The following is a 117,173-nucleotide window of genomic DNA, read 5'->3' as shown; positions in this document are numbered from 1 at the left end:
ATGAATGTTATGGATTCTCTATTTAGGCTATGGGTTCTTTATGAAACATTTAGTTGTCAATATAAATCAATGACATGTCTATGAATAATTTTAAATTTCTTATTCAGCTTCATTTTTTCATAATGGTTTTTAAAAAGTATCCCAGATTTCAAAGTGACCTGTCCCAGATTATCAAATTCAGAATTGATTTTGTTTTTTTGGCACAAACAACACTAAAGCTGTGTCATGTCTCCTCTGAGCATGATATCTCCATTCTTTATTTTGGTGTGGATAGAAAACCTCTTAAGGATTACAGAAATGTATAATATGTTGATCTAATAGAACAGAATACATTTTACTGTCAAAATTGCCAAAAGATTTCCCATATTACCAGAATTTCCTATATATAAATATAAATATCTGTATAGATATATGCAGTCACTGTATGTAGTCACTCTCCTAAATAGACATTTAAATGGACAATTTCGGATCTGTCACTCACATGAAATGAAAGCAAGTGACAGATTCCAAACAACAACAATGTGTCACAGCCATGACGAGTGAGCGATTCTATGAGATTAGATCCGCTCCAGTAACAGACGTGAGCAGCATTCACCAAAGTATCCTTATGTTGACATGTTCAGGAAAAAGGAATCAGAGTTTGGAGAAGAATTTATTTTAAAAATCCATCATGAATGCAGTACAGCATTTTAACCGGCAGGAACCTGCCCAGCACTTGTTTATCTAAAAGCAAATGAAAAAAGTCACATTCATAAAAACAGAACATCAAATCATAATTATAAAGAGTTTAAATAAAGGTGACACTGTGATTAGGGAAAGGTTTGTGAGCTCATCTTCAAGTGTTGAGGTGGATGTGGAGGGACTCGCTCCTGTCAAATCTCTCCATCACACCTTTGCATTCAAAAACTGAAAAATAACCAACTCTACATCTACACTTTGACATGTGCATATATTGTGAAATATATGAAATGGCATTGGGAAAAATATCACTGTAAACCCCCAAAGTTCTACTCGCGTATCGTCACTGCTTTTTAATCTGTGTGCCGTTACACTACAGCAGTTATTCTACAGTACATCAACAAGATGGTGGTAACAGTGTAAATATACAGGCAATGCATTTACCCAGAGCAGCACAGAATGATCGAGCTGAATAAAAAGTCCAACGTCATAGAATCACAGAACGAAGAGAGCAAACTGGAGCTCCTGAATTCATCCTCAACCATCAGTCCACACTGCTGCAGCTACTGCTATTGTTGCCAAAATGTGAAATATCAACACATGGACATAAGACAGACAGAGGAGACAGACTGTATGTACAGGTTGCATGACGCAAGACTTGTGTGTTTCACTCTCCGCCTTTTGCTGAAGGAGTGACTGTCGTGTGGAGAAACACAGTGTGTGTGTTCAGCAGGAATCAAGTCAAGATGCAGAACTGAAATATGAGGAATCAACGTAGAACAGTGTGGATGCAGTGAAGACGAGGCCAATCGCAGATTGGTTAGCTTCTTCTGTCTATTGTTGTTGTTTTTGTGGACCTGTGCAGTGAGGGGAGGACGTGACCTGGAGACACATTCATACCACGTGTAAATGTCACCAGGTTGAACTCATATCTAGATACAATCGAGATAAGAAACACATATTATTACCAGGTGTAAATGAGGTCTCCGTCATGCTCATGATGCCTCAGTTACCATGACAACAATACTTCTGTCCTGAGATGAGCCCAAACTAATAATACAAAGAGGAATGTAGAAAAAGCTTTTCATAATCAAGGTTTTGCTGGAACAGAAACGTATGTGTGGTTGTTAGAAAGCTGAGGTGTGACACCCTGCGCTCCACACGGCTGTCTTTGGTCTCAGGGGGAGAGACTGCCCCCTCTCTGTGAAGGAGCGAACTTCAAGCTTGTCAGACAGTGAAAACATGTACACCTGAGATTTGGAACCAAGAGCAGCTGGGAAGTCTGTAGTGTTACCAACACTGCAGCCTCTCCAAGTGTATCTGTATTAGCCTGTTGACATTCTTGTCCTTACTTATGAGGTGATGTCATGCTGTTTGGTTCATATTACTGAGGCTTTGTCCTGATCCACAGCCGTTCTCACAGGACTGTCCTCAGGGGCCAGGTCAATGTCCAAAAAGTCAGCCTGGTTGTTGTCCAGTGACAATTTCTCCTCCTCCTCCTCTGTGCTCTTGCTTTTGTTTCTGCCCTGTGATTGGCACATGCCGGATTTGGCCGGGCCAACCAGAGCCAAGCAGATGGCACTGAGCCCCATGCCCACCGCACAAGAGTAGAAGGCAGCGCCGTAGTTCTGTGTGACATCCACCAACAGACCTGGAGAACAGATGAGACAGCAGTCAGAATCTACAGTCTCACAGATGAGTGAAAACACACAGACGTCAACTAAAAAGTCGTTTTTACCTCCTAGCGGCGGTCCGGCCAGCCCAGCGAAGCTCTGGATGAAAACATACACTCCTACAGATGACGGCATCTTCTTGATGCCCACCACTTCCTCCTCCGCCAGCATGGGGATGTGCATGGAGCCCACGGTGCCCATGAAGTAGCCATAGAGGGCGCAGCAGACCACCAAGCCCCAGAACTCCCACACAATAGTGAAGGCCACCAGAACCAGGCACAACAGAACCACACACCCCAATAACACCAGGGTCTTCCTGCAGCTGACTTTGTTCAACACCACCCCAATGGACAAGCGGCCGAATATCTCGGCCACTGCCATCACAGAGAGCATGTAGGAGGCCATGCTGGGCTCCACGCCGCGGCTCTTGCTCAGTTCAATGATGTAGAGCTGTGGGGCGAAGAAGCCCAGAGTGGCAAACAGGCCAAAGAGGGAGTACCAGATAAATGCACCATCTTTGAGCACAGAGAAGTCCAGGAGTTTGGGGCTGGAGGGCTTGAGAGGACCCGCCTCTCCCTCTGCCCACTCCACCTCGTCCTTCTCCTTGACTGGTGTGGGAGGTGACGGCTCCTGACCCTCTTTGCCCTGCACCTCCATCTCCTCCAAGGCCTTTTTTTCTGCTCCTGCTGTCCTCAGGTCTGTGTTTGAGGCAGAGAGAGAGGTGATGCCTGAGTCCTCCGAAACTCCGGAACTGATGGAGGTCCTAGTTTGTTCGTTCTCCAGCTCGTAAACCTGCAGCTGCTTCAGAGAGATCAAGTCTTTGTCTGATTCACTGTCCTCCTTTACAGGTTTCGGCTCAATTATGATTGGACGAAGGAGAAGTCCACAGCCAATCACAGAAGCCTGCACGATGCCGAGGACAATCAAACAGTAGCGCCAGCCAATGTGTTGTTTCAGTGTAGTGAAGGCTGTGGAGAGATGGGGAAGACAGTACAGGTAACTTTTATTGTTGTTCTCTTATTTATTCTCACTCAAGGTCCAGAATGGCTTTTATTGTGATAGACGAAGTGAAAGAAAAAGCTTTGTCTCAGTGGTCACATGACTGACCAATACACAGACTTGGTGACTTGTCAGTGGATCAGGTGTGAATACGTCATTGAGAATAAAACAGGAACAGCCAAAGTGAGCAGCTACATCCAAATGAAAACAATTCAGTTTGGCTTTTTTTACTCGAAAACTTGTTTTAATGGAGAAGTTTGGTTTTGTTCAACCTGGACCTTATTTCTAGCATGGAAGAGTTTCGCGGCAGATAATGCGTTATTTAGAGGCTGTATTGTGGATGCCCCAATCACTTGTGTTGTATGGATATACGCCGATCGCGTGTGGATGGAAAAGCGTCCGAAGGACTCCAAGTTACTCCAAACCTTTATGGGTGAGTAGATCTACATACCACATGCTAGAAATAAGGACCAGGTTGAAAAAAACCGAACTTCTCCTTTAAAGGTCCAGTGTGTAAGATTTAGGTGAATGGGATCTATTGGCAGAAATTGAATATAAAATACTCCTAATGATGTTTTCACTAGTTCGTTTCATCTAAATTGTAAGAATTGATGTTTTCTTTACCCTAGAATGGGCCCTTTATATTGAAATCCTTTATTTTTACACAGGGAGGAGGTCCTCTCTACGGAGGCCACCATGTTTTTTACATTAGTCCAAGCTGGACAAACTAAACATCTTTTGAGTTTTTATGACAACTTTTCATATTTGGAAAGGGATGTTGAGGTGAGGGGTGTTCAGCTGCACCATGAAACTTCACCACTAGATTTCACTAAATTCTACACACTGAACCTTTAAACTGCTCTCAGACATGCACTGAACTCCAGAAAACCTCTACAGTTTCTACGGAGGAGGTGTATATGTAAACACCAATGTCCGTGTGAGAGCCGCTGGAGTTTCTGCAAACTTTCCCTGCCTGACCCCCCCCTTGTATTAAGTCCACCTAAACCCTGTAGGAGCCTGCTGCACCACCCTTCACCACCAGCGGAGGATTTGTTGCTGTTGGGAACACGTCTGAGCAGAGAATCTCCTGCTGCGTTGTGCATGTATGAAAGGAAAACTGTGGAGAAAGTCCTGACCCACTTCTCCAGAGGTCAGGAGTCATGTGTGAAAATGTCTTTAGTGTGAATGATGACACAGACGCCCACATTCACTTCCTGACTGGGTCAGGTTTATCTGTGTTTATCTGAAACCTAACTCCTCAGCAAGAAAACAACTTGACAATGATGTGCTGATGTCACATTATCATGTGACCAAATAAGCACAGAGTCCTCTCTGTGGTAAGTGAGCAGACTCCATTCACTGAATCGGACGATGAGATGTTGTTGAAAGCCACAGAAAAAGCAAGTCAATATTGTAATTATTGAACACATGATTCTGTTCATAACAGATGAGTCATGATAAAAGCCCCTGTTTGAATGAACACTCACCTGGAGCAAATGCAAATATGGCGAGGGATTCTCCTGAGGAAGCAGCGGAGGTGACGAGGGCTCGCCGTCTGGAGAAGTACTGGGCTAGGATGGTGACGGTTGGGAGGAAGGTGAGGCAGTATCCGAGGCCTGTGTACAAATGGGAGAAAAGAAAAAGGGGACATGACAGCCACTGGCCGCACGGTAGGAACACTGCATGGATAGGGGGGGTGGGTCAAAGATCAAGGTGTCAGGTCACTCCTTTTTCAAAGGTGGCCGGCTGCTTGAGATGACTGAGCTTTACCACAGCTGCTTCTGAAACAAAAATGGTATGTAAAGACAAAAAAAGAGAGAGACAGGGGGAGAGTTTAGAAGTGGTCGTCATGTTAGCTGTGGTCCTTTTTCAGAAGCAGACATGGTATTCACGGTGGGAGGGCTAGCAGTGCTTTCTGTCCAAGGAAAAAACAAGTTAATGTGCTCTGATGCAAAACTCATTCCACCAATTTGCTCATTATCCAATCAATTACTTTCATTCAGTCAATTTATTCCTTCCTCTTGAGACACTTCCTGTTCCATCAGTCCTGATCTGAAAGGGAATTTAGAGGGATTTTTTTTTGGAGGGAGACTGCTGCTCCAGTTATTCCGCTCAGTCCTTCCTAGAGAGTTATGAGAACGGAGTCGACATTACTGTCTGCTGTTTACAGGAGGCTGTCGACCTCTCTCTCATTGGACAGTTCTGCAAGAAACAAACTGGGGCAGACTTTGTTGTGGACACTGCTAGGAGTCCCTTTAGTTCATGACAGGCTGATAAACAAGACAAACACATCTGCAGGAGTAAAACAGTCAATCCGTCACTGACATGTTGCAATGACACACAAAGGCTACGTCCACTCTGATAAGTTTTCATTTTACACCCCAAAAAATCGAAGCTATCTCCGTCATACTAACATACCTGAAAACACATGTCACATCAAACATGTACACTGGTCATGCGATGCAAACGACGAGCAGATTGGTTGCTTAGTTGCAGAAAATACCACGAAGAAAAAAGTAAGAGCAGGGATTTCTTTTCTTGAAGCGTCAAAGAGGTGGAACTGTTACTGACAGTAAGCGTTAGCCAGTCGAGTTGTGTGACTTTAGAGTTTAATAATAAGACTGAGATAATATCAGGACAAGAACATGGGAGACTGTGTCACCTTTTCCAAAAGTCTGAGACTTGAAAGTAGATCGTATGGATGTGTTTTACAACTAAAACTTAAATATGTGGACGTAGCTAAATACCAACAGACAGACAGACAGATGGAGTGACTGATATAAGTACCTGAGACAATGCCAATAGTGATGTACATCTCGTTGATGGAATTGGTGAAGGCGGAGGTGATGGTTCCCAGGCTGATGAGGAAGCCTCCGATCATCACCACTGGACGATAGCCGAAGCGGTTGCTCAGCAGCGTGGACAGGGGGGCTGAGGATTTGAGGGGGGACAGTCATTTCAGTAAAATCATTTCAACTCGTTCAAGTTTGAGCTGCATGACCGTTGTTTAATCTCTGAACAGTACAGTTTTGTTATTGCATTATGTTTTTTAACTTGACTTAGAGGTACAGTGTGTAGAATTTAGTGATATCTAGTGTTGAAGTGTCATGTTGCAGCTGAACACCCCTCACCTCACCCTCTCCTTCCAAACATGAAAAAGAACCTGTGGTAGCTTCAGTTGTCATAAAAACTCAAAAGGTGTTTAGTTTGTCCAGTCTGAACTAATGTAAAAAACATGGTGGCCTCTGTAGAGAGGACCTCCTCCATGTAAATATAAAGTATTTAAATATAAAGGGTCTTTTCTGAGGTAAAGAAAACTACAATTCATACAATTTAGATGAAATGAACTAGTGAAAACATCATGAGGATTATTCTACACTACATTTCTGCCAATATTTCCCTTTCACCTAAGAGAGAGATAGAGCTAAGAAGAAAATGTGGCTATTTAAGAAAAGTATTGATCATTATGTAGTGATCAGTGGTGAGATTGTGGAAGTGGCTACAAACAAATCACAGTTTGAACTGTAGTGGGTAAGAGACATTAACTTAGTCATTTTTGTGTCTGTGTGACAGAGAGAGAGAGAGAGAGAGAAAAGCAGAAATAGGATGGACTGAATGAATGAACACATGTAATTTAATGATATTGTCCAATTGCCCAACAATAATGTCAACAAAGACAAATATGTTTTGTAAATGGGCGAGAACTTTCTGATGTCCTACATTTACACAACAATGACAGTTTGCAAAGCTGACTGTTTCAAACTAAATCTAACAAATCTTAGTTATTAGAAGGGAAGTACGAGAGCAGCACAAGAAAAGTAGAACACGTGTGAGTGACTGACCAGTGAAGGTAAAGATGAAGACGCAAATGGAGATGACCCATGACACTCGGCTGTTGCTCTCCCCAAACTCCTCCATCAGGTCCTGGAGGAAGACACCCAGGCTCTTGAGGGACCCATAGGTGCAGACCTCCACCAAGAAGAAGGCCACTGCCACAGCCCAGCCCCAACCGCCATCAGGCACTTCTGGGTAAACCTTAGGACCCAAACAACGCCGGGAGCTGGGAGCCGTCATGGCAACAGCAGGCCTCCTGTAGAAATAGACAGAGAGACGACATCAGTGATGAAGGAGTCCTGGTCAGAGCTGCATTTGTCAATTGATTCTTTGTTAATATAAAACACTCATTAATGGAGCTCTGTTGAGTCACCATAAAGAGTTTCATATTCCCACAAGAAAACTCTGCATCTCCTCACATATTGAGCAAAGATCTTGAAATCAGACATTTGATGTCATGTTCAAATCATGTCTGTTCCACTTTGTTAAACTATTTGGTTGATTATCGTCCGTTCGTCTATAATCATTTAATTTAATAAAGGTGACTATGACAAACAGGCTGGGTGAGCGAGCAGTGAAAAGAGCAAACACACGTTTAATGATTCACCATGTGTGTAAATGAAAGTGTGGTGAGTGTGGCGACAACACAGGCCCTCATACTGTCAGACTTTACAGGCTGAGCAGTGCAGGATCTTCCTGAAAACCATCGATTTGTTCAGATATTCAGTATCTGAAATCTTCTGGCTCACAGTGCAAGTAAGTAAGGGACCTAGTTAGTGTACAATACAATTTCCTTTTTGGTAGCAAGAAAACTTTGAATTATCATTTGGACAATTGTGTCACTTTATAAGCCTAGAATAAAAAAGCCATTTTAATGGGATAGTTCACCCAAAAATGAAAATGATCTACTCACCACTATGTCATATAAAACAAAAGCACACAAGGCTATGTGAGCCTGTAAACACGGAACTATCTCACCCACACACACACTCGTGGTCACCCAAATGCACCTCTTATCTGATTTAGCGAGGACAACCCTCCTTCACCTCAGGCTACTTAAGGCGTCTCCGTTATGTGACATTTATGTCATATCCCACAGACAACAGACACAAGCTATTATTGTAGAAGATACTGTGCAACTCAGCTTTCAGACGGTTGATGAAGCCTCACACTGCTCATGTCATCTTGTGATAGGAAGAAACAAAACTAAAAAAAAGACAAAACACACCACAAGCCTTACCACGTCCAAAATAAAAGCCATGAACTGTCACATCACAAAATATATTCATTAAAAAAAAACAGGGCAGGAGATGAAGATAAACCAGCACCATCGTACAGGTTTATTCAAGTTAAAGGTTCAGTCTGTAGAATTTAGTGATGTCTAGTGTTTACATTGCATGTTGCAGCTGAACACCCCTCACCTCACCCTCTCCTTCCAAACATGAAAAAGAACCTGTGGTAGCTTCAGTTTTCTGGACCTTCAAGAGGAAGTTTTTTCTCTCCACTGTTGCATCACTCTGTCAATTCTGTTTTCTCTTATATTCTCTCTCTATTCTCTTGTTCCGACAATGATTCATTGACAGAAAAACCCAGTGAATGATCTGAATGTCTTTAATTTATCAACTAGGGCAGCAGAGCTGCATCCGATTGGCCAAATATATTAACATGCAGAGCATGTGTGGCGCATGAAACACAATGTATCGCAGGTTTTGTCAACTTTTGCAATAGTTGATATCGTGACAATTTTCGAAGGCAGACATACTAGCAAAACAGTCGACATACAGGTACCACTAAGCTAAGCAGAAATTAAAACTATCATTAACAAATACAGTCACGGAAATTAAATGACAAAGGAAGACATTTGTACAAAATTCATGTACAAACATGTAGGCACTGGTGAGAGGAGCAGAAGAGAGAAAATCGTTACCCGTCCTGAGAATGGGTCGTACAGGATTAAAGAATACACATAAAATAGTCACAAATAAATCGAGAGAATGTCACAAATATAATGATCAAAGAAGGGAGCTAATATCACGATTAAAGGACAAAAAGCTAAATATCACAAATATTTTACATCATCTTCGAATTAACTACTCAAGAGAAACAGGACTTAAGAAAATAGTCACTCCAGTCCAGAAGGTGGCGGTAAGAAGAGGAAGCACAATAAAAACAAGAAGAAGAAGCAGCAGCAGGAGGAGAAGGAGGAGGGGGAGGCGGAGGTGCTGTCGGCCCGTGGGAACGCTTCTCTTCACTCTTGTGATGGCTCATGACGGACAAACAGCGGATCGCACCGCAGCCTTATGCGCAGCTGCGGTCGGACATGTAAGCTGGTGGCACATCGAACGTGCTGACTCGTTCAACCGGTGATGTCCGCTAACGTCGGGAACGACTCTGACGTCAGGGGGACACAAAGGGTTCAGTACAAACCCTGCTGCTCTCAGATCGTCCACACCGTGTCAAAGCAGGAACAGAGACACGTGTGCGTTTTTACGGCAGCGGACACTTCACCGCTCTCTCGGTGTTGAGATGCAGGGTTCGAACACATGCGGAGTGATCGAGCACCGTTACGAAGTCCCCTCCTGTCCGCATTATACACCTCTGTCCCTGGCATGAGGGTGTTGTCCGCAGCGGAGACATTGTAAGTCCCAGCAGGGCCACCAAGAGAAAATACATAGAATACTAATGCTAGTAGTATATGATAATGAAAATGACGGTGCAGCTTAAGTACAGCTGTATTTTTACATGCTGCACCTTAATGGATATTTATTGCACTATTTGTAGTGTTTATTTTGTTATTTTACTTTGAAAAACATACTTAGGTAAGAAAGACCATAGTTACCAGGGTTGAATAGAACAAATACAAAAATCAGTTGAATGTTTTCTGTTCCTTGTTTCTACTGTACCAAAAACTTACCAAACCGTGACCTCAAGACCGAGGTACGTACCGAACAGTGATGTTTGTGTACCACTACACACTTACCAGAGAGTAACATGAGCAACTTTCACCCCCAAGTCTAGGATAGTATGCATTCTTAAATCACGTCGTGTCCTTGTGTCTTGTCACTGGTGTCATGCACAAGAGTTGGAGTCGGAGCCTCGCTGTCTGGGACATCTGAGTTAGATATGAATCAGCATAGACACCACAGTGTACCGCTAGTTGGCCCCTTATCTATAGCCTGACCTTGGGTACTGCTGGGAGAGAAGGGAGTGTGTGTGGAAGGAGACAGGCACTGTTCTCCTGACGGTGTACAGATGTGAGGATGGTCAGAAACTCCTCAACATCATGTATGTTGTGATTTGGTGCGATACAAAGAAAATGGAATTGAATTTGAATAGATAAAACCTGACACTTACCAGGCCTGTGGTGCCTTTCAAATCACTGCTTATATAATAATAATTATATTATTATTATTATATAATTCATTATATACTCTATTTCTAACTCGTTGTCTTCTCATTTGTTGATTTGTCCTGTTCGTATGATATAAGTATATCAAAACTTCACCCAGGGATTTTGTAAAAATGGCCAAATTCTGGGATTTGCAAAACAAAATCAGGGAGTGTTGCTAATTTAAAGGGACAGTCCACTGAGAAAACAACACCGTAGGTTGGCCTAATGACATCATCGAGGACTGCTTTTTAAATCTGTCTCTCGCTCTAACTTAATATAAGTCCAATGCAGAATTATAGAGGTGGTCCTTTAAGAGAAATAAAGTCCAAGCTTATTATATTTCCTATTACACACAACTAATTTGAATATTATTTAATATTTAATGATTCAATATATTGCTATTTTAAAACATATTCTCTCTATATATTATATAATATTATATTATTATGTATCTGCCCAGTAATATTCTCACATGTGACCATTAGAGGTCCCTACAGGCAGTGTAACAGTCTGTCAGTGTAGCTGTCTTTGTTTTACAGACATTCTTTATGTTTCCTTATCACTCTCAGCAGGGAATGTTAGAAGTATTGTACAATTTTGTCATTTTGTTTCCATCTATTGTTCTTCTGTCGGTCCTGGGAGAGGGATCCCTCACACGAGGCTCTCTCTGAGGTTTCTACATTAGTTTTCCTCCTAAAAGGTTTTTTGGTAGATTGTCCTCCCTCTTGCTGAGGGTTAGAGAAGATATCACCCCTCAGCTACAATAACAACAATAGTTGTGTGATTTGTGAATATTGGCTCTACAAAGAAATTGTGATTGATTTAAGAATGCCTCAGACACCAGCTTTTGGGATTAATGACTCTATGACGTCACATTATTTAAACACCTCAAGATAAAATAATCCAAATCAGTCTACTTATGTATGGTATAGAGACAAATCACAACATACATTATTTCTAGGCACTTGACATATAGTAAGGTCGAGATCTGAAAAAGAGAAGCCAAGCTGTTCCCACAACGAGCAAACACTCGGTGGAGAGAGAAGTCTCCCTTGTGACGGGATGAAACCTGCAGAACCAGACTCACTGTGGCCTCCCCGACTCAAGAGAGAAAAGGGTGAGGAGAGAGGAGGGTGGAGCGGAGCTGCATCAACAGCACCGACACAGACTGAGTGGTGCATGTGGACGGTGGCAGAGCCGCAGTGCAGTGAGCAGGGCTGAGCTCCGTGAGCCGCAGCCCGGAGGCTGGGTGCCCCGCTCTCCTTCGTGAGGAGCGCCGGGCTGACTGTTTAATAATAATAATACTAATCCCAACAACGCTCCTGTGGAGGATGTACAGCGGTCAGACAGAGCAGGAAACACCAGGGGCAGCGGATCCCCTCACTGAGGCCGAAGCTGCTCCATGTGACTCACCGGAGGAGATGGCGGCAGGACAGACACCGTCCTCTGGTGGAAGTGAGCCGGTTTCCCCGTGTCGTCCACAGAGTGGAGGCAGCGACGATTCACGTAGAAAAGAAACCCCGGCCTGTCTTTATTCTCACGTCTGAACCACGCGCCCCTAAAGCTAACGAAGCGATGTAGCAGGAGCGGAAGTGCCTGAGCTCGTGTCTGTCAGCCTGCAGCATCTCTGTCTGACTCCGGTCTGACTCCTGCTGCGGCAGCTCTCTACCGGCTCCAGCCGGTATTCACACGAGAGCGCGCAAAACCAACCACCCGGCTTCACGAACGCGCAGAGCCTCTCTCTCTCTGTCACAGGGCGGAGGACAGAGGAGGAAGTGAAGAGAGAGAGAGAGAGAGAGAGGCTGGTGAACCTCAGGTCTGGTCCAACGTGTTTGTGATCTCGAGTCTTTAAAAAGATGCGGGTTTAAGAACACCTCCTCTTTTCCACACTTCATTTCATTTTCATTGTGATCATCAGATTGTAGTGAGGACAGATATTTAAATAAAGTGTTTCTGTAAAAGAAAAACAATCTCTCTCTTCCTCTGTGTCTCTCGCTCTTCCTCTCTCTCTCTCTCACGCGCACTGGTGTGATGCTGCGTTTCAGGAAAAATAACCATCGAGGTGAGCTGTTATTAATACTTATAACGATCACACACACACACATATATATGTGTGTGTGTGTGTGATCGTGGCTCATATTCAATCTGTTTTTACTTCAGTCTCTAGTCTGTATCGTCATAGTCTATGAAAGTATTTAAATAAGAAATATTCACATTACATAACAACAAACAGTTGGTATATACATATATAGCAGTTGGTTCACTGATATGACTACATGATCAGTAGTTCACACCATAGATATAGATATACACATATTACGCATTTTACGCAATAGATCTCTGACAGGAAACAGCTCGTGCACGTCCTGGCACAAAGCACAGTACACCGGACACACAGATGGGATGAACAGGTTTATTCCAGTGATGAACAGTTCTCCAGAGAGTCCTCTTTCAGGCAGACATTAAATCAAATCCTCAAAAACTCATATCTATTGAAAATGATAGATTTTTTTCCTTCCAGGACTTGAATGTGACTTGTGATGCAACTCACGATCTGAATATAAACTGTGTCCAGCCACCCCTCAGGCTCACACTTCAGCTCATCAAGCACACAAACCTCTGCGTGGTTTTTTTCCAATATAAGTCAACATCACACTAGCAGAGCCGTAATAATATTTCCCAGAAATTGCTTGACTGGTTTACAGTGAATGAGTGTTTCAGAAATAGGTGAGAACCTGTTTCTACCATTGCTTCAATCAGAAGTTCAATTTACTGCTGCAATCATTAAGGGGCACGCTACATGTGCATGGCTTCCATTGCCTCAGTCACACTTGAACAACCTGACTCATAAAAGCTTTCAGAGAATAATAAAGCTGTCAACAGTCTATCTCCATACTCACTGTGGCAGCACGATCATAGTATTCAAGAGTGAAAAACATTTCCCACCTCCAGCAACACTTGATGTTTTAAAACATGACATGTTCTCACCTGAACTACTCATTCTTACACCGACTCTACCGAATGATGAGAGAGCGTCGCTGTAAAACTCTTTGAACTTTTCAAAGTAAAATACACATATTTATTCAATTTCAACATGATTTTAATCCTGCACGTTGATGAAATACATTATCAGTCCAGCCAGTATTTAGTGTGTATCATGTATAAATGGCTCACCTGTCTGTAAGTTGTGAATGATCCTTAGTGAGCGTTCAGATCTGCCCTGATGCTTTTCAGTGTGATGCAGGGGTGTGTCTAAGAGGTGGCCAGCCTCAGGGCCTGCCCAGGAAAATGTGGAGTGATTAAGAGGCATGTTAGAAGAATATCTGATGAGGTCAATGTCTGGGTCAGTTCTATAAAATGACTTTCAGTATTACTGCAGGTAGGGTTTCCTGTTTTCCTTTGCTACTGCGCTTCCTGTTCTTACACATTTTGCTCCACAGTTTTTTAAAGTTTCATGCCAGAGGCTTGGCAATGCATTTATGTGAAAAAAAGTTATCTGCTCAAACTTACTGGATCCTAAGTCTGTAAAACTTTTACTTGCGTTCTTTGCCAGTTCAAAAATGCCACTGGTTGACTGTACCCTCACTGATCATACAATGACGTAAGACGAGTCCCAAGTCCAAAATAAGCAGCACTGATTACAGCACTGACGTAATTCCAGTGGCAGTCAGTCACTGACAGACTGCAGGTTTATCAGTTTGTGAAAATGAGATTTTGAATTTTTTCCAATTTCTCAAACTTCACTCACCCTGATGCTTCCCCAAAAAACTATCTGACAAGTGAGATACCTGCCAGAACTTTGTCTCAGTGATCAAATTCATAGAGAAGATGCCAGAGTAACGTGCCTAAAAATGAATTCACATTATTGTATGGAGTAGAAACTATTTGGTTTCATCACCTTGGAGAGCTCAGCTCCATTCTTCTACCCTTTACATTCATTTAACTGTCAGAGACGGTTTTCTATTGTTAGTCTGCTCCTTCCGCTCTGCTTCGCTTCCCCCTGCAGGTTCATTTCTTTGTCTCCCCTCAGCACGACGTTGTTCTAATGGGTGTAAGTTTACTGCTGCTTATTATGGTTTTTGTAAAGCCTTGAATTGCGTAATGTTCAGCAACCACCACACTGATAAAGGAAACACATAATGTGCAGACTAGCTACAGGACAATAACCTGTGTTTCACACAGTGGTCTTTTTCAGGTTAACTGTGAGAGGTAATGTTTGTCAGGATGATTGATGACGTAACAAGTTGCAGTTAAAAGAAATGAGAGCATACTTGTCATGAAAGTGTGCAGTTGAGAGTGGTTGAAGAATGAAAGGTCAACAAGTCTTAATCTAATAGCAACATACTGCAAACAGTTAAACAGTCCACCACATGAATACCCTGATGTAATCATTATAAGCCAGTGTGACCATGGAGTCCTGAGGATTCCAGTCTCATATTCTTTCTTACTGAAGGGTTATCAAGAATGCAAACTCATGTGCTGCCCTGGTGGCCAAGGGATTATCCAAAAGAAACTTCAAGTCAGTGTTCATCGAGGGAGTACCAGGGAGTACCAGCGAGTACCAGGTCCCTAAACGTGTCTATATGCCGTCAGCAAATATTGTTGTTCCACATTTCCATTTCCATTGTTAGCACAGTTGACGAATATTTGATTGGAAGGAGAACTTCCCCTTTTAGCGCAGTGCTCGTTCTTCTGGTTTGGAATGTTTAGTTTTACTTTGCAGACAAATTACAAAAGAGGAAGTGATTCTATGAACGCTGTTGTCATGACAGAAAGATCAACAGGTGCTACTCCCAGGAAAGTGTGTGTCAGTCCGATATGGTGAATTGAAAATAATTAAATAATCAAAATGATGTGTTGATGGTTTTGACCCCAATTTTGACCCAGTTACCAACCGCTGTTGTAGTTTATCAGGGGACATGTTCAACCTGCTCCACTGACTGTTAGAGCAGACTATTTATTCAGATTTAATTAATATTGAACATATCACATGTTCAAATCACAGCAAACTCTGCACTTCACTTCCCAAGGCCATTAACAATACATATGCCAAGTGGGAAGGCAATTTGATGAACAGGTCGTGAGGTTCTGCTGGAGGTTTCTTCCACCTGGGTGTCTTTCCTCCCCGCCGTTGCTCATGCTTGCTCTGTGTGGAACAAGTTGGATTTTGTGTTTCTTAAGATCTTGGACTTTTGTGCAGCACCCTGAGACAACTGTTTGTTGTGATACCGTGCTATATGAATACATTTGATTGATATGCATTCCACAGACAGAGACAGACAGAGACAGACAGACAGACAAAGACAGACAGAGACAGTTGTGGAATAAGTAGATAAACTTCGCCTCGTCACTCTGATGGTCCCACTTTTTCACCCCACATTGGTGTGTGGCCATTTGGAACAGTTTCTGGTTTACTATTGGGAAACTACCCACCCACATCAGCATTTCTATATCCATACAGTCTGCATACATATAAGTCTATCTCAATATTTGAAAGCAGCCTACTAATGAACAAATAGTTTTTACATGCTCGTGCACTAATCCTGTTCCACTGAACTTTACTCAAATACATTGCTATGCAAACAACCGTTCTATAGTGAAAGTTGTATATTAAGAGGATGTTCTGTTTTTTTTTTGTTTTTTTAAATTCTATTGCCTTTTTCATTCTGTTGTTTACCTCATTCTGACTCTCAAGTGAATTTCCCCAGTGTGGGATCAATAAACAGTTTTAAACAGTTTGTTTATCTGGAAACATGACAAAGAACAGAGCAGGTTTCTTCTTTATCAAATTCCAGTGGACTCGACATGTTAAAACAAAACATTTAGCCTTTGCAAACAGAAATGATGTACATGTGTACATGCATATGAGGTGGGGAAGTGAGATCTGATCACAGACGGACACTAGAGATACACAGGGAGGATCATCCAGGACACATGTTGATGCCAGGTCTGAAAAGGGCCTCAGACTTGTAGAAGCACACTGAGGCATCTATAGGACACCATGTTGGCTCTTTCATTACTGTGTCACTACTGACACTCGTTTAATAATGAAGTTTCTGTTTTCTACATCCTATGAGTCCCATGAATGACAGTTTTACTTTATCACATTAAAACTCATTGATTCCAGGTCCATAGCCTGGTGCTGCTGTAGTGGATATGGAAGAGACCACTGGGTTTTTACAGCTAAACACACTTACGACATCGTTATCGTGTGAAGATGTAAATGTTGTGAAATGTTTGACCTGTAACCTTATATAACCATAGACATGCATGACAATCATACCTTATCTAGAAGCTCCTTTACCCGAGTTCCAATAAATGACATTACAAATCAAGACACATTCGTTGCATAGTTTCGTCCTTACTTCACTGTTTATTTCATTGTTATTATCATTATTAGTAGTATTTTATTATTGTTTCTTTGACTTGTTTTGGTTTTGTGCAATTAGCAAAATACTTTGCTCTTGTACAAATGATAATAGGTACAAACATACAGTACATACACACCCTCTGAAATGCATCCAGGAGGCAAACAGAAACATTTCATACATGTCAATACAGTCAAATAAAATACAGAAGAAAATGAAAAACAATTTGTAAACTAAAAATATTATTGGCAATATAATAAAAATGTTGCTACAATAATAAACTTAAAAAATATTTGTCAAGTAATAAAGCTATGAAAATTGTGGTTATATTTATGCTCCAGCATGCACCTCATATTTTCATCAAGAGCCTGATTTTTTTTTTTTTTTGCCAACAGCATCTTAAATTGTGAAATGTCCTCCCAGGTCACAGTTATTGTTCTAAAATTCAACCATAAGCTCAGAGGACGTTTGTTGGTGCAAAATCAGAAGTGTTGCTTTATCCCAATCATTCCAGGACAACATAATTGTGGTCCTGAAATTACTAGTTGACTTCTCCTTCTTGGTCAGTGTAATTCAAATGTTAATGTTAATGAGTGTTATTTTCTCTTGAACGGAAAAAAAATAACGTGGCACCGGAAACCCTTTGTGCTGGTGCCTGTCTGTCTGTCCATCTGTCCTTCTACCCACTCACGAGCGCCTCCCCGGGCCACCTCCAGTCCCGTCACGGCACCAATTAATCTACCAAAACACATGAACAGACCTGTTAGTTTTGTCTCCAGAGTTTGTCAAAGCTCACGTCCCAGTTTCTGTCACACAGCTAATGGGAAATTCCGGTACAACTCCTCAAAAGCCACGGAAGCTTTTCAGGACATTTTTGTCACATGTATTAATCTGTAAAAAGCATGTGAACCCTTTGGAATGACCTGGTTTTCTGCATTCATCTTCATCTCAGACACAAGACAGACAAGCACAATACGCTAATGACACACAATTATAATCTTTCCTGTCTTCATCGGTCAAACCTCAAACCAGCTCTTCCAGCAGCTGAAGTTCAGAGCAGCTCAAGATTTTGGAGGAGTTCTGAATCATTCTTCTGTTTCATATTCTGACGATGTGATGCGAGCGACTCTCTCAGCTCGTTCCACAGATTACTGTCTGGGCTCTGAATGGAGGTGGAACAGGTGGATTTTCTTTAGTTGGCTTAACTGGATTTTTTTGGTCATTGTTTCACTGCATCACTCAAAGTCTCCTAATCTTTAGCTGGTGAACAGCCATCCTTACATAATCCTGAATATACGCTGATAAACTTTGGAATTCATTCAGTCCCTAAATGATGTCGAGCTGCCCCAGGCCCAGAGGCAAACCATGAAACTCCCTCCTCTGTGCTGCGCTGACGGGATGTGTCCTTGTTTTACACTACACATGTATGTTCTCCCAAAACACTTCAACCTTCCAGTCTGGTTAAAAAGACTCGACTCTTAATAACTCAACTCAAGTTTGTTGATGTCATTATAGGTTCACATACACACACACCATATATATACAGACACAGACAGACACACATACCTCAGTCACTCTGATGGATGTAAAGGATTTATGTTAAAGTACAGAATGTTTGTAATGCATTAGGAGACATAATACACTCCTTTCTCTGATATATGTTTTTATTTACCAGATTCCGCAGAGAGGAGGTGGTGGGTGTTAAGCTAGGGTGACTCACAGATATAAAGGCTACAATTTTGCGAGGAAGAACCAGGATACAAAAATACCGGAATTACCCTTTAACTTACATTGAATTGAAATTTAAGGCACACATGTAGAATAATCTGCTCATTTCCAGAGATAACACAGTGGAGTGTTGAAAGTCGTGAAATGATCAGACTTTTTCTTTTCTTCTCACAAAGAAGGTCCCACAGTGCTACATCACTGTTCTTACTACACAACTTTCTAATGGAGCCCTCTCCAGACATGGAGTATGTAACATTAGTTAGTGTCTATTACAAATATGTTCTTTGCAGCACTGTTATTTGATCATTTTGTGTATGAGTGGGAACAGCTGGAGAACAGAAGTGACACCGGGATAGAAAAGCTGAGAGGTGTTTTCTGTTCTCTCACCAGATTTCTGTCTGTTCAAGTGTAAGGTTTGTTGAGTTAAACCTTTTTTTTTGTGCTGTTGAAGCTTTGGTTAATTGTCAGTATGAGTGTGAGGCCCTTCTCACAGTAAACTCCAAAGTACATCTTCATCACTTTCATCTTTTGTATTCCTAGTTTTTTTATATCCACTCCTGCTAAAGTATAGAACGGCGGAGTGTTCAGTTGATACTCACATGAAGTCCTACTTGCTCAAAGCCTGTATTTTATCAATGCCTTTCAGAAATGTGATGAATTATTATTGCACTTAAACACTGACAGCAAACACATTTCATCTCTCAGTGAGTATCTCTGCTGTTGTGCTGCTGCAGTCTTTAAATTAATCTGATGCCATTCAGGTCAGATGTGAACCATGTTGAAAGTGATGTGAAATTGTTTCACAAGGGGACCAGGCTACTTACTTTGTGCTGTAAAGGGTTGAATGTCGGTAAGCTGGTGTTGGATTTTAAAGTGACAGACAATGCCGAATAATCACTAATGTCACAGACAGGTAACCTTTACATTTTCCACATTATCTACCAATTTGGAATAGCCAGTTTCACCAAAATGTCAATTGTAGCTGCCAATGAGTATTTTGTTGAACTTCCCCTAAATGAACTGACTCCATGATTTATTGATGTTGCCGATTTGGTTCAGACAACTCTGTCTTCAGCTTCAGTCCAAAGGTAGTGCTTCTGAGCACCTTATGGGACCATCTTTTCTGAAGTGTGCCAGAGAACCAGTTAGCCCCAGTGTCATTCTTTTAAGTTTGCATGGATATTTTGTCCAGCCTATACACTTGTTATAGGAGAGCTAGCTAGAACTGACAATTAGCACTTCTGGATGCTCACAGGAGGAAATTCGTTCTCGTCATCCAGACACACAGGTCCGGCAGCAAACTCGTGTTCTGGAATGACTTCGCCTTTCTTTGCCCCACCATCTTCAGAGTAGCCTGGGTAGAAACAGATGAGGGAGGCAGACAAATCATTAGAAATGCAAGCAAGTCCAAATTCCTATGTACAACTCCTGAAGAAAGCTACGTGATTAATCTGCAGCATTTAACAGGAGAGATTTTATAGTTGCAATAATGGAGTAATAATATATCTGGGTCAAGATACCAGACAGACTGCTTTCTCCTATAGGTTCTGATGCCTGAGGTGTGGATGGTGAAGACAATATTAAAGAAAAGACAGGCATTTCATTTGTCTTTTCCTACTGTCAACAAATCCCATTAAAAAATAAACAGCATGAAAATGGGCGTGTCCCCTCAGGGTGGCATGTTGATATCACTGCTGAGCTCGACCCGTCCTGTATTATCAAACTGGGCAGGGCCAGTTGTTTTGCAGACGTCCCTTTTCCACCAAGGCAGTTCCAGGGCCGCTTCGGAGCCAGACACAGACGTATGGTAACGTAATGACATGGCTCTAAGGCAACTCTAGCCCATGGAAAAGCAAAACTGGTTCTTTAAAGATTTGCAAGTTGTCCCAGCTTCAAACGTGCCAACAAAACAGAGAAGCTTGGATCAGAACTTCATTGCGACTCCACGCTAAGCTTCCATAGAGAAATGTTTGAAATCTATTATATATAACCTTAAATGAATGCCAGGAAATGAACTTTGTGGAAACCCTCAACGTAAATGAGGTCAGCTGAGAGAGAAGTCCGAGCCTTCATGTTACACATAGAGTCGTGTGTGTGTGATCACTAACCAGTGAGGGTAGCAGTGACCGGTCCAGAAGCTGGTAAGGCAGCTGTTGCAGCGTAGGATGGACAGGCCTGTGCTGGCCCTGTGACCTCTGACCCCTCGGACTCTGTTCCTTCCCCCTGGTCATCATCACTGCCAAAGAGCCTATGAGCCAAAAGACAAGAGTGAAGCGAGGACATAGGAGGAAAAGCACTTAACATTTGACTTTTGCTGAGTCTTTCAAAGAACAGTGAAACATTTTGAGTTTCACAATTTCCCTAATCCGCTAATGGATCAGAGTTTTCAAACTGTCACATGCAAGTGTTTGAGTTTGATGCACAACACAAGAGGTGGTGTCTGCTTCAGTGGCAGCTTTTGGATTCAGGAGCAGAGGCAGAGCACAACATTTCCACATGGTACTTAAATCTAATCTGTGCCTCAATACACTCTTTGGAAAATGACATCTGATGATAGACCTTTACACCTGGTTACGAGGTGGTCACGGTTCAGATGGTAAAGCGGGTCATCTGTTAATTGCAGGAGCAGTGGTTCGAGTTGTAATTACTACATTTGGAAAGCTTTGATCTATCTGAGCCTGAAAGTGAAACAAACGTGGACACCACACATCAAGTGTCCTGTTTCTAATGCCAACACACAGAATGTTAACAATGACATGATAAACTGTACTGATGATGAGAACATTCATTAACAGGAATCTTTCCCATTTCTACCAACTGTCCTGTAGGATGTGAACATGGCATTAGCGCAGCAGATTTGCCCAGAAGTAGATCCTATATCCCGTACGTCCTAATCCATTGGATGAGCTACAAAGCTTCTTTTGTTTATGTAGAAAGAGGCTTGCACTGCCTGACCACAATAAATATTACTCTGAGTTTCATTCACTTCTTGATCCTCTACAACAGCTGAAGTCTGCATTGTTCATACTCTTAAAAGTTATGAAAATAAGAACCCAGGAAGAAAAACACTGGACTTGTGCTATAAAGCACTTAAGTGTGGTGTAGAATCTTGGTGCCCTGTTGTATTACACATGTCAGTGGTGGAATGTAAGTACATTCATTCAAATAGTGTACTTGTATTTGAATTAAGTATTGAAATCTTATGCAGTCTTATAATTCAACTAAACTTTTTAGTTGACTCTGGCTGATTGGTCCTCTGGGCATTCTGATGGAGCTGTTTCTCCATTCAAATCAGATAGTGTTTAACATTCAGGAGAGAAATCCACATGAACACCTCTTTTCATGACCTCAGACCTTGGGACGTTTCTGAAAAAGATCACAAGTTGTGATGTAATGTCAGAGGACATTAAACCTATTGTGTTCCTTTGTTCAGATGGTACATTAATATTTTGTCATTTTGGTTGTATGTTTTTTTATTCAACATCTGAGGAAACTGCTGATATTTCTAACCACCCAATCATTGCCCTCTGTCATTTGAAGGCAGTAACCTTCATATTTGTGTCATTGTTTCCATTGCCTAGCAGTGGTGATGTCATGACTTAACCACTTTAATACCAAGCACACCCTGGTATAACGCAACCCACACGTTAACCACTAGAGCTGACACAATCCCTCTGAAGGCAGCATGTGATTATGATTACACCATGAAGCTCAGCTGGAGTGTGGAGAGGCTGTCCTGCCCTAACAGCTGCATTCACGCAAACAGAGGTGTGAGTGAGATGTCAGTCAAACACACTGTAATGAGAAGAATCAGGCAACGCAGGTGAAAACACTTGTGGATTTTATGTATAATCTCACCACGACACTGACAGGGTCCATGCAGAACTTTCACTGTTGATTCCTAAAATGCCTTTTTCTGATAATACTTGCATTCTTTTATTTAAAGGTCCAGTGTGTAAGATTTAGATGAAAGGGATCTATTGGCAGAAATGTAATGTAGAATAATCCTCATGATGTTTTCACTAGTTTGTTTCATCTAAATTGTATGAATTGTAGTTTTCTTTACCCCAGAAAAGACCCTTTATATTTAAATACTTTATATTTACATGGAGGAGGTCCTCTCTACAGAGGCCACCATGTTTTTTACATTAGTCCAGACTGAACAAACTAAACACCTTTTGAGTTTTTATGACAACTGAAGCTACCACAGGTTCTTTTTCATGTTTGGAAGGAGAGGGTGAGGTGAGGGGTGTTCAGCTGCAACATGACACTTCAACACTAGATATCACTAAATTCTACACACTGAACCTTTAAGTAGGCAAGAAATGACTTTTCCTTAAGTACTTTTTACACTGTGGTATTCTTACTTCCTCCACCATGTGTTGATAATTGAGACAAAAGAAAGAAACTGACAATACAAATGGCAGATGCTTCTTGGACATGCTAAGCTTTGTTTAATGATGTCCTAAGACCGTTTCTATAACTTTAAATATTTTGGAGGTTCACATCTGAACAATTACTAGTTATAATTGTCATGTTCTAATAATTTCCTAAACAAGCTTCCTGGTAATAACAAATTAATTCAGTGGTGGTTGTAGAGAAAAAATGTATTTGAAGGAAAAGCTCCATTCATATTCTTTCCACTGACTGGCATTAGGAATGAATGAATTGGATGAGAATTAGTGAAATTTATTTTATTAGTATATATAACCCTTCAGATGTATCATCAGGTGGATCCCTGTCACCATCTGTACTTCCCTAATAAGTAGTCCCATTAGTACAGTTCATTCCAGGAGTTAGCTGTTAAATAATTAGGTAACCAAGAATAATATGTTAGAGTTTATATCTATCCAATCTTAACTGCCCTGCATTAGTGTATTCTTTTGTAATTGTATTACTTTATTTGATGTACATGCATCCACGTTTAGCACATATTTTCATAACACAGCCCAGATTTGGTGGTAAGGACTAGAAAGAGAAGGTGGAAACCCCTCCCTCTCTCGGTGCATGTCATCTTAAATACAAAAGATCCAATATCAGGCCGAAGCATTACACTTCTTCTAATTAGATAATATTGCTGATGGAGAGGTTTGTAAGATAAAAAAAGAAAAAAAAAAGCATTTCATCTCAACTCTTTGTTTGTTGGTTTGTATGTTTGCTTGTTAGTAAGATTACAAAAAAATAACTGAACAGATTTCCACAGAACTTGATGAATATAGCATAAGGGAACTCTTTGGATCCACACCAGTGGACAGATACATACTTTTTTTCAGTTTCTTTAACATTGCAAAATCAAACTTCAAGAGTCCGTGCTCCACTGAGAGACATTCTAGTTTAATAATGGGTTATGTTACAAAGCTCCATTAAAAGACTTCATTGGAAAACAAGGCCTATTACCCTCATGCTGACAAGAATGTTTATAAAGAGAAAATCCTGCTCATTGGATGAGCATCTATTAGTGATTTGTGAATTCATCTTGAATGAAGCCCACATGTGTAGAAACATTGATCTATGAATGAAAAGAGTCAATCAGAGAGCAGAGCTCCATCTAATGCTTACCATTGACCCAACCCTCACCTGTGTTTGTGGGCCAACACGCACTCGCCTCCGTCCACTGGATCCACGTTATAGATGAACAAGTGGCCGTTGGCCGTGGCCACCAACAGCCGTGGAAGCTTCTGGATCCTGAAAGATCATATAAATAATTATAATAATATACTTTGTTTGATCAAACAGGATTAAACAAATGGATTCAATAAAATCAAGCTACTAAAATACAGAGAATACATAAAATTCAATAGAACACCAACAATGAAGATATAAATAAAATAATCCTGCAATAAGATTTTGTGCTAAAATAAATAAAAGGGTTACATAACAAAGATGTGTTCTGATGAGTGATTTAATAGATGTCATTGATTCTGAAGCATCACATCAGCCTTTTGTTTAGAATAGATATTTGTGTTGACGTGTTAATTGGTTAATGATATTAATATAGATCCCAAGGCCTACATGTAACGGCCTCTGACAATGACACATTCACTCAGTAAGAAAGAATGCTAGAAATCTACAGTACAAGCCAGAACAGAGCCGCTCACATAGCCAAGGTGCAGACGTTCCTCTGGTCAGACAAGAGGAGGTGAACAGTGGCGAAGGCCCGGTCCTGGCTCATCATACCAGATACCTGAGCAGGGAGGTAGCTGCTGGCTGCTGAGAACATCTTCCCCACGTAGGCTGTCCAAGTGGCAGCCTCGTCCCCTCCACTGTAGACACGGGGACAAGCTTCCTTAAGTACAAATGACCTGATTTACCTAATAACGAGTGCAATGTTATTAAAGCTGACAGGAGCAGGGGCCAGAGGTACATGAAGGTTAATTAATTATGTTCAGTAATAAAAACTGAGATCTGTGTGTGTGTGTGTGTGTACCTTGGACCCAGTTGTTCCATTTTAAAGATATGCACTGTCTCTGTGTTGCTGGAAGCACAGAGGAACTGGCCATCAGGGCTAAAGGATAAAGACCTTATACTGACGTACCTGCAGACAGACAAGACAAATATAAACACACACACACACAAACTGTGTGTGTCCGTCCTGATCACAGTTATCAATCAGTCATCTGGATCACCAAGTGCTGGCCCTGGCACTGAGCCAACATGGACAAAGCCAAACAACCAGCATGAGATGTGACCATTAGACCATGTGTGGTTATCTGACCTCTTCATGCCCCGGCGGAACTCAAACAGACGCAGGCCCTCAGGGACGGAGAACACTCGGATGACGGTGCCCTGCAGAGACAGGTGGACAGTCAGGGGTTATCTTTGCATTGGTTTACAACAGCTGAATACTTCACAAATGTACAGTACATACAGTGTATTATAGCGACAATTGCATTGAGATGCAGTGGCCAGAGATTTCTCTTTGGGACTTGGTGATGCAGAGCAGCTGCTCTTCCCTCGTCTTTCCATTTATAATCTTACATCTAACAAGAGTAAAGCTCTCACGCTCTGCTATCAACCCTTGCTCTCCTACGCAACAATACAAAAGCTTTGAAAGAAACAATATACCAATGGTTTTGTTTTTACTAACAGAGCTGAACAAGTTCCCCGGGTGCTTTCATGGCTGCCCACTGCGCTGTGTGGTCACTGTGTGTATTGTGTTCCGTGCGTGCTGTGTTCACACGGATGGATTAAATGCAGAGGTCAAATTTCCCCCCATGTTGCTTGTAGTGCTGTGTGTGCATGATTGTGGGAAAATAAAAAGGAATCTTAAGTAGTCCGGCTTGATGCAAAGTGTCAGGACAGAGTGGCACGAAGTAAAGGCTGTGATGATTTCAATTGAGCTCTCAGAGGCCGTCAAAGACTAAGAAGGTCTTTTACGTGTTATATTTCTTAATTATGTCTCAAATGGATTGTTAGTGTTTTCATATTTTGATGTGTACTGTGAATTGAATGTTTTTGTCTGTGGTGGCAAATTAGTTTCCCCATTAGGTATAAATAAAGTGGTCTTATCTGACATAATCTAGATTTTAAGTATTAATTAACAAAGTATAATCAATACTTTAGGACTCTGAGTAGAAACTTACAAAATGACAAGTATAAAAGTGTTTTCATGATTATCTGCTCATCAGATGGTGGAACTCCTCTTGTAAAAGTTAGTATTAAAGGTCCAGTGTGTAAGATTTAGGTGAAAGGGAACTATTGGCAGATATTTAATGTAAAATAATCCTCATGATGTGTCCACTAGTTTGTTTCATCTAAATTGTATGAATTGTAGTTTTCTTTACCCCAGAAAAGACCCTTTATATTTAAATACTTTATATTTACATGGAGGAGGTCCTCTCTACAGAGGCCGCCATGTTTTTTACATTAGTCCAGACTGAACAAACTAAACACCTTTTGAGTTTTTATGACAACTGAAGCTACCACAGGTTCTTTTTCATGTTTGGAAGGAGAGGGTGAGGTGAGGGGTGTTCAGCTGCAACATGACACTTCAACACTAGATATCACTAAATTCTACACACTGTACCTTTAAGGCCTGGTGGTGGGATTGAAGGAAAAGATTCATGGGGACAGTGAATATCCAGAATAAACTGGATGCACATTCAGCCTTAGTTTATGAAACCCCTTGAAATGGATGTGAGTTACTGTTGGGTTTCTCGACCTTCTATGTAATGTGCCATCATATAATGTATATTATGATTTGCCGCTATACAAATAAGATTGAATCTGAATTGAATTGGGGACCGTGAACATCATTAATAGGACCAACATGTGAGCTAGCTCTTTGTCCATCTCAGAGTCATGAGACGTGATAAGGTTGGTGATTTCTTACTCTCTCTGAGGCACTCGCAAGTTTGGTGGCTGAGGCGTTGAAGGTGAGAGCTGCCACAGGACTGTCGTGTGCTGGGATCATTGCCACTGTGTTCTGAAATGAAAAAGAGGAGAAGAAAGAAAGAAAGAGTGTTTTTCCACATTATTAGCTTTGTGACACGGTTCATTTTAATGCTGGAAGAAGCCATCTGGACTTGAAGTCTCAAGATATGGACTTGCACTTGTGAGGTTCAACTCTCATCCCTGCCTTTATATATCTACCATATGTGCTCCTTGCACTAACAAAGACTTCTGTCAGTGCTCCTAATTATAAAGAAGTCAGCTGGCAGGAACAACCTGCTCCAAAACCACCATATTATTGTTTTAATGGATTTTCTGTCTTTAGAATTATAAATAATTATTTGATTTAAGTATTTTAAAATATAATTTATAAAAATAGTAATAATATAATAATATCTCTATATTACAGCTCATCCCCGACAAAGGACAGCAGCTAAAGTTTGGAAAAGAGGCTGTGACAGCCGGTACATGTTGGGCTCCGATATAATGTATTACTTTTCTTGAATTGTGTCTGTGGACATGTCTCCTAGTCTCATGACACAATGTAAAACACTGAGTCCTCAGAAAAAGACAGGAGGAGGGTGAGCCTTGTCGACCTGAGTTCATCTGAACAGTCAGCATGCGGCTGAGGTCAGCTGATGTAATTCCAGGTTAAAAGAGATGATATGGTTTGACCTGTCAGTGGAGGAACAGGAAGAGCTGGTTGCTTTGTCCCGTTTTAAAAGATCAACATTTTCTTGCATCACAAAAACTACACTACTAAGCCATATCTATGTCAGACCTGATATGATCCGACCATGAGTCACCAGACAATCTCAGAGAGAGATACCCTTCCTGGTGTGTTTTCAACAGTGCCCGCCCATACCCCTCAAGTTCAACCCAGATCACTCTTATACTGTTCTGTATCTCTTAGGACATAGAGACACCAGCTTAGGTACCATCCGAGCGACCTGGGTCAGGAGTGAACAGAAGACGACCTGAGATAAAACTGCTTCAGCTAAAACAGTATCTTGGAGTGTGTTTAGCAGAAAGTTCACTTTGAGGTGTGAGTGCCCTTCAGTTTAAAATCACAGACAAACGTGAAGTCTTGTCACATTTTAATTTATATCTAAAGGATATATTAAAACTGAAATCTTTTTATAAAGCCAGGATTTAAAGCCGATTTCTCAGTTAACTTTATATTTTATTACTTCTGTCATTTTAACAATTACTTTTGTATCATTTAAACATATTCACAGGAAATTCAATAAAAACATTTTATAAATTGGGGCGATACAAACCACATTATTATGCCAATGACTGGATCTTTGTGATGTTATAACAATGCACTGAATTTCCTATCATGTAACAAGAGAGAGTTATAACAAAATTATATGGTATTATAACAACAAATGTACATAGATGAATTAAATTAAATAAATCTCAAAGTGTAAGATTTGCGTAACACAGTCTTCAGTTATGAGAAGAAAAAATGTAATAATAAAATAGCAGATTTTGGCACGTGTCCCCTAATGACATGATGTTAGTTTTAATCTGTCAGTATGTATGTACAATGCACTGCACTTGCACTTTGTTATACCAAAAAGGGATAGAAACTATGGAGAATTCTTGAAAGTACAGTGATGTAAGACAGAACTTGACTGTTAGACAGACAAACTGTAGCTGAGTCAGCTGACACCATTCGAAATTACTGAGGGTGAAGGGTAGTGTCTGAGGTGTGAATAAACGATGCTTACCAAATTGTTGGCATCGTACACTATAATCTCCCCAATGGTGGCACTGCCAGGGTACGCCAGGTAGGAGTTGGAATGATTGATAGAGAGAGCACAGAGACCTGTGGGAGGATTCAAGATTTAAGATGATCAGAGAGAAAGAATAACTATCCTGGGTGAACTAATCCCAAGTGGACAACTCTACGTTTGTCACGTCACACCAGACATTTGATTGATCAGATCTGACCTTCCTGTTCTATATGCAAATACACACAGCTCTTTCATTGATGCCCAGGACACATGTGCGGCCCCACTGCTATAAGAAAGTGTCCATGTTGGTCCCAGAACACTTCTGGATCTGGTCTGAGTGAACACATCTCAATGTGTCTAAGGCACATTCATCATCAGGTCTCCCAAGACACACCTTAATACCAGGCCTGAGCAGTGTTGAAGTGTCCCATTCCCTTCACTTCAGAGTGAGTACATTTGTTCACATACGTGCAACAATAATGCTGACTCTTTTTGAAGGTTTAAAGTGACAGAATCTAGAGTAATAATAAAATCACTAAAATAATCCTGAAAGGAATTACATTGGTTGGAGTGTGTCTGCTGGTCGGGGCTGATTCTCTGACCTGTATTGATCCAGCTTGCAGCTTTATTGAGATCATTACCCACACAACTCAACACACACACATTCAACACTGCACTTACAAGCAACACACCTGCCATGATACAGTTGTGTTCCCAAACAGAATGAAAGTGAAGTGTTTCACTCCACCCTCACCTGGACACTAGGTGTCCCTGCGCTTCATTACTCTGAGCTGTAGGTGGAGGTGAGGTCACGTATGGGCCCGTGGAGCTCTGCCTTTATAAGCCTCGCTCTCTCTGGGGGAGTAATGCTGTACATTACTGACCTACTCATTCCTAAACGTTGTATTGATTATATTATGGTTTGGTTTAAATCAATGTAAATGTTAAATAAATGCTGGGCTGTGACATATCTTATACATATATTATAATTATATTTTATTTTTGCATTTTATGATTTTCCACCTCCCAAACCCTTCACATTCAACACTACACTTCCTCTGTAAAATGTCCACCAAGCTTGAAGACTATCAGATAAGAGGTTGTAGAATTTCCAACCAGACAGAGGGTCAGTGACACTTTCATTTATAGTAGATAAATCAGATAAGTTGGACTTTAGACTCATAGACATTTATGATGCAATAACCTACAGTAACAGGTACAGTGTTATAAGTTCACCTGGATGTAGATAGCTGTCATAATAAACTGGATTTATCCGGTCAGACATCATTTCTGCACCACGGAAAAGGTGTGTATGTGTGAATCTTGTGCTTGTCTCACCTGAGGGGTTGGACGGAGTGTTAAGAAGAGTCTTGAGCAGCTTCATGTCTTTGATGTTGTGGATATAAATGGACTCTTCAAGGCACACCACGAGTCTCTGCAAGACACAGCAGCCCTCAGCTAATTGTACAGTGCTGCAGTCAGTGTTCACTGTCATTTCCTCACCGCTGCAGTTACACATGACTCCTGCACCTTTTTCATACACATTCAGGAGTAAACACACACTAATGAGAATTTTTAAAGAGCACACAAAACCAAGAAAAAAACTAAAGCATTTGCTCATTTAAATATTTGATATTAATTCCTTAATTCTACTTTCTCCATAACTACAACTTTATTTATCTAGCATTTTAAACACAACATTGTTGATCCAAAGTGCTTTACAAAAAAAAGTGGTAACAGATAAGCAGTGATAACAATAATAACAAAGATCATAATACTACACAACACAACAATTTAGGCACATTGAAAGGCTAATGAATACAAATATGTTTTCAGCTTACTTGTGAAAAATTCTATTGAGGGGGACAATCAAAATTCAGCCCTGAATAAAGCTTTGGGGTGGCTGGGGCACCACACATGCACCAACCGCAAATGTTTTAAAGAGTATATTTCTGTTAGAGTCTTTTGTGTCCTCACAGAGCTAACGGGTTCTTTGTTGTACCCTTGGTCTGTATATAAAAATGGACAAGGCCAAGGCGGAGGTGCCTGAAAACTGCATTCTCTTAAAAACAGCTCTTATTACAAACCTACTCTTTGCTACTCTTAGCTTTTTGTGGTATTTCTGTTTCTGGTCATTGAAAATTGCCAGTCGGCACTTTAGGTTTGTCGCCCAAGAGGGTCCACAAAGACATGGCAACAGTGTTGTGAAGGAGTGAGCTGCTGAGTTCAAACATGGCACAGAGAGCCTGGGAGATGATCCCCACAGCTCATGTGGATCACTTTCTGGAGATCTATAAAACAGCAACTTCAATATTGATGGGATCCATATGCTCTATGGCTGGATAGTGTGTAAATTAGTCTGAAATTTAGCCTGTCTAGCCATGAATCTGGGACTGAGCACATGGTGGGAATTTGGGATGGATAAGAAGCTTAACACCTGAGGTGCGTCAAACTTTGACAGAACTGTATACTGAAATACAGACCTTAAAGGTCCAGTGTGTAAGATTTAGAAAGGGAACTATTGGCAGAAATGTAATGTAGAATAATCCTCATGATGTTTTCACTAGTTGGTTTCATCTAAATTGTATGAATTGTAGTTTTCTTTACCCCAGAAAAGACCCTTTATATTTAAATACTTTATATTTACATGGAGGAGGTCCTCTCTACAGAGGCCGCCATGTTTTTACATTAGTCCAGACTGAACAAACTAAACACCTTTTGAGTTTTTATGACAACTGAAGCTACCACAGTTTCTTTTTCATGTTTGGAAGGAGAGGGTGAGGTGAGGGGTGTTCAGCTGCTACATGACACTTCAACACTAGATATCAATAAATTATACACACTGTACCTTTAAGTAGATTTTAATTCTACGAGGTGGGTAGCTTTTGATTAGGTCATTTTTTAAGGCTCCTATTACAGTGTTGACAAATGAATGTCTGATCAAATCACCACAAAATAACAATTGTTATGGTTAGTAGCCAACTTTTCCAAGTGTATGATGTAAGATTGGCAAAGTGCTAACGGTAACAATCAGGTGACAAGCAGCTGATGTTAACCATCTTCCCCATCGTAGTTTAGTGAAGCATCATGCCATCAGTATTTTTGTCCCCACAGAGATCATTATCGAGTTCATGGTTGAGATGCATTGAGATGAAGGTCACATTCACTCAGGCTGCTGCAGTACTGAGCTCTCTTGCCTTAACCCCAGCGGAACAACAAGATCATTACAAGCTGGATTGTGTTTACAGTGGAGCGTGTTTGTTTAGTCATCAAATCAAGTCATGTACTTTTAACATTTGAAAGATATTTGGAACATTGTGTCCTTGGCTCACTAAGTGGAACCATCTGCCTCTGATGTCACTGGCACCGTTGTTTACATGTTCCCATTGGTGGTGAAGTGCTTAAAATGAATCATGTCCTTTGATGGAAACAAAGGGATGTTATGGTTTACTACATATTTGGAGGAAATCTTGTAGACGAGCTTGAGTGTGAGCAAACAGAGACAGCAGGTCAGGAAGGGATGTGGTTTATTTTTGCTGTCTCAGACTCTAAAAGGTCAAGAGTCAAGATAACTGATGGACAGGAAGGCTGACTCAGACATATAGCATGCAGTTGAGTTTGATCATGGGAACCGGAGGATCCAGTTCAATTCAGTTTAATTGTATTTATATGGCGCCATTATATACATTATCTCAGGGCACTTCATATAGTAAGGTCGAGACCCTGCTTCTTCTGTCTCTTGTAATTCCAACTTAACCAAACCATCTAAGACTTGGAATCTAAAGGAAAAGAAGAGGACAATCCACTGTATATTCTTAGCTTGTTTGAATCTTGCCTACTTTGACCCCACTACATGATGTATAGCTAATATGCTTCTGGGCGGGTGACTGTTTTCACATTGAACTACTGGTTCTTGTTCAAATGTTAGAGGACAAATCACTAATGCTGATTATTAATTGTTTCTTCTTTGGATACACACAGAATGTAGCTGGGACTGTGCTACACCCTCAAACACCCACAGGTGTCGATGCAGAGTAAAGCAGAACATCAGCCTTTGTCTTGCTTGTCCAAGTATTTTAGCTAAGCAGCCAAACAGGATTATATTACAACGAAAAATGTAAGGTAATTCTAGTAATGAGACAAACTAGCTCGACACCACAATATGAGAACAGTGCTTTGTCTTTAATTCCATATCTTCTAACAGGTCAGCAACTGGGGAAGATGGTGTGAGACAGGGTTGCTCACCTGTCTGTTGAGCTTGACAGAAAGGATGTTGTTGGGGTAGCTGTAGTTGCAGATCTCTGTCCCCTTCTTGAAGTGATAGATGTTCATTCGCTGCGGCATGGCGATGCTCACCACGACTACCAGACTGCTGGAGAAGAGACGTTCCACGATGTAGACATCGGGAGTCTCTACTGGTGAAGAACAGAGGCAAGCAGTCAGTGATGGAAACAGTTTAATACCCGTGTGTAAAGATGGCAGACATAACAGCCACTGAAAGTGAAGCTAAAACATCACACAATTGTGTGTTCAAGTGCTCATGTGTCTGATAAGTTTGCTTTTAATTTGTTAGTTGATACTATGAAAAGGGGAGGAGACTTCATGATTGACAGGTGAGACTGACTCATGATTGGTTGGGTGGGCTCGTCGGCGGGACCTTGGTACACCCTCCAATCACAACTGTCCAGCCTCTACATGGGGTCAGCAGCGTAAGATGGCAGCATTATAATCAAGGATGTTGTGGTTTTATTTGTGCACAGTGTTGTGCTGTTGTTGCAGCATGTGTTGTTATTAGTTTTTAGATATTCCAGTTCCAGTATGTGGTGAATGACCACATTCCCCTTTATGGTCAAAAGCTGCCATTATCACATCACATGTAATAATGTTAGATTAACATTCTGCTGTTTGACCAGAACTTCAACATTGCGTTGAGGTTGGAGATGACTTGACTCCTGCTAGAAGCTTCCTGGCACAGATAACCCACAATGCACACATATAATACTAAATGCATATTATAAGAAAACTATTAGAGACAAGCTGAAATGCAGATTGTATTTTTAAGGCAGAGCTATTGTACTGTTCAGATTCAAAAAGCTGTATATACTGTACATGTTGATGAAATGTTATTATCCTCTCAGATTGCTGTAGAGCTCTAATATGAAAGATAAAATCAACAAATACAGTACTGAATTTGGTTGGCAGATTATAGTACTCAATGTAAAAGATTACTCAGAGTCGGGAGCACAAAGTGTCAGGACATCGCTACACCTGTTCAATGCCATATCCATGCTTCATTAGACCTTTACATTTTGCATGTTTATCAAACCTTTCACGTTTGGGATACCTGACAAGGTTTCCTATATTTTTGACACAAAAACTTTTTGTTATATTTACATCTACCTTATCCAAGATCTGTTGGTCCAGTGGACATAAACCAGGTCTCTAGCAATCTCTACAGAGTACAGCTCATACACACACCCATTCTGAGAAAACTATTCTTTTCCATGGGAGGCTGCTGCCAACAGACATGAGCACGGTGTTATTACTGCAGGCCCGGCCTTGTCTGAGCATCCAGCCGCTGAAACCTTCCAACAGCACAGTGAACGTTCTGATGTGGAGACGTTGGCCTTTTGGTGGTCTCACTGCCGAGATAATAACTGCTTCTGTTTACACAGAGAATTTCCTTCCTCACACAGTTATCGAGTCAGCAAACATTCATCATAATTATTCTCTTATTCTGATACGGTTACACTGTGATTTAGCAGGAACTTGGTTAAGATGTCAGGCTTCCTTGCACATTAAACTGGTGACTGTAGCTGTGTTTAGGAACATTTAGGACCATTTGCAAGATCTATAACAAGATGGCAAGATTATGAAAAGAACCCTAAAGTTCCCTGAAACACACCCAATTACCTTGTGAAAAGGAGAGCCAACAAGACAACAATGCAGCCGACTGGTGTCTGAGTCATAGTGTGATATTCTTTGGTAGATAGAATATGTTTTATTTGATTTAAACTGTGTTATAAAAAGTGGAATTATTACATAAGTGTGAAAAACTGCCTTCACAGCTGGGAGTCAGGATTGAACTGAGAGGAACCAATGAGGAAGTGAATGTGGGTGACTGCATCACTGTTTCTAAAAACCCAGTCTCTGCCTGTCCAGACACAACCCATGGAGTTAACAACAGCAACAACTAAAACGAGACAACTTTCAAACTTGCAATGAGTCTTTAGTGTCCCTGTTGAGGAATTGTCCACTCTTATTTGATCAACTATAAGCATTTATCCTGCGGCCATCCAGTTTCTGGGTTTCTCCCAGATATTTCACATTACTTATTTCATACAGCAGCCATCAGGACGGCTTGTGGACGGGAGGTATCATTTAGTGGACAACCTGAGCTGCATCGCCCACTGTGTTTGTGTTTGAAAGAACTGATTAGAAAAGAATGAATCTAATTTGATAGACTGAGCTGGTTCACATGGAGATAACGCCTCAGCAAATGACAAACCAAACACCCCTTTATGATATCATACCTCATATGGAAAACAAAAAAGATGCATGTGGTAAAAAAAAAAAAAAAAAAAAAAAAACCTGCACCATGACTCGGTCTACCCTGATTTTAACTGGGGAGCATTCTAGCCCAAACCTAACATTTTGTCTTTTTCCACCTTAAGTTATGTGTTGAGGCCGATATTATGCAAGAAATTTCATGATCTTAGTTTAAGCGTATACTTTAGTTTTACAATGACATTAAATGTTTTTTGTTCAGTAAATTCAAAAATCATGTCCAGGTTGGCAATTTGATGTTTTCATTTCTACGTAGTAGGTGGACATTCTCCTTCAGGATCCCTTGTAGAGAGCAGAATTCATGACTTCATCAATGAAGACAAGTTGTCCAGATCCTGCAGCAGTAAAGCAGTCCAATGTCTTTAATAATCATCCACACTGACCTTAACTGCTCTCCCCATGGCTCACTTGAGATCATGCCTATGGCTGTGTAACCCTTTCCAGACTGAGGTTTCAATGACTTTGGTTCACATTCATTGTTGAATTATTTTATTTTACAGCATCATGTGTTGTTGTTTTTTAGACCTTTTAGCCTACAACACAATACCAGTGAACAGGTCCTGCAGTAATCCTTAGAAACTTGAATATAAATTCAAGTTGGATCATTGGTTGATTTAGAGACTGAGGGGAAATTACTTTTTCACATAGGGCCATGAAGGTTTGAAAAGCCTTTTTCTTTAATAAATGAAGTCATTAATTAAAAACTACATTCTGTGCTAACATGTGTTATCTTTGTCGAACATTAACATTAGTTTGAGGATGTGTAACATTTAAATGTGAAAATGGTAAGTGTGACCACAGCCTCAATGTGTGCGTTTGTGCGTCTGAAAGATGTCACAGCACAGAAAAGGGCTGAAAATCAGTTTCCACCCGGGCGTCACGTTTCCAATACTTTTAAATAGAGCAGTAGCCATGGTGCTTTCTAACAGTTCACAGGGAGGGACTCATGTGCACTAACACGCTACCAAAACAAAGAACAGAGAAGCCTGATGGAGTGGGACTTCATTCTAGGTCTGCTCAGGACAGCATTATTCCACTACATTGTTACATAGAAAGACATTTTTTTGGCTGCTGTATTAAAGTTTAAAATCTCATACATTTGAAATTTAAGAAGAGCTATTCATGGACAAAACAGAATATACACTGTGGTCGGTGTATGACGTACTCTCCCATTATCACTTCCTTGTATGGAAACCTGAGGAGACCTGACGTGGTGGACAGGGGAGTCTGAGACGGACGAGCTGTTACATCAGCTCGGTTAACACAAAAGCAGAATGTCACATGCACCACAATGAATGAAAGTCCATGATCTAGCAGAGATACGATTCTGATGCTCATGCTGTCATCATTTGACATCTAAGCCGACAAGACAAATCTCAGCAAACCATTACCAGCACCTGTTTAATAATGTTTACACTCAAATGTACTGTTAGTTAAAAGCCCAGATATTATTTTCACCAAGATAAAAGTGCAGTTTTCTTTTCCTTGACATCACCTCTTCTTGGCAGCGCCAAAACAGCAGTTACGCTGCACTGCCACTGGAAAATACTGTTTTTAGAGCAGAGAAGAAAATGTGATTTCTGGTAGTGTAGCATTAGCAGAGCTAGCTCAAATGTGTGTGCAAGGTGTGCCGTATGCAAGACTTCAATTTTGTGGGATTGCACTAGTGCTGATTGTTGTGTCTTCCTCGATTTATTAATTTGTATTTCCCATAGTTAAGACTGTTCAATTAGATGATAAATCATTTATTTTTCAAAATACCTTATACAAGTTATTTTTGTAAATGCACTGGTATCCGATCAATACTCGGTATCTGCCCTACAATGTCCAAGTACCAGAGGAGAGAAATGTGGGGACGGCTTTAGCTTAGCCCACACTGATGCAAGGTGCAGAATCACAGATCCATACTTACCACTCTCATGGATGCAGTCCAGTTTTTCCACCATGGTCAGAGAAAACAGTTTGTAGCCTGTCTTCGTTCCCAAAGCCAGTGACCTGCAACACATATGCACACGTGTACACACACACGCACACACACACACACACAGAGAGAGAGAGAGGGTATATCAACCACTAGTGCAGCTGGCAGGACTCTGTAAAGCTCGGGTTCTCTCAGTATTTCAGCGGCAAACACTCTCAGCAGGGATGGAATGAATCTACATCTGTGCACTCACGCTGGAAATACAGGGACAATTTGACCTGACAAGATGGAAACTGACTTGTGGTGCATAAAGTTGCACATCATCACACTGTCTTCCCTGTTTCTTTCTTTAGGGAGCCACCTAGTGGGGAAATGTGTTCTGACACCTAAGCGTATCAATCAAACAAAACTTTCAAAACAAGTTGAAGTGGTCTGAGAAGAAAATCCCTACTTGCTCCCACTTACTTTTTTTCCGGGTGGTAATGGGAATGCAGCACAACATGAGATGAGGTTAAAAATGATGGACGTTGTAAGTTAAAGGAGCATCCCACAGAGTACTCCTCCGCCTGTGAAGAGCCTCCTCATCAGTTATCTCAACCTTCATTTCATTTAAAGAGAATGTATTAAGATTGGAATAATCTTTGAAAGAAGTGCGTATTCAGGAGGCAAGGGAAGATAATACTTTTGCATTATGGGAAACTTAGAATCAGTAACTTAACTTCTTTCTTGATCCCACAAGGGGAAATTCTTTTTACACTCATTTTTTTTCTTTTTATACATGTAGTTTAACCAATCCCACACACACAGAGGGCTCTAAGACATTCAATTTTTGGAGAGAGATGGTAGAGTGATGGGCAGCCCCAGGAGGAGCGCCCTGTGAGCAATTGGGGGGTATGGTGCCTTGCTCAAGGAGGTGAACTGACACCTCTCCAGCTACCAGTCCACCTTCCATACTTATGGTCATACTTGAACCGGCCACCCTCCAGTTCCCAAGCCAAATCTTTATGGACCAATAAAGATAACTTTGACTCTGGTGGGACTCGAACCCACAACCTTTGAATGACTCCACTCCACTATAACCTAGAAGTCCAATGCGCTGTCCATTGCGCCACAGAGCCGCATGTAATGAACTTGCATGCTAGCATAAACGAGTGCAGCGACAAAGACATGAAGCAAATACGAACACAAGGACTGAGAGTGGAGAGTCAGTACTGCTCGTAAAACATGTACATTGCTTGATTTACTTTTGACTTGTTGGAAAAAAGAAGGATGGATATTTATTTTTTCACATTTACTGGAACCACGTTTCATTTTGTTTGGCTGTCATCTGTCATCTGGGCACTTTGGGATTCCTCCCTTTGATTCAAGGGAGGACAAAGACAAACATTTAGGTGTGCACATGGCTCCTGTAGGGAAAAGTTTCTCTCTCTGACTCATGTGACAGTCAACCTGCTCGTCTGAAAGCACAACACATTACTGAATATGACTGTTAAAGGCAGCCACAAGATTCTGGTTCTGGACTTTGACTTTTTATTGATTTTCTGTATTTCCCATATTACATTTCAGCACTGGGCGGTTTGTCTTTGACAACAAATGGGGTGAGTTGACATGACATGAGATCGGGCAATGCAACAAGACATAATGTGATGTGACTTGACATGACGGCATGACATGATGTACTATGTGACACACAGGATGTGATGACATAATGTATAGGTGATGTGTATCATCACATCACGTCATATCACTTGATGTGATATAATGTGACTCTTTGTGATGTTGCACATGTTGCCTAGCGTGACATCATGAGAAGTTGTGACAGATATCTTCTTCCTCCTGCACAATATCATGAAAATTAGAACCATCCTGTCTCAAAGGATGCTGAGAAACTAGTCCATTCTTTGGTTACCTCTAGACTGGACTACTGCAATTCTTTATCATCAGGATGTCCCACTAAGTCTGTGAAAAACCTCCAACTGCTCGAGCACGAGTCCTAAAAGAGAATCCAGCTACCAGGCTCCTCTCCTGTGGAACCAGCTCCCACTCTGGGTTCAGGAGACAGACACCATCTCTGCATTTAAAGTCAAACTTCAAACTCTTCTCTTTGATAAAGCCTATAGTTAGTTCTGGAAAAGGGCCTGAACCATCCCTTAGTTATGCTGCTATAGGTCTGGACTGCTGGGGGAGCTCCCATCATGCACTGAGCACTTCTCTCTCCTCGCTCTTATCATTATTAACATATAAGTTACAGTAGGTATCATTATTGTCGTTATAACAACCAGCCTGACAGAGCTAAAATACATGAGGGTACACAACTGATCCTGTTCTCTCTCTCTCCTCTCTCAACTGATGTTTTTTCTTATAATCTATGATTTTAAAATGTCACAACAAAAACATGGGATCCACACACTGCTACAGAACTGAATATTTACATTGAGTGACACATAGGTCCTGTTATCACAGCCCTCCAGACCACTCATATGACGCCTTGCCAAACAAGTTAATCAACTTTCTGACTCTACAGTACATGTCTCTTTTCTGCTCGTATATGCGTTTGAGCGGCCATTTCTTTTTTTCTTTTTTTTTGTTACACAAGTCATTTTCTTAAAGACCATCTGTGCTTTCATCCACTGCTGTAAGTTCTGTAAATTCCTGTCCTGTCTCATCCTGTGTCCTAACAGGAGGGAACCTACAGAACTACACAGAAAATACAGAGAATTTTCATCAGCTCTGCAGAATAAAGAGATTGTGTCACACACAGCTTTCTCTCTGATCTCCTGCCTTCTCTAAAACAAAGAGTCGATCGCTATTTGCTAAGTGCGACATTAAACAGAGGGATCGAGCTAATTACACGCTGGAGGCAAAGCATAAAAATCATGAGCGTGCCTTCTTCTGCTGTCTGAAAACTGTTACTGCCACATGGGCTGGAGATTATTATGTTAGGTGAGGGCAGGTTGCACCCATACAGACAGAAGATCTTGAAATACATGTACAACTTTATTTGATCCTGCTCTGATCTTTGGATTAATGAGTATGTTAATGAAGTTACCTCGAGTCATTAGTATAATGTATAATGAGCAACATCAGGCAGGCCTCTGTGTGACGTCCTGTTTAATGTGCAGTGAATGTAGCTTATTCATCATAAAGTGACTTATCACGGTAGTTTTGGGGAACTGTGACTTTAATGTCTCTGCTTGAAAGAGACTGCCACTTGATAGACTTAACTGAATGTGTTCAGCACTCTCCTTGTAACATAAGATATATGAGTTAAACCCTTGGAATCCAAGATCTCTTCAAGAGTTGAGTTTCTACAGCCATCATCATGATTCCCAGCAGAGTCGTGATTATAGGGCTTCTCCAGCAACCCCATTACATGAAGCTCTGTGGGGACATGTGGAGTTTTTGTCCACCAGGGGCTGAAATATCCTGACCTTAAAGGGATAATTCACATCAAAATGAAAGTTCACTCATTATCTACTCACCAATATGCCGATGGAGGGTGGGGGAAGTGTTAGAGTCCACGAAACACTTTCTGCTCCTGTGGTGTCTGTAAGCCCTGACATTCAAATTCGAAACTAGGTCATTTATATAGGTTTTTAGCTTAAATGTCTGCTACCGGAACTACCAATGCTACTGGGTGCAGAATGTAAATGCAGATCCAGAGAAGGATATCAGCTGACTGATGGTGTAAATGATGCAGTTTCGATTTTGAATATCAGGGCTTAAGGACACTTGGATGACAACACACGAGCAGTATGGAGGCATGTTGTGTTTTTTTTGACGTTTGAAGAAGTGGTCACCATTTATCGGATTTGGCTGCAACGCTGTTTACCCCTGAAACTCCAGAAGTGTTTTGTGGACTCAAACACTTCACCCCCCAATTTTCATTTTTGGGTGAACTATCCCTTTAAGACCCGAGTTTGAGTCAAGCCTGAAACACTGAACATCAGACTCCTTGCACCTCTGCACTCCAACACTGTGGACCTACATTCCAATAATGCATATTTTGTTAGGACCCCCCACCCCCTCCCCTCTATACACACACACCGCCCATTGACGAGTATTCACCATAGACTGTGGTATTCACCCACATCTTTCAATCTCCACCCCCCAGTGTTGTTCAACTCAAAAGTCTGACGTCTCAGAGCCAATGCAATGGTAGTGACATCACTGTGGTGTCATCACAGACAGTATACGTTTGTTTTGACGTGCTGATCGCCCCCCCTCCCCCCCAAACTGATGGAGTGCCCCTTTAACCATGTGAATATAAGGTGTTGTGTTGGTCCCCACACACCATTGTGTTGAATAATAGTTTGAGGGCACAGCCAGAGGTGCCCGTCTAATGTCAGCGAGAAATCAAACAGGGTGAGTGTGTTGGCGGCTCGGCCGCTTGTCATCCGCCTGCGTGCTTACGTGGAGTCTTGGTTGAAAGAGGCGCAGCCAAACCGGAGCCCGGGTCCGTCCGGTCCGCCAGGCCCAGCAGCTCCCTCCGCGGTCTCCATCCCGATACCCAGCGACCTCCTTCCCTCCCTCCGCCCTGGATTGGAGGCCTGGGATCGGCTGCACCTCTTCGCTCGATGTCGGCGGGAGACGGCTCCAACGTGGAAGAAATGTGGCGCGGCTGCTGTGCGGGTGAGAGCTCGAAGCAGAGCCGCGGGTCTGAGGGAAAACGGTGGGTCAGGGCGGCGGTGTCTCGGCTCTGTTCTCCTGCAGGAGGAGAGGAGGAACAAGAAGCAAAACAAGAACAGCTGACGAGCCTACGTCACGTCGCCGCTTCGCTCGATTGGCTGACGGTGAGCCCATGTTGTCGCTGGCTCCTGTTTTGATTGGTCAACTGCTCAGTAGTGTGTTATTATTGGTGGAGTGGCCTTTGTTTGTGTCCGTCCATTCATGTGATGTAGTAAAGGACGCACAACCTAACTCTGTTCAGAGAAAACACAACTTTATCTTTTATCCTGTCGTTAAAACACAGTGAAACTCTGACGCGAAATGCCCTGTGCACTTTCCGCAACTTAAGTTTTAGATAAATGTCAGGAGAGAACTGAGCCGTTCATTATTTGCTCCAAAACAGACCACAGGTGGCGCTGTAGGAACAGTGTCGTGCACCACTAATTTTCCATTTTCACAAAGCTAGAACGCGGCCTGGTGGCTGCCTGTAGGCCGAATATATCAGAAGACCCCATTGATTCTGGACAATGTCTTTTCAAACAATTTGTGTGTACACATCTTTGTATATGCCTGGCTTCTGCAAATATCTAATTTTTCTAAATAAAGTTTTGAACAGGATTCTCTTAAAGGTCCAGTGCATAAAATTTAGGTGAAAGGGAACTATTGGCAGAAATGTAATGTAGAATAATCCTCTTGATGTTTTCACTAGTTCATTTCATCTAAATTATATGAATTGTAGTTTTCTTTACCCCAGAAAAGACCCTTTATATTTAAATACTTTATATTTACATGGAGGAGGTCCTCTCTACGGAGGCCACCATGTTTTTTACATTAGTCCAGACTGAACAAACTAAACACCTTTTGAGTTTTTATGACAACTGAAGCTACCACAGGTTCTTTTTCATGTTTGGAAGGAGAGGGTGAGGTGAGGGGTGTTCAGCTGCAACATGACACTTCAACACTAGATATCAATAAATTCTACACACTTTACCTTTAACAGATTTTCTCTTTTACAATAAAGTGATTACTACTAGCAGTTTAATTAAATCTATATGATTTGTTATCCTGCGTTAAAGAAGTCCAGGGGTCCTACACCCTGCAGGCGTCCAATTCTCAAATTGACACCTTTTCTGTTGTGGGCCTTCTCTCACCGTTATCCTCAGAGCTGTAGAGAGAAAACCCAATGACTGAATACTGCCGTCAGGCAATCCAAGGGTCAGAATTGATTTTGACAACAAGCTATGACCCAACTTCACCCCTGGAGATGGAAGGTAATGGTTTGTGCAATACTGTCTATTGTCAATTCTTGGTCATCATTATCACAACCTGATATTTATAATATATACATAATATCTCTGTTAGGTTTGATTACAAAAAACATTTCAAGCACTGTTTTGGGCCCTTGAGGAAATTTGCTTAACTTGGTTTCTTGTGGCAGTTCCAAGAATGTATGTTAATTGAGCTTTTAGTTGTTATATTTAAAGGTTCAGTGTGTAAGATTTAGGTGACAGGTATTTTTGGCAGAAATTGAATATAAAATAATACTACTGATCTTTTCACTGGTGTGTTTCATCTAAATTGTATAAATTGTTGTTTTCTCTATCATAGAATGGGCCGTTTATATTTAAAAACTACATGTTTTTTTGCTGTCGTTCAAACTGGACAAACTAAAACCTTTTGAGTTTTTATGCCAACTGAAGTTCACCACAGGTTCTTTTTCATGTTTGGAAGGAGAGGGTGAGGTGAGGAGTCTTCAGCTGCAACATGCAAATTCACCCTTAGATGTCAATACATTCTACACACGGAACCTTTGACATAGGCATGATTCAAATGAAAATCACCAGGGTCATTTTCTCAAACTTTGACAGAGCCACAGAGGAAATAATACAGGGGCAGAATGCCCCTACCCCATGACATATAATGATTCTGACATCTTTTAAAGGAGAGGAGTTCATCAACAGTTTAAGTCGTTCAATAGCAACAGTAGAAGTAGAAGAATAATGAAACAAAAATAAACACCCTACAGACATTAATCAATTTACATGAAATATATGCAGTTGGATAGTAATAAAATATATGAAAAGGTCAGTACAGTAACTACACAACACAGAAATGAAAAATGACTCATTATTACAGTCCATTGTCACGTCTCTTTATTTGAAAGATGCTTTATTACATAAAGAGCATAAAGCACATGTGCGCACAATCTTTTCAACTTACTTAAAAGCATATGCATATCCCCATTTACACAGACACAGGTTTACTGGCAGATGTATTCCTCAGTATGTCTGCCTTCCTTGTATACGTTTTGGTTCAATGCTGTGAAATGAGAGTAGCAACAAGTTAGAAGAACTGATCCCACATGGTTGTGCTAACAGATAGCTCAGCAATATGTTTGCATTGCAGCTGACAGCTGATACTGGGATCAGCCATTTACTGCTGAACATTTAGCCTCTTTGGGAACATTTTAACCAGGTCTCTGGATTGAAATTTTTCATAAAACACAAACCATTACTCATTTGCTCTATGCTCACCTTTTCTGTTTGTGGCAAATTTACACAACTTATGCGTCATCTGTTTTGGGTTTTTTATGTTACAGTCCACCTTTAATCCAAATGCCATTCAAACACTGTCAGTGTTTTGTGACTTTGGCAAGATAGCATATTTGCAAATAAAAGTCATCTAAAGCTATATTGTATTCTATTCATATTCTATCTTCAACAGTAAATAACCTTGCATTTCAAAATCTTAATCACAGCTTCATTTTTGTATTGAAGAAAAGAAGAAGAGTCTGACACATGTACCTTAAACTCCCAGATGACCATGGCTCCATCCAGACCCACACTACTGTACTTCTCCACTTTGGCTTTGTTCCCTGATACAACACACAGCTGCCTGCAGGACCAGACACAACAAAACACAAGGCTTTTACAAACGTGTGAACTGTGTAGCTTATACTGTTTAATGCAACTAGAGTGGCATAAGGCCCAACAGTGCCATTTTAAAACCACATTTAAATTCACTGGATCCAGATTTCTTTGGGATCTGCACCAAATTTCTAACAATGCAATTCCACAATTTCATATGTGCCAGTATTAAACAGCAATTTATTCTGTAACCCTCCGTGGTTGATGTTAGGGAAACAGTAGTGTCCCTTACGTGATGCTGTTCTGGTGAAGGGTGCCTAGCTCGCTGCTGTCCCCCTCAGTCGCCCTCATGTCCAGGTTGCGGAAGTGTTGCATAGCTGACGTGCTGCCCTTAGACGTCTGCTTGGGGATGTCCAGCTTCTTCACAAACTCCAGGGCACCAGGACCAGTGTAGGTGAACTGGTATGGGCAACAGTCATGACCCTGACAGTGAAAATATAAGTACAAGTATTTATAGCTATTGTCATGTTCGTTACAAACATATCTGTGGTCAACAGACCCAAATAACAGCAACAGTTAAAAATCAAGGAGAGTTTGACTAGACAAACACCAAATTGATCAGACCTTTTTGCATCCGAGTCAGTAGTGGTTCTCTTACTGCTACCCAACCCTTTTCTTCATTTCTTAAAGAATTTAAACGTCAGATTTAAAAAATTTGTCTGAATGGAGTGAAACTGTGTCCATCTGCTGTCTGGTGCTGGGCAGGTAGTGTACAGTGGAGTTTTTTGTGTGAAAAACAGATGCCTACTGCTGTTGAAACATGGTTAGGGAGTTTAGGGAACAACAAAGACCTAAAATATGCAACAAAGCCCCACAGATTTGAATGAGTTTGTCCTCAGGATTCATGATTGGATTCATACTTGAGTAAGTACAGTGAGTGGTCAACTCTTCATCACAGAGGAATCAAAGACTTTGGTTGGACCTTGCACTAATTGCACTGGTGATCAGGTCACAAGTGCACAGCTCAAAGTAGTGCACGTAGTAGTAAGTACGCACCCAAGCCCCACTGAGATCTGATGGCTCAGACCACATTAGTATGTTCTGGTCTGCATCACAGCATTGTGTATGATGTCATATCACTTTCTTTGCACTCACACCTGTACTTAGAACTGCTAATTGTGATTGGATCATCCGAGACACATACACACGCTTGTCACATGCATTCCACTCAGACGCACACAAACATAGAGCAGGTGGTAGTTACCGCAGCAACAATAGCAGTGGGGCTGGTGAATAAGATGCTCATCATCGGCAGACGGTCAGTGGTCAGATGGGTTACCCTGAGCAGACAGAGGAACACTTATAGAACTTAAGTTTCAGCCAGAAATTAAACTAAGACAGAAAATAGAAGTTATTGATGCTCAGGAATCTGAGACATTGAGGGACTACTGAAAGACACACAATCAAAATGAACTGGATACTTGGTCTCCATTTTTGACCTATGTTAAGTGCCTTGAGATAATGTATGTCATGATTTGGCACTATACAAATGAAGTTCAATTGGATTTTAGTTGACTGTTACCACTAGTCACACTAAAGGATTAATTGGCTCATGCTGCAGTACTCACTCCTTCTTCTGGGCAGCATCAGCCACAGCGATGCTACTGTTGTGGGCCACCCATGCCAGCTGATCTCCACTCGGAGAGAAGGAGACACTGTGCACCCAGCCCCCACAGTCCTTATGCTCAAGCAGGACCTCCCCAAAAGGCATCTTGGCGCCCCAGGCGGTGGGCCCAGGCTTGTCCTCGATGTCCTTGATGTAGGCAGAGAAAACCCTGAGAAGTACAGAGATCTGATTGTAGGCTTCAGGAGCAAATATTGGGCTGCTTATTTAGGGCTTGCTGCTTAAACTGATATACTGACTTTGTTTGACACTATATGATTGAAAAGATAAAAAGTCTTTGAATGCATCTTAAGTTTTATATACATGTAATAATTATAAAGCTTCCTCTTCAAAATACACTTCTTACATACAAGTGGTATTACACACTCAGATATAGAATAATGCTGGCACTGAGTCCATGTTGTGGTCAAATAAGACCAGAAAAACACCAAAAAGCAGCACTGTGTTAGTCTGTCATGTTCTGTTATACCTACCTTACCTGCTGTTGTGGGAGGCCAAATCTGTTTGCACAGTCACCTTATGGGGACTTTTCTTCTCTATGGGGATAAAACCAAGTCCCCACAAGTAAATCATTACATTTTGATGCAATGATTGTTTAAAGGTTTAGGCCAAGGTTAGGGTTAATGTCCAGGAAATGAATGTAAGTCAATGTAATGACCTCCAGAGTCATTGACACATGACTGTATGTGTGTGTGTGTGTGTGTGTGTGTGTGTGTGTGTGTGTTTGGAATAATGCCATAATGTTAAGGTTCATTCCTTCATTATCTCATGCCACTTTCCCACAATTCCCCTCCTCCTCCCCTCCTCCACAACTCAGTTCTGGACTGACTTTATTTCAATTTCTTGGTATCATATTCAAAGCTTTTACTCTGTTTGTAGAACTGAGACTCTGATCTGCTTTGCTTCGTCTATATCCCAATTTTGTTTGTGAGCTCCTACCTGCACTGAAAGTCTGCCGAGCCAGCAGCCAGTAGGATATTGTTGGGATGCCAGTCCAGACTCAGGACTGTGGATCGAAGGGCCTTTTTGATGTGCTTACTCAGCCACCTGAAATGAAGGGAGAATGAAAGATTTAGTTAAGATCAGGTCCAGTCAGAGTTTTGGTGGATGTTTCTATGGATACCCATACATAGATGTTCTGGACTGTGGTGTTTGACTTTCAAATCTGTCAAAATTGTTCCAAAACTATTCAATTTGATCACATTATTGCTCACCAGTCATTTTCCTTCTCAAAGTAGCAGACAGAGATGAGACGAGCGCCACTGCCCAGGGCAAACTTGTTTTCCAGAGGTGACCACTTCACACACGTGGCTGCTCGGTTGATGCGCACCAGGACCAGTGTGGGTTTCCACACGCCATCCTTCAGAGTCCACACGTAGGCGTTGCGGTCCGTGGCACAAGTCACAATGCGGTTGGACTCTGGGGCCCAGTCAATGCCTATGGACATAGTTATGAGGGGGTATCAAAGATATAATAATGTCAATAACAGAAAACCATTCTAGGAAATAACAGAGATCATATAAAGCCCCCTGAAAGATCTCTCTCTCCAAATTTTTTTCAATTGGTGAGATTTTATGGTGAGTTATCCCATATTTGGATAATCGATATTCTGGATATAATATGGTGGGATTAATGTTTTACATAAATGGCTATTTAAGTAGTCAACAAAGAAGCATAACAGGAGAGAGTAGTTCACATTTTTCATCAGGAAAATATCATACAGACAAAACTGCACCTTACAGGCAACACCATAAACACAATGGCATATTCCCTCAACAAAAAACTGCCAATGAGGGGACACCGGACACACCCCTCAGCACATTGCAATTGTAAGGTTATACAAGAGGGTCCCCCAGATAAGATAACATCATTTTACATCATGCAATAGAAAAAAAGCACAAAAAGTAAAATATATACTGTATATATGTGGCCCACCCCATAATACATCCAGAATACCGATTATCCTTCTATGGGTTATTGCAAATCACTGTAAAATCTCACTAATTGACCTAAAATTGGAGAGAGAGATCCAAATGATCTCTGTTATTTTCTGTTTTCTGTTATCTATAATATTTGAAGAGAAAGATTCTATGATCAAGGAAAGTAACATATGTGATGTTTTATTTACAAAAAAACAAAATGTGAATTTGAGCTTTAGTAGGGTAATGGCTTCAACATCTTATCCTATACATTCTATATTGGTGGGAGTTTGGCGTCAAGCTCTCATCAGTCCTGATTTCTCTGTCATCAAAGCGTATCAAATCAAATCAAATCAAATTTTATTTGTATAGCCCAAATTCACAAAACACATTTTGCCTCAGAGGGCTTTACAATCTGTACAGGGAGTGACACCCTCTGTCCTTAGACCCTCATATGACCTGAGAGAAAACCTGGCACGTCTTTAGAGATATAGAGGCCCCTCTAGTGTCAATATTCCAAAAGCTTGTTGTTGCTTCACCTTTTGATTTGTACACTCCTGCAAAAATAGGCAACCAAGTCTTTCTAACTGCACCCATGCATCTGCCTCCTCTCTAACTTTGTCATCCTTCTCAATTGATGATGTAATGAAGAGCTCAAAGGCTCATTTTATGTCTTGGACATGGCTGACATCATATCTGGTGGGGCCTGGAATCGTTTCAGTCAAATTAGCAGCACTAAGTCACACAGAAGATAACGTGTCTGCTGGAGACAACAGCAAGATCAGCACTTCTTATTGTCATCAGAGGAGGCTACCTCATTATAAGAGTCCACAATATAATATTCTCATCTATGTCACATTACTGTCAAATAGCTGTGACAAAACCATGCTTGCTACAAACAGAAATAGTGCAGGTTAACCTGTGTGTAGGCCCCGGAAGGTATGTTGTCGAACAAGTCAATTGCAGATCCCCTGCAGTCCCAGTTGGCAGTAAGTTACAGTACCTGTAATGTGTCCACTGTGCTCAGTGAGCTCATGAATCTTGATCCAGTCTTTCCCTTTCTTCTCATAGATGTTCACCACGTTGTTGTTGGGGCTCACTGCAATCTCTGTGCAAAAACATGAGTCAGATGTATTTTTTGCGAAATTAGTCAGATACTGTCTTTTTAAGATACTGTAGATAACAGTTGCCATGAGTTTTTATGTATGCAAGGTTATAGGAGGGGAACTCATGGGAGAGAGCCTCTGTGAAGCATGAACTTTTATGTAATCTCATAACTAATTATGTGATCTCCCATTCTCTTTGAGATCGAGGATCTGACTTCAAACCAGGTTTTTGTGGGTCAGTCTCTTTGTGTTGCCTCAAGATAGCAATTCACCAACAATGTACCTGACCACACCTCTTTTTAAGACCCATGGGTGCTCAAATGGGCAACAAGTGCATTTGTTATTCAGATGAAGTGGTTGCTGAATGAGAAAAAAAACAACTGCAGGTCTGAAACTTGCGCCCACACTTGTGTCATGCTAATCTTAACCCTAACCTTTTGCAACATATTTAAGATAGGGCACCACATTCAATTCAAGTACTGCATCATGCTTTAGCTTTCACAACATATAAGTCATTAATAATGCACTGCGATGTTCAACAATAGCTATAATGTCAAATACCCAGACTGCTGTAGACATTGTGAAACTGAAGTACAGTTGGATGCATGTGGTAAAGCTCTTTGTGTCCACTTCCTGTATTGATAATCTGATTCCCTGTAGTTCTCCAGGCAACATTATGCAATTAGAGGAGGAAGAAAATGTATCAGCAGGCTGCAGCGCAAGTTTAAACCACCATTTATGAGAAAGGATGCAGGCATGTGATGTCTACCCATTTCATATATTTATATCTGCACATAGGATTCCATATGTGTGTATTACTCTATGTGGAAAAGCAGGCTCGTGATGCATGCAGTTTCACCCACGGGTCCTGTCTTTGTTCCAGGTGTGGCAGGAGATCGGCTCCAGGCCAAAACTGTGGAGCGACATGTCTGAACAGAGGCAGAGGAGGCTGCTGGAATGTCAGGAGATGTGCAGCTGCAGGTCCCACCCAGGATGAGATTAGAAAGGAAGAAAGGGAGACATTTTGTTGAGAGACAAGGTTTTTAAAGCACATCCAGTTTGCCATATATAGATTGAGAAATGATGCAGCCAGTGAGATAAACAGTCTGAAGTATTACATTTTCTAGAATCATTTCATACCTATTTAATTGTTTTTAATCTTTCATTATATCATCCCAAGAATAACTTGGTATACCTCTGATGTTTAAAGGGGGATAAATTCACTTTATGAGTAGACTTACAATATGTGCACATGTTGTTTGCTATGTGAGTAATGAGCCTGAGATAACTACACCTTATCAGTTGTGGTGCACAATGAGCAAACACACTGTAACTGCTACGTATTGTACTGTATTGTATGTACTTTTTCTCTTTGCTCGAACAGTAACCTGGCCATGGCGGGACAACACACACCCTATTCAGAGGTGAAACATTCTTATAGTTTTACATTATTTTCATAAAGCAGAGAAGTTACTATTTAGACAGGATTTCTGTCTAAATAGATACTACCTCAGACCGAATGCTGCATAGAAATACATCCCAAGCAATTGTTTTGGTGGTGTCTGTTTTTTACCCTGTCATATTGAAACAGACTCAACAAGGAAGAATTAGAAGCAACATATATTTCATTAGACAGACTGAATATCTGGAATGGCGTAGTACTTTTCTCTTGCTTTATGGGGCGAATGGAAAAAACCACAAACCAGTTTTACAGCGATCAGAAAGAGAAAACAATGATTAGATTTGATCAAAACACTGAGAGCAGAGATCACCTACCTTAGTCGTGTATGTTTGGTTTGGCTGAACTGGTAGTGGTGGTGGTGGAAGGTGCAGGGCTGTATTCGTGGACTCTGGGCAGTCGACACGAATGGAGCTGTGCAGTCTGACTTGGTGAAGGAAGTGACTGTGGTATTACTGAGGGCAGTAAAAGAAAGGTGGGTGTGTCTGCTCATAGCTGTTGAGCAAGAATCTTGTCTGGATCCAGGTTGTTGTGATAAACCTTCCCACTGTCCCAGTTGTCCATTACCATGTGTAGAGAGAGGTATAAAAATGTACTTATAAATATATATGTTACATGATTGTTTCTACAATTTTTCTACATCATTTTAGTGATAAAAATTAAAAACTAGATTAACACTCATGATTAGGTGTTACATTTATTATTAAAGTCTGCCATTAACAATAACAGTGGATGTTCCATTTAAAATACTTTCAATTATCTTCTAATACCTTACATTCTCATTATTGTTTTGTCCATAAAAGTGGGACAAATGTCCAGTTTGGAACTTCTACATATCAAGCGTCTCAGTCAAACTTAGGATGGTATTAAATTGATTTAAAAACAATATATCTTCACATATTCTGGGCTGCGACCATGTTTGGTACAGTGCACTCTGATTAATAATAATTTAAAGACTGATCATTAAAAACCGAACGGATGATGATCTTTTGATGAACAAATAGAACCGTTTTCAGATTCAGTGTATAGAGTCGATGGGATTGTCTGCCATGACCGTGTACGGTGAGCTCGCTGTTTATTTGTCATGGTTTTATTTCGGAGTTTTCCCAGTGTCTCTGGGTGTGTGTGGACTCTTGTTTTGAAACGAGTCACACGGAAGTGGATCCTCTGCTGGCAGTAGAGCTCTCGGGACGTCGTGTTGTTTGTTTGACGGTGAGGAGGGTTTTTTATTCACGGTGATCATTTGTTGAAGTGCTTTATTTCCACACCGTGTCACACACCGTGTCACACACTGTCGGACACGTTCAGCAGCTTCTTGTGTCTCTAGTCTGTGTGTTCCCATCATTTAGATACGGGACTGTGGGTGGCTAACAGTTAGCGCGCTAAGCTAATTATTACCTGGATGGTATTCAACAAAGAACATTTACGGAAATCTTCGCCATTAATTAACGTGGTAACTTTGCTGAGCGTGTATTGTACTGACTCCGAATGAAGCTTGTGGTTAATAGACTGGTCACGTCACACCAACACAACGTTAACTGGTCGAAAGGGGCTAACTAAAGTTGGCTAACTCTTCAGTAGCTTTGCTAACCTGTCTAGTTGTGTAGCATACACGACTGCACTAACATCGAAGCTGCTACTCGCACTGTAGCTAGTTGGGTAGCGGACTACTTTATTGAAACGCAAGGTTAAGCGTAACACCTGACTGTACGTTACAGATGTTCAACTGAACATCGCTGTTCCACGGTCAGATTCTGAAGTTTGTTTATAAGAAGAAGCTCAGTAGGGTTGCCAGGTCTGTGTGACGAAACCAGCTCAGTAAAATAGACCTCAACATATGCCACTGCCAAACCGTGCACCCGTATGACAGCAGAAAAACCAATGCTTATGTACCCGCATTAAAAGCAGATTACCCGAACCAGTTGTTTAACCAAGCTCCTGGAATAACTTATTAATACTTTATATAATAATTTATTAACATGAATAAAATATTGCTCAGTGAACATAGTGACAAATTCACTGAAACACAAAATAAACCGTTTTTGCTTTCTCTTCACTTGTTACTCCCTCACTCCACTTTTATGAATGAAATTTGCTACTTACACACACACACACACATACATATATTTACTGTAGTTAATGAAATGTTTTATTTCACCTGGAACCCCACCCTGACCATAAGTGAACCTGTATTTAGAGAGAGAAGTGATCTTTTGGAATAATAGTTTGATCACTGAAGGTTTTTTACCTGAGGAGGAGTAGGAATTCGTTTTTTCTAGTTCCTGTTGGTATCAGTTTGCATCCACAGCTTCCTGGTTCTTGAGTGTGTTTTCCTCTCCTCTTCTGTTAGGCAACAGGACAAAGATGGCATCAAGCAATACAAGCAGCGAGGAAGAGCAGAGCCTCAGAGAGTGTGAGCAGTATGTGCAGAAGCACAACATTCAGCAGCTGCTCAAAGACTGCATCATCCAGCTATGCACCGCGCGGCCCGAGCGGCCCATGGCCTTCCTCAGAGACTACTTTGAAAGACTTGAGAAGGTGGGTGCTGATACACACTGTATGACAGCTAAGGCCCTGAAACCCCATTACAGTCATTCCTTTTAGTGAAATATGACAATATTCATCAAGTCAGATTTAAAGTCTCGTTGTGGAATACAGTTCCCTGTGTTGTGTTTTTCTGTCTTTGTTTTGTCATCACAGCTTAACCATTCAATGTATAGTATACACAGTGACTCAGGTGTGGTTTTCTGTGTTCGTTGACAAGCAGGAGGAGGCCAAGCAGATGGCTTCACAGCAGAAGTCTAGCTCATGGTCAGACTCCCGTGAGGATGAGGTTTCTCCACCCATGAACCCTGTGGTGAGGCGTCGGAGCCGGAGAGGAGCCATCAGTGCTGAGGTGTACACTGAGGAAGACGCAGCCTCCTATGTTAGAAAGGTCAGTGGTGTGTCAAATATTTTCATTCACACACTGTCATCAAAGCTGCACAAGTTTGTTCGATTTTACATTAATCTGCTGAGGACATGTGCAACTGTGGATCCACAGAGAATGATGAGATTAAGAAGTCCTTTATTAGTAGGCCCACAATGGGCAAATTTGCAGATTAGCAGCTCTATGGGGAATCTAATATTGTTTTTTTGATTCAGATTATCTGCCCTTGTCACATAGGGCTGGGTCGTGGTTTTGTCAAGCATAAAATAATTAAAAATCTTATATTTCTGCATCTTGGCATAAGAAAATATTTGCCTCATGTTTTTACTGGCAACTTGTAGAAAATAATGGATTACTGGTGCCAGATTTCAATGTGATTGCCCCAAGAGCTGTTTGTAAACCACCATTAAAAAAAAGTTGCATTTAGACCTTACTACTAGCAATTAGTTCTGCATAGTGTTGTGAAATTAGTTGCTATTGTAAGGCTCAAGTTGAAACGAAGATTTGGTGCAGTACAAACTCATCCAGGTAAAGCTAGAAAATCATCAATCTGCCACACGTTTGAGAATGCCCTCCCTCTGTGTGTGTGCGCACAACTGTTGGGTAAGGGTTCTTTTGAACAAAAATGGAATTGTCCCCGGTGACATTTAGTATGAGTAGTTTTGCTTGAAGAGGCATCTTTTATATTAAGTTCTCTCTAATTTTTTTTACACAAGGTCATCCCAAAAGACTACAAGAGCATGGCTTCCCTGTCCAAGGCCATGGAGAGGAATGTGCTATTTGCTCACTTGGACGACAACGAGAGAAGGTAATGGCAGCAAGCACTCCAGCAGTTTGTTAATAAACCCTCAGAAAGTCTCCAGCTAATCCGCTCATTTTCCTTACTACTCTTACAGTGACATTTTTGACGCAATGTTTTCTGTCAACTACATTGCTGGAGAAACGGTAATCCTACAAGGTAAGTTTATGGAATCTCAAGTGCTATAATGAGATTCTTGTGTTTCTTTCCTGTTCACTCTTCTTAATCTCTCCTGTTGCAGGTGATGAGGGAGACAACTTCTACGTTGTTGACCAGGGAGAGATGGACGTAAGATCTCTTTCTCTTTCATATTTTAAAGGGATTGTCGACCTTTGGTTTTTAGTTAGATGTGCATTAGCAGTTCAGTGGGGAAAACTTTAAAGCATCATTAACAATACTACAACCATGAATATTTCCATTCTACTAACAGCCCGAGCTTATTCTGAAGCCCAAAGTATGCTAAATGCAGCTTCAGCTTCATTAAACAGCATGCACTTGTTTTGGGCTCCATTGTTTGTCTGGTATGCTGTGTAATGAAAATAGTATCATCATGTGATTTTAATTGTTTAAGGAGATAATCTCATTGTTGTCAAATTATTTTAATAGAAATTAGGGCTGCGTGATTTATCGGAGATCTCTTGTCATCGTAATATCAATGTGCGTGATGGACAAATACACCAAAAACTGCAATAAATGATCTCGCTCCGCTTCGTCCAACTAAATTCTACTATGGAAACTTCACACACACCGCACTGCTCTGTGTTCGCATCTCTCTCTCAACTGACGTCTCGGACTCTCTACAGTTCAAAAGTTTGTTTCTCGCCAAAATATCAACACTGATCATCACATAATTGTCGATACTTTTATTAATGAGTTAAATCAGTCTGGGTAAAAATAACACACTTTATAAACGTATTAAATGTATGTGGAGCTGGAGGAGATGGTGCCGTGCTACATTTGGTTTGACGCAGTTGAGGAGTAAAATTACAGAAAACAGCCCACATTAACACTGCAAGTGGACATAGTGGAGCTGTGCATGGCTCCCTGGGTGTCTGCACCGGACTTGGTGGCACTGCGGCTGGGCTGTGAGCCCTCTCCTAGTTGTAGATATAGTCATACCTTCATTGCAATATAAAACAACATTATTGCATGTTTTTCTCTTATATCATGCAGCCCTAATAGAAATACCTCAAAAAGATTTTGTTCTTAATATATTAGTTTGACAACTGTCAAGAGTCACATTTGGGACACATGATTGAAGAGACAAAAAATAGGTGAAGAAAAAGCTGCTCACTTAACTGGCATATAAAGGTTTTTTAATCATGTGGCCTTGAAGTATAGTCTTGATGCCCACACTAGTATTAATCCGACCATCATATTGTACATACAACATTTGTCCTTGCCATGTCATTAGATCAGCACATCTCTACTCCCTGTCTTCTTACAGGTATATGTGAACAGTGAGTTGGTGACCAGTATTAGTGAGGGAGGTAGTTTTGGGGAGCTGGCTCTGATCTATGGGACCCCCAGAGCAGCCACAGTACGAGCCAAGTCCAATGTCAAGCTGTGGGCCATCGACAGAGACAGCTACAGGAGAATACTGATGGTAAGCTGTGCAGTACTGCAAAGTGACAAAAACAAACCTGACTAAACCGCATGTGTCATAAAAGAATGAGTTTGATTTTGAAATATTGAGATATATACTGTCACAATAATTTTCCTTTTAGGGGAGCACTTTGAGAAAGCGCAAGATGTACGAGGAGTTCCTCAGCAAGGTGTCGATCTTAGGTAAAAACGTGGCTCTTTAGTTTTTCCTCTTCACATTCGCTGTCTTTGGCTAATGAATCCAAATGAGAGAATGTATTGACCTGAGTGTTGTTCCTGGGCAGAGTCTCTGGATAAGTGGGAGCGTCTGACAGTAGCTGATGCCTTGGAGAAGGTGCAGTTTGTCGACGGACAGAAAATAGTGGTGCAGGGAGAACCTGGTGATGAGTTCTTCATCATCCTAGAGGTACAGAGCACCAATAATGTTCTTAATCTTCTATGTCTTTGTTTACTGAAGGTGTGTGACAGTATGCATGTTTGTCCCAAACCGGTCGGTGTAGGTGGTTTCGTCCACCATGTGACACTGTGCTAAGATAGTCCAACTCACTCAGCATAAGCCACTAGTGAAAAAACTGTTGAAAATGACTGAAAAATCCCGTTGATTTCTGGGATATGGAGTTCGAGATGTCTTTGTGTTTTCAGGGGACAGCAGCGGTACTGCAGAGACGGTCAGTGGATGAGGAGTTTGTGGAGGTTGGCAGACTGGGTCCGTCAGATTACTTTGGTAAGTCAGGCAAAGTAATTACTACATGTTTGATCAAAACGGACTCTAAAGCCGTGTCTAACCGTCCAACATCTCTTTTGCTCTATTAATGAGAAATATGCCAGGGAGAAACAGCTTTTTGAATTAGCAGGCAGAGGCAGGACGTAACATATTAATTCAGTGTGGACATCTCGAGTTTTTGTTTACAGCATATTAACACCGGCGTTGGTTGTTATCACCAAAAGCTCTCTTGACATCTTTGTCTGTCTTGTACGTGTATGGCACCGCTTTCTCATCCTGAGATGTTTGCTTCGTTTTTCATTTTTGCATCTGTCACGTAATCAACACATCCACTCACTTGCTGTGAATTCTGTGGAGGATCTCATACTATGTTCTCACGTGGGCTCCGGAGGCTGTCACTTGGACATTTACATTCACACAACCCCTCTGGAGAATGCTCGGAGGATCAGTGCATGTCTGAAAGCAGTCTCCTCCTATTAACCATTTTAAATGTAGCTGAGAGTTTAATTCAAAGTTAATAGTATAATCAGGATATGAAGAATGTGGCTTGAACCAGGACACGTTAAGTTTTTCAAAACAAAAATGTTGAACCCATAACAGAACAACTTCCGTTGCTGACCCTTCAAAAGAAAACTCCCACACAGATACACAGCTTATGACAGGAAACACAAATTTAGTGACCAACCTTCCACAATAAAGCAACTAAATAAAATAGCTTACATAAATTACTTTTAAATAGATAAACTTTACACTATAAAAACTAACTGGATAAAGTTGATGATAATAATACATATTTTGTATATTTTACTATATCGTGAAACCGTGAGATTTGCTCATTTCATATCGTGATATCCCTAGTCCTCACTTACCCGTGCTATATGCGAATAAACATGTACATCATTTCTGTTTGCAAAGACCTAATGATGTTGCTTTCAGCGAGTCTGACAGGAGATAACAGATGCTCATTAACTGATTATTCTTTTAACCATCAAGAGTAAAATGATCCATTTGGAATGGACTTGTATCTGTGACAAATGATCACATTGTTTTACAGTTTGTTGCTCCACCTGTAAACCTCAAAACCCTCATCAGCATCAACATCAGTGCTTCTGCAGTCACTGCACTCTGGATAGGCCATCATTACATTTTCATTTAGCTGACGCTTTTATTCAAAGCGACTTACAACAAGCAGTCTAATATGCCTGTGTGATCTCTTTAGACAATGTTCTTTCTGTGTTTTCCAGGTGAGATCGCCCTGCTGATGAACCGACCCCGTGCGGCCACTGTTGTTGCGTGTGGACCACTCAAGTGTGTGAAACTGGACCGGCCGAGGTTCGAGCGAGTCCTGGGTCCCTGCTCTGACATCCTGAAGAGAAGCATCGAGCAGTACAACAGCTTTGTTTCCCTCTCGGTCTGATCTCGTCTGATGCAGGGTCCATCAGCACACATCTGCTTCTCTCTTATATGTAACCACACCCTCATGATCACTTCCTATTTATTGTATGTTTTGCCTTTGTATTCAGAAGATAGACTGTTTGCTGAAGCTGTAATCCCAATACCAAATATATTTGTGCGCATACACTTAAAACATAAAGCCGAAATGAAATAATGGTTTATGACTGACTGCGTTCACACTGTGCGCTCAGAGTTCAGTCACAATTTGACAAAAGGTAACTGAGCCGATCACAGCTGGTCATTTAAAAATGCTGTCAGGTCAGTGTATTTACAGAACACATTTTAAAACAGGCTGATGAAGTGAAAATCATTTAAGTTACAATGAGAATGTTCATATAAAAATCCACAAATAATCCAAACAAAGTATGAACTGTTGTATGTTACGATTGGCTTTGCAGCATTGAGTCAAACACGTGACAGTGTGAGTGCAGTCAGTCAGCTTGCCGTGCACATCTTCAGACTTCACTGCAGTCCCTGCATGTTTCAGACAAACATGCAGTGACTGATGGCTTCATGCTGACTGACGAGGCTTCATGTGTTTTAAGCTTTACTTGTGCTGCTGCTCTTCTCCGTTTGTCCAGATACTTTAAGTCACGTTAGCAGAAGGGTTCGGGGGGGGACAGTGTTGGGTCAGTTAGACAACCGCACTGGTCCAGACTGGAATATGTCAGATACACTCTCTGTAACATTCGATATCTGTGTGCCCCAGCGATGAACTGTAGCAACTGCGGTCATCTTCTGACTTTTCATCTAGCGCCATCATCAGGTCAAAATGTTGATGACCAGATACCAGCAGATTCAAAGATATTCCCATCAGCTTCAGTGGGGACTTATCTTTAAATGTTTGCATGCTAACATGCTAAAGTAAGATGGTGAACATGCTAAACATGACACCACTCTCAACATGTTAGTATGTTGTCATTAGCCTCACTAGCATGGCTGCAGACACTTCAGGCCGGGCTTGTAGTTTTTAGTTTTTTATATCTATTTTTATATGTTGTTGATTTACCTTATAGAGACACTCTTCTGAGTTGCCTTGACACTGGCATTCTCACTTTCCTGCATCTAGTCTCAGAGTTTGACAAAGCACCAGCGGTACACCCACAGTATGGAGGGTTTTTACCATTTTCTTAATGAAAGAAATGCACAATTATATTCAGATTAAGCTTAACCACTTAGGTCATTTATCATTCTGTCTCATGGTTTTCATTACTCATTGCTCACAGAAAATGTAATGTGTGTCACATACTTGTTCTTATATTTCACTGAGCAATTCTACATCATTGTTTAATGAATAATTGGGTGAATAAGAGTTAGGACATTTTTAAGTACATGTAGACTTTGTTATTTTTCTGCTCTTCAATTGCAATCCTCCCATGTAAAATGCTCCATATTTACTTAACAGTTTCTGCTCAACAATTCTGCAAATATCCCTTTAACTCCACTGACCTGATCAGGTTCTATTTAGGCCTCTGCTACACATCTATGAGAGTAAATAACTATATTTTTGCACATTTTGTGATACACAAAACTATATTATGGGAGAGAAAATGTTTATATGCTGGTAAGTTCAGTGTTTGTGTGCATCGTATCCCATCATTTAAAGGGAATGTAGGTCAAATACTTACAGACAACAACATCCACAACAATACTCACAACAAAAGGTTGGTCTCTTTTGACTGACAGTTAGATGAGAGCTGTGGGTGATACATGTATCTGTCAGTGTCAACCATTGTTCTGCACTAATACATGGAAAACACTTCATCACAGATAAGTGCCAAATATATCGTTGAGTCCAAAAATTAGACCTAAGCCTAAGAGACCATGTTGTGGAGGTTTTGATTTAACTTTATCAGCAACTAAAAGTGGGTTCAAAAGACGTTAATTGGCTTTGTGATAATCTGCATATACACTCACATTTTAGGCTGTTAAATGAAACCGTATTATAGATTATAAAAAGAATTATTCTTTAAAATTCTGAATACTGACAGTTACAGATACAGCCATACAGGAAGTTTGGCTAAACACAGAATAAGTGAAGCAGAGGTTGGATGTCTAGTTTGGGCCAGACTCTGCACAGTGGACACATTCCAGATGATATTAGCACAAAGTGAGCCACACCAGTAAACTTGCCTTATGCTCTTCACTGATCCTTGTCACTCTGTTTTGTTCTGTTACATCTTCTTATCCAGTGTTTTCTTACATTCCTTCAGAGGTCATTACTGCAGCCAGTGCAGATTGTGGTTAGTTTTTGCTTTGACACTTATTTAGTATGATGTGTTTTTGTGATAAACGTGCACCCAGACACTGAGTGTTGAGCCTCTCAAATCTGTTCTTATTCACTAACGTGGCACTTGTTGGCCTTGGGTACAGTATGGTGTCATCTTGACTTAGGTACTGTATTATTTATTTTGATCATTGTCACTGAGTGTTGTCTTCACACATAGGTAACACTGCGCTGTGCTCAGTGAAACACGTGCAGCAGTCTGCCGTAAGTCTCAGAGGACCAGTGTTTTTTTCCCCCACAGTTTTATGTCTTCCTCAGAGTGATTGGAGTGACGGCTCTTTAATGCCCCTGTGTTTCTCTGTAGGTCTTCCTCACAGCAGGTCAAGCAATAAAGATATCAGTGTTTTCATTGTGCATCTGTGTACTTACTATTGCATAGTCTTCAGTCATGACACTTTCACTTGTGCTTAAATGGCTCATATCCTTCATTGCACTTAGGTTTGATCACTGTACTAAAGTTTGAGGGGTTCATTCCATAAATATTCACTTTCCTTTCTGCGTCCTCTGCTGCAGTTCAGAGGAAATGTACTTTTTACTTCCCTGCAATTATTTGACAGTTATAGTTACAACTGCACATCTGTGATCATATAATGAGACTCAGTCAATCGGAGCCGACTTCACTGTTGACATGTATGACACATAAGTTACATTCTGCCTCTGCCTGACAACGCTCCAGAGATCTGTTGATCATGTGTGAGAGGCAAACTCCAGAGAATGTCTGCTCAGTGCATGTCAGTCGGATAGCCCGTCAGCTAATCAATCAGACAGACAGTAAATCAGTCCACCAGTCAGTCACCCTCTGCAGCAGCTCGCACAGCGGACTGGCCCTTTAAAAGCGTTCGTTGGTTTCCGGAACACTTCGTGCTCCAGCCCCTCGGCTGCTCAGCGGCAGCAGCTCCACTGATGACTGTGAGCGAAGCAGCAGCAGGAGCAGCAGCAGAAGAAGAAGAAGCAGGTGGTGGCACATTGTCTCCCTGAGTGAACGGGACAGCAGCGCCCCCCCCCCCCTCCCTCTCGACATGCAGGCCATCAAATGCGTGGTGGTGGGCGACGGGTGAGTTCATGTCATGAGCCGACAGAGGAGGCATGTTCGACATTCACTGTTCTCCACAGTGGGGGGGTGAGGGGGCGTGCAAATCTGACATGAAGTGATGATGAAGAAATGGGATCGATCACCACGAGAGGTTTAATGTAGAAGTAATGATTTGAAACCATGTATTTGTTCATTGTACCTCAAGATCACCTGTATAGTGTGTGTGTGTGTGTGCGTGTGCATGCTGTCTGTTTTGTCTAATGATGTCATGTTGTCACACCTACTCAGCAGACACACTGCTCATGCTGCTGCAGTGTCGGAACATGTCTCCACTGTGTGTCCTGTGTGAATCCTCCCAGAAACCCCCTGTTGCATTTTGTGTTGTAGCATCAAAAGGTTTCTACGCATTTGGACTCGTTCACAAGTCACCAGCAGTGGAAGTCGACAAAGTTTGATCACTGCTGTCAGAATTTTACTTCAGTAAATGTGTTGGCAGAATGTGTAATATTCAGGATGAATATGTAACAGTCTGTTTTGTTTTATGCAAGAGCTGATTGACACGTTCGTTATCCAGCTCTTTCCTCATGCATGTGCTGTGATTATGCCGACACTTCGTAGTAAAAAGCTATTGTGATATTTTTGACATTCGTAATTGAAAATTGCAACTCGGCACTGTCTGAGAAAATGGATGTCAGCTTTTGTGCAGTCATGTGCTACCTTGGGCCCCAGGGCTCATCACAGGAGGAGGTCCACGAGGGCGTGGTGAAGGGGTGTCCCTGCTTACAGCGTGGTGGCATGGTGGTGAGATGCTCATTTCAAACACGGCACAGGGAGCCTGCTAGATGACCTCCATCCTTGAAGGCTTATTTAACCATCAGCACGCAGGAGACCGTTGACCGGATCTTGACAGATGGAAGAATAACTCAAGGCTACATTGCCACCGAGCTGTTGTATCTCTCAGGCAGTTATACAAAGCAAACTCTAAATGGCAACCTAGCTGTCAGCTTGATGTGCCCTCAAACTAAAGGGCCGTTTTGCCAACTTTGAGGCAGATCCTGAGAGATTCACAACCATGGATGAGACTGGTCAGGCTCTCTCTGCCACGTTGACTTCTCTTCCATTTTCTCCGATTGTGCTAACTTGCAATTCACAATAACCTCAAGCAGAAATATGACATAAGTTATGAACTTCAAACTGTCTGTATAATCCTTTGAAGAATGAACATGTATGTTATTGGAGCTCTATTACTCATCCCCTTTTACCTCAGGCCATGGATTAAACCAATACACACATACAGAAGAGAGCTGGAGAGCTGTCTGCTGAAATAGTTAGTGGAGTAGAAGAATATAGCAGAATAAAATCAAAATATTCAATTATAGGACAAATAAATGTGTAAGGACATGAATGAGTGTGAATTAGTAGGAAAGCAGAAATGTTCTTCTGAAACATTAAGAACCATCCATGCGTCTTCCTTTTAGTTTTTTAAATGTCATCCTTGGGATGTCTTATGTTACAATTTGAATTTGCTGCTTCCACAGAGATAAACTTATCTCATCCTAATCTGCTCATGCCAAATCTAAGCATGGCATTATCAGCGGAGTGCACTCTTTTTCTCTGTCTTCCCTTGACTTCCTTTATATTTTCTGGGCCCTTGTGTTTGTCACTTGATATAGAAACATCTCACGTTGTTTTTACATGACGTGAAGATTTCGAGTCTGTGGATAAGGCGAGGGCTGTTCAGTTGGTTGCAATCTGCAAACTCACCACTAGTGGAAAAATCAGGTTAAACTTAGAAACTACATTTTTATTGACCGTTTTTACCAGATGTGGCTGTTTTGTCTTGGGGATGAGAATACAGAAGAATATATTGCTATTGCAGTTAGAGAATTTAAATCACATTTCCCTGTTAAATTACATTTCCCTGATGTTATGGAGAACTGAATTATTATTTTTTTTTAAAAGAATGGATTCATCAAGATTGAGGTAAAAGGGATATACTGGCAGAAATCAAATATGAAATAATCCTTGTGAGGTTTTCACTGGTGTGTTTCATCTAAACTGTGCGAATCTTTGTTTTCCCGTTTATATTTAAATACATTATATTCATATCTGGAGCAGCTCCTCATTACGGAGGCCGCCATGTTTTCTACAGTAGCCCAAACTGGACAAACTAACAACCTTTTGACTTTTTATGGGGTGAGGTGAGGGGTGTTCCCGCTGGAAACTTCACCACTAGATGTCACTAAATCCTACACACTGAAATCTTTGAAAGTGTTGACTCATTCCATGTGGATAGAATCAGGGAATAACTGTTGCAGCACTCCTGATTCTGCTGTCATGACGCTGTATGTTTCACCATGTGTTATTATCCTCTGCTCTTTCCAGTGCGGTGGGTAAGACATGTCTGCTCATCAGCTACACCACAAATGCCTTCCCTGGAGAGTACATCCCCACTGTGTGAGTACAGCTGCACCTTCTCATTCAGAAACTGAAATCATGAAATTGGTGTGTATATACAATAACTTACATACTGAGCTGCTTTGTTTCAAATTCTCTAAGCTTTGACAACTACTCAGCAAATGTGATGGTGGATGGTAAACCTGTCAATCTGGGCCTCTGGGATACGGCGGGGCAAGAGGACTATGATAGGCTCCGCCCCCTGTCCTACCCTCAGACGGTACACACACACACACACACACGTTTGCACTCCTATCTTAGTGTGGCCTTAATGCATTCCCTAGCCTCTTACCCTAACCTTAACCACCCAAATTAAATGCTGAACCTGAATCAGAATTGTTTTTTATTGCCAGGAAGGTTAACACATACAAGGAAGTAGCTGTGGTGTATTTGTGCAAGTATAAATATAAAAAAATAATAAAATGGGTAACAAAAATTAAATATGAAAAATATCTAAGCATGAGGGTTAAACACTGGAGACTGGACTGTGCAGTACAGTTAGTCCTGGTTATTTCAGTGAACTTTCCCTTTAACCCTCAAAAACAAATCTTCACTCTGTATGGTCTATGCTTAAAATAGTCCTCACAAAGATATAAGTAAAGGAACACACACAAGCACTCATAACCCTCCACTCTCATGTCACTTGTGAAGGTTTTGAATGTGGGTTGTCCTTGTCGTTGTAACTCTCTGTCCTCTCTGTACAGGATGTGTTCCTGATATGCTTCTCTCTGGTGAGCCCGGCCTCCTTTGAGAACGTCCGAGCTAAGGTGCTGATCCATCAGCTCATTATCAATATGAGGATAACAAAATATCTTCCACTCACTGTACACAAGTGATAGGCTTTACCGCTCCAAATGAAAAATACAAACATCTTAATGTTTTTTTTTCACCAAATCCCCAAATTTCCTCCAGTTTCACTGTTGATGCTGGGCTGTGAACTTGGTGCTGCTCTTCAGACTAACAAAATGGCCCATAACAAAATGTGACGGTGTCTTGAATAGAATCAGTTGTAATTACATGAGAACGCGTTGTTTACAGCGTCACTGTTTTGCCAAGGGATCAGCAGAACTTTACTTTAATGGTGCTTTGTGATGTGTTTCTCACTGTGTCTTTGGTTGGACCTTTGACCTCTGCATCCTTTTTTGCAGTGGTATCCAGAGGTGCGTCACCACTGCCCGAACACGCCCATTATCCTGGTGGGCACCAAGCTGGACCTGCGGGACGACAAGGATGCCATAGAACGACTGAGAGACAAAAAGCTTTCCCCCATTACCTACCCACAGGGTCTGGCCATGGCCAGGGAGATCGGTGTGTACAGAATGTGTGTGTGGGTAAATTAAAATAGATGATGTATAGTTTTTCACAATATGTATTTGCTCTCAATTCTGCTACTTTGCTGAGATGGCTACTGTTGATTGTGAATATTTCAAGTGTAGAATATTTCACACACATTTTTCGAACTCTGTGAGGAAACCTCCCTCACCAGTGAATCAGGTGGAGAGGCAGTAGTTTAGTTCGTTTTCAGCTCTTTATTATTATATTATTATACTTTTCCATACTGGTACATTCAGTATACTTGGACATACTGCCAACCAAAAGTCAACCAAAACTCTGTCAAAATGGAATACTCACTGGGATGGCACGGTGGTACAGTGTGTAGCAGGTGAGGTTGGACATTGCATGTCCTCCCTGTGTGTGTTTGGATTTTCTCCCACAGTTCAAACACATGGAGCAAAAGTTAACTAATTGTCTATTGGTGTACGTGTGAGTGAGATTGGTTGTGTGTCGGGAAGCTGTGCCTCAGTAGGGTGGTGGTTGGATCCGTGGCTCCTTTAGTCAGCATTCCGAAGTGTCCTTGGACAAGATACTGAACCCCCAATTGCTCCTGACGGCAGCAGTGTGTGAAATGGTGTGTGATTGAAAGATTGTTGCATATAGAAGTGGTTGAGTGGTTTGAAGTTGCCACACAAGAACAACACAGCAGGAGATTCTCTGTTCAGATGCATCAGCCACAGGATTCAGGTGAGGGGGGTGCAGCAGGCAGAGGCAGGGTGGTAAATATTTGTTTTATTTAGTTTTTATTTTTTTGCGTAAGAAGCATCATCAGCACACCTCTGGCTGACGGTTAATCCTACGGAGGATCTCCTGCTGTGTTTCTGTGGACTTAATACTTAGTGGCTGGCCTCAGAAGCACCGGAGGCTCTCACTTGGACATTTGCAACCACTGAGAGGAAAGTCCAGAGGATCTCTGGAGTTCAGTTGAAAGCAGCTTATATGTCAGCTCTGCAATATGCTGCTGACCTGGGATTTGCTCCAGCCCGCTTGAGATCCTCAAAGTATGAGTGGTGTGGATAATGGATGGATTACTTATCTCATGTACATTGGAATGGAGGAAATAGAAAATGATTAGTAAGAATAGATAAAAACATGTTTTGGGAATAGCTGGAGGTGTAGGTGAACTTGCTTTTTGACCCCATGTCCTCATATCTTCGGCTGTTTCTCTGGTAGGTTCAGTCAAGTACCTGGAGTGCTCCGCTCTGACGCAGCGAGGGCTGAAGACAGTCTTCGACGAGGCCATCCGAGCTGTGCTTTGCCCTCCGCCTGTCAAAAAGGGAGGCAGGAAGTGCACAGTGTTCTGAGGGGGAGGAAGTGGGAGATAATGTCACCATCACCAGAATGGACTGACCTTTGGTCAACTCACTCAAGCCATACAGGAACTGATTTGAAACACAACTTATATCTACAGTGTACAGGAGAAGTATGTTACCTGGTACAAAGCAGGCTGATGAGTTAGTGACGGCAGATTTAGGCCTTTGTTTTGGGTTCAAAGATAAATTCTGTGTGACTTCTGCCTTAAAACAATGACATCAACATATGATGGCCCATCTATTAGATAGTAGGACAAAGATGAAAGAAGGACTTCAGCCAAAATATCTTGCACTCTCTTGTTAACCTGTAATTAAAACACAAATGTTTTACAAAACAAGGACAGAGACCAAATGAGTGTCCTCCTTTTGCACACCATACATGTTAGCTGCTTTACATGAAGCAGATTGTTCTGTATTTAATGTATGTTTGTGTTTTTTGTACTTGGATGGTTTCAATTAATGACAATGTTTGTGACTGGGGCTAAGTAAACGCTGTGGAGTAGGTAGAACCCAGATTTGTGTTGTGAAACAATCTTCTAACAGCCCAACGTTTGTATGATTTACTTTTATATTTGAGACACAAGTTTACATGTCAATTGTTGATGTGTTTTTTGCCTTTTAGATGTTTATTCATGTACATATACATAAACACACAAAAAGTGATGAACCTGATTTTGTTTTATGCATTTACCTCATTTTCACACAACGTATGATAAACAACCTCAGTATATGTTTTTTGCTGATTTGTACATTTATTTCAATTCTTTTTGCTGGGGAAGAAAACTCACGTTTTTTTGAATACACTGATTGTTGAGGCTGCACCCCGAGGAGAAAACAATCTGCTCACTGATCACCAGTTAATATGAGTAAGAGGCACATAACTGTAAGTATGCAAGAGCCATTCACATGTGCACTGCAAAACAATTATGTGCTTTCAAATATTATTGTGTTAAGCATGCAGGTATACATTTCTGATTCTTCATATATATATGTGGTGGCCCGGCCACCCTGACCAGCTGCCCCACCTCCATCAGCGGGCACTCCCGCCGAAAGTGGCCCGACTGGCCGCGTGGCCAGCACTCCTGCCCCGGCGTTTGAGGAGCCCCCCATGGTGCCGGTCGACCCGACGCGTAGGCTGAGCCCCGAGGAACAGCCTCTGCTCTTTCATTAATCAGTCCCGCCGGGTAGTGCTGGGGGGACTCGCTTTCTTGGGGCGGGTATGGGGCGCCCCGCCGGGATGGACTGCTGCCGGGCTTCCTCCTTCTGGCTCCTCCGGGGAAGTGAGAGGTGGTCCTCCGCCAGGATGATCGCCTGTTGGATGTCCCCGGGGCGGTGGCACTGGACCCAGTTGGCCGTGGAGGTGGGCAAGCCGGCGATGAATTGCTCCAGCGCCACCTGCCCCACGACGTCCTCCGCCGTGTTGTGTCCCGGCTGGAGCCATCTTCCCGCCGCACCAAGGAGCTGCTGCGCGTAGGAGAAGGGGCGGCCGGCTGCCTCGAAGGCGAGGCCCCTGAACCGGCGTCGGGGTCCCTCCGGCGTGCAACCCAGCCGGTCCAGGATTGTCCTCCTCAGCCGCTGGTAATCATGCCGAGAGGAAGCTGACAGACTGTGGGCGGCCAGCTGCGCTGCACCGGTGAGCAGCGGCAGCAAGCGAACAGCCCTCTCCTCCTCCGATCACCCGCAGGCCTCCGCCGTGCCCTCGAGGAGGTCCAGGTATGCCCCCGTGTCGTCTTCCGGTGTCATCCGCTGGAGGGCCACCGCCGGCGGCCGCCTGGAGCTGGTCCCTGGCTCGGGCGGCGGGGTGGCCGGACGCTGCATCAGCTCCCGCAGGGGAGCCCGGTCCTCGCGCTGATACGCCGCGATGTTGGCGAGGGCCTGTGTCTGTTGCTGCTGCAGCGCCGCGGTGCTCTCCTGCATCGCTGCCAGGAGCTGGAGGGCTTGTTCCAGGAGGCCTTGTCCTTCCATGCTCTCCTCTCAGGTCCCTGTTCAGGTGCCACTGTGGGAATACTCGGCCCACTCCGGGAAACTACGGGAGGAGAGAATGGCGTTTCAATGTCTTTATTCAGGTTGCCTCTCCTGGCAACCACACACATATATTGACACGGGTCTCTCAACCCACACACATATATCCACACACACGTCTGTCCGCTGCTCTCTCCTCAGGACGCCAGCCTACTACAAGAGATAGAGCAGAAGCAGGTTACCAGTGTGCTCTTATTGATGGCCTGATCACCTGATGCTGCACAGCTGCCTGATCACCGGCTGAGCCACTCCTCACTGTTGTCCAGCAGTTGGCGCCCTAACCACACCCCGCCGTCACAATATATACATATATATATATATATATATATATATATATATACAGTATATATAAAATTTATTTTATTTTTTTTGGTGGTCAATTTCATTTTGAAAACAAAACATTTCATGTGTTGGTGCATACGTCAATATTTTCTGGCACAGGCCTTTAGGTTCCAACTGAAGATCCTTTTTAAAAAGGTTCTGAAGGTTTCTAATGCTTCTGGGAGCTGTAGTCTGAAGCAAATGTTACTTTAACGTGACGGAACATGTCACCTGGTGTATCAGTGTAGTTTGTGGACAAAAGTGCAGCTCTCTGGCTGGGAGGAATATGAGATATCCAGCTTTAGATACAGACTGAATAGTTTTTGATAGACTCAGTCATCACCAGCTGCATATCCAAAAAGATGTTTATTACTTTTTCATGGTTAAGGATTCTGTTATCCCATGAAAACATAGATGTCATCCTGTTCCAATGCATGAGAGACACCATCGTCAACATATATGTTTATGACCAAAACTCAGTATGAACTGAATAAGTTTCATAAAGGCAAAAGGCATTCACCTTACAAATAGTGATATAATATACTGAGTGCTTCATGCTTAACATGGAGCGCACACCTCTGCCTATGATCAAGCTGTGGAGTGAAGTGCTTAGGGGTTCGGGTTACCAAGGTGACCCAGACAACATCCCCAGGGTGCTTATATGCACTTATAAAGTCAGTTATTGTTTGGTTGTTTTATTTACTCATTGTGAGTAATTTACGATTATTAAGTGTGCAGGTTCATTTTATTTTATGCATTATTTCTCATCTGCCATTTTGTTTTTGTTACTTAATGTAGAAAAGAAACAATTATGCCCACCTAAAGAGATGATTTGTGTTAATGTCATAATGTTGCCAAAATCTCTGTTTTCAAATCATTAAAGATGTTTTGAATGTACCAAAAGAAACCTCTTCCTTTTCCTGCTGTGTGTTTGTGTGTGTTCCAAAGAGGTATTTTAAAATGTGAGGAGGAGGTCACATAAGTTCTCGTTGCAGGTGGAGCTGTCTGGGCCCCTGAAGAGGATCAGCTGATCTTCCTTCTTATCATCCACAATGCTTCATAACAGCAGAATCTCACCATGCCTCGTGCATGAAGTTACATTTAATCAAATCATGTAAATGACTTCTATTAAAGGGATAGTTCACCCACTATGTCGATGGAGGCTGGTGTTTGAGTCCACAAAGCACTTTTGGAGTTTAAAAGGTAAACACTGTTGCAGTGAAATTCAATACAATTAAAGTGACTTGTGACCACTTTTTCAAACTCTGTGATCCACATGTAAGGGCGGCTCGAGAGGAGGACTTTGAGGCTAGAAAGATGTGGTAATGACACCGTTTTGAGTTGAATTTGAATGTTGGGGCTTATGGACACTTGGATATGTGTAATGTTACAGTTTCTTTCATCATCATATCTCAATATCATGCAATATCATTATAACATGTGCAATGTACTATATTACTTTATCATTTCTTACTGCCACTTTAGTATTAGTTTCTCTGTCTCATGTTACATGTTTATTTTACCCTCATTACTATTGATATTTACTATTGGTTCTGAAAACGATATACATATATTTTTTTTCTCATTTACAATGCACTATATGCTTAGAGTTCATTCTTTATTCACTGTTCTGTTCTATTGTATTTTAAAACGTTACTGTAATCTAGGGGCAAGCTGCCACAAGAATTGCATTCAGGAATAATAAAGTCTTATTTTATCTTAAAGGTCCAGTGTAGTCTAGGCAGAATTTCTGAAAATGTGCTTCTTTAAAGTGCTGAAGGCCTTTTGTGAATATTTATAATATACAACATATCTAGGGGAATTAAGGGGTGCTGACTCCAAATCTGCATTTTGGGACATTTTTGAGCTTCATATACAGCAGATTTGGAGATCCCTTCTGATTTTGACCCTGTGTCCAGTGTGTAAGATTTAGGTGAAAGGGAACTATTGGCAGAAATGTAATGTAGAATAATCCTCTTGATGTTTTCACTAGTTCGTTTCATCTAAATTGTATGACTTGTAGTTTTCTTTACCCCAGAAAAGACCCTTTATATTTAAATACTTTATATTTACATGGAGGAGGTCCCCTCTACAGAGGCCGCCATGTGACTTATTAGAAGGGCGAGCTCTATCCTGGACTGTCCTCTGGACTCCATAGAGGAAGTGGGGGAGAGAAGGATGTTAACTAAGCTGAGATCCATCATGAACAACACCTCTCACCCCCTACATGACACTGTGGGGTCCCTGAGCAGCTCCTTCAGCTGCAGACTGTTACACCCACGGTGTGGGTCCGCAGGTCCTTCATCCCGGCTGCTGTCAGGCTCTACAACACCTGCACCACCTGATAATGTTGTAGTTCCTGTTAATGTCTCTACTCACTACTATTCACCATGGCTGTATTTTTATTTTCATTTATCCGCATTTACATTTCTAATATTTCTAATATTTTTAATATTTACATTTACCACTTACAATGTCTGACTTACCTTATCATAGTACTTATATCATGGTCACTTTACATTGCAATATTTTCTTATTTCATTTTATTTCATTTATGCCTTGCTGAACTATTCATGTCATGGTCATTTACTTTTTGCAATATTATTTATATCATGGTCACTTACTTTGACAATATTACTTATACACTTTACATTACAATACTTTTTATATCCTGCCACTCTTTTTATCCTCAGTACCCTTTCGCACATTGTCTGTTGCAGGTCGATTGTTTTCTTTTTTACTGTGTAGGTTACAGAAATTTCTGTCTGTTGTTTTGTGTTATTGCCTTTTCCATTTTAATTTCTGTAGTGTATACTACACTTTCTCTCTGCTGCTGTAACATGTAAATTTCCCCGTTGTGGGATGAATAAAGTATATCTAATCTAATCTAATGTTTTTTACATTAGTCCAGACTGGACAAACTAAACACCTTTTGAGTTTTTATGACAACTGAAGCTACCACAGGTTCTTTTTCATGTTTGGAAGGAGAGGGTGAGGTGAGGGGTGTTCAGCTGCAACATGACACTTCAACACTAGATATCACACAATTCTACACACTGTACCTTCAATGTAATAACATTAATAAAACACTAGAGGTCTCTGTATGTCCACAATGACTTGCTGCAGAAATGGTCCATGAGTCCCTCCTGCACTGTCAGCCAGCTCTGCATTGTCAGCTGTTGCGTACACACCAAACGGGGCCTGAAACGTGCGTGGGATTTATAAAAACAAACTTGACGGGAAAATGTGCGCATTTCCACGCAAACTCTGTGTCATGCGTACGAACATTTTGGAGACGGGGAAGTGGCGATGCAGACGTGAGGAGGTGAACTGAAGCAGATTAATGATCCACTTCAGGTATGTGTGCTCGCGCGACATATATAGGGTATATATACCTGTTCCAAAAGAACCTTCAATTATAAAAGGTATAAAACAACTTACAGCAAAATACGTTCAGATAAAATTATTCAGTAAAGTTGCAGAGCTGAGTCATTAATGGTTTCAATAATATCTTCTAACACTGTGTGTGTATCATCAAGGATGAGTGTGTGTTAAATCGATGCAGTGAACATGACTGTGCCATGAGACGCACAGAAGATCATTCACATAAATAAAGAAAAACTATTGACTTTCAAACTTGTTTTCAAATAATATTCCAGAGTGGAGGTTCTAAATATGTAAATACTGTGCAGACACGCTTGTGTAATGCTGTGTGATGGATGCACGGGAATGGAAGGATGAGGAGGAAATGAGGGTTCAGCGATGACTGCTCAGCTGATACAGATTCTATAGATCTGTGATCTTGGATCGTTGTGCTGAACTGAGTCCAGTATTAGATCGACTGACAGAACCGAACCATCCCAGTACAAACACAAGCATCTAATAATAATTCTGCTAAAGTCTTTATATTGGGGACATCTGACAGCTGTCTCTGAATTGAATAACCCTGCAGCCTTGGACCATTAAAATGCGAACAGGCCATACTACAAGTTCCCTCACAGTCTGACAGTGTTAAGCCTTTACTTTTCTGGCCTCCACCTTTGAATTTTTTGTTTCAGGTCCGTTCTCTCTCTAGTCCTCACTCTCACTCACTGTATGAACAGCAGCAGTGTATCAGTGTATTTTCTTTATTAGTGACATCCATTAAATCCATCTTTACCTCCACCTCCCTAACAAACACCTTGATGTCATGACTCACCATGGAGACCCATTGGTCAGCAGGAGACTTCAATATTCATGAGGTGCTTTGCATTGACCATTTATATATATACAGTATATCTGTGTGTCTGTCTCTCTCCCTCCCTCTCTCTCACTCTCTCTCTCTCTCTCTCTCTCTCTCTCTATATATATATATATAGAGAGAGAGAGAGAGGTTTTCCAAAGTTCAGTGAATGCAGCTGTAGAGAAATCTATACTCATCCCACAAACATCTGCAACCAGGGACCAGCACACTGAAGCAATCATCGGGGACGGGTCCTCTAGTCGTGGTCGGTACCTGGGCCAAAGTCAACTGGCTATAACTTCAATCGTCTTTGCTGCTCCCTTCATTTCTATCAGACATTTTCGTATGTCTTGATATCTATTTTTCATTTATATTTGAACAGTTGTTACCAAACCAGCCACTAGGGACACTCTTTTGGGTAGTTCTAGTGCCGGTCCCAAGCCCGGGTACATGGTGAGGGTTGCGTCAGGAAGGGCATCCGGCGTAAAACTTGTGCCAAAACAAACATGCGGATCACAGATAGGAGGGGTAGTGGATATATTGACAGATGATCCGCTGTGGCGACCCTGAAAAGGGACAACCGAAAGATGAAGAAACAGAAGATTTGAACAGTTGTTAGCATTTAGCAAAGATGCTTGAATGGGTATTCAGATGATAAACATGAGAAAAAGAGGAACAAATAAATAGATAAAACAATGCAGAATAATTATTTAAGAGAAAATAAAACGAATAAATAAAGTCAGATAGGATAAATAAAAATGATATAGTCGTAGACGGCCAAATTCATGATATTGTTGTCTGGTAAAAAATGTTTTTTTGATGTGTTTAGCTTGAATATGATAGAGATTAGTTCTTATGGCTTTTAGCTCTGAAAGCTCTGTTGACATCTTCGTCTGTGTCTTCTATGTGTGTAGTATGTGTAGTTTATCCTAATATATTTGTATCCTTTTTGTATTTTTCATTTTTGTGTCAGACGCATGTTGAGGAATCACAGAGAGTAAGTGGGCGTTATTCTCTGTGGGTGTTACTCTCTGTGATTCCTCCGGGGATCTCCTGCTGTGTTTACACATGGGCTCATTTGGACATTTGGAGTTTTACTCAGACATTTGCATTCTCACATGCAGCTTCTCCGGAGAATGTAGCAGCAGCTTTTGTGTTTATAAATGATTTCTAATGATTTACAAAGAAAATATTCAGTGGAAAGAAAGGAAAAATACAACTTCCAGTACATTCATACTGAAAATACTCTTCCCTGTTACAGTAAGGTCAGTGTGCAAATGAATATTTAATGACATATTTAATTTGTTACTAAATTGTGTTCTGTTTTGTGTTTGGACGTAATTTGTAGTTAAAGTGGAAATACATATTATTACAGGTGGAGGTTCTCTCTGAGCCTCCTCCACCTCCACAATGTGTTAACTACTATTTCATGCTAAAATGGCTGCTGTGAAAAAGGTGTATTATCAAACTGTGTCCCAAAACACAAGAAACTAATCACTATATAGTCCACTACATAGTGAGTTTGCCATTTTGTAGGGCTGTCCGAATGTTTAGTGAAGTTATTTATACCCTATTTAGTCAATCATTGTTTCCCATTATGCATCATGAATGTTGTGTTCAACAGATGGTCACTAACCAAGCAGTATCTACCATTGTGTATTTTGAGAGGAGCAGCAGGAACAGCCCAACCTGTCGTGCAAATTTAAACATAGACAATGAATCATAGCGGTTTACTTCTGGATGCTATTAGTGTTAACAACATGTCTAACACAGTAGCCATGTTATTATGTTAGCTAGCCGTGCTGGCTAGCATTCAGGCTATTGTCTGAAGCAGGTAACAAGCAAGAATCCCAATTTGATCTAGAAACCGTGACCTGGGTGGTGTAACAACGGTGGATAAAACTTCCTGTTGTGTTAATGAGTAAGTAGCTTTTGTTATTTACTGGTCTTATAGAAATAATGCCAACTGAGTATATTGGTCAAGTCCCAGAGCTTTTTCCTTAGTCCTGCTGGACATTGGGCCTACCGTGAAAAATCCACGTCATCGGAGGGCCTGTAGATTCTAAAACAAATGTATAAAAAGTGTTAATTTGCCATGTCAGCAGGTACATTCTCCACGTTTACTACAGCCACATAAAATACTATTTTATTTATTATTTTGTGTGAAGAAATATATGTATGTGTAAGGTTTTATATCATTCTTGATAATGACAATAGATCAGGCATGTGTTGACCCCTTTATAACTCATAGGTCAGGTATTGATCCCTGCTGATATCATTGATTTGCCTTTCATAGTGGACTGGCTCATGATTTATTGGAAACATTGATTGGATGCCCACTATTGACGGCGGTTGGAAAGACTATTTATAAAACATTTCCTAAGACAGATTTCTGATGATGATCTCAGGCACAGTAATCAGTTTGGTCACATTATTACTGACCCCCCTCGGGCCCCATTCAAACAAACATGAAGCAAACTCTTGTCTGAGGTCATTAGAGGATCCTTGGGCCATTTTGGAAAGCAGGGCAGAGAACAGCAAAAAATATAATCTGCTGATAACACAGACACACAACATCATCAACATTCCTGCAACCCTACTGTGAGACAATCAGAATCTCCTGAGAGATGATGGTGTGTGTATGTGGGGGGGTGGGGGTGTGCGCTCCACTCATTCATTAATGAGTAACATCCCTGGTGCTTTTCACTAGTGTCAGATGGGCTTTTCTTCTCACAGCCACTGAAAAAAGAAAGAAAAGCCAATCTCCTTTTGCAGAACCCACCTCTGATGCTGATGCTAATGCAGCGTAAAGGCCATGGACTGAGTCACGAAGAGACTCAACTCCAGCGATGAGTCAAACACTCAGACGACCCATGCAGGCTATAACTGACACTAGAAAAGCGCTTTGAGTAGTCATCAAGACTAGAACAGCACTATACAAACCATTCACCATTTACCACTGTATTTAAAGAGAGTTTGATGACTCCTTGTGTTAAACTGTTCAGTGAGCCATCGTCGGGCTGGTCTTAAAATATGTAAGTACAGACACAATGTGCTATATGCTAACTGACTTTAATGAACACACCTATGAAACATTCATGGTGCTAGTGGTCAAATAACTGATCAAATGTCAATCCAGCTCTTCCAGCAGCAATAGATCAGTTTTTGATCGTTCTTCTAAGTTGCTTCAGCTCAGGATGTCTGGTGTGAATGACTCTCTGAGCTCATTCCACATCGTCTGTGTTCAACACATTATCTCTCCTCTGTCCTGCCTTTCTCACCTCTCATCCCAAAAGCAAATGCCCTCCGTTGGATTTCTCTCTGTATTGTCGTAAGGTCTCAGGCTTACTATGAACAGTGCCTCGAGATAATGTGGAGTTTGTGCTGGGATGATGATTTTTAAGGTATTGACCTTCTATGTAAAGTACCTTGAGATAATGTATCTGATTTGGCGCTATAGAAATAAAATTGAATTGAATTGAATGTTTCCTGTTGGTTTCCTGTGCCTGTTTTACATCATGGTCCTTTCACTGAATTGAACCCAGTTTCTTTGGTCCACAGAAACGTTTTTAAAGCTGTGTCCTGGGGTCCCTTGTTATATTTCTGGTGTATTTTCTCTCCTTTCTTTTACAAGGCTTCCTCTTACCATGCAAACTAAACACTGTGATTTGAGTATGGTTGACACATGAAAAGAGATGTTAGCCAGCACCAATGATTCCTTCAAGCCTTTAGCTTTTATTTAACATCATTAATTTTTTTTTTTTACCTCAGCTAAGTAGGTTATTTTTTCATCTGGGTTTATTTGTTTGTTTTTAACAGGATTATGCAAAAACTACTGGACGGATTACCATACTTACCCAATTTGGTAGAAGGATGTGGTATGGGTCAAGGAAGAACCCATTATATTTTGGTGTGGACCCAGATCAGGGAGTGAATACAGGATTTTTTTGCATTTCTTTCAACACTCTTGTTGATTTGATGAAAACAAATCTGGCATGTTAAGTGGACTGTGCATTTTGGTGAAGATCAAAAATCAAAATCTGAATTGTGAATTGAAAGTTGTGAATTAAAATGTGTTTTCATACGGGGACTGTGGACCCTGATGGAGGTGTGAATGGACCTTGTAGGAAGATATCAGAGGACCCCGAGGTTTATAACACAGTGTAAATGACCTTGTTTTGAGTCGAATATAAATGTCGGGCTTGCAGACACTTGGATGACACCACACGAGCAGCATGGAGGCATGTTATGTATTTCTGTTGTTTTATACATCTGAAGTCTAGGTTACCATTGACTACAATTGTATTGGATTCTGCTGCAACAAACTCCTAAAGAGTTTTATGGACTCAAACACTTCACCCACCCCTCCATCGGCATAGTGGTGAGTAGATAATAAGTGAACCATCCCTTTAAGACCAGAAGCTCAGTTTCATCTGTAGTCCGGGGGTGAAGGTCACCAGTGTGGTGTGGGCTATATTAACACACCTTACAAAGCAAACAGCAAAAAATACTTTCATGCACACAATTGTACAAACAAGGACAGAACACACAATATCTCAAATATGTAGTTGTATTATGGTTTCTTTCTCCACCACTCTCACTCTTGGATTTACATCACCCTAGAGCACAATAGAGAAGTTGTTTCTCATTGTCCCTGTTGGAATTGACATCAGTAGCCCTCCCAGACAGGTCCATGGTGTGTCCTCAGTATGCATCACTGACTCCATCACAGGGCCACAGTGTGTGTGTGTGTGTGTGTGTGTGTGTGTGTGTGTGTGTGTGTGAGAGAGAGAGAGTGACAGTGTTATGTATTTTCTTACATAACTGTCAAATGAGCAGAATCAAAGTCAGTGGAGTCAGTAGAAAATTCGAGACTGGAACTTTGAGCACAGACACACTTACTGTCAATTATAGTGTTTTTATCTCTGTCCTGCAGTCCCTTGTTACCATCACTGGATAGATGAACGAGTTGGATGGTGACATGGACGAAGGCGAGTAAATCCAATCGATAGAGGAATTGTAAGAGGCAGCTGACCTGTTTCCTGATAATAATGAAAGCCATTTAAATGCGGGATGCTTCTCTTTTCTGTGCTCCATTAATCTTCAGTGTCCTTCATCTCTCTCAAGCATTCTTGCTCACATCCAGCTCCAGGTCTTTACCTCTCATCAGACATTTTCAGACATGAACTCTGAAGGATTCCTGCACAATTGGGTCGGGAATTTCTCTGGAGTTTGCTTTTTACACATGAACAACGCAGCAGGAGACTCATTCAGAATCTCCAGAGTATTCATGTGAAGGGTGGTACAGCAGGCAGTGGCAGGACGTATCGATTCTGCTTTCGAGATAATATGTTCTTTTCTAACATCAGAAGCTATTTTGAAATCTTCATAGGTGTCTTCTATGTGTACAGCATAGCTTTTCCATCTTGAGACATTTTCATGTCTTTATTTTTTGCATCTATCGATGTTAAAAACGTCATCAACACACCCACTTGCTTGCGGTGAATCCTGCGAAGGATCTCTCGCTGTGCTCTCACATCAGCTCATTCTGACAGTTTTTAGTGAGCAGCTGAGTGTGTTGAGCCCGAGTCTGAGAGCAGCTTTCATGGCCTGTCCTTTCTGTTTATGTACGAGATGACACGGTTTCCTGGTTTACAGGTTTGCAGTTCCTTCAGATGGCCCCATTGGAATTACATAAGCAAAGTGCCCTGAATTGTGTCTATTTATACATCAACAGTCTCTCTATTTTTTTCCAGTGTGTGTCTCTCTCTCCTCCTCTCTTTTTCATACTCTATACTTCTGTTTGATGGTCAGTAAGTATCCACTCAAAAACTACTGGATGTATCGCCATTAAATGATCACCTAATGACACTGAACTTAGATTGGTATAAACTTTGATACAAACCTTCATGATTCCCTGGAAACTTAATCCTACAGACTCTGATGATCATTTGAGGTTTTGAGTGAATATTATGAAGATCGTTTGGATGGCTTGTCATAACATTTGGCACAGATATTCATGTTCCACTCAGGATGAATTGTAATGACTTTGATCCCCCTCTACCTTGTGAGGTCATTGTCAGGTCAAGATTTAAATCCATCAGTTCTTTGGTTTATGAGTTCAGATGGTATTTGGTCATAAAATACCTTCGAGGATAAACTCTCTGAACAACTGCAACTCCCTCCAGGTTGGATCCACTGGATTGGACCTTCCCACAGCTCACACATTTACAACCCTTGCAAACACATCTGATCACAGCCTAATTTCCTGAAGAGGAAATAACTTATGTGTAGTCTGCACTTCTTAGATTTTGGACAAAGGCATCTGCCATGTAACATTTCCTGGAGAGCAGTGGAAATACAGAGTTGTGTTACCATCAAGGCATCATGTGGATTTTTACCTTAAGATCTCAGAGAGCTGAGAGGCTCTGTGCCAACAAGTGGGAGATACACACCTCAGCTACGATGCACACACTGGCACACACGGGTGGAACCCTGAACATGCAGTATCAACAGATGTGAAGGATCTCCTCAGGGCTGCACACAAGAAACCCACACAGACACCCACGCACAAGTTTTCCCACAGCCTCAGTGCACTTATCAGTCCGTCATATTATGGACATCAGCCATCAATTCCTGTGAGGAGGCGTTCAGTGCACGTGCATAATTGTGCACATGGAATGAGACACAATGTTGTGTGTGCATGTTTGAGTGTGTTTATTGTGGGTATATATTTGTGCGTATGTTTGTTGGAGAAGGTCACCGTAAAATAGGGCAGCTTCTCAAAATCTAAATTGGTATAAAAAGCGAAACTCCGAGGCGAGCTCATCACTAACAGAGTTCAAAGATGTGGTAAACTCTTCAAGGCCTTCATGTCCAAAACCAGAGCAGCTTATTTTCAGTGCTGGGTGGATGTGCAGGCAAAGAAACAAAGCAAGCAGGTCCTCTTGCTCCTCTGGTACACTGTTCTATGCATGAAAAGCCACGTTGTTGGGTGACTTCTTTGTGGCTTCTTTGAGTGTGCTCAAGTGGTTCTTTCCCTCCCAGGAGAAGCTGCAGTCAGCTGTGCCAGCCAAGCCATCAGCACAGCAAGAATACTCTAAAGATAAGGTACATGCAGTTAATTATGGCTGCAGCTGAGGCCATGTGCAGCCTGACATTAATCCTGCATGAAAAACCACTGCTGGTCATTCATTTCAATGAGAGCACTGTTAAGACAAGTAACTAGTGCCATGAGGTTAGGGTGTATGCTCAGTAGAGATCAGGCCTGTACATGAAATGAGTACTGGGTGTTTCACACCTTTCAGGCTATATGAGCGCAAACTAAATATTAGGCTATAAATAGATGCTCAGATACTGTAAATCTATCAACAGTATATTCCATTGTGGCAGTAGCAGATGTAGAAAATGAAATAACTTAAACATAAATTGCTTGAGTGGTCATCAAGACTAAAAAGTGCTAAATATATTCAAACCATTTACCATCTACTGTTTGCTGTGCCTTTAGTACACTAGTGTGGTTGTAGTTGTCTGCTTGTCTGTTTCTACAGCTGAGGTAATCAATAGTACAGACAAAGATGAAGTGCAGAATAAAGAGGAGGACCAGCTGCGTGGATGCTACCAGTCAGCAGGACAAATTCTTTGAGTCTGATATTAAATAATTGTTAGCAGTCAGTCCACTGCACCTGGTCAGCCTGTTCACCACTTGTCTGATATAAGAGTTTACTGACCTCAAGTTAAAAATGTGAGCTGACAAAAAGTACGAACAGTACTTTACTGTTGGGATGTCTTCATGTTGCTATAGGCTTTGTTTCTTAGTGCTGCATGTTCTTCACAAACAATCCAGACTCATCAGTGTGCAAAGTATTTTTCCTTTGTGTCCTGCAGTGTCAAGCTTCTTCTTCTTCTCCTCTTGGTTCAGTGGCTAACAAGGCTCATACCAGCACCAACTCTACAAGCTGTTTCTGCCGGCAGCCCTTCTTGTGAAGTCCACCACAGTGTCGAGCTGCTCAGAGCAGCAGCTTCCTCTGTGGTGTCCTACCATGGAAACCATCCTCCACATAACCATGCACTGTGATTTGTGTATGGTTGACTCATACACAGATGTTAACCAGCTCCAGTGTTTCCTTTAAGCCTTTAGATCTCACTCTGATTTATTAATTATCACTCTGTGTTGATCATTTGAAGTCACCTTCGCTGGAGACGCACTTCAGTGGAGAGAAAGGTTTTTACATCTTGAGTCCACCTCTGGTATATTCAGTACCGTGGATATGATTTGGTCGATACACAGTCTCACAGCTGACAATGTTGTCCTATATCTGAGTACAAACCATGAGACCCAAAGAACTTCCTGCTAAGCTAAGAGACCAGATTGTATTGTGCCACAGATCTGGGGAAGGATATAAAATCCCCTGCTGCATTAAGGTTTCTAAGAGGAGTCCCTCTGCCATAATCTTTTTTGAAGGGAAGAAGTTTGGAACAACCAGGACTCTTACCAAAGCAATCCAGCCAAACTGGGAACTCTGTGTCAAAGGTGAGCAAGAACCTGATGGTCACTCTGTCTGAGCTCCAGAGATCCTGTGTTGAGACTTACCACTGTATTCACATTCAGATGGTGGGAAGGAAGACATTTCCATATCTTATATATACATTTCATATTCTAAGTAACTGTTGAACGCCAGTTATGCACTTGGCAACAACTCTTTGTTCTTTCCTGCCGTAACACACAAACAGTGGAAATGTTAATCTCTCATGAGAAACATAATAAATGCCATCAGTGCAGATCTAATGCTTTTTCCATTTGCCCACATGCTCCGCTGCAAAGTTGACAGTTTCGGAATTTTCTCTTTGAGGCTAATTAAACTGCTTTAGCTCTGCACTCATCTAAATTGAATTTTTAATCAACTCTACGCTACAGTAACTACAGCATTAATCACTTTACCCTGAGTGTTTTATCAATAATGTGTGTCTGGGTTTGTTGACAATCAGTGATCCAAATGCAGAGAGACATTGATCCTGAGTGTGCAGCGATGGGAGTGCAACCACTCCTGTTATCAATCATTTATAAGTGAGGTGAAAATATTGTCTTGTGTTTGTTCATCTTTTCTTGTCCTGCCATTCATCTACTGAGGTCAACTCTGGCATCAGGTAACATATTAAATACATTGTACTTCCAAGGTAGCTTGTGCATAAACCTGCATACATATGGAGAACACATAAACCACACACTGGCCCAATTTAAACCCACCTACAATGTTGCATTATGGTCCATGCTGAGCGCTACTGACATCTCACAAGGGATCCCTCAATGGAGATGCTATGTTTCTACTTTTAAAAAGGTCTGTGAGACCACTTCACTGTCGTTTGCCTCATCCATTCAGTCAAGTTGCAGGAGATTGGTGGAAAACAGTTCCTGAGTTATGGTTCTGAATAATGAGCAGAAAAACATTATGATGTCGCAGTGAGGCTGACCTTTGACCTTTTAGATATAAAATGTTATCACATCATCGTGTAATGTCATACACTTGTCTGAGGTATTCTCTTGATTGTTATAATAGCTATATTGTGTTATTAATTCTCGAGTAATGACTAAAACATGTTTGACTTTTGACCTTTTGATCAGTTCTTCAAATGCAAGAGCACATTAGTAGTAATCTATCTATCTATCTATCTATCTATCTATCTATCTATCTATCTATCTATCATTAGTGCCACATGTAATGAAATTCCCACTGGCTTTTCCTAATACATCAAGTTCACAAGAACTTTGAAATCTAATCAGTTCGTTTTTGAGTTCAGGTGAACTTAGGAATTTAGTGCCAAATTTAAAGAAATATCATAGATATCATATTCTCAAGAATGGGACGTAAAACATAAGGCTTCCAAACTAATAATATTTTCTAAGTTCTATTTGTCAGAGTTACATTTATTTCAATATAGATGCTCTTATTGAGCCGACACCATTTTCTGTTTATGCACTTATATAGTTATATATGAGTATAATTTTTCAATATATTCAGGGTCTGTTATTCTTACACAGAAGATGTTTACACTGCACTAGCCTGAAACCCATTTCTTTGTGAATGTAATGGTGTATTGCTCTGAAGTATGAATAGTTACGTGGCAAATGAAAGCCTTCTGTGGAGATTATTTTTAATTACAGTCCATCTGTTTGCATGCTTCAGTACCCAGTTCCCTGCAGTGGTCTTTCCAGTGAACTTGGGTATATTTTCAGTCAGAGGTTCGTGATTACAGAGTGCTGTTGAAGTGGTGGCCGGACTCCGAGGTCACTGCCAAACCTCAATGCAGCAGCACAGCTCCCAACTGCACGTTTACCTTTGAAAATATTGACTTGAACCATCTTGGCTCATACAGGATTGCTGAGCTGGACAGATTCTGCCTTAAACATTACGTGTGAGTTTAAATGCTGCTCCATTCATTCTGCTCCTGTGTACAACCCTTCAGATCTCTGGCAGGACCAGTACATGTGCAGGGTGTGTTACAGTGTGTGTTCTAATTCAAGAAGATGTGTGTTTAAAAATATAAATACGGAACAATTTCACAAATTGTTTCACAAATGCCGCTACCAGCTCCTTTAAAGCTCCATAATTGTCTCACACTTACGTACACTTTGTTTTAACATTACATGGTGGACGTGCCTGATGCTTTGTGTGATCATCATAACGACAACAACCAATCACAGCTTCCAGCTAGAGACACACAACATATCTGGCTTTTGTGCTAAAATGCCATGCTAGCTGTTAATGTGAAAGGACGTTCACAGGGACTAATCTCCACAACCAGATGAACACACATCAGGTTCCCCTGCTTCCTCTGCCTCCTCTGTCCAGGCTCATCGGTTGAAGACAGACAGGACCTGTAACGTGATTAGATTGGCTGGTGCCTGTGATGCTGCCTAACAATTTCAGCTTTTCAAAGTTTTTATTGCAAACAACACAAACAAGTGAAGCTACTGAACCATGATGTCGTTCAGCGAACATATTTATGTCACCACATTTAAACTGAATAATCAGCATTTCTGTTGAAACCTTCAAAGCGATCGTGTGAGAAGAGTCACGTACATAGCCGCCAATGTATGTTACCGCCAACATCCAAAACAAACCTCATACATGAACCAATAAGCCTCCACAAAAAATCTAAGCTCACAGACCAAACAACTACTAGATACTCAAATTGGATTTTTTTCACTCACCCCTGTCATTACTTCTTCATGGAAGTAGTCTGGAGTGACCAATCCAGCATCAACCATGACATTTTATATCAAATCAATTTACATCAACTGTATGCTAGCTATAGTCAAGTGGAGTGACTATGTGAAGCACCCTACGCTCATTGTATGAGTGATCCTGTGATGTCACTAACGTTTTCTCACTCCCATAGTCTCTCCCTCTCTCTCTCTCTCATTTCTGCAAGTGACACCAGAGCTGTAAGGATCCAGATCTGACGCTGTTCAGCAACAATTATGAGCATTGCTGCTATCATTATTAACATCATCTAAAATATCATTTTAATATTTTCATTAGAGCAACCAGTCTGACACTGGTCGAGGCAGATGGCCGCCCACATTGAGTCTGGTTCTGCCCGAGGTTTCTTCCTTTTTATGTGGGAGTATTTTCTCTCCACAGTCACCAAATTGCCTGCTTATTGTGGGATCTGTATAAATTTAAGGTCTCAACCTTACTCATGCAAAGTGCCTAACGATAATTAATGTTATAATTTGTACTTTACAAATAGAATAGGTTAAAAATTGAATTGAATTAAATTAAACATATGAAGCCAAAATGAGAACGAGTAAACAGTGACTACAGAGGGAGCTATTGTTAACAATGTTCCATCTAACCAGGTGTGGTTTTGTTAATAAACTATGTAGAAGATGTGCAAGTTGTTGCAGGGTGACATTTAATAAGTGCCACACAATGGAAAAGACTCAGACTCACTCACTCACCGACTCGTTCCTCTGCCATCTCTGATAAATTTGGGACTTTGCTATGACAACTCAACTTTCAGCCTGGTACCTTTAGAAGCAGCAATCACTGGACTGTTGATAGGTTTCATTGGTGCTCCAGTTCTTAAAGGCTGTGTTTTGTTTAGCTTCACGGTTTTCAAGGTGGTTTGGCCTAGAGTGTGCTTTAGAAATGAAGGTATCTCTTTGTGGGTGGGCTAGTGATGTAAGACAGTGCATAAAAATAATATTTGAAGGAAGGTTCTCTGTTACAGTGACCTAGGTCACTTTTCATAGAAGTGAAGTTGAAGAAAATGTAAGAAGAAGAAATGTTTTGTGTGTTTTATAATTACCTGACTTAATACTGCAGACTTGTTGGGTGTTTTCATATTCCACTCTCACTTACATGTCCTCTCTTTAGTTAAGTTAAATTGAAAGAAATGTAAACTCATTCGTAACGATTACTAATGATTTATTCATTTGTACAGTGAAATGTACAGACCTTCTGTTGCTGATTTCTCACAGCTATCTTTCTATATTCCTAACCCCTTTGTTCTAACCCACTTGTTCTTCACACACACACGCACGCGCACGCACGCGCACACGCACGCACACACACACACACACACACACACACACACACACACACACACACACACACACACACACAGACTGTGTCTTTAGCTGTCCCAGAGGATATTAGTTCATCTCACAGCCCATAAACCAAGCTCATTAGAAATTCCTGGTAAAAAGTGAATAATCCCTTTAGTTTCCTGTGCAGAGGGCCATATGGGTGAGGACAACGAGGAACCTAATACATATTTAATCCTGTTTTCCAGGAGCAGGTTTCTGTTTCTTTGTATTAATGCTAATTATCTGCTTTACTATCCAGAGATGAGGAGCAGGACACACAGCACTCAACACAGCAGTCTTTCACTGTGTTGTCGGTTGTGGCAGGACACCTTCGGCAGCTGCGGATTAAGAGTGAGAGCAGGTCGTCTGCTTACCAGAAGGTGGGTGGTTTGAGTCCTATCTCACCCATTCTGAATGCCGAAGTGTCCTTGGGCAAGACACAGAACCCCAAATTGCCCCTGATGTATGAGTGATGTGTTAGAGATTTATAATATTAGTATGAGAAGTGTAAAAGAATGTTTATTTTTAAACTGTGGCGGAACAAATTAGAATATGACAGGCAACAGCTTAGATGATTAATGGGAAACATTGCTTTGGCATGGTGAGATAGGATATTGGCATTGGCAGAGGCAGAATGTCCTTCTACTCCCCTGAGAAATCAATGAAAATGTTGAAAAACACACTTGTGAAAATGTAATGTAATGTAATGGGTTCTTCACTGATACATAAAAGACCCTTCCAGTAAGTTTATCTGCCCAGTAGCTTTCCTGTCGTTAAATAACAGACAAACAAACAAACAAATACCCATGAAAACTGAAGACTCCTTGGTGGAGGTAACTATTAAGCAGTTCCAATCACATGAATGTAGGCCAGAGAGGAGCGCTAGATCTGCAGGATCCATATCTGATACTATAACAAGAACAAAAAATATTATTATGATCCCAGCCCAGCCCCATAGCTTCACCAAAGTGTCAGAACAATTATTTCGGTAAAACAACCATTTAAGCTTTAATATTTTGGGGGGTGCCCACATGTTCTAGGGTGTGCTTGCAAAAAAAAACATTTTTTTTAATAAAAATGTAATTAGTGAAAGACAAGGTTCAAGTGAAGGTTGGAGATGACGTAAGGCAGCTTTCCCCATGGGAGGATGAGCTAAACCAGATCATCATTCCAGATGAGAGGGGAGGGGATGAGAGAAGGGACAGACACAAAAACAGATGGAGAGTCACAGGGAGAGTGATTGAAGGAGTGCATGAATGATTAAATAGGTTAGTGAGTGACTGTGTGAGTGAATGACGAAGAGGATGAAACCAAATCAGAACTACTTTTCCTCAAACCACAGTCATCTGTACCAGGGGTGCGGAACCTTTTTCCTCTCAGAGGCCATTTCAATCGTATATCATCTTTCGAGAGCCATATTTAATAGTTGAATGCGTATCACACTCACTTCACTATGGCAAAACTTGCCTACATATCAATCTTTCTGTCGGAATGTGGTTCAGACAAAACCGGTACATACAACCAGACTTGTAATAAAAATGACTGTTGGTTAAAAAACATTTAAATTTAAATCAGTTTTAAAATAGCATGTGGGAGGATGGAGGAAAAAGGAAACGTGGTGTGCTGGAAATGTGCTCTCACACAAATTCTCTTCCTTTATATTCATTAATATTTATTGGAGCTTGACAAGCAATTGCTGATGTGCTTCATTGACCCACACAGTGAATTGAATTCATCTGTGTGTGTGTGTTGACAGGAATTATTTAGTGCTATCTGAACAGACAGAATGAAGCCAGGGATGAAGTATGATACAGGATGACAGGCTCTATGACATGATGTACTCTGTGTTGAACGAGTTGCTCAAACAGAAGGAAACTGCATTTGTCAAATAAATCCACATTTAGTGTTGGAGTTAATATTTCTGAAATCGAGTTTAGTGTAAACTCAGAGTCTGTTTGATTCAGAGTTGAAAGAAACCCTGGTGTTCAGTGGTCTGTTGTCCTGTCTGAAATGTGAGTAGCACTCAAACACTTGCTGTGGACTTCCCTTGTCACAGACCCACAACACTCCTCAAACAATTCCACAGAGTTGCAGCTACTCTGACAAATATTGAGTTAATTCAGTATGAAGCGTTAAGACTTGAAGCACTAATCAATGAATCTGATGTATTTGAAGATTTATAGGATTGGCTGCATAGATGGAACTCATAACTCCCTCAAGGCTCCGTCAGTTACTGAGGGAGATTATATTAACAGGAAGTCTTTCTTCAGTATTAACGTGTAGGCCTAAACATTAGTATTATAGTAATACTTTAGGGTATAGATACTGCAGCTAATAACAGTTTCTGCAGTGTGAAGATAATACGTAATACAATCCGCCTAATCAGCAACATGGAAGTAAAGTGGCCCCCGTCACTGAGCACTAGATTTCCCCAGTTTACATACAGCCATTTCTTATCCTGTAAAGTATATAGAGAGGAGAGCATTGGCTTCTACATCAGAGGACGGACTGGAGTTAAATGGAAACATGATTGCTGCAGGTTCATGTATAGAATCCTTTTTCTCAGATATGATAAATGTGTGTGTGTATGTGTGTGGGCAACACAACTTACTTCCACTGTGGGTTGCACAACAAAAGACAGGACAACCACTCACTAGTAACATTCTCTATTTAATGAAACCAGCACTGACTACGCCCAGCTTCTCTAGTGTGCAGGTTCACTCACTCCCAACAAACACAACTTAAGCCTTGTCTACACTACTGCTAATGCACTGTTGTAAAATCAAGGTCTTATGGAGTTTTTTTTTTCAATTGAAGGGAAAATATCCGTTCAATAAATGTGCAGGAGTGTAGACAGGGTCTGAACCAGCCTCATCTTCTCTGCACACAGAAACACACATCTCACATCGATAGGCTGAGAGCACAGAAACGTGTGTAAACAAAGACACATTTTCCGGGAGCCATTTTTTGTCCATTTGTATCAGCTCTGTTCTGTTTCACATTGTTGATGAGACCGAGAATAACAAGATGCTGAAATCTCATTCTGTAAATTGGGTTCATGCTGCCTACAGACTGATATTCATAATAATATGCTACTGTATTAAGGGCAAGTTCCCTTTAGGGTTTTAGACTTTAGATCAGGGACCATTATGGAGTCCTTGACCTACTTGTGGTGTTTTGTCCACATGTGACTGAGACTGGGCCTCAAGATAAGGTAGTCCTCACGTTAGGATGTACAGTACCTTTATTTTCTGTTTGTAAGATTTAGGTGAAAGGGATCTATTGGCAGAAATTGAATATAAAATAATGCTAGTGATGTTTTCAGTAGTGTGTTCCATCTAATAATACTAATTGTTGTCTCTTTACTCTAGAATGAGCTCTTTATATTGAAATACTAAACACTTTTTGAGTTTTCATACAAATGTAGGTCTACCACAGGGTTTTTTCATGTTTGGAAGGGGAGGGTGAGGTGAGGGGTAAATTCTACACACTGAACCTTTAAAGCCTTAGGTTCATGACCAAATGTAGGTCAATAAAACTGTGGCAGTATACAACTTAATGAGCTCTCAATTTACCGTGAGGTGATGAAAAGTCTGGCTTTTTACAGTAAGAAGCTACAGCAGAGGCCATTAAACATTAATGCACAAAATCATAAAGATGGGAAGCTCAGGGATGCTCAGCGCATGGCTACAGTTTTTATTTGTGTCATAATTTTTTCCAAAGCTCACCATCTATTCTTAAGCTGATTTCTTAAGTTCCAGATTGGGTTCAGGTAAATGTTAGTATAAAATGAAAATCACATGCAATACATCTTCCTGCTGTTGTTCTAATGATCCAGCCTTGTACAAACGTCAACCCCTTGCCAGCGTAAGATTGCTAACTAATGTTACTCCTCCTCTTCCTCTGAGGGATGTTTCATTTACCCCAAACTACACATCTGGCCAGATGTGAAGATCTATCCTCCACGTGTCATGAGCATGACTAAAACAAGCCTTTAAATAGAAGAGAGTGTATGCGATGCCACAATTCTGTGATTGTGTCACAAGAGAACGGGACAGAGAAAGACTGAGAGATTTACATTTTTTCTGTAATTATGTTGAAGCATTATTGGATGGAAATTCTCATCTGACTCCGCAAAACTCATCTTCATCAGATTACTTTTTGCATATAACCACAAGCGTGACTCACTGTGAGAGAGAGAGACACATACAATCACGAAGACAGAGACAGATTTGGAAAAACAGAGTGAGGAAAAGATTGTGAGCGTGACAGTCAAACAGTGAGTCAGGCTGCGTGAGACCTGGAGGAGAGACAAAATGTGAAAAACTCATATCAAACTCAAATCTGGCACACTTTTTGTGTATGTTACAGTGTGTGTAGGTGTGTGTGTGTGTGTGTGCGCACTAATTCGGGGAATGCATGGGTGGATTTTCACGAAACCTGATATTATTTGAGGGGGTATTTCCAGATGAATCACGTTTGGGTCTGATCAGTCAGGGGTGATTTCTCCCTGTGCTGCGAGAGAGAAACAGAGAGAGAGGATGACACGGCAGCGAAAAAACTGCTACAAACAGTTCTACAAAAAATCTTTTTTTTTTGTTGCGTATGTATAGAATATCCTCTCTCCTGGTGTGCATAGCTCCTTCAATGCTTTTGATTTTCAGTTACAGTGCAGTGGTTGTTTTGTCTCACCGTGAAGAGGTTTTACATCAAACTTTTAAGGATTGAACATTTTAGAAATCCAAAGCTAATCAGCCAGGCCCTGCAATTCGCCGAGGACCTGACAGAGCAGCAGCACCCCAACTCCCAATAGCTTAGGTGCTTCAAGTCCCACAGGGCTTCCGGCTGCCTCCTATAAACATCCCCTGGACCGCTCCACCAGGAATGATGTGGTCCTGTCCACCCAGGAAACTCCAAGACAGGGCTATACCCAAGACATCCTGGTGGAGAAGCTCAACTGCTTTGCAGCTGAAGAGCTCAAGCGAAACTAATGATTCATCAGAGAAGCCCTGTGAAATGTTTGAGTCTCTGACATCTACAAAGGTGCCAGTTCACTAAATCAGAGGCATGTTACTGCACCCAGCTGGCAGATGTGAGTGCCAACCCTACTGACCAAAACAACGGTCTTGCCCTAACAAGACTGCTCTAGTGTTTCCCCACCCCCAGCTGACGATGCTCCTGCTATTATTGAGGTCCAGGACGAGTTGACAAGCAGCCAGGGTGAATCAGCACAGCAGTCAACACTGCCTCTCCTAAACTTCCTCCAGCACCTCCTGAACCTCCAGTCACTGCTGGGGAGCCAGACTCTGTTGTGGTGTCGACTCCAGCACTTCCTTTACTACTAACTAAAGTTGACAAACACATTTATAGTGGTGTAAAGAACTATTTTTTACATTTATACATAACTATAAAGATATATAAAAGGCAAATACTGTGGTAATGTGAACTGTAATTGAGTAAATGTACTTTTGGGGAAGACCTAAGTTACACATATCACATGACAGACTGGTGTGTTACATCAACATCATGATTGTGTGTTAAAAAAAGTATTTGTTAACAGCAGAAAGCAGCATGGAGGCCATGTTATGGTGGTTATGTTTTTATATACCTTACTCAAGTCTTTTCAAATTCAACGCAGACTGAATGATGCTCGATCATGGTTCAACAGAGAGGCATGGAACATGTTTATTTAGGGTGAGTGAAGTCACAGACCTTAGAGGTTGAGATGACAATGACACATGTTATAGCACTGAGCTGGAAAAGGAAAATCCCCCCCAGGGTTTAATGTTTTCATTTGAGCCAGAAAAGGATGCCAGTAGCAGCCCTTCACACAGAAGACACAAACCAGATGTTAGGGGGGGGTCTGTCCTGAGTTGAAATTGGAACAGTTCCAGAGTCTGTTCTGTATCTGCTGTAATGGACTGACATCACATAGAATGCTGACTGGGAAATAGATCCAGCTGTGGGAGGAAAAATACATTCAGTCATAAACATCATCATCATGCATAGGCTTTTGCAAAGAATTCTGCTTGCCTAAAATGTGAAATGCAAAGTAGTTTCTTCAGTATTTGCATATCTACACTTAGTGTGCAGCTGCATGACAGCTTGACATTTACACTTCGCCTGTTAACACCAGTTGTCTTGTAAACACAGTTCTGGGAGACACAAAGTGGTGGAGACAAAAAATAGGGCTGAGACATGCAGAATAGTCCCATAATAACATCAGTGGTGTTAGTGAGCTGCAGCTCAGTGGGTGGGAGGGATGGACAGAGATGGACCATGTTGGCATGATTCACACAGTGATTTGGAGCAAGGCCAGTGGAGATACTAGGGACAGCTCATTCCTCCTACTCGCACCAACATGTTGAAATACACATACTGAAGGAGAACACCACACAGACTTCACCACACAGACACGGTCTGACACACAGCCTGATCACAATTGGAGTAAAGTAAAAATCAAATTGTATCTTAGTAAAATGTGTACACTAGAAAATAAGAAAAACTGAAATATCACACTGAAGTACATTTATTTCGATATTTTCTTACACTTGAAGTTAAGCTCAGCAGCCGATCCAGGTCAACAAAGAATATAGTTCAAATGTTCCAACATATCGCAATGAATAATAGATACAATGTGAAGCTTTTATTGATCAGAAAATGATTCCCTATATTGCAACCAACAAGGTTTGAGACATGATTTTAATTATATTAACCAGCCTTTCTTTACTATATGGTCATTTTTTGTTACAATTATAAAGTTGGCCTGGTTGCTTCCTGCCTCCAGCCTTTGAGCAAATGATACAAATACAGTCTGTTTATTTAACTCGCAGCAGGAAAGGGACATAGTGTACATCCTCACTTGTCAAAACCAGTTCTTCAAAGAGCTGAACCACCCCTGAGAATGTGCTGTGCTCCACGTCACTGTGACATCATCACTGGGTGTGGATACAGGTACAATCAACCACAGTTATGTACCAGCTACACCCATGGTAGTGGATGTGGTGAGAGGTGAAACAAACTTCCATCCTGGTACACAGTACTGCTCTCCAAGATCTCCAAGGCTTGTACTCAGCTTTAGTGCCATTTATTTCTGTGTGTGGACTTAGATACAAGAGTGTGAGCTTTTTAAATGATCAAATAATCATTTCCTATGGAACAACTGTCCATGGAACATTTGTGTCCTTATAGTAGCTTGTGTCTATTGAAGGTCATTCAACATCTTGTAATAGTTGGCTTTCAACCAGAAATATGCACATTCATTTCAAAAGAACAATCTCACATCAATTCAATTCAATTCAATTTTATTTGTATAGCACCAAATCATAATATACATTATCTCAAGGCACTTTACATAGAAGGTCCAGACCTTAAAATCGTATTTATATAGAGAAACCCAACAGTTCCCACAATGAGCAGCACTTTGGAGACTGTGGAAGAAAAACTCAATGTGGGCGGTCATCTGCCTCGACTGGTTGGGGTGAGCAAAGAAAAAAGGGGAGGAGAGGAAAGATGGGTGGAAAAGAGAGGAGAGAAGAGAAAGTTCCTGTCAGCACTCGTCCTGCAGCATTTTGGACCAACTGGAGGCTTTTTACAGACTTTTTTTTTTTTTTTTGGTTGTATTTATATAGTGCTTTTCTAGTCTTGAAGACCACTCAAAGCGCTTTACACTACAGTTTGCCATTCACACACACATACATACATACATACATACAGTGCATCTAGAGTAGCACTTTTATTGTTGTTCTATGGGGCAATTCGGGGTTCAGCATCTTGCCCAAGGAGGACGACCGCTCTACCCCTCAGCCACAGACCTCCTGGGGCATCCTGATAATAAAGAGTTACAGTAATCAAATCTAGAGGTAACAAATGTGTGGACTAGTTTTTCAGCATCCTTCTGAGACAGGATGTTTCTGATTTTTACAATATTGCGCAGGTGGAAGAAAGCTGTGCTAGAGACTTGTTTAAAGGAGAAGTTCGGTTTTGTTCAACCTGGACCGTATTTCCAGCATGTGGTATGTAGATCTACTCACCCATAAAGGTTTGGAGTAGCTTTTAGATCCACACGCGATCGGCGTATATCCATACAACAGAAGTGATTGGGGCATCCACAATACAGCCTCTAAATAACGCATTATCTGCCGCGAAACTCTTTATTTACTATGAATCTCCATCACTAGTCCCCTGTGAGTCCAAGTTGCTTTGTTTACATCCCGGGCTTTCACTGGGGTGACGTCACCGAGGCGTGCAGCCGCAGCTCAGCTGACGATCAGCTGTGTTTTCTTACACGGAGTTTGCTGCTGCTAGTTTTGCGCAACGTGGCAGAATACTCATCAGGTGCTTTACAGTACAGTATTGTTTTAAAGCAGCTGTGTCCTGGTTCTCGGGCGTATTCACCCGGTTAAAGGCTAGCTAACTTCAGCGGGTTTCGCGGCAGATAATGCGTTATTTAGAGGCTGTAATGTTGATGCCCCGAACCCTTGTGTTGTATGGATATACACCGATCGCGTGTGGATCTAAAAGCGTCCGAAGGACTCCAAGTTACTCCAAACCTTTATGGGTGAGTAGATCTACATACCATATGCTGGAAATAAGGACCAGGTTAAAAAAAAACGAACTTCTCCTTTAAGATGTGCATATCTGCAGTAGATTAAATACAATTCGGGGGAAGTTGAAGATTAAATCATGATTACTACTTGCTTCACTGGAACAGGAACAAGGTTTGGTAACATGAATGATGTTGTAAGGAATGTCACATTGGTACACCTGCATTCCTTTTACACTGGATTTCCTGTGATTTCCTAATATGCCGTCATTAATCTGTTGGAACGTGAACTCACTTCAACGTTACAAAAGTAGGTTGAAATATGACTCTGTTCGGATAAGAGGAATGATGCCACAGTTATTCTCTGTTATATTTTCATATTCTTTAGTTAGTTTTACTTCAGTCAACTGTGGTTGTTGTAAAATATAATCAACTTTGACTTGGCCTTGTGTTCATGTGTTTCACTTTTGTTTAGAGATATGGGAGGATTATAAGGGGTTCTCACACTTAGATCCCTCTCATTCTTCTCTGCCTCTCTTTATTGCCACTGATGGGACCTGGACTATCGTGTTAAACTCAAACCTCTGGTTTATATGTTTTACACAAACATTGTGCAGGATTAAAGAAAACTACCACATGCTGAGCTCTCAGCAGCTGTTGGAGATTATCATCCTTATCATTATCAATCATCTAGGTACAAAGTATATGAACTATGTGCAGGCATAGACGGATTACCGCATGGGCAAAGTGGGCGTGTGCCCAGGGCCCCAGAGTCAATAGGGGCCCTTGGCCTTTGGAGTTGTTGTTTTTTTTTTTTTGGTAGAATTTAAAAAAAATATTGGAATGAATGTGGTTTGGAAAATGTAGTACGATAATAAAATCATTTGAATGTTTTAGAAATTATAAGATTAATCAGTAATGTGTGATGACACAATGACGTACGTACGTACATACACTGGGGGATCAATGTACAGTGTGCTTTAAAAATGGAGAAGCGGGCGCTCAGTGGATCAGCTAAAAGAAAACAAAGGAAAGAAAAAGAAGCGAAATATGCCGCTTTGGTGTAGCATATTCCATCCATTCTGACTCGATTCCAACTGACAAGTTTACAGCTCCAAAAAGCGGGCATAGAGCTCATGACAGCTGTGCGCCTTCTTATATCGCTGAGTGATTTTGCATCAGCACAGAGAGGTCTTTTCACAGACTTTGAAAATGAAGCCTTAGCTGTGCCAGGCGTGTGCCAGGCGTACAAATATGACCTCCAGCGCACCAGAAAGTGCAAACGATTTGAGGATGACAGCGCAGAAAAAGATGCGGTATTTGATGGGAAAAGCACATTACAAATAGAAACATTCAATGTGGCTACCGATAAGTTAGTCAGCTGTCTCATCCACCGAATTGATGCATACAAGCACCTGTGTGATCTGTTTGGATGACAGTCATTTTTTGTGCGTGTTGCCTGGTGTTGTTATGTGCGTAATGGGAAGAGCGCCTCTGCGCGCACACTATTTGCGTGTGTAGGCAGGGGCCTGTGGCGAGTTTGTGTCCAGGGCCCGTGGTCATGATAATCCGTCTATGCGTGCATGCCTAAATGTAAGTAAAGGCAATGAGGAGGCAATTCCCATGTATTTTGATCATGTGCAAACACAAACACAATACCCATGTGAGGATGTAAAACATGTGGAGAAGACGATGGGATTTTTTTTTTTTAAATGTGGTTAACCTGTAATAGAATGTTTTAAATTAATTTGATAGTTTATTTATCTAGGATGGAGTTCTTCATGAAAAAAACATGACTTTTGTATGTTAATATGAATCAATGACATTTCTGAATATACAAAATGTCTTGCTCATATTTTCATAATATATTTAAAAAATTGGTAATATTGACCTTGGCATACATAAAGCAAGGTCATTTAGGCATTTTTTTTAAATCATGACACAAGTTTCCCAGATTACAAAGCGATGTGTCCAAGATGATAAAATGGCACAGAGAACATTGAAAGCTGTGTCATGTCTCCCCTGGGTATGATATCTCCATTCTTTCTTCTGGTGTGGTTAAAAACATCTTAAGGATTACACAAAGGTAGAATATGTTGATCTAATGTGTAAAACAGATATTGGAATAAGTCGCTGAGGTCAAAATAACAACAAGTATTGGAGATTAGCCAAATTTGCCCTATATGTGTGTAAATTATTGCAAACATGAATAAATGTTTTAAGTTTTTTGTGGTTGTTATTGTCAATAATTGAGTCCCTGCTACATGGCACCATGAACGGATTTTAACTAAATTAAAAATGTTTTAAGTTTTTATTTCTAATGACATTTTGGGGCAAAAGGCAAATATTGTACTTATTTTTTGACAACACAATGTTTCAAGATTTAATTTGGGACATATTATTCCTCAACTACTTTTACTCACTCTCACAATTGATACAAACATCTCAGGATGAATAAGAGGTGCCGTACACAAAGAAAGACAACGAGATTCGAGAGCTTTTGGAGATAAGAGTGGATGTCAGTGTCCATATGCTGTGAACAAAAACATATGATCCCTGCAAATGTATACGGTACATCATACCCCTTGCATGCTACACCCAGACAGCCCCCCTTCAGCTGAACGCTCTGGAGGTGATCCTGTTGTTGTGACCACAGCTTAGAAGCAAAGAGTCTCCCGCTGCTTTTTCCATATATGAAAGGCAAACTTTGCTCATCACTCCCTTTTACATTAATGTAATTGCATCTCATCTGTTCCTCACAGTGGAGCTGGAGGCCAAACTGACACCATCCAAGTTGACTATCTGTTCAGACAGTGTTTCTCTAAGATGTTTAGAGCCGATTACAACGACCTCAGTTTTGTCTGAATTTGTCTTACAGGCACATTTCATGATTTAAACTCTTACATATGTAAATACTGTATATACAAATAATACACTCATGCTAAGAATTATATAGTCGTTGATTAATGCATAACAAACCTTTCTTTAAAGACAACTTTTCACAATCTGTTATAAGTAAGACAATGTTCCTAATTATAAAAATATGTTTGTACTGTATTGAAGGAAATTACCATTGAGTTGTTTAAAAAGTGTTTTTGTTTTTAATTTTTCACATTATATCAGATTTGATTGATAATGTGGGAGAACATGCTTTGGGTAATCTGGGACAGTAAGTTCTCTAGATGGGGGAAATATGCATTTAGGAACTTCCTGAAGATAAAAAGCTAAAGAAAAGTTAGCTAATTTAAGTTTGGCTAAAAAAACCTTTGTTGCATCTTTTCCCCCGTTCCAGTCATCTCATTTCTCCTAACTTTTAAAAGTGAAATTTTGCATGACTGATGCATTCATTCTCCAGTGACTTCAAAACATGCTGATATGCTCTAAAGCCAAACAGCCAGTGATACACTCACAGCACCAACTTTGTTATTGTCCTCCAAAGGAATGTGTCAAATGTGTCCTTCTTACACTGTGACAAATAACTGTGATTAGTGCTGTTGTTGACAGCAGGGAGAGGAGCTGTGGTCAGGAGGTGGGTGATGGGAAGAGGTCACAAAAACAGGCAATCACACACAAACAGGAAAAAATACATTGTATTATAAGGAGTTAATTTTAGTCTGTCTCCAGACAGGGGCCAAACATCCAAGTGAGAAGCTAAACAAGGATGGACATGTTTAGGGAAGTGTGTGTATTCAGGATATTCTTATTGGCAGGGTTATTGTTTTGTGTGGTGTGTGTGTGTGTGTGTGTCTGCGCACACATGTGCATGCTCCTGTGTATTTATTGTATTCCTTTTGTTTCCTCCTGTTTGTATGGTTCTGATCCTCCGAGGTTAACCCAGGACCCCATTGTTCGTCACTGTTTGCGGTTTATGTTGTCGTGGACAGATATATGTGATGGTTTGTTCTGTTTCCGCTCATAATGACAGATTCTCTACCCGTCCTGTATTCTGTGGCCATATTTTTCATGAGGCCCTGTGAATGAAGTGAGGTGAAATTGTTGTCAGATAACACTGAGATAAAATAGATTGATCTCAGTAACTATATGAAGACGATCAGTGACTATACAAAAACAGATGACATGTCTCGATATGTTTTAAACATGAAGCCAAAGCAGTGGTCCAAACATAATTTAATTACAGTGCCATGATTCTCCCACAGAACTACTGCTATGATTACATTTCTATCTTTCTAAAGTCAGACTTGTTTTTGTTAAGATACCTGAATCCTACATTCACACCTAGCTCACTGTGACCAGGTGTGTAGATGAGATGAGAAAGCAAACATGGTCTAAACCTCTGTCTCTAGCTCCTTTTCTTCCTTCTTTACACTTGTTTCTGCTTCCCTGGATAGAGTGTGAAAATATGCAGAATCATCTTGCCCATCACACCAGACATGCAGATCTGCCTGCCTGTTCTGGACTGTCCTATTATTCTTGACCCTTGTCCCTTCACCTTCTCATAATGTTGCTGCCATTGCTGCTTCATTGAGCAGAGCTAATTCCAATGGGTAAGACTAAAAACTGATTATAAAGATTCGTAGAAGTAACTTATCCTGAATAAGCCTTTAAACAGATATAGTATGAAAGAACATGTGTGCCTGGCCTTCTCAGATTGCACATTTGTTTTCCAGACAGTGTCAGCATGGACTGCTGGATCACTCACACATGAAAATGAAACAACCACAGTGCCACTACCAAATGTGTTATCTACTAAAACTATTCAGCACAGGCAGCAATGGAAAAGATACATTTGATATTTTTATAATAGGCAAACAGTGACAACTCTTGATTGTGGGCTCAATGGCAGCAATCGTTGTTCAAGTGTTGAAGTTTTCAGGTTGGTGGGAGGGGGGGTCCTATGAAATATATGATGTTAGCACTGGTTAAAGGGTTTTTGTGACAGCACTCATGCAACATTTATATCCACGTACTCACTGCACTTACAGAAGTACCCAATGAGTTACAGGTACCTCTGATTGGGAATCACCACTGTTACATGAAAAAACTGAAAGTAAGTGTATATATTGATGAATAAATAAGTAGAACCAGGAGTCAATCTGGAGAGGAATGGTAAGCATGGATATTTATAAAATAACTTTGCTGTTCACCCTCAATCCTTGTGTCTTCTTTTGTGTGTATGTTTGCATGTGTGTGTTTTGAAAAAAAAACCTGCAGTCAAACATCAGATGGATCATCTGCAGATTTGGCTGGATTTAAAGGGACTTCCTCTTCCTGTCCGCTGTCTTCAAACAGCATAATCACACAAAGGCAATGGTTTTCAAGGGAACTTCATAAAGGGTTCATGCATCCAGCACAGTGAGGGAGTGGAGGTGGCTGGCATATGGGAGCGGAAATCCAAGGGGACTTCTGAGAGGAAAGGGCAGAGTGATGGTAGGGGGGCTCAGTGTGTGTGTGTGTGTGTGTGAGCAAGAGTGGGAGTGGTAGAGGTCAGGGGCCGACCCAGCCGTGCATTTAAGAGAGGATGAACAGAAGGTTTAAGAGTGAGGGTGTGGTGGGAGTGTGGGATGAGGGCAGAGCGTCTGAGTGTGAGTGTATGTGTTAGAGGAGTCAAACGGCATCATGCATTAATGAACCAAGTCAAGACAACAATAGACTGACCTTGAGCCTCTGAATGGCACTGTGTGTGTGTGTGTGTGTGTGTGTGTGTGTGTGTGTGTGTGTGTGTGTGTGTGTGTGTGTGTGTGTGTGTGTGTGTGTGTGTGTGTGCACATGCAAAGGTGGAATATTGTGGTACCCTTTAACCCCTGTGTTTTCTGTCACCCATAATTAGTCCACTGCTGCTTAGCATTTAGGCTCAGCTGGTCTCAACTCACACAAAGACATTAAAGCTTCTGTCGGTCTGTTCACTGTCTCTGGTCCAACTTATCACAATATCTATAGAACGTTATAAAAATAGCAATAGTAATGTTGTGGTCAATTGCAAAATAGCATGTTATTTCTTATTCTAATATTCCTATTAATTCAGCCTAACTGCCACAGATTTAAAATGTTGTTACCAATGAAGGAAACTGGTTCATCCACATAAACCTCAAAAACCTCCAAAGGACTAAGGATGACATAATACCTCAGGAAAAGACTGAACCACTGCTCTACTTGCTTACTTGTCACTTTTATCCTTCTTGAAACACCATGATGTATTGGAGAGAAAACACAAAATGACATACACGCATGACATCATTGTCCAATTACACAGTGGCTCATTTCTGTGTTTCCCATGAGGCTCTCTGAGAGTCTTCTTCCTGCGTCTGTCTCCACAAACCACAGTCCAGGGATGTACACAGGAGACCACACAAAATGATACACTGTAACTATGGCAGTGGTTGGAATAGTAGTTGTACTGAATGTGTGAGGAGAAAAATATACATTCACACAAATATCTGTCCAATTTCCCCTGCCTTTTATTTTCAATTTAAACTATACATGCATCGTATGAGAGACACTTGACATTTAGATCATTTGCTGAAAAGATAAAACAAGGGTTGTTGACCAAAACCTGTGCTTCAAACCCCTCATTAAGAAGGCTGTGCCATCATGTATTTTATTTCACACACACTATCACCTTGACTAATTTTACTTTCTTTCTAGTGGTACTTACTCTGAAATCAATCCAGTGTCCAGTTAGTCCAGATGCTGCCGCTTGGCTTCTAACACAATCCCAAAAAAAAAATTGTAATGTGTAATCACCTAACACCTTTTGAGTTTTTATAACAACTGAAGCTACCACAGGTTCTTTTTCATGTTTGGAAGGAGAGGGTGAGGTGAGGGGTGTTCAGCTGCAACATGCAACTTCACCACTAGATGTCACTTAATCCTACACACTGTACCTTTAACCAACAACCGTAAAAAAGCACAACTGAAGTCTCTATACTACTTTCAAAATCACACCTTTTCCACAAACCAGTGCCCATTTTGTTTAAAAAGCAACTTTCCTTGAACCAACCGGGTGTGGGGATTACTTGTTGGGAAAAGTCAGAAAAGGATAGACTGCAATTAATGCAGCAGAGCATGACACCAGAGATGTGCGATCAAAGTACACGTCATACTTTACTAACATTTCATGTAAAAATGATCCTATTGTCTTTGTCTCTTGCTGTGTCTCATTGTCCCATTGACTTTATCTTTGTATCTCGACTACATCTATCTGGACACCTTGGTTTCACTTTCCCTCAGGCTACCCTAATGTAATCTGCTCTGCCAGCAGGTCTAACGGCAGGGGGCTGAAATATGCACAGAGGCACGCACACACACATTATAGTCACACAAACAGACACTCCTACTCCACCCAGCTATTATCCTGCTGCAGTGGAGCCTCGGTGTGGTCTAATCACAGGGTGACTTCCCCGCCCCAAACTAAACACTACAGGGAATGGCAGCTATTTCTGGCATGTGTGTCAGGGATGAAGGTAAGAATGAGCCCAATACAGGCCACACACACAGGCACACACACACACACACACACACACACACACACACACACACACACACACACACACACACACACACACACACACAGTACTCTAGAGATTATTGCTTGCTTGGTTGATGTGCAATGATAATATATAGGACATTCATAACTCCCTCCTCTTGCCTCCCCCTCTGTCATATTTGAGATAACTCTTCTGTAAAAAGGGGGGATGCTACATAAACACATTTGTCAATATAGCGAGAGTTGTATTCCTGTATGTTTAAATGAATCCTGGCTGGTGTGTCTAGCCTCTCTGTGCTTTCTTAGCCAGGGTTACAAGGTGTCCATATTCAGACACACAACTCTTCTTTGAGTTGTGTGTTGTATTGTTTTACAGCAAGTATGTGTTGATGGTTTCTTTTGTTATGTTTGTGATGTTGCTCTGTTTGGTTTCAGTATCCTGATGTGGGGTCAGATCAGCAGGTCGATCAGGAAGAGTGAGAACAGGTATGCATGATCAGGTCTCTGAGAGAGGAGGGGCCGGGCAGACTCAAGGTGACAGAGAATGGGTGAAGTGTGCTGCGTTGTTAGTCAGGTTGTTGCATTCTGTATTTTTGTTGATAGATTGAATTGTGAGGTCAGCAGTAGCCCAGAGTCCTGACTTGGTCTTGTGTTCTTAGTGTTGATTGTGGTTTCTGCTCTACTTTCTGTTTAGCTCACACAATACTTATCAGGGCAGGTAGTAGGCTCCAGGCAGGTGAGGCTGTGAAGGGTAAATGCCAGTCAGTAGTGAAGGGGTGGGGGGGGTTGGCAGCTTTCTGTGAGGCTGTAGATGTTTCTAGTTTTGTTCTGTGGTGTCTGAAATGCCATGTGTTGTGTTCTCTTTGAAGGAAGTTGATCTAAAGGCATGAAGCCCATAGGTCCTGAGGATTCAGAGGTCCATAAGTTAGGTTTTCAGAGGAAAACTGAATGTTGACATTAGGACATTAGATCACGGCTCACTCTACATTTTGGCTGGTGCCTTCCCTCCCTGTTACCAGGCAGATGAGGAGGGCTGGAGGAAAGCCAGATGTGTTTTCATTGGGTTTACAACAACTTTCTCTCTCCAAGTAGACTGCAGTGCTTGTATTGATGCTGAACTTTTTGTAATAAACCTTTTATACAATCAAGAAGGTGTCAGCTGAGATTTCTTCATCATCTCCTCATCTTTTTCTTTGTGTCATAGTACCTTTTTGTTTCTAGAATGCAGCTTTTTCACCAATTCCTGCTCAAGGCTCTTCTTTTTCAGTATTCCCATTTTCAAGTTTTCAGTTCCAAAAAACATCCTCCACTCCTAACTCAGGTTGTGGCACTACATTGATCTACCTCAGAATTGTAAAATGTTATGTTGTTTAAGTGTTTGTCATCACTCCCCATGAGGGAAGTGTTAAATCATAACCTTCACTAAGGAGTTAAAATCAGTCTGTATCTTGAGATTATTTTTGACTATATTATCCTGCCATATATAATATCATACAAACCTTACCATAAATGCTAAAAACTGTTTATTAATCTTTGTCCAAAATGTGTTTGCAACAATTGTATAGTTATTTGTATTTTTCACATTGTCTGTGCAATAGTTAATGACTTAATGTTTGTTCTGTCTTCTATTGAATAAACACAACACTGCATCAAATTACTTTACAAAGCATTTTAAATGGATGTTATTTCCTGTCTTTTCTAGCAGTTTAAAAAGTTCCTGAGTTTAGATGTCCCCTTAGTATCTGGAAATATTTGGTGATTATATCTGTTAATAAAAACATTTCTGTGATAGAGTTGTGAGCATTAAGTGGACTGCGCCACATGAGGTACATCCCTAACATTACTCTCATAGAGACTATCATCATATTCTTAGACAACTTCAGAGTGAACCCTTTACCAGGAGGTTATACTGCTCTAAAATTTTAAATGCAGCTCGAAATGTCCCATCTGATTTTTCTGTCTGGACTTTTTTAATACGGGCTACATTCGTTTTAATTTCAAAACACAAATCTCTTTTCTACTTTTTCTACTCATGGCATCCAAACAATTCCAGAGTTTCCAATCACCTAAAACGGAGACTTTTGTTTTAGTCTGGACAGACAGAAACGCCCTCATTCATTTCCTGATTCAGTCACGAGTCGTCATTAGCAGTTCCACTTTGTCGTCAGTCCAAGAATTCCCTGCTCTTTTCACCATTGCTGTTTCACAATCAGAGTAACTAAGCAACCAACTGTAGAGTAGATTAGAGCAACTGAGATCGTTGTCGTTAGTATAACACTAGTGTGGACACAGCCACAGTTCATACCAGTGAAACACTCCTCCTCTCCATGCTCATCTGTTTATACCACATCCAAAATAGGCTCCACACCTCCCTCCCTTCACCTCCCTCCCTTCACCTCCCTCCCTTCACCTCCCTTCTGTCCTTCAGTGTGTCTAGCTCTGCTTTATATCATCTCTGCCTCTCCTCCTCCCCATCCTTTTGCTGTTTCCCTTCCCTCACTCTCTGCACTTGTTCTCTCTCTCCCCCAGCATCCTCTCTCGTTGTATCACTGGATTTGCTGTATTGTGTAATTCACGTCTTTTGCCTCCCTGCTCGCTCTCTCTCTCTTCCTGCTTTCCTCTCACCTCCTCCCCCTCTTGTCGTTTCCTCTTCCTAATTGCTGTATCGGCTATTTCTGGCATCTGACTCTTCTCCTAATTACAACTCTCCCTCCCCCGCACCTATTTTCTTCCACAGAGAGAAGAACTTGCTGAGGAAAATATGCATTAAAACTTCATTATCTGTTCTCCTGTTTGGAGCTAAGCAACACAAACTGTCCTCATTGCACAATGATCACTGCACAGTATTGTAATCTGTAAATGGTCTGTATCTATACAGAGCTTTATTGGTCTTGATGACCACTCAAAGCACTTTACACTACAGTTTGTTGCCATTCACACACATTTGTACAGTGCATCTATGGACAGCTATGGGCTATGAAGGGCAGTCCGAGGTTCAGTGTCTTGCCCTATGCAGATGGGGAAGACTGGGATTGAGCTGCCGACCTTCTGGTTAGAAGAGGACGACTCTACCCCCTCAGCCTCCCCCACAGCCTCCCCACTGTCTCCTCTATTGTACCTCAGTATGGTATCGATGTTCACTGGCTAGAATCTGAGAATGGACAGCTGTCACAGGCTCCATGTTGAGGAGTTACATATCATCAGTGGCAGCTGTATGTGGTAGGTTAGGATGATTCCAAGGGCCCAGCACAGAGAGGGGGCCCTCAGAGAACACTATTACTATAGGTATTCTTAATATTAGTCAGTTAATGTAATTAAAACATTTATCAATTAAAAAGTTATAAATGAAATAAACTTGTGGTTTGTTTCTCTATTTTTGGCACAGAAATAGAGAAGCACCTCTCTTTTCATTCCATGGTTCAGTCTTAGATAGATAGATAGATAGATAGATATATGTACTTTATTGATCCCAATTTGGGACCTTCCTTTGGTGCCTCTACACATAATGTCCACAGTCCACACTGGCCACAAAACGTGGAGTCTGCGCTGCTCTTTTAGAGATTCAAGGTCACATCCTATTTTTTCTGCGTACCATGCACAGTTCACAGCAGAATAGAAAGTGAAAATGATCTCCCTTTATGGTAAAAACTCTGGAGAATACAGCAGGAGATCCTCCACAGGATTCACAGAGCTGGTTAGGGTGTTGATCACGTTTCCAACATGCTACAAACAATTGAGGTGCCACATATGTAGAAGTCATAGATGAAGATGTCAAGAGAGCTTTTGGTGATAAGAGCCAACGCCGGTGTCTATATGCTGTAAACAAAAGCATGTTGTCACCGCAGCAGAATCAATACTTCATGTCCTGCCTCTACCTGCTGCACCACTTGTGTCTGAACAGAGAATCCCCTGCTGTGTTGTTCATGAATGAAAAGCAAACATTGGAGAAAGTCTGGACCCAATCGTGACGACATCCTCCAAAGTTTATCTGAAAACTAGGCTCAAGTGGGAAAATAAAATAAGCAAGCTAGTTTTGAAACCATCACTACATTAACCTTCCCAACACAATCATTGTTCTGGGCCTTAACATTTGCAGTCATTAACCTGCCCATTGTCTGGTGCCTGCAGCATCTATTGCACTTCTGTCCGTCCTGGGAGAGGGATCCCTTACATGTGGCTCTCTCTGAGGTTTCTACGTCACTGGTTTTTTTGGTACTTTTTCCTCACTCTTGTTGAGGGTTAAGGACAGAGGATGATGCACCTTGTTAAGCCCTTTGAGACAAATTGTAATTTGTGAATATGGGCTACACAAATAAAATTAGATTCATTGATTGATTGATTCCTAAATACTCTTTCTAGCCCACCATTGCTTTGTGTCAGTGAATAAGATCAAACTTTCTGAAAACCACTGCATCTCTATCGCATCCTTTGCCACCTCAAGCACATGAGCGTGCAGGTTGTATTCCTCTCTCTACCTCTCTGCAGGTATTTCTGTCTCTGGAGCTGCAGAGTTTGGATCTGTGATTGCAAACCTCCTGCTGCCACTAAGAACCACTAAGTGCTTGCTCCTGGTAGGAGTGTTGGATCTCTGTGGTTGAGTCTTGACCTGCCTAAACATAACCTACCTTTGTTGTGATTTGACACTATATAAATTGAATTGACCTGACTTGCGATATACTTTCTTTTTTATCTGTCCCTCTGCTTCTTATGATTTCCTGCTCAGACCTAATGCTCTAACCAACAGAGCTCTCATTGTTTGAAACACCTGGAGCAGGTGACGCACAAGAAGAAGAGGTTAAACCACAAATATTGACTACCAGCGCTCAGATCTACACACATAAGCTCTATTGTCCTCTAGTGTAGCCTGGCAGAGTCTAGAGTCAGGACCAATTATGTTCCCAGATCCCTGTAATCATGTCATTAGTTTGTGTGGTTATTTGATGCATCTGCAGCCTTACACACGTCAAAACATTGGTGTGGTGAGAAAAGAAGAGCACATTCTGGAAGTCACACTGCTTTCTAACGTCTATCTTTTTGGAGTAGGGGTGGGTGAAAGAAGTGTGTGTGTATGTGTGTGTGTGTGTGTGTGTGTGCTTGTATGTGTGTGGTGAAGACAGCAGGTCTGTTTGTTGGTGAGTCAGACAGACTGAGTAGAACAAAAGGGTCCAGTCTTTGTGAGATGAGAGGGCATGCAGACATAAAACCACAGTCTTCATAAGTGTGTGTCAGTGTCTAATGCAGATGAATAAACTCAGTGATACATGTTTTGGAAGGTCAGGTGTGAGATTACAAATGTAGAGTTGTATGTCAGTCAGTTGTAAGTAGCACTAAATCCAGTTTAGTCTCATTTGCATAATTTGACTTACTATACAATAATAATACAACTTTACTTAATGAGAGAAGTTTACACTACAGCATGTGAACATGCTTTAAATACATTGAAAGCTCACGGGGTAACCCAACACTCATCTATACACAGGCAAATGTAAAAATGAGCATTGAAGTCATCCATTCATCCAGTATTTCTACCACTTATCCTGTCAGGGTCGCAGGAGGGCATGAACACAGTTTATTGTACAGGACGAAGGGTTCATCCGGGACAGTACACCAGTTTATCGCAGGGCCAACATTTAAGCTGTTTTCAGACATAAGTTTGTCTTTGACATATAGACATTGTCTATATGATCTGAAAAATTCAGGCAAGGGGTAGTGTCTGGGTATAGCTAGTGTTTCACTGCATTCACTATGGAAATCTTTTTTTTTTTTAAATTGACAACAGCATGGGCCCATAAAAAAGCTCTTGAATCTAATTTTCCATCCAAGTGAAAATCTCTACTGTTGCTATCTATTACATGGACTCATTCTGGTATGTGGAATTGGTAAACAATGGAAGCATGGATCAGTAACAGCTCTGTCTGTGTGTCTGTGCAATGGTACACTTGGTGTGTTTGTTCTTAATGGCCAGAGGATGTGCGATGTCAACTGTGGTGTGATTTGGAAATGTGCTACATTCAATATTGATATAAATTGAATCAATGGGCTCTGTTGCAGTCAGTGGGGGTCCTCAGATAAACTGCAGTCACTGCAATCTAAATCACTGCCAGATCATTCTGATCCATATCAGATGGACACACACATTCACATTCACTCATGAACAGTACGTTCTCAAATGTTCTCATTTATGTTGTTCAAAGAAACATGCCGTGCATTTGCAGAATGAGGACGTTCGGTAGATTGAAGATGTGTTGATTCATATCTGTATCTATTTCATTCTCTGATTGGTTATTCTTGGAGCCAGTGGACTCAGCTGATTCACTGTTGATGTTTACTCAGCGTGAAAGGTTTTTTTATGCACAGTTTTGCACTCAACACCACAAGATGTTGGAGGCATCATGTCAACAACACAACTGTAGGAGCAACTAACACTGCAGACTCGAGCAGCTTAAGTGTATGAAGTCGTTGCTGAGCAGCAGCAGGTGGAAAGCAGGCGGTGGAGGGAGTGTGTCTGGTATTCAGAGAATGTAGCACGGCTGGTGTTTTTGTCTGCATACCTCTTCATCCCTCCCTCCCTCACATCTCTGAATCTCTCTGTTTTCTCTGCTCTATAATGGGCCTGGCATAATAAAGTGTTTTTTTCCAAAGTTGCTGTCAGTGAAAAGATAAAATACTCCCTGAGCTGTTTCTTGTAGCAGCTGTTTTCCTGAAGTATACAATGTACGTGTTTGTGAGTCTTCACTGATCAATTCATGGCTCTAATCTAAAAATTCTTGATACAAGTAAATGGCCAGAGATTCCATCCATCACTTAAGATTTGTATTTTTTATTTTAAGTATTACCTTTATTCATACTGAATGATTCAGCAGCACAATATTTGTGCCAAAATTCAATGCCAGAGCAGGAATTAGTGTGGACTTGATGTACTGAAGTGGAAAGTTTAGTAGGGAGACTAGAGACACATGCTAGAGTGATGACACTCATACTGCATCTGCTCAGTTAGACCCTCCCTCCAACAGGAAGACAGCATATTGAAAAAAACTTGTTATTGAGGCAAGAAAGTGTTTTTCTCTCATATGGCATTTTATATAAATTATTTATATATTTATATAGATAGAGTCATGATGATAAAATCAGTTTGAATCATTGTTTTGTTGACTTCTAACTGTGTCAAGGTCAGCGTGTCCAGAACACAATGTTTTGTTGTGGCTAATAGGGTGGTTGGAACACTTGTTGCAAATGTCCCGGAACTACATAAAACAAATATAAAAGTTGCAGTTTTATACATTAAATGTTAAATAAAGCTTTGTTGCCACACACCATATTGTCCCATTCTTCCCATTATAGATACAGAGACTGAACAGGATCGGTGACATCTGTTTTATGCATAAACAAACAAGTCTCAATAACTGTATAAATATAATAATAATGTGTTTACTGAGACAAAAAGCAACAGTTAAATAGTTTGTAGTATTTCTAAGATGTTGGAACCATCTCATATCGGTTTTCCAACTGTACCCATGGGTCCGGGTCAGTGGCAACATCCGACCTAATCCATGCAAATAAAGATTGTGATAATTAACAGAAATATATAAAAATTTGGTCTGTCCTCTCCAAATCGTTTTTTCAGTAACAGAGAAAAGTGTTGTCTTGTTGTAGTTTGTAATCCAGGTAGTAGAAGGGAACCACTTATGATATTTTTTTCAAATTATAATAGTCTTTGTCAAACCGAAGTCCTTAAGTTGTACAATTTTGACCATGATTTAATTAACACATACATACAAATATTTCAATCCATCTATAAACCGTCTGAGACAGTCAATGGACTGACAGAGATGTGTTATTTATGATTGTGCAGGTAGATTTAACTGGAAGATGTGTGTCTTTGGCCCTGTGATCCAACCACAAGCCTACAGCTTAAGAGCACAGCACAGAATTTGGGGTTCAGGGTCTTACCCAAGGACACTCTAACAAGACAGCTGCACCCATTTTCTCTTTAGTCTCAGTTGAGTAAATATGTTGGGCAGACAAGTCTGTGTGTGTGTGTGTGCACTAATTTAACTTTCACAAGAATGATGTAATATGTACTCTGTACACAGCAGATGAAACAACTGTGTATTTATGTAAAATGCACATAAACAGATGAGCTCACAGCACACATACGCACGCGTTCTTGTACTTCTATCTTAGTGAGGACACTTATTGGCCTAATACATTCCCTAGCCCCTAACCCTTAACCATCAACACTAAATGCCTAACCTAAACCTAGACCCTAAACCCAAGTCTTAACCCTCCAACAGTCTATTGAAAAAGTGAGGACCGGTCAGAATGTCCTCACTCTGCAAGGACCATGCTTAAAATGGTCCTCATAAAGGTATAAGTACAAGTATTCACACATACACACACACACAGGCCCTCATACACACAGGCCCCCATACACACAGGACATGTAGCAAGCTGTACTGATCACACTGGCCACCTCAAAGTTAAATTCAGTTAAATTCAATTTCATTTAAATAGTGTCAAATCCAGACATCCACTGAACTCTAGAGATCCTCTGGACATTCTCCAAATGTATGTGCATGTGTATCTGTATGTGTGAACGCAAATGTACGAGTGAGAGCCTCCGGACTTTCTCTGCCAGACCCAGTTCTTCAGCGATCCTTTAGTGGTCATGTCTGAAAATGGCTATAGTAAATTGTACAGAAACGACATGTTTAATTGTACAAGAAAGTGAGATCCTGGTCACAGGAGACATTTCCAGGACGGGTGATAATGCCATTTACACTCACTGAGCACATTTTCATGCAATTATCAAATCAGACAATCACATCAGCAGTGAGGGTGTAAGATCCTGAACATGCAGGTCAGAAGCTTCAGTTAAAGTTCATGTCAAACATCAGAATGATGAAAACATGGGATCTCTGTAACTTTGACTGCATGTGAAGTGATTGTGGTACAGCCTGATCTTTGCTCCTCCAGTCAAGAAAGAAAGAAGTGGCTGCATGAAAATGGGTGAAAGGTAAGAGCGATAGATTTGTTGAAAGATGAAAATCACGCTGCCAGTTTACCACCCACATCACTATCCTTTCATCTTCCCTTTTCTCTCCTTGCCCAGCATCCTCCCCATAACTCTTCCATTTATCTTTCTTTTTACTAATCATACTACTAATCATAATCACATTTACTTTAGATACTTTTTACCCCTCAATAGATAACTCTGCCATAGTGCTACTTTAAGACCAAACTGTCCCCATTCCTTGTAGCTATCAGCCCCATGCCCATTGATTCCTACTGGAAATACATTTGAATACCTCAGAAATATATAGTTGCATTAAAAGAAAAAAAGATATTTCTGTGTTAAGATGGTCACTGTGTCAGTTTAGGCAAATATAGAGCAGTACATTTTTGCTGTGTTGTGGCTGAGAGACATTCAGAATTAGAAATCTTTATGTCATTGAAACAATGTGACATTGTACAACAAAATTAAGGTGCCGTCTTTACAGTGCAGGTAAAAAAGTTAAAAATAAATAGATAAAAGATCCGTAAGAAAAAGAAGGGAAAAAAAGTGATTTTTTTTTTTTTTTAATTTTACATGGTGATGATTTATTGCACAGGTTATCTAGCAGCATTTAGTAATGTAATGGCTAATGGGGAAAAACTATTTCTAAGTCTGTTTGTTTGCAGTTAGCATCTGCCTGAGGGCAACGGAGCTGTGTAGTTCTTCAAGTGGCAGGAGACGACCTCCGACTATCCGCTGGGCAGCACGTATGACCCTCTGGAGCTCTTTCCTCTGTGCTGCTGTGCAGCTGGAGAACCACGCACAGAGACAATAGGTCAGGACGCTCTCTACTGTGAGAGAAGGACACCAGAAGTTTCTCTGAGATGTTGTTCCTCCTGAGAACCCTCAGGAAGTAGAGTCTCTTCTGGGCCTTCTTCACCAGCTCCGCAGTGTGCAGTCCCCAGGTCAGGTCATCGCTGATGTTTACCCCCAGGAATCGGAAGTCCGAAACCCTCTCCACACAGACCCAGTTGATGTGTAGTGGCCGGATTTTATGTGTCTTGAAGTCAACAACGAGCTCCTTGGTCTTAGAAGTGTTCAGGAGCAGGTTGTTGTTCCGACACCACGCTGTCAGTTGCTCCACCTCATCCCTGTAGGCGGACTCATCCTCCCCAGAGATGAGTCCCACTACTGTGGTGTCGTCAGCAAACTAGACGATGGTGTTGCTGTGGTGGGTGGGGGTGCAGTCATGGGTGTAGAGGGTGTAGAGGAGGGGGCTCAGCACACAGCCCTGTGGTGAGCCAATGCTGAGGCTGATGGCTGTGGAGAGGTGGGGACCCACTCTGACCCTCTGGGTGTGCTCTGTGAGGAAGTCCTTAATCCAGAGGCAGGTAGAGTGTAAGAGTCCTATGTCAGACGGCTTGGACACCGGTCTGTGGGGGAGGATGGGTGTTAAAGGCAGAGCTGTAGTCTATGAAGAGCATCCGTGCATAGCTCCCCTGCTGCTCCAGGTGGGATAAGACAGCATGGAGAGCAGTGGTCACTGTGTCCTCTGTAGACCTATTAGCTCTGTAGGCAAACTGGTACGGGTCGAATGAGGGGGGGATAGAGTCATGATGTGGTTCTTGATGAGCTTCTCGAAGCACTTCATCACCACGGGGGTCAATGCTACTGGCCTGTAGTCAGTGAGACTGTCGATGGTCTGTTTTTTGGGAAGAGGGGCTATGATGTCAGACTGAACGTTGCTCCCTGACCATTCTCTGTTTATCTGTTAAGATGTCACCAGAAAGGAAGTGCTCACAACTGACTTTTGTTTACAAGAATGTCAACAGACAAGGTGTCCAAAGCAATGTGTATGAGCCAAAGGACAAAGTGTCAGTCAATTGCTTGGACACTTAAAGTACGACTGGGTTTTTTAAAAATATGACAAGCTGGTTAAAGTTTTCATCCTTATCATTCTGCACACATGCTGTCATATTCTACCCCAGTGACACACTCATGTGTACATGTGTTGCTATGGTTACTAAATGACAATGAACTTTATAGATTTGTTGTTAACACAAGGTCCTGTGGTTTCCATTTGTTTCATTTCCATTGTCATGTGAAAACTCTTTTTTCAGAAGTTGAACACACATTTGCAGCAAGTGGCTTTCATGAGGTTTCTTGTGCCACAGTTCACTGAAAGATTTATTTTTACACTAAACCCCAAACCATCACTTTAGTGCACTTGGATCTTTGGAGGGAACTTCCCAGTGGACATCAAATCCAATTCTTAACCAGTCCTAGTGGACCACAAGAGACTGTTTCACATGCAGATGACATGAGAAAGAGAATTTTGCAATTAAAAAGACATACAACACGTATTTGACTTCCATCCCAACCACATTGCCTGATCAAGAGGCTGCACCTTAGACTGTGACCAAACACAATACTGCGTTTTCTTGTGCTGCAGGACAGAGAGGAGACACACTGAAGGCTTCCAAGCTAATTATATCATCACTGTACTGAGCCACGATTTAAACGACATTTATTTTTTATATTTCTTTATAATTTACATGGTATTATTGTTTGTTTACAAGAGGTGGAAGAGCTGGATTGGACACAGGCCATCGCTACATCCCTGAATGTCAGTGAGTGAGTGAGTGAGTGAGTGAGTGAGTGAGTGAGTGAAGCACCATTTCCACTGGTCAAAACATCTAATTACATCTGGCTTTTGTCTGAAAGAGAAATTGATTCCATCTGCATTCACTTCTGGGTCAAATGACAAACAAGTGTGACACCTGGCCAAACAGTAATTTAGCAAGACAGTGACAGAGACAGTGTTTATGGAGCAAGACGCACACGGAAAAAAAGGCAGAAAGGCAAAGTCCTCTGCTGGCAATGGGAAAGGAGTCAATGTCTACATTTAGTGGGTTTACCCACATTTAAATTACTCGCTAATTTTGGTGTAAAAGAGGTGAGTGAATGAGTGAGTGGTAGCGTTTTTTTGTTTTTTTTAATAAGCACTTTACAAAAGATGTAGCAACAAACCTTGGATTCTTCGAGAGACGACGTCACCAGTCCTGGTCTGCGAGGAAGAGCCACAACTCTGTCTGTGTCTAACGTCACAGTGACAGGGGTGGTCGAGGAGAATCTTTTGGTCTGTATCAGAAAAAAACTCAACTCAGTTTTTGTCCGTCCAGACTTAAACACAACCCTGGAGTTTTCAAACTAAAACGGGACCAGTAGCATTTCCAAAACTCTAAATTTTAGAGGTTGGAAGACTAGAGTCGTAAGCACACCAGTAGAGTTTGGAAAAAGTAGTTATTGATTTTTGATACAGCATCACTGTAGACATAGCCGATCAATATGCAAGCATATTTTTAACATTGAACTCAGCTGTGTTTTCTGGAAGACCCCTTGTAAAAACTCAAGAGATCCTCTGTAGCATTCACCGCAGATCTCTGTAAAGAGTCTTTGGACAGGCTCATTGTTCTGGCTCTGTTCTCAAACAAACACTCTTGTCCTTTGCTGCTGCTAAGTGTGACGTCCTGTCGCCTGTGGAAGTAATTAGTGTGGTTTCCTTACAGACAGACAACAAGGCCCACAAACATCACAGCAGACAAAGGGTTTTTTGCCGGCTGGATTCATCCTCGAGAGGTTCCTGTGATCTCGGAAAAAACCCTAAATCACACACAGACACAGATACACAACAACATTGTCTTGAATCGATGAAGACGTAATTAATCCTTCTCCTGTAAACAGACATACACTGGTCTGGCCCCTATAAATCCTTTAAATCGCACAGGTTGTAAAATGAGGGACCCTGATGCCACAATTTTACAGCCCCTCACTGGTAACAGGAGGTAACACCTCCTCTGCTGCTCTCTGCTCTGTTCTGCTCTTCAACACTCCACCTGCACTGTGTGGAAGAGAGCACACACTTTATGGGATTTGTTTAGTCTCTGTTCTGTCAGGAAAAACACGGAGGAGGGGAATGGAAAGATGGAGGACGGAGGAACACCTTAGAATACCTCAAACTAATTACTTCTTTACCTGGAAACTATTTTTTCACTGAACAATGCCTTTAATTTTGTTGGAATGCAATTTACACACTTAAACCCCAATTTATTTTAATTGCCTGCAGTAAGTGCAGACTCAGCAGGAGGTTTCCTCCATGTGCAGGACAGGAGGGGGAAGGGGAGGAAAACCGAAAATAATTAGGAGGTGGAGGTACAACGCATTATTGATAATATTGAATATTGCTCTTGAGTCTTTTTTGCCACTCTCTCATAAGAATCTATCTATCTATCTATCTATCTATCTATCTATCTATCTATCTATCTACTTTATTTACAGAATCAGGTGATGTTTCCTTTTCATAGTGCGTCATTGCTGAATAATGCCCCAAGTATTCACATACGGAGCCCGTCTGGATCCATAGAGACTCAGTGTACAACTTCATCAAATACAACTTTTAAGCAGATTGAAGTTGAATCCTGCTTCACATCCCAAACTGTTCCAAATCAATGACATTAAATGTATCACAGATGATCACTTTCAACAGTGGGAAGACCACAGTAAGAACAGCACTGAGGCTACATCCATTACGTTTCCATTTTCAAACAGATCACACCACTCTGAAGTTTTAGAGTTGCTAAAAACAGAGAGGTTTGGTAATGCTGCTTGCCCTGTTTGACAACTCTGGTGTAGCCTTTTAGTCTAGAAACAGAAATGTTTGTAAATGATGATGTAGACACTCATGAGAAATTGCTGATTGGGTCTTTTTGGTCTCGAGGTAGCCCTTGCTGATTCACCAGGCTCCTACCACATGACCCCCTTCTGCAAGAGAACAACTGGTAACAGCCTCTGTTAGTTGAAACGCAACATGGATAATCCTCTTGCCCTTGCTGCTTCTCATTTGTGTCTGTAGAGACGGACCTGTTCATTGTCTCTTCCCTCCCACTAATCCGAGTTTGTGAACAGGCTAGCTGCATGTTTGCATGTTCTCCCTGTCTGGGTGTCTCTGGGTATTCTGACATCCTTCCACGGTCCAAAGGCATGCAGATTGTGGTAACGTTTTAAATTGACCCTAGGTGTGAATGTGAATGTGAATGGTTGTTTGCCTCTGTATTTTAGCCCTGTGATGAGCTGACATCAAGAGTGTACCCTGCCTCTTGCCCAATGTCAGCTGCCATCGGCTCCAGTCCCCCTTAAATGCTAAGTTTCTTCACAGTCCATATTCAGTCAAAGTGATCCAGCCAGGTGCAGGATCCACATGAAGGTAATAAAAGTGAACAGTGACACAGAAGCAGGACTTTTCCTGTTTCTATGTTTCCCAGGACAATGTACGTACTTAGTGTTTGATTTAGAAACAGGCTCTCTGTGTCCACAAAGACGTGCTCCAGTCAAAACAGGAGCTGACAGGTCTGACTCTGTAACACAACAAGGCCAGACCAGAACAGAAAAAGATACAGACACAGTCTCTGCTGTGAAATAACAAAAACACCATGGAAACATGTAGTACTGCATGTCTGTGCATATCATGACAAGAATCAATGATGTTGTGAAATAACAGGACAGTTTAATAATAATTAGGAGTGTAACAAGAGATTTTAGGGGCTCTAGGTAAAAGGGACCTTGGGGGCCATCATTACAATCTGTAAATCATTCTTTTAGTATCCAAAAGATAAACAACTGTCTTACAAGTGCACACATCAACACAATACCAGTAAAGCAACCCCCACCACCCTCTCAGACATATTTAGACATTCTAGTCTTCAACCTTACCTCTGAAGTTATGAAGCTTTTGGCAGAAAGCAAGTGGTATGATTGTCTTCAAGTGTTTCTGACCAGGCTGTCATTTCAGTTTCCTGAACATAACTTATCATCGAATTTAGGAGGTTCTCACAGAATTGTCATTGCAGTGAACTAACACAATCAGCCGTTCTCAGTGGCCCCGTCTCAGCTCAGGGCCGTCTCTACTCTGTTGCAATACCTGTGAGTAACTTGTTATTATGTCAAAGTGCTCAGACATAAACTTTGACTTTCACATATGAAGAACATAGCAGACGATTGTCTGGGTCAGATGCATTCACAACAACATGAACATGTTCAG

General features: G+C 41.3%; 5 protein-coding genes and 1 non-coding gene across 11 annotated transcripts; 2 read left to right on the top strand and 4 right to left on the bottom strand.

The window, feature by feature from the left end:
* Nucleotides 1-639: 639 nt before the first annotated feature.
* slc16a6b (solute carrier family 16 member 6b) lies at nucleotides 640-13,884 on the bottom strand. 2 transcript variants are annotated; one of them, XM_069525030.1, is made up of 6 exons: nucleotides 13,750-13,884; nucleotides 7,193-7,440; nucleotides 6,138-6,281; nucleotides 4,838-4,966; nucleotides 2,417-3,319; nucleotides 640-2,329 (listed from the first exon to the last, which is right to left on the bottom strand). In XM_069525030.1, exons 2-6 carry the CDS (start codon nucleotides 7,422-7,424, stop codon nucleotides 2,058-2,060), a joined length of 1,680 nt encoding a protein of 559 aa, XP_069381131.1. In that variant the 5' UTR covers nucleotides 7,425-7,440; nucleotides 13,750-13,884; the 3' UTR covers nucleotides 640-2,057. The 2 variants fall into 2 exon arrangements, with proteins under 2 accessions (XP_069381131.1, XP_069381130.1); XM_069525029.1 differs by lacking the exon at nucleotides 13,750-13,884 and adding an exon at nucleotides 11,989-12,262.
* A 3,044-nt stretch (nucleotides 13,885-16,928) lies between these two features.
* On the bottom strand, nucleotides 16,929-42,036 carry wipi1 (WD repeat domain, phosphoinositide interacting 1). Of its 4 annotated transcripts, none has more exons than XM_069525033.1 (13): nucleotides 41,706-42,036; nucleotides 37,284-37,366; nucleotides 33,050-33,216; nucleotides 30,143-30,239; nucleotides 28,799-28,896; nucleotides 27,004-27,096; nucleotides 25,387-25,457; nucleotides 25,099-25,206; nucleotides 24,770-24,934; nucleotides 24,249-24,356; nucleotides 20,780-20,919; nucleotides 19,902-20,025; nucleotides 16,929-17,681 (listed from the first exon to the last, which is right to left on the bottom strand). In XM_069525033.1, exons 1-12 carry the CDS (start codon nucleotides 41,792-41,794, stop codon nucleotides 19,904-19,906), a joined length of 1,341 nt encoding a protein of 446 aa, XP_069381134.1. In that variant the 5' UTR covers nucleotides 41,795-42,036; the 3' UTR covers nucleotides 16,929-17,681; nucleotides 19,902-19,903. The 4 variants fall into 4 exon arrangements, with proteins under 4 accessions (XP_069381134.1, XP_069381135.1, XP_069381133.1 ...); XM_069525034.1 differs by having other exon boundaries at nucleotides 19,925-20,025; nucleotides 33,050-33,219; nucleotides 41,706-42,035; XM_069525032.1 differs by having other exon boundaries at nucleotides 33,050-33,219; nucleotides 41,706-42,021.
* trnar-ucu (transfer RNA arginine (anticodon UCU)) lies at nucleotides 38,318-38,410 on the bottom strand. The gene is made up of 2 exons: nucleotides 38,374-38,410; nucleotides 38,318-38,353 (listed from the first exon to the last, which is right to left on the bottom strand). It is a non-coding gene; the product is annotated as a tRNA-Arg (tRNA).
* Nucleotides 42,037-44,098: 2,062 nt separating the features above from the next.
* On the bottom strand, nucleotides 44,099-51,453 carry LOC109640370 (actin-related protein 2/3 complex subunit 1A-A). Its single transcript, XM_020104334.2, has 10 exons — nucleotides 51,313-51,453; nucleotides 50,400-50,511; nucleotides 49,434-49,538; nucleotides 47,726-47,948; nucleotides 47,451-47,558; nucleotides 46,456-46,662; nucleotides 46,092-46,167; nucleotides 45,120-45,310; nucleotides 44,765-44,855; nucleotides 44,099-44,279 (listed from the first exon to the last, which is right to left on the bottom strand). The coding sequence occupies exons 2-10, from the start codon at nucleotides 50,461-50,463 to the stop codon at nucleotides 44,274-44,276; spliced, it is 1,071 nt and encodes a 356-aa protein (XP_019959893.1). The 5' UTR covers nucleotides 50,464-50,511; nucleotides 51,313-51,453; the 3' UTR covers nucleotides 44,099-44,273.
* Nucleotides 51,454-52,095: 642 nt separating this feature from the next.
* prkar1aa (protein kinase, cAMP-dependent, regulatory, type I, alpha (tissue specific extinguisher 1) a) lies at nucleotides 52,096-61,148 on the top strand. 2 transcript variants are annotated; one of them, XM_020104333.2, is made up of 11 exons: nucleotides 52,096-52,207; nucleotides 53,346-53,533; nucleotides 53,763-53,930; nucleotides 54,641-54,732; nucleotides 54,821-54,882; nucleotides 54,965-55,011; nucleotides 56,171-56,329; nucleotides 56,451-56,511; nucleotides 56,613-56,734; nucleotides 56,971-57,052; nucleotides 58,297-61,148. In XM_020104333.2, exons 2-11 carry the CDS (start codon nucleotides 53,360-53,362, stop codon nucleotides 58,467-58,469), a joined length of 1,140 nt encoding a protein of 379 aa, XP_019959892.1. In that variant the 5' UTR covers nucleotides 52,096-52,207; nucleotides 53,346-53,359; the 3' UTR covers nucleotides 58,470-61,148. The 2 variants fall into 2 exon arrangements, with proteins under 2 accessions (XP_019959892.1, XP_019959891.1); XM_020104332.2 differs by having other exon boundaries at nucleotides 53,760-53,930.
* A 522-nt stretch (nucleotides 61,149-61,670) lies between these two features.
* Nucleotides 61,671-67,604, top strand: rac3a (Rac family small GTPase 3a). Its single transcript, XM_020104357.2, has 6 exons — nucleotides 61,671-61,848; nucleotides 64,213-64,284; nucleotides 64,387-64,504; nucleotides 64,989-65,051; nucleotides 65,433-65,592; nucleotides 66,793-67,604. The coding sequence occupies exons 1-6, from the start codon at nucleotides 61,814-61,816 to the stop codon at nucleotides 66,921-66,923; spliced, it is 579 nt and encodes a 192-aa protein (XP_019959916.1). The 5' UTR covers nucleotides 61,671-61,813; the 3' UTR covers nucleotides 66,924-67,604.
* Nucleotides 67,605-117,173: the final 49,569 nt, after the last annotated feature.

Source organism: Paralichthys olivaceus, chromosome 5, assembly GCF_024713975.1.
Source record: "Paralichthys olivaceus isolate ysfri-2021 chromosome 5, ASM2471397v2, whole genome shotgun sequence".
In the NCBI taxonomy this organism is placed as follows: Eukaryota; Metazoa; Chordata; class Actinopteri; order Pleuronectiformes; family Paralichthyidae; genus Paralichthys; species Paralichthys olivaceus.
Note: the sequence above shows the minus strand (reverse complement) of the source record. Positions and strands in the feature narration are given on the sequence as shown.

Bases quoted from the DNA above. Each gene is read 5' to 3' on its own strand.
- slc16a6b (XM_069525030.1), bottom strand. From the start codon at position 7,424: ATGACGGCTCCCAGCTCCCGGCGTTGTTTGGGTCCTAAGGTTTACCCA. The intron at 4,967-6,137 runs GTACTTATATCA...ATTTGTACACAG, and splicing joins CACTATTGGCATTGTCTCAG to GCCTCGGATACTGCCTCACC. The intron at 3,320-4,837 runs GTGAGTGTTCAT...ATCTCTCCACAG, and splicing joins CATATTTGCATTTGCTCCAG to CCTTCACTACACTGAAACAA.
- wipi1 (XM_069525034.1), bottom strand. From the start codon at position 41,794: ATGGAGACCGCGGAGGGAGCTGCTGGGCCTGGCGGACCGGACGGACCC. The intron at 24,935-25,098 runs GTACACACACAC...CCGTGTCTACAG, and splicing joins ATGGAACAACTGGGTCCAAG to TGGAGGGGACGAGGCTGCCA. The intron at 20,920-24,248 runs GTGAGGGTTGGG...TTTGGCTCATAG, and splicing joins GTGTTGGCCCACAAACACAG to GCTCTTTGGCAGTGATGATG.
- LOC109640370 (XM_020104334.2), bottom strand. From the start codon at position 50,463: ATGTCGCTCCACAGTTTTGGCCTGGAGCCGATCTCCTGCCACACCTGG. The intron at 46,663-47,450 runs GTAGGAGCTCAC...TGTACTTCTCAG, and splicing joins TCGGCAGACTTTCAGTGCAG to GGTTTTCTCTGCCTACATCA. The intron at 45,311-46,091 runs GTAACTACCACC...TTTCACTGTCAG, and splicing joins CCACTGCTATTGTTGCTGCG to GGTCATGACTGTTGCCCATA.
- prkar1aa (XM_020104332.2), top strand. From the start codon at position 53,360: ATGGCATCAAGCAATACAAGCAGCGAGGAAGAGCAGAGCCTCAGAGAG. The intron at 54,883-54,964 runs GTAAGTTTATGG...CTCCTGTTGCAG, and splicing joins AGAAACGGTAATCCTACAAG to GTGATGAGGGAGACAACTTC. The intron at 56,512-56,612 runs GTAAAAACGTGG...GTTCCTGGGCAG, and splicing joins CAGCAAGGTGTCGATCTTAG to AGTCTCTGGATAAGTGGGAG.
- rac3a (XM_020104357.2), top strand. From the start codon at position 61,814: ATGCAGGCCATCAAATGCGTGGTGGTGGGCGACGG. The intron at 64,505-64,988 runs GTACACACACAC...CTCTCTGTACAG, and splicing joins CCCTGTCCTACCCTCAGACG to GATGTGTTCCTGATATGCTT. The intron at 65,052-65,432 runs GTGCTGATCCAT...CCTTTTTTGCAG, and splicing joins TTGAGAACGTCCGAGCTAAG to TGGTATCCAGAGGTGCGTCA.